This window comes from Jaculus jaculus, chromosome 3, assembly GCF_020740685.1.
Source record: "Jaculus jaculus isolate mJacJac1 chromosome 3, mJacJac1.mat.Y.cur, whole genome shotgun sequence".
In the NCBI taxonomy this organism is placed as follows: domain Eukaryota; kingdom Metazoa; phylum Chordata; class Mammalia; order Rodentia; family Dipodidae; genus Jaculus; species Jaculus jaculus.
The window spans coordinates 75370190-75514046 of record NC_059104.1 but is presented as its reverse complement, the minus strand read 5'-3'; the positions used below and the strand labels follow the sequence as shown (position 1 = coordinate 75514046).

Sequence of the window (143857 nt, the reverse complement as noted above, 5' to 3'; positions counted from 1 at the left end):
TTGTAGTGGCTGGTGGCCCTGATGTGCCCATTGTCTCTCTTTCTCTCAAATAAGAGTATTGAAAAAGAGGGCTGGAGGGGGATGGCTTAGTGGTTAAGGCATTTTCCTGCAAAACCAAAGGACCCAGGTTCAATTCCCAGGACCCACATTAGCTAGATGCTCAAAGGGGCACATGTCTCTGGAGTTCATTTGCAGTGGCTGGAGGCGCTGGCATGCACATTCTCTCTCTCCCTCATTCTCTATCAAATAAATAAAAATGTGGAAAAATGAAGATTTAAAAAGAGATAAGACTAATGCCCACATGTGTTTATGAATTATAAACTCTTTTAGAGGTTATAACTCAGCAATGTAACATATTCAATGTTTCCTAAGTATCACCACCATCTGACTTCAGCACATTTTCATCACTCCAAAGAGAACCTCTTAGCTCCTTAGCAGTCAGCTTAATTCCCCCTCTTAGCATTTCCTGTAATCACTCATCACTTCTTGTTCTGATAGGGTGGGCTATTCTGAAAATATAATGTACATGGGATCCCGAGATTTTGTATCTGCTTTCTTCCACTTAGCATAATATTTTCGAGTGTTATCACTATTATAGCATGTATAAGAACTTAATTCCTTTTAAAAGTGGTATAATATTCCATTGATGGGCATGAATTTTATTTATGCATTCGTCATTTGATGGATATTTGAGTCGTTTTCATTTTTGTCTATTGTAAGTAATGTGGCTATGATCATTCATGCACACATTTTTGTGCCATTAGGCACTTGTAAGGATTCCAAACTAAAATGCTTCCTTTTCCTGAAGCTTTTTGAAAATGTATATTTTCAGGTATTTTTTGTTTATTTTTATTTATTTGAAAGAGACAGACAGAGAGAAGGCAGGAGAGAGAGAGGGAGAGAAGGAGGGAGGGAGGGAGAGAGGGAGAGAGAGAGAGAGGGAGAGAATGGACATGCCAGGGCTTCCAGCCACTGCAAATGAACTCCAGATGTGTGCACCCCCTTGTGCATCTGGCTTATGTTGGTCCTGGGGAATTGGGCCTTGAACTGGGGTCCTTAGACTTCACAGGCAAGCACTTAACTGCTAAACCATCTCCCCAGCCCCTTCAGTTTTCTTACGTATGTATTTTGAAGAGGAATTACTAGCTTATTTATGACTATATGTTTAACTTTTCCCCCCAGAAGTCTAGGACCTTCCATATGCTAGGCAAGTGTTTTAACCCTGAACTACACCTTCAGCCCTTCTATGTTAAACATTTTTTCTTCTTGCTTTCCATCCTTTTTATATTTTTCTCTATCCTTTCTTTCTCCCTTCCTTGTATCCCCTTTCCTTTCTCCTTCCTTCCTTCCTTTCTTCCTTCCTTCCACAACTGGGATTGAACTCAGGGCCTTATGCATGTTAGATAAGCATTCTTCTACTGAACTATATCCCTAACTTATGTTTAACTTTTTTTTTTTTTTAGAGAGAGAGAGAGAGAGAGAGAGAGAGAGAGAGAGAGAGAGAGAGAGAAAATGGGCATGCCAGGGCCCCCAGCCACTGCAAATGAACTCCAGATGCATGCATACCCTTGTGCATCTGGCTTATGTGGGTCCTGAAGAATCGAACTGGGATCCTTTGGCATTTGCAGGCAAACTTGTGAACCACTAAGCCATCTCTCCAGCCCCTATGATTAACTTTTTGAGGAAAAACTAGTTTCTAAAATGGCTGCATCACTTTCCATTCCTACCAAGGGGCTTGGGTACCAATTTCTGCACATTCTTTTACTTTTGAATCCCAGCTCTTGACTTTGTGCTGCTGGGAATCAAAACCAGGCCTTCACACATGATAGGCCAACCTCTATCACTGAACTACCTCTGTCCTTTACCTCTGTTTTCATTATAGTCACCGTTGCAGTCAGGTTCACATTGTTGGTAGAAATCACCCAACTAAGAGCAGCTTGTGGGAAAATAAGGTTTATTTTTGTTTACAAGCTCAAGGGGAAGTTCCACAATGGCAGGGAAAATGATGGCATGAGCAGAGGATAGACATCATCCCCTGGCCCACATAAGTTGACAACAGGAACAAGAGAGTGTGCCAAACACTGGCATGGGGGAACTGGCTATAACATCCATGAGCCAGCCCCCAACAATACACTGCCGTCAGGAGGCATTAATTCTCAAATCGAAGACAGCATTCAGAATACCTAAGTTTATGGGGGACACCTGAATCAAACCACCACAGCCACCCTATTGGATGTAAAATGCTATTTCTTCTTCTTTTTTTTTTTTTTCACTTCTGTACCACTAAATTTCCCTTTTAAACATTGAATCTAAAAATAGAACTTGGTTGATGCAGTTGGGTTTTAAGGTAGCTATCCTTTCAGAAGGCAGCACATCAGAAATTTCATGTCCTTACCATCTTTCATTTCCAAAGAAAGATATAGGAATATTTTGACAAATAATTTTCTTAGTCTTCACAGTCTCAAAGCTACTAGAAATTGTTTTTTGATACCAGGTTAATGAGAACTGCTTGACTTTTGTCTAAAACTTTCATTTTCTTCATAGTTGCTTGTCTTTATTTTACATACAGAACAGTTTTTCACAGATGTAGCTGCACATAACTTTGAAGATGTTTTTCTCCTCATGAAAATTTAGTGACAATGATTGCCAAGGAATATTTTTCTTAAAAGATTTATAACCTGAATTACATTCAATATTAAAATTAAATTCAATTTGTAAAATCATAGTTTAGTTTTATTAATGGTGCATTAGCAAATTTCTCATTATTATAATGAAATACTTGAGACGACTCATGTTACAAAGAGAAAAGGATTGTTGTACTTATAGTTTTGGAGGTTCATATGGCCTAGAAGATGTTCCATAGACACTCTTTGGCATGGGTGTAAGTGAAATTTACATTGGCATTGGAAGTGGGTAAGTTATGACACCTCATACTTGAGAAGGAAACTGAGTAGCACAATCCAGGCTGCTACAAGAGCCCTTTCCTGAGAACTACCTTGTTAGAATATGATCCCAACAACTCACAGATGTCTCATTAGCTCTACCTCTTCTAGATCCCAGCTCCTCCTAATGGTGCTACCCTGGGAAGCAAGACTTTGACATGTGAACCTTTGGAATATGACTTATAGCAAATGACATGAATCGAACAATATGAAATGAAGATTGTGGCAGAATACAATCAATGTATCACAATTCCTATTTTTATTTTAAATACATATATATTATATAGTATATGTTTTTACATAATTTTATAATACACATTTTATCAAAATGATATATTTTATATACATTTATTAGCACAAAGAGAATAGCATACTTTTATAATGGTATAGCCAATATATACTCCTAATTTTCTTTTTTTGTGGCCATTTTATTTTATTTATTTTTTTAAAATTTTTATTAACATTTTCCATGATTATAAAAAATATCCCATGGTAATTCCCCCTCCCCCACTTTCCCCTTTGAAATTCCATTCTCCATCATATTACCTCCCCATCTCAATCACTGTACTTACGTATATACAATATCAATCTATTAAGTACCCTCCTCCCTTCCTTTCTCTTCCCTTTTTTATCTCCCTTTTAACTTACTGGCCTCTGCTACCAAGTATTTTCCTTCTCACGCAGAAGCCCAGTTTTCTGTAGCTAGGATCCACATATGAGGGAGAACATGTGGCTCTTGGCTTTATTGGCCAGGGTTATCTCACTTAGTACAATCCTTTCCAGGTCCATCCATTTTTCTGCAAATTTCATAACTTCATTTTTCTTTACCACTGAGTAGAACTCCATTGTATAAATGTACCACATCTTCATTATCCACTCATCAGTTGAGGGACATCTAGGCTGGTTCCATTTCCCAGCTATGAGAAATTGAGTAGCAACAAACATGGTTGAGCATGTACTTCTAAGGAAATGAGATGATTCCTTCAGATATATGCCTAGTAGTGCTATAGCTGGGTCATATGGTAGATCAATCTTTAGCTGTTTTAGGAACCTCCACACTGTTTTCCGCAATGGCTGGACCAGATTGCATTCCCACCAGCAGTGTAGAAGGGTTCCTCTTTTTCCACATCCCCGCCAACATTTATGATCATTTGTTTTCATGATGGTGGCCAATCTGACAGGAGTGAGATGGAATCTCAATATAGTTTTCATCTGCATTTCCCTGATGACTAGTGACATAGAACATTTTTTGGATGCTTATATGCCATTCATATTTCTTCCTTTGAGAATGCTCTATTCAGCTCCATAGCCCATTTGTTGATGGGCTTGTTTGATTCCTTATTATTTAACTTTTTGAGTTCTCTGTATATCCTAGATATTAATCCTCTATCAGATATATAGCTGGCGAAGATTTTTTTCCCATTCTGTAGGTTGCCTCTTTGCTTTTTTCATGGTGTCCTTTGCAGTGCAAAATCTTTGTAACTTCATGAGGTCCCAGTGATTAATCTGTGGTTTTATTGCCTGAGCAATTAGGGTTGTATTCAGAAAGTCTTTGCCAAGACCAATATGTTGAAGGGTTTCCCCTACTTTTTCCTCTAGCAGTTTCAGAGTTTCAGGTCTGATGTTAAGGTCTTTAATCCACTTGAACTTAATTCTTGGCATGGCGAGAGAGAAGAATCTATATTCATCTTTTTACAGATATATATCCAGTTTTCAAAACACCATTTGCTGAAGAGGCTGTCTTTTCTCCAATGAGTATTTTTGGCATTTTAATCGAATATCAGGTGGCTATAGCTCCCTGGGCTTACATCTGGGTCCTCTATTCTGTTCCACTGATCGACATGTCTGTTTTTGTGCCAGTACCATGCTGTTTTTGTTACTATAGCTCTGTAGTATAGGTTAAAATCAGGGATGGTGATACTGCCAGCCTTATTTTTGTTGCTCAGTATTATTTTAGATATTCGAAGTTTTTTGTGATTCCAAATGAATTTTTGGATTGTTTTTCTGGTTTTGTGAAGGATGCCATTGGAATTTTGATGGGGATTGCATTAAATGTGCAGATTACTTTTGGTAAGATTGCAATTTTCACAATATTGATTCTTCTGATACAAGAACAAGGGATGTCTTTTTGTTTCCTAGTGTCTTTTGCAATTTCTCTCTTGAGTGTTTTAAAGTTTTCATTGTAGAAATCTTTTACTTCCCTGGTTAGGTTTATTCCAAGGTACTTTAGTTTCTTTGATGCAATTGTGAATGGGAGTGATTCTCTGATTTCCTCCTCTGTGTATTTGTTGTTAGCATATAGAAAGGCTATTTATTTCTGTGCATTTATTTTGTATCCTGCTACATGGCTATAAGTGTGTTTATCAGCTCTAATGGTTTGCTGGTAGAGTCTTTAGGTTCCTTTATGTATAGAATCATGTCATCTGCAAATAATGATAACTTGATCTCTTCCTTTTCAATTTGTAACCATTTTATATGCGTCTCTTGCCTTATTGCTATGGCTAAGACTTCCAGTAATATATTAAATAAAAGTTGGGACAGTAGACATCCTTGTCTTGTTCCTGATGTTAGTGGAAAAACTTCCAGTTTTTTCCCATTTAGTAATATGTTGGCTGTAGGCTTGTCATAAATAGCCTTTATTATATTGAGATATGGTGGGTTCCTCCCCAGTGGGCAGGTAGTGCTGAGGAGGAAACAGGCCAGATGGTTCCTCCCAAGGGGTTGAGGAGAAGGGTGGATGTCAGATGACTCAGAACCTCTCCTAGTCACCAGAGAAAAACCACACTTACTCAGGAGTCTTGTGGAAGCAGGAACTCGCTTTATTGTTACAAGCAGTTGCCTATATAATATTGGGGATGAAAGTGGGGATTTTAGGATGGGGGAGGAGTTAAGGGCCAATAATAAACTGTGACTATTGTAATGAAAGTTCCAACTCCTGTGCGGAAGTAGCAGGCAAGAAGCCATTAGGCATCTTGCTGAGTCCAAGCTGGCCAGAGACAGTTCACCAAACTTTACCTAGGCTCAGGACATTTCACTAGGCTTCATGCCCAGGGCTCTCAAGACCAAACATCTCCCCCTTTTGTTTTTGTAAGAGCATTAGTCACCATGGCTCCTATCTTAGGTTGTCCCCTCTGGGGATCTTACATGTCACTGGGTACCATGTGTTTAGCTCGCTCAGAACCCACTCCATGGCCTGTATTAGGTTGTCTTAATCAGTCTGAGATCTTACCATCATTGTTCACATGGAGGGTAGAGGAGGTGGCAGTGGGTCATCTGGGGAACTTAATTCCTGAGTTGCCAGCCTGTGGTAATGTATCTCAACCTGATGGAATTTTATTGCCTCTAGCTACTGGTGAATGAATTGTGTAATTTTGTTAATTACACAAGGCCCTATAGTGAGGATAAGGAGGTGGGGAAGGAGGGGCCTTAGCAGAGGGGAGATGTAGGGTAAGAAGCCATGTAAGCCCATCCACAGTGGGCTGTCCTGGGGGGTCCTGTCGCCTCCGCTCCAAGTCTTCCTGGAGCCTCTTAATCTTGTCCTGGACTATTTCTGATTTATTGGTGTAAAAGCAGCATTTTTCTTGAGAAAACAAGCATATGCCTCCCTTTTTGGTCGTTAGTAGGTCTAGTTCCCTCCTGTTTTGTAGGACTACCTCAGCCAGGGAATCTAGCTTCTAGGAATGATATCTACATCTGGGATTAAGGTGGCTTTAATACAAATCCCGTCCAATTATTGGGCAGAAAGTCAAAGGCCATCCCGCCTCCACAAACATAAACCATTCCAGAAGGCAGGCAGCATTGAGCACTGAGATCAGTTGTGTTAAAAGTACAGAAGGAAGGATGAATGTATCCCACAACTATACTGGAATTATTAGGGGAAGGCATGGCTAATTGTATGTTTAGATTTTTCTCCGGCATGTGCTGATGCCCAACAGGTGCTGGAAAAGATATTGACTGAAAGAAAAATTTCAGTGAGCCCAGTTACCATGAGAGGGTGTACTTCTCCCCTGTCATCACATGGGTCAGTTCAAGGGAGCCACGTGGCAGTGTCCCTGGAGGTGGACTGCCCACCAACTCCCAGTAGGGGAGGGCTTGGCACAAGCTGTCAGGAGGGGTGCCATCTATTTAAGTTACCACATTTTGTCCTTGGCTCCCAATAAATTTATAATCATCACACATTATATGTAAATTGCACTCAGTTTAATTTTAAAGGTCCCCACAGTCTTGACCAATTTAAGATATTAATACTTGTAAAATCAAACAAGATAAACATTTCTAACATATAAAGTCACAGAGGAAACATTTTTAACTGGTATAAGGCATAGCAAGGAGAGACAAAAACAATGTAAGCTGAACCACCATAACCTAAAATTAGTCTCAGTGCTTGTAATTTTAATTTGTTTGAGGTTTTTTTTTTTTTTTGCCTAAAATCTGAAATTTCAGCTGGGCTTGGTGGTGCATGCCTTTAATCCCAGCACTCGGGAGGCAGAGGTAAGAGGATTGCCATGAGTTTTAGGCCACCCTGAGACTCCATAGGGAATTCCAGGTCAGCCTGGGCTAGAGTGAAACCCTACCTCAAAAAACCAAAACAATACCAACAAAATCTTAAATCTCTCAGTCCAATATCTCTAGCTAAGCATGTCAGTCCATTACAAATTTAACTTTGATTAAACACTCTGGGTCTGGGCAGCAGGATGCAGCCAGCCCTTATGCCATTAGCCCAGTTCCAGCAATGTTCCCTGCAGTCTTTCCTTTCCCTTAGAAAGCTCATAAGCCAAGCCTTGAAGTTTAACACTGTCTGTATTTAGCATTCTCAGACTCTTGTCAGAATAGTCTATAAAATTTGGTTTACCACTCCAGAAGGACAAATTCCTTTGTAAGCACAAAGTCCATGCCTATTTCTCCAAAACAAAGGTTCCAAAAGATCAACTTCCACATGGTCAGGTTTATCTCAGTTCACTTATCAGATAGCTTCAGGTTAGCTGAGATAAACTTCTAGACCAGGTACAGTTATGGAGGAATGTATAATTATTGGAGCTTTACAGATCCAGGGGAAGTTCCATAATAGCAGAAAAAGCTGGCCTGCCTTCACAGGCCCAAGAACAGAGAGAGAGAGAGAGAGAGAGAGAGAGAGAGAGAGAGAGAGAGAGAGGGAGAGAGAGAAGCACAAGCCTTCAGAAATACAAAAGCTGCAGATGTAGCTTGCTAGGCCCCATTCAGAAATACAAAAGCCACCAGCGAGCTGAAAGTGAAAGGATAGAAAAAGAGAACGAAGAGGTGTTGATGAACAAGTTCAGATTATAGAAGCAAAGTTTATGCATTAAATATGAAGACTGCCTCATAACCTATGAGGGTACGCTCACGCGCACATGTACACCGATTACCTCCTCAATGAATGCCTCTCACAGGGCACTAGTCAACCGGGTTCCTGGAGCCCCACATTAGGCATCAGATGCCAGGCTCCTCCCCGGCGGGTAGGTAGTGCTGAGTAGGGACCATGCCTGGTGGTTCCTCCCAAGGGGTTGAGGAGAAGGGGGAATGAGCGTTGGATGACTCAGAACGTCTCCTAGTCACTGGAGAAAAACCACACTGAGTCGGGAGTCTTGTGGAAGCAGGAACTCGCAGGAACTCACTTTATTGTTACAAGAAGATGCCTATATTATATTGGGGATGAAGGCAGGGATTTTAGGATGGGGGAGGAGGTAAGGGCCAATAGTAAACTGTGACTATTGAAATAATTCCAACTCCTGTGTGGAAGTGGCAGGCAATAAGCCATATGTGTCTTGCTGAGTCCTAGCTGGCCAGAGACAGGTTGCCAAACTTTAGCTAGGCTCAGGAAGTTTCACTAGGCCTTATGCCTAGGCCTCTCAAGGCCCTACAGAGATATGTTCCTTCTTTTTCAGTCTCTGTAGGACTTTTACCATGAAGGGATGTTGGATTTTTTTTCTCAATTTTTATTAACATTTTCCATGATTATAAAAAGTACCCCATAGTAATACCCTGCCTCCCTCACTCACTTTCCCCTTTGCAATTCCATTCTCCATCATATCCCCTCCCCATCTCAATCAGTCTTTTATTTTGATGTCATGGTCTTTTCCTCCTCTTGATGGTCTTGTGTAGTGTCAGTCACTATGAGGTCATGGATATCCAGGCCATTTTATGTCTGGAGGGAGCATGTTGTAAGGAGTCCCACCCTTTGGCTCTTACGTTCTTTCCGCCACCGCTTCCACATTAGACCCTGAGTTTTGAAAGGTGTGATCAAGATATTACTCAGTATTCCAGTCACTTCTTTTCAGCACTATGATACCTTCTGAGTCATCCCAACATATTTGAAAAAAGAGAAGATTCTCTACCCAAAGTGAGAGTAGTGTTAATATAAGGGTATAAATATTAAGAGAAGTGCTTACTAGGCAGTTTGATAAGCATAATATATACATTTTTCCAGACATCAGCAGATGTTACACCCCTAGGGCTCATAACTACCCCTGTTTTAAGTTTTCAGTATCAGGGATGTGTTTCCCCCCATGGAGGGCAGTTGGTTTCCATCATGACAGATGTGCCACTATTGTACCTGTTGGCTCATTTGGCCTGGCTGGCCAATGATAAGGCTTGCAGTGTCCACTGTTGAGTATCTTCACTTGTGGTATCTCTTTCTCCCATTGAACTACGTGTAGAATGGCTTCTTCCAGCTTTCTGTCAGCTGGTCTACATGGAGGAGGTTATCAGCTCAGTTACAGTAGGATTTCTCAGTGACCTTGCAGCCCAAGTATGTGGAGTCTTCAGCAATAGGGTCTCACCATCTATTCCTGGTGGGAAACCAAGGCAATGACCTATAATGTTTTGGGGACATCAGGGACTTCCCTGGCCAACAACTCACTGGAGGTATCCCATCCCTGGCACTGAAAATTTTCTAACAATGATCTGTGGCTCCTGAGTGTTCCATTGTCTGAAACCGGAGGATTCCATATGATTTATTTGCATCCTCTTAGATTTTGATTAGCCCTCCCTCCACCTTTCCTATACTCAATCTCTTCCCCTGACCTCACTTTGGGACTTTTCAACCCTGTTAATCTATTCTTTTACTTACATATATACAATACCAACCTATTAAGTACTCTCTTCCCTTCCTTTCTCGTCCCTTTATATCTCCTTTTTAACTTACTGGCCTCTGCTACTGAGATTTTTCTTTCTCACACAGAACTGTTCTCCTTTTCTGAGCTAACATCATTTCTCCCATGTTGATATAATTTGGGTCCTGACTGTCTCCCAAAGGCCCTCTGAGTAGTGTCACAGCGAGGTGATAAAATCTTTAAGGGATGAGACCCAATAGTCATGTAAAGCACATAGAGTAAACCATTCTAGAGGTTTATGGGATCTTTCTCACTCTGTTTTAATTCCTGGCCATGAGGCGAGAGATTTTACTGTACCACCCACACCCTGCCATGAACCTCAAAGGGTCACAGAATAAAACCTCCAAAACTGTGAGGCAAAACAAACCTTTTATCTTGTTGATGTAAAATTATAATTTTCTTTAAGGGAATTAAGAAAATAGTTTTCTGAGGCAAGTATGAGGAATTTTGGCTTGGGAAGACAGGTTCAAGTTACCTTGAATGACATTGTTCATTGTAGAAGAGGTTGCCTAAACTTTCCTAGTCACAGACAAAAGAAAGTCAAGAATTCAATGTTAATTGTTTTTTTTGTTGTTGTTGTTGTTGTTTTTGTTTTTACAAAATACATGTGTCATCAGTGTCATCAGGTAGTTCTATAGGAAATAGTTGTATAGGATTCAGATGTTATATTTTCAGTGGAAGTCAAAGGTGTGTGAAGTACTGCAATACATTTCAAGACTATCTAGGAGTTACAAAGATATCAGATGAGATACACAGGTGAGATGTAAACAGCTATTAAAAGGTAATAAAGATGGTACAAGATAACTTAGGCTCTTTATCTGTAACATTCCATCTCTCCACAATTGCAATGTTCTACTCAGCCAAGGTTAAGTAAGTAGTCTGCAGCCTCATGAATAAAAATGTAGCTTCTTCAGGGAACTTGAGCTCACAGTCTTTAAATCTTTTTTTTTTTATTGACAACTTCCATAATTATAAACAATAAAACAATGATAATTCTGTCCACCACACTTTGCCCTCCACAACTCCTCTCCCCATCATATCCCCACCCCTCTGAATTATTTTCTCTTTTTCTTTGATGTCATCATCTTGTCCTTCTGTTATGAGTCTTGGAAAGTATGATAGATATGTTTCAGTGTTGGAGCTCATAGTCTTGAAATTTAATTATCTAAGATATTTTGAGATAGTAACAGAAGGCTGAATACATAAGGATTACTGTAATCACCTCTTAAGTCATTGCCCCCCCCATATTCTTTTCTACTGAAGATATTTTTTTCTCTCAAAGTTTAACAGGGCAGCCAGAGTGATTCTTCTAAGTATAATCAATGTTATGTTCACAGCCTGCTTTGACTTCTATATCATTCAGAGTTAAGGCCGTATTCAGCCCTTCATAGCCTGGCTTTCACATCTCTATGAGCTCGTCTCCTGCTTTCTTGCCACCATACTTCTCCCATACTGTCCTCCTTGCCTTTCCTAGGATGCATAGGCTTGGTGATGTAGGATTTTGGGGTTCAGGAGGGGAACCCAGAACTTATGAACCCCAAGTTTTGGGTTCTTTCCTATAAAGATAGACTCAAGAAGGATAAATTATGAATTATTAAGTTTATTGAGAGGAAAATCACAAAATGTGAGGTTTATTTAAAAGAAATTGAAGCTTTTGGGGAAACACTGGAGTAGAGCCACAAGCATGTGAACTTAAGAAAAACTGAGACTTTTAAAGAGAAATTAGAGGGCTGGAGAGATGGCTTAGCAGTTAAGCGCTTGCCTGTGAAGCCTAAGGACCCCGGTTCGAGGCTCGGTTCCCCAGGTCCCACGTTAGCCAGATGCACAAGGGGGCGCAGGCGTCTGGAGTTCGTTTGCAGAGGCTGGAAGCCCTGGCACGCCCATTCTCTCTCTCTCCCTCTACCTGTCTTTCTCTCTGTGTCTGTCACTCTCAGATAAATAAATTTAAAAAAATGAACAAAGAGAAATTAGAGTAAAGCTATTGGCATGTGAAGCTTGTGCAGGGAGATTTAGGAGGAAAATGCATGGCCATGTGTTTTATAGAGAAGCTAAGAGAACACACAGTAAGGTTCAAGGAAAAAAAGAATCACTCTGGCTGCCCTGTTAAACTTTGAGAGAAAAAAAAAAATCTTCAGTAGAAAAGAGTTATACTGAGTTTAAAGAAATTACACAGGCAGCAGGACTAGAATTAGTGAGAGAGTAAGGAAAATACACACCTGGTAGATTCAGAAACCAGAGGAAAATCATACATGTAATCCAAGTGAGAAGTTACCCAAAACTATAAAGTAGAGGGAAGCAGAAAAGTTCCCCCAGACCGAGAAACAGTTTTATGCTCTTTCTCCCTGGTGAGGGAACAGCTAAACTCATGTGTCTTTGTGGCCCAAATGAAGAGAGGCGGAGCTGAGCAACAAGAGTCAGAAAAGCTGAGAGAAGATGAGGGTAGTGGGGGCAGAGCGGGTAGAGTTAGCGACAGAAAGAAGACAGAAGCCTTTGTAGGCAAGGGAGAGACCTTATTGGTTGTTAGATTTGGAGGGTGAATCCCTGGATCAGCCCAAGTGGGCTCCCTCTAGGTAGCATGCTAGACTGTGGGTAGCAGGGGGTGCTGTAGCTCAGTCTCAAACAGACACAGTTTCATTTCTGCAGTGAGTTCCATTCTTGTGCTAGGGCGGGATGTCATGTGGGTGATAAATTTTGGTTTGCTCTGGACATCAACCTCGAACTAAAACTGCCTATAAAAAGCTAGCTTTCTCCTAACTCCCTTCACTGGTCCTGAGTGGCATTCCATGTCCTGGCCATTCTTTCTATTGGGTAGCTTTTCCTCTACTAACTTCCACCTCTTTTAGATCTTTTCTCATTTAACACTTTTCTAGGGAGACCTCTCTGCAGGCCCTCCCACCACACTCCCAACCCCCTTTCCCTTATCTACTTTTTATTTTTGCTTTGGAGTTTATTGCTCCACAGCTGACTTCTTCATTATGTTAATTTTTATGAACTTTCCCACAGCTGGAGTAATAAGTTTTAAAGGGAAGGGGTCCTTGTCTTTTCTGTTCACTATTATATCTGAATTCCCTAAAATAGTGTTCATGGTCAACATTTTAATACTTGATCATTAAACATTTACTGTTTATTACATTTTAAAAAGTATTTTATTTATTTGTGAGTTAGGGTTCAGAAAGCAGGGAGGTTCCACAGTGGAGATCAGCAAACAAGGTATCTTCAGTGGAGCACCGAGATAATCCAGAGTGTCCAAACAAGCATGGATAGGATTTTTGGCCAGGACCCAAAGAAGAGGTAGGAAGGGAAAAAAGAAAAAGTTACACTTTTGAGTCAGAACTGGTTTATCAGAATGTCTCTGTAAGAAACTGTACTGAGGAGGGGCTTCTGTGGATGTAAGGATATTATTTAATTAAGAGAATAAATATTCCATCTCCTTAGCATGTCTTTAGGTGAGCAGTGGCCTATTAACTGGGTGACTGACAGGGTCAGTTGTATTAACTCATAAGGGAGAGGACCATAATTTTGTTTTGGGTAGCTTAGAATGTCCTGTCTCCATCCAGTGCTAGAGGTAACACTCAAATTTATTCTTCTGACCCAAAGCAAGCAGCTTTCCCTTTACAAAGCACTGGGGTACCCTTAACTAGGGAAAAGGGGGTGGGGTCCAAAGCTGAGCAAGAGGAACGGAGCGTCAATGGCCTCCAAGCCTGTTAATTCCTACATAATATTGCAACCCTGGATTTTTGGTTTCCTTTTTGTCTATGGTTGAAATGATCTTTACTTATTCCCATAAGTTTCTTCATTTATTAATTGTTTTGCTCAAGTGCTGGTCTCTTCCCCAGTGGGTATGTAGTGCTGAGGAGGGACCAGGCCCGCTTGTTCTTCCCAAGGGGTTGAGAAGGAAGAAGGAATGAGCGTGGAAGACTCAGAACGTCTCCTAGTCACTGGAGAAAAACCACACTGAGTCAGGAGTCTTGTGGCAGCAGGAACTCACTTTATTGTTACAAGAAGATGCCTATATTATATTGGGGATGAAGGCAGGGATTTTAGGATGGGGGAGGAGGTAAGGGCCAATAGTAAACTGTGACTATTGAAATAATTCCAACTCCTGTGTGGAAGTAGCAGGCAATAAGCCATATGTGTCTTGCTGAGTCCTAGCTGGCCAGAGACAGGTTGCCAAACTTTAGCTAGGCTCAGGAAGTTTCACTAGGCCTTATGCCTAGGACTCTCAAGGCCCTACATCTTCCCTTTTTGTTTTTGTAAGAGCATTAGTCATGTCACCATGGCCCCTGTCTTAGGTTGTCCCCCTCTGGGGATCTTACCCGTCATTTAGTACCATGTGTTTAGCTTACTGAGAACCCACCCCATGGCCTGTATTAGGTTGTCTCAGTCTGAGATCTTACCCATCATTGGTCACATGGAGGGCAGAGGAGGTGGCAGTGGATCATCTGAGGAACTTAATTCATGAGTTTACAGCCTGTGGTAATTTATCTCAGCCAGATGGAGTTTTATTGCCTCTACCTGCTGGTGAATAAATTGTGTAATTTTGTTAATTACAAAGGCCCAACAGTGAGGATAAGTAGGAGGGGAAGGAGGGGCCTAAGTAGAGGGAAAACATAGGGTAAGAAACCATGTAAGCCCATCCACAGTGGGCTGTCCTGGAGGTCCTGCTGCCTCCTCTCCAAGTCTTCCTGGAGCCTCTTAATCTTGTCCTGGACGATTTCTGATTTATTGGTGTAAAAGCAGCATTTTTCCTGTAAAAACAAGCATATGCCTCCCTTTTTGGTCGTTAGTAGGTCTAGTTCCCTCCTGTTTTGTAGGACTACCTCAGCCAAGGAATCCACCTTCTAGGAATGATATCTACATCTGGGATTAAGGTGTTTGGGGCACAAAGGCCCATCAAATTGTTGGGCAGAAAGTTATAGGCCATCCCACCTCCACAAACATAAACCATTCCAGAAGGTGGGCAGCGTTGATCACGGGGGTCCGTTGTGTTAAAAGTACAGAAGGAAGAATGAATGTATCCCACATCTATACTGGGGCCCATATGCAAGTTCCAGAGGAAACATTGGGAAAAGCTGGACGGGGATGGGGAAGGTGGCTGAGTAATTTTTTAAGGTCATATGGGCAACTGTACTGCAAGCAGCCGGGGAGGCCCAGATATTCTTGGTCTCTCTCTGGTACCCAAATGGGTCTTTTTCTTTTTACAAGGTTTTCCCAATGACAGAAATTCCATGAGCTTTACATAAAGTTTCTATCAAAAAAATTCTTTTTGTTACAGAGTTTTTGAACTTTAATCACTTCTCAGTACAAAAGATTATCCCAAGGTTGGAAAACAAATAAACCCTTTGATTCCAGCAATACAAACATAAATCTTAAGGAATGGCCAGCTCTTATCAGTAACACTGAATGTGTATAATGTTGCTTGTAGGTGCTAAAGTCTTGCTGTCAAATGTCCCAGAGCTATGGATACAAGGCTAGCCAAATGGCTACTGTTGCAGTCTGGTTCGCATTGCTGGTAGAAATCACCCAACCAAGAGTAGCTTCTGGGAAAAAGAGATTTATTTTGGCTTACAGGCTCGAGGGGAAGCTTCACGATGGCAGGGGAAAACGATGGCATGAGCAGAGGGTGGACATCACCCCCTGGCAAACATAAGATGGACCACAGCAACAGAAGGGTGTGCCAAACACTGGCAAGGGGAAACTGGCTATAAAGCCCTTAAGCCTGCCCCCAACAATACACTCCCTCCAGGAGGCATTAATTCCCAAATATCCATCAGCTGGGGAGCTAGCATTCACATCACTTAAGTTTATGGGGGACACCTGAATCAAACCACCACATTCCGCCCCTGGCCCCCATAAACTGATATCCATACATGATGTAAAATACAATGCATTCAGTCTGACTTTAAAAGTCCCCATAGTTTTTATCAATTCCAATGATGTTCATACATCCCCATAGTTCAAGATCTTTTAACTGAGCCATAATACCAAAATTTAACCTCAAAAAACCCATAATGGCACAGAATAAATATTCACACTGCAGTAGATGGCATTGGGCATAGCATAAAAACATTCAACCAATACAAGATTTAAAACAACCAGGGCAAACATCAAACTCTGTAGCTTCAAGTCCAGCAACTCTAACCAGTGACAAATCTTCAAGTCCAATAATTCTAACCAGCAACAAGTCTCTGGCATTCCAATTCCACCCCTCCAGCTAGGCTACTCACAGTCCTGGGAAACTTCATTGGGGCCGGCAGCTCCTTGGCAGCCATCTCATGGTCCCGGCATCTCCACTGGTTCTCTACTACAAGCCACGGTTCATCTTCATGGTCCCATAGGGTCTCTATGCAGGCAACTAGCAAACCTGCTTCATACTGCCCATGGCCATTTCCAAAACACAAGACCATGTTGCAAACTCAATGACCCTCTTTCCAGCATTTCTTATATTCCACGATACCAGGTAGGGTGCCAATTTGTTAATCCAGGGGGGAATAAAGCAGACTTTGAAGAACAGGACACTTCTTGAGTACTCAGGCCCCTTTAAAAGAGTCTACATTCTTCTTGTTGCCCCAGCACAGGTCAGCTAGCCCAGTCTCAAAGGTTGTAATCTTTCAGTTGCAGCTGAATGGGCAACAGTTCACCCAAAGATTTTTCTTTCTGTGCCATATCCCTCTGCTCACACCAGTTCATTTCTATGCAAAGCAACCCTGCACAACTTCTCAGGACACAGGCATTACAGCAAGCTTTTCATACAAACTGCTAGCCCAGTCCAGGCAAAGCTCTTTCTCACCCTCATAAGCCAAACCTCACAGTCCATAGTTCTTACTGCCTTCAGGTCTTTCAGCTCTGACCAGGATAGACCATCAAGCTGTACTTGCAGCACTGCAAGGCATCTCTTAGGCCAGGTTTCAACTCCTTCCACATTCCTCTTGAGAATCAGCTCCAAAAGGCCAAAGCCACACAGTCAGGTGTCTAGCAGCAATCCCACTCCTCGGTACCACTTTACTGTTGCAGTCCAGTTCGCATTGCTGGTAGAAATCACCCAACCAAGAGTAGCTTCTGGGAAAAAGAGATTTATTTTGGCTTACAGGCATGAGGGGAAGCTTCACGATGGCAGGGGAAAATGATGGCATGAGCAGAGGGTGGACATCACCCCCTGGCAAACATAAGATGGACCACAGCAACAGAAGGGTGTGCCAAACACTGGCAAGGGGAAACTGGCTATAAAGCCCTTAAGCCTGCCCCCAACAATACACTCCCTCCAGGAGGCATTAATTCCCAAATATCCATCAGCTGGGGAGCTAGCATTCACATCACCTAAGTTTATGGGGGACACCTGAATCAAACCACCACAGCTACAGACAATTCCTTCTCCTTTTTTTATTTTTTATGAACCTGGCCCTTTTGGGCATCAGTGCAGAAAGACTGTGCCTGTCTTAGGTTGTACTCTATGATATTTAGGTCTTACCCATCATGGGTACATGAATTCCGTCATTTATGTCCTGTCTTAGGCTGACCTAACTCGAGAGAATATTACTTGTCTTCGACTACCAGCCTCTGTAGTGGCTTTAAGATAATGTCTCAGGAAGCTGGGGTCAGGTCCGTAGCTGTATCCCATGTACTTTTGTATGGATATTTATGATGGATCTCAAAAGGCATTTAACGAGTATGGCCAGCAGACACAGAATGAGTAAAAGACAAACACCTGTAGCAGCAAAGCTTCCTATCCAAGAAGTGACAGAATTCCATCCAGGCAAGGCAGACTTAAAAGCAGATATTAAGTCATCAGCAGTTGTAGCTGCATCAAAAGTAAGATGATTAACATCTCGATCACACCTTCCAAGGCTCAGGGTCTAATGTGGAAGAGGTGGTGGAAATAATGTAAGAGTCAAAGGAAGGGTTGGACTCCTTGCAACGTGCTCCCTCCAGTCAAAAAATTGGCCTCAATATCCATGACCTCATAGTGCTTGACACTACTACACAAGACCATAATAAGAGGAGGGAAGGATCATGGCATCCAAATAGAGGAGAGACTTATTGAGATGGGGAGTGGATGTGATGGAGAATGGAATTTCAAAGGGGAAAGTGGGGGTGGGGAGAGTATTACCATGGGATATTTTTTATAATCATGGAAAATGTTAAATAAAATTGAGAAAAAAATGTAAGATGATTATTTTGCAAAGACAAAATCTCTGAATGTAACTTAATTAGATCCAAGGAAATATCATTATGTCAAATATTTCTTACATGCGTTTTCCCAATGCTGTTTACTGTCATTATATTTTTAAGCAGTAACACAAATCCATTGAAAATCTACATGACATTCCAAATGAGTTCTAACTTTCAACCCTAGTATATAGAGCATCTAACTGGTGAAACTGTATCTAGGGTAAAGTTTGGGCCCAAGATTTTAAAGGGAGGCAGAGATTGAACTTTCTCAAGAGCTACTTTAAAGCTGTGAGTATGAAGGAGAGTTAGACATTAAAAGTACAAGCCTAAAGCCAAAATCCACAGCACACTTCAGGAACTCCTGCTAGGCACACCTTGTATATCTTTAGATTAAAATCTGAAACTCACCATCACACCTTAAGATCTACACAATGGCATTTACTCCAGTCAGGTGCCTGTAGAATATAGACTACAAGCAAATAAACAATTGAATATATTGGGATCCATTTATTTAAATTACCACATTCTGCCCCTGGAGCCCAAAATATTTATAACCATCACACATTATAAATTATTAGAAAAGTTTAAAATATTTAGGGTAAATAATGCCTTTTTTAGTTGGTAGTCTTTACTTTTCCTTAGAAAGCTCATAAGCCAAGCCTTGAAGTTTAATGCTGTCTGTATTTAGCATTCTCAGACTCTTGTCAGAATAGTCTATAAAATTTGGTTTACCACTCCAGAAGACATCTTCAGTTGCAAGCACCAAGTCCATGCCTATTTCTCCAAAACAAAGGTTCCAAAAGATCAACTTCCACATGGTCAGGTTCATCTCAGTCCACTTATCAGATAGCTTCAGGTTCGCTGAGATAAACTTCTAGACCAGGTACAGTTATAGAGGAGGGGATATTGATTGAAGCTTACAGATCCAGGGGAAGTTCCATAATGGCAGAAAAAACTGGCCTGCCTTCACAGGCCCAAGAAGAGAAGGAGAGAGAGAGAGAAGCACAAGCCTTCAGAAATACAAAAGCTGCAGATTTAGCTTGCTAGGCCCAATTCAGAAATACAAAAGCCGCCGGTGAACTGAAAGCGAAAGGAAACAAAGAAGTGTTGACAAACAATTACAGGTGATAGAAGCAATGTTAGCGCATTAAATATGAAGACTGCCTCATAACTTATGAGGATAAACTTACCCACACATGTACACTGATTACCTTCTCAACAAACTTGCGGGGATCTAGTCGGCTGGGTTTCCAGAGTCCCATGTTGGGCGCCAGTTACTGGGCTCCTCCCCGGTGGGTAGGTAGTGCTGAGGAGGGACCATGCCCAGTAGTTCCTCCCAAGGGGTTGGAAAGGAAGAAAGAATGAGCATTGGATGACTCAGAACGTCTCCTAGTCACCGGAGAAAAACCACAGTGAATCGGGAGTCTTGTGGAAGCAGGAACTCACAGGAACTCACTTTATTGTTACAAGCAGTTGCCTATATAATGTTGGGGATGAAGGTGGGAATTTTAGGATGGGGGAAGAGGTAAGGGCCAATAGTAAACTGTGACTATTGAAATGATAATTCCCACTCTTGCATGGAAGTAGCAGGCAAGATGCCTTTAGGTGTCTTGCTGAGTCCTAGCTGGCCAGAGACAGGTCACTTAACTTTAGCTAGGCTCAGGAAGTTCTACTAGGCCTCCCGACCAAGCCTCTCAAGGCCCAACATCCAAGACTCTGGGTTACTTGATAGCATACCTGAACTCTGGTCTTTGCTCCCATAAGCCAAACATCAGTTGAGGGTAGGTGGGAAGATCTGGTCAGAACAAAGAGGGTGTTACAGTTTGTCCAGGGAATGAGGGACTATGCTATTATAGAAGCTACATTTTGTGTCTTATTCCTATGTATTAATTGATTTCTCTTCCTATGACAAAAATATTAGATAAGAGGCTGCTTATGGAAGGAAAGGGTTTATTTGGGCTTACAGTTTTGAGGGGGAAGTTTCATCATGGTGAGGTAAACATGACGAGCAGGCAGCTCATCTTCATATCAGCAGGGAGCAAATAGAGTGTATCCACCCAGTAAGGCTGGACTATAAAATTTCAAAGCTTGCCCCACAGCGACACACTTCCTCCAGCAAGGCTCCAACTCCTAAGGGACCCACAAATTTTCCAACAGTACTACCAACTAGGGATTAAGTATTAAACACATCAAACACAGGGACATGTTACATTTAAACCACAGCAGGAAGCCAGGCACCACCTCTTTATGTTCTTTTTTTTTTTTTTCTTATTTTCATGTCAGTGCTTAACTGAGGGGTTATTTATCCCACATATGCAATCATAAAGAAGTTAGAGGTTGAGGCTGGGGAGACAGTTGGTAAAGTGCTTGGCTTGTAAGTGTGAGGACCCAAGTTTAGACTCTCAGCACACACATAAATATGTTGAGGTAGGCATAGATCCACCTATAACCCCAGTTCTCCAGAGGGAGACACAAAGGGATATCTGGTCCAAGCTGGCCTGAAACATAAAAAGAAAGAGAGGGGAAAAAAAGAAAGCAAGTACAAAGAACTCCTGCCATTTGGAGGACAGCTCATGTGGGAACTAGTGGTGAGGAGCTTCTCACCAGAACCTGATGGTTCAGGAGTGGGTAGTCAGCCTAGAGAGAGTTTTGTCCCCTTTCATGCATTTATAAAGGTCTGGGCTAGGGGCTGGCTTAGGAAGAGGTCAGCCATGAGGTCAAGTTCTGGGAGGTATGGGGGGGTCTAAGCTTGACCAACCACAATATCAGGATTAGTTTTGAATTCTAGAAAGAGACCTCCCTCCCAGGGAGGGGTTCAGGTATGGGAACCAGGGAACTAGGCAAGAGACAAGAAGAAGTTAGATTGCTAACAAGTGGAGATTGCAAGGACAGAACTTCCTGCCTTTTTACTTTCAGGGGCCACCCTAACTGTCTAATAAAGCTACCTGACTATCTCTCAATAAGACTAGTTTTCATCCCAGTTAAACTTAAAAGCTTTTCATCATGATTTTAGCACCCATCAAGCAATTGTATGTGAAGGAATTGCAGTGAGGAAAAAGTGCTGATTTTGCAGAACTCGTTAGCTTGTTTTCGGGGACCCTACTGCATTCTGTGGATCTGTAGGAGCGCTGCTAGCACTATCAGAATGTTCTATGCAAAACTTTACTAGCTAGTATACCTGGTTGTCTCCTGGATTTCAAACATGAAGTGGGAGAGATATCCTACAAACTTTGGTGCTCTGAAAAGCCAATTGCTCCTCTAGAATTTCAGTAAAATACACATTTCTACCCTGACAAGAGGTAGAACATGCCAGTACATGCATTTCTCCCCCGCCCCCCTTCCCACCGAGGTAGGGTCTCACTATAGCCCAGGCTGACCTGGAATTCACTATGTAGTCTCAGGGTTGCCTCAAAGTCACAGAGATCCTCCTACCTCTGCCTCTGGAATGCTGGGATTAAAAGCATGCACCATCACACCGGCTCAGAGAATACATTTTAACCAGTGACCTGTGGGGCGTGATTCTGTGCCAGGACATTTATATTCAAACTTTCCTAAAATGTGAGGATTTTTCTAAAATAAAAATTGAATGTGCTGAGTCAGGGCCAGGAACAGGACCTGGAAACCTAAGACAGAATATTTCAGTCTCTACAGGTCACCTTCGTGTTATCCAAACATGAGGGGCACTCAGCCTTGAAATGTGCCTCAAGGATATTCTACATCGTCCTAATTTTTAGCATAAAATCCTTCTTCAATATTTGAATTGCTTTAAAAGCATCTGTTGTTTGCCTCTGTTGGTCAGGCGCCCCTTAACAAAGCTTCCGAACTTGGTGCTGTGAGGAGTGGCTTTCTCTCAGAGTTCGATTTTTCAGACGCGGTCCAAGCCTTCTGCATGGTCTGCATTTCACATACAAGAAACCCCCCAGACATTTGGAGCACCCCTGGGGGACAGAGACTGGGGAAACAGCGACGGAGACCCGCCAGACTGCGGGAAGGTGGGCCCTGCCAGGGACCGGCTTCCTCCCCGCGCTCCCCCGACTGCGGCCAGCCCTGTGGAAATCCCAGCCGGCTGGGGCGGTCCAGTCCCGCAGTCCCTCCCCTGCTGCCCCGCCGGGATTCGTGGGCCCCACGCTGTGGCCCCGCCTTAGTCCCCAGAGGCCCAGAGGCTGGGGGCGAGGCCGTTGGGCGGGGCGGCCTCTGCGCGGTTGCCCGGCGACCTGCTCCTGGGCCCTCCCCTCCGGGCCGAGGCTGGCACGCGCGCTGCTGAGGCAGGCTGCAGGGCGAACCTGGGCGTCCGAGCGCCGCGGTCGCGCGATGACCACGTGGACCCTCCGGCGGAGGCCGGGCCGCACCCTTGGATTTCTGCTGCTGGTGGTCTTGAGCTTCCTGGTGCTCCGCAGGTGAGAGAGAACCCCGCCCAGCACCTGCGGTACTTCATGCGTCTGAGTCCAGCGTTTGAGGTTCTGGTCCCCCCCCCCCCCCCGCAAGGAGCGAATTCCCGGTTCCCACGAGAAACCTTCTGGCCCAACCTTTGCTTTTCTTGGAGGTCTCCAGAAACGTCAAGTCCCTTAGAGCCTCCAGTCACTCTTACTCTGCCTGCAGATTTAGGCCTCTTGTGACACCTGCAGGCGCTGCTCTGAGAGTCCCCAGACATTGGTGCAAAGAGCTTATTCTCTTCTCTGCACCCATGAAGCTGGGCTCTGCTGCTCAAGAACACAGTCCTATGGGAAGGTTGGCAGAACTAGCCTTCAAATCTCTCTTCAGATGTCTCCCATCACTGTTCCATCTAACCCCGTGTGTTTCCTCCCAACCCTCCACATTTTCTCTCAAGCTTCAAAGGAGTCTCTTTGGTCAGCAGTGGCCAGTGCCCTTATGTCCATAGTCATGGTCTGTTTAATCCTCCAGGACGCTGCCCCTCCCTGGGAATCTTCTAAGCCCTGAGCCCTTTCTTTGTACTATGCTCCTTTTCTATTACCCTTCCTCGCTTCTCTGAACTTCACTGGAAAATAGGGATTTTTTTTTTTTTTTTTTTGAGGTAGAATCTCACTCTAGGTCAGGCTGACCTGGAACTATGTAGTATCAGGGTGGCTTTGAACTCACAGCAATCCTCCTACCTCTGCCTCCCAAGTGCTGGGATTAAAGGCATGCACCACCATGCCCTGCAGAAAATGGGGATTAATTTCTTTTTCGAGGTAGGGTCTTTCTCAAGCCCAGGCTGACCTGGAATTCACTAGGTAGTCTCAGGGTGGCCTCGAACTCACGGTGATCCTCCTACCTCTGCCTCCCAAGTGCTGGGATTAAAGGCGTGTGCCACTATGCCCGGCTTTAAAAAAATTTTTATTTGATGGAGATTAAAATCTGAAAGTTTTGATGTTTTTTTTTTCCCCTGCCAAGAGAACACATCAGAATTTCTACATTGTAGTGATATCATATGTTGTTAGAAGAAAATGGATATTTCTTATGCCAGGGCCCAGAAAACTAATAAGGCATTTTATTACCTTAGTTGTTTGGAATTTTTCCTATCTCAGCCATCCTTTTAACCATTCTTCTTTGAAGACTGGTCCTGGCCCCTGCTGAATGCTTAGCTTCTCCAGAGGTACAAACTGATGCAATCCCAGAAGAATAATTTAGGGCCAGAACAGCAAGAGCTCCTGTATACAGTAGGGTGTCATGGAGCCTGTGCTTCAGGGAGGTGTCTGCTTGTTTTTGATCAGTACACCTGTCCCTGCAGGTGACCCAGAGACAGGAGACCCACTGTGAGGGCATCCTCTGGAAGGGCTTGAGACCTGTCTGGTACCACATCCCTGTAGTCCCCAGGGAAAGTTGTGGGAAGGAGACTGAAATTCTGGCAGGTCAGAGAGCGGTGTCAGGCAACTTCTCTGAGGTGTGAAGAAGCCCATCCTCTCATGTGAATACCTGACTCCCCACCCAGGTGGGGTGACCACAGCAGGAGTGAGGCTGATGCTGTGGAGGGCCTAGGATGGCCATGAGAATCAATTGCTATTACTCAAGCCTGGGAAATAGGTTGAAGTGCTTCTATAACCACTTCTTTTTTCTACATGTTCATAAAGAAGAAATTAGAGGAGCTAAGGGCCATCTTTTAGGAGCCTTTAGAATACATGTCTCTTTGACAAATTTTAGATTGTATCATTCCTATAGCTACTTTCTGCCCAGCTTTTTTTGTCCAACTTGTTCTGGACACTAGTAATTCTAAGTTGCTGTAATAGCTGGAGACCAGAGGAGAACAGACCAGACTTTGTTTCTCCTTCTTCCTGGCTTACCCCAGCTTTGACTTGGTCATTAACTGAGTGGGAGGCAGTTGTTGGGGTGGGGGGGAGGGCTCTCCCAGCTGTTGTTGGGGAATGCTGGTGTGGCCTGGGGAATCTAGGTCACATGTAAACTCGCTACTCTGTTCACAGTTCTGTGGAACCCAGCTGTCAGGACCAGACCTTCCTGGTCCCCAGCAGGAAGGTATTCTGTGGACTTTTCCTTGGATTGATTTATGATCAATAATAGCTGTTTGATTATATCATTTCTAAGAAACAGGAAGACAAGATTGACTTGGGGGGAAGATTTCAACCTTCAGTTTTTTTGTTTTTTTTTTAGTTTTAACAATAATTTTTCTGGAAAAGATTTCCTACTGAAGTGTAATTGTACATAGTGTACATACTTGATAGCTTGGAAAATTTTCACTACAATTACAATTTCTTTGTACTCTTTTATCATTCCTCTCTTCCACTCTTCCTTGGTTTCCAATCCCAAGTAACCAGTGAGCAGTTGCTTTCTGCTTTCATGTATTGCTTTACACTTTCTTCAGTTTCAAAGAAATGGAATCTAAAGCGCACACTCTGTTTGGCTTAGTTTTTCCACTTAGCATATTATTTCGAGCGCTCTGGCTTATGTATCAGCGTGAGCCACGCATTTTTACTAGTTGCCTTTCTTTACTCCTTCCACTCCACGAACATGAGAATGCCGCCGGCTTAATATGATCAAGGCATGGTTCCCATTATGACCTTTTCCCTTAATATAAATGCATCAATGAGCAATAATTGAGTCATCTCTGTATTTCTCATGTTTGAAATTTTAGCTGGCAGAAGTTGAGGGTGGGCGGGAGGAAAGGGGGCAAGAGACGAAGAGAGAGAAACTTCTAGTGGGTAGCCAGTCTCTTGCTCCTGAAGGATACATTCATTTCCTCTCTCAGCTTGGTGTCATTCACTATTCCTGCATCACTACTGTCTGGATTCTGGGGCCCCAGTTTTTTCCATCAAATGCTTTTCCTTAGTTAAGCACATCACTTGTTTTATTCAAATCAGCCTGCCTTCCAAAGGTATGTGGACAAATCATGTTTCTCTTCCTGAATATCTGTGAGGTCATTGGTTTTATGAGCATTATGTACGCTTGGCTCGTACTCCACTTTAGGCCTGAGTCATGGACTATGGAATGTTCAAACTCTTTGGGCTCTTTCCCTTTCATATCTACTGGTGACGTTTTTGGCATCTTGGAGGTGTGTATGAGCAGTGATCACCTGTCTCATGTGAGTGGTGAAGCAAAGCTACCTGGAGCCATGTCTCATAGTGCAGAAGAGTTGGGATCTCTGAATTGGTGCTGTTTTTTTTTTTTTTTTTTTTTTTTGAGGTAGGGTCTCACTCTAGCCCAGGCTGACCTGGAATTACTATGTAGTTTTAGGCTGGAACTCACAGTGATCCTCCTATATCTTTGTCTTCCTAATGCTGGAATTAAAGGTGTGTGCCACCATGCTGGTCTGGTGCTGGGATTGTTGAATAACCTCAACTCTCCCCAGATGGCTAGTGTTAGGAACGAGACAGCCAAGGAAATCAGACTTGTAGGTACCTGCAACTGAACCACAATGTTGACAGTAATGGATACAAGTTTGCATTTAAAGCCTAAGAGAGGAAATATCTACGTGTGATGATGACTTTGGGACAATTTAACATACCTGCCATACAAACTCATGGTTTCTGGTCCGGCCATTGGATGAATGAGGCAGGAGTGCTTTTGTGGTTGCTCTGACTTTTCCTGTTTAAACATATCCACCTACTTCAAAGGACATTTTGCTTGCTGGAGCATGCCTTAGACTTTCCGTTCTCATGATTCACCTTACTGATCAGGGACAAAATATTTGGAAGCTTCACCCCTATTCTGTTCCCTCACTGGGCATAGCATGGTAAGAAGTTCTCACCCCAGGCTATAGTAGAGAGAACTCAGAGTCTACTTTTAATCAGTGTTTTATGTTTACATTGAACCTGATTATGCTTGTAGCTTGCACAGTCTGCAACAAGAACAGTGAGTGCTATGTCCACTTGCCATTATTAGGGTGAATTGTAGGGGCTTGTTTCATAGGCCCCGTTAGGAATCCAGACACATGCACTTTTGTCCAAGATCCTTATTTAGACTATGAGTGTGTCCCCCTTTTCTAGTTAGAGAAACAGAGCTGGACTGATCAAGCAGGCATCGGGCTTCAGAGCAGCACCCAAGGTTTTCTGGGCAATTTCCTTCCCTAAATTAAAACTAAGATACAAAAGCAACAAAACTTCTGGAAGAAATTGTTAATATAAGCTCCCATCTCTATAACTCCCAGCTCCAAAGAAGGCAGGTGTTCATGGTTTCATCCATGAAAAATATGAATCTAATGAGTGAATTGCTCAATAGGAAAACAACAGAAAAACACAGGCTTCTCCAGGGTTTGGTTAGATCAAAGGTAACAGTCCTAGCTTAGGAATAAAGCCCTTCTAACCATTAAACCAGTCAGCCAGAACCACACAGTTGGTGTTTACTTTATTTACTATTACAGAGTTAATCACTCAGGAAATGATGAGGTTAGTCTTAATATGATGATCACTAGTATTAATGATCATATAATTAGTGTTAATAACCATTGGCATGGAGCTTTGTCCTGAGTGCATGGATTTGCATCATCTTATCTTCTCAAGGTAAATTCCCTGGTGAAACCCAACATTTAGCATCCACATTTTCTCACTGAATTCATCCCTTTTACTAAGGAATTTACAGTTTGTCTACTGGGCTACTAGAAAATTTCCAGAAAGAAAACAGTTGACTTTTCCAAAATTTAGAATTTTTTAACAGCTAGAGTTTTTTGTTTGCTTGCTTGTTTGCAATGTTCATTTCCTGTCCTGTGATAAGCAATGAGAAGAGTTTTTTAAATCTAGAGAAATGATAATTCATAAAGAAAAGATTTTAGACTTAACGTAGTTGGCATTTGTTGGGATAGAGGAGAGAGGAAAAGAGAGAGAGAAGTATTTTTGCATTTCTGCTGCAGTTGAAGACACTTCTGTACACTACACTTGAGGAGTCAGCCCACACTGGTCCCCAGCAAGGGGATAGATAAGTGTGTTTGTTATTGGCAAGTATTGTGTTGGAATGAGGTCATTGAGAGCCTGCCTCCAGTCCTGCCCACATCTTTGCTCTTAGGTGCAGCTTTTGAATCCATGAACAGAAGTTAGGATCAGAGTGGTGTTTGCTTTGATGAATAATTAGAAATTGTTCTTTTCAAGTTTTGGCCAGAGAATTAGGATTGCCACCTGGTAGAGTGATCATTAAACTGTACTGTCATTGTCTTAAAAGATAATATGAGAGAGAGAGGGAGGGGGGAAGGAGGGAGGGAGGGAGAGAGACAGAGAGAGAGAGAGGGAGAGAGAGAGAGGATATGAAATTTTACCACTGGACTGTCAAAGTATCCCTGATTTTAGAAGAATAATTGGTGCATCTAGTTCCTCCTATATTAGTCTGGTTGAGCCCAGTTGTGCCCAGGGAGGAGGTATAAGGAGAGGAGTCAAGGGGCCTGGTGAGTGTTAGTCATGAAGAGTACATAGGAAAGCAGACTTAATTTTTTGAAGGAAGTGTGGTCCAACCAAGGGAGAAGAAAGTTTTCTTTTGAGATGTGAGAAATGCCAAAATATTCAGCATGTATAGCCAAAGGGAAGAGCCAGATAAAGATCAAAAATGGTTAAAGAAAGGCCCAGTTAGGAGTCCAATGGGGCCCTCTGGCCTCTTTTGTATAAGCTGGGGTTCATCAAATAGGGAAGGGGTACCAGGTTTTTTTGAAAGGGCCCAGATAATAAATATTTCCAGCTGGTGTGGAGCCATATAGCTACCACAGTAGCTACTTACCCGTGCCCTAAAGCAGCTGTGTGTGGATGGTGGGGTGACTCCGTGTCATGAAAACTGTTTATGAACACTGAAGTGGGAATGGGGTTCATGTTATTTTTTCATGTATCCCATTATTATTTTGATCTTTTCTCTACTACTTAAAAGTGTGAAAACTGTTTTTAGCTTGCAAGTCCCAAAAGCCTATGGCTAAAATTGGTTAGTCTCCGGTTAAGGAGCTGGGTTGGTCTGGGAGAATCTTAGTATACAGATCTTTCAGTGTAAATTTTTAGAAAATATAATAAGATAGTCTGGTATAAAATCTGTCATGTAAAATATCCACTAAAATGAGAAAATGGAGAATTTGGGATTATTTGTTGTTTAAACAAGTTTCTTTCAGTGGTGATAAGATTTCTTCATTGGTGCTTGCTTTAGCAGCACACATACTAAGATTCCTTGATTGTACATCACAGGGCATTTTATTTCTACCTGACCCTTATAATAGCCTTTCTGAGTAATACAGACAGGCATCAGCAACATTTTACAGAAGTCATCGTGGCCCACAGAGCTGGTGTCATTAACCCAGGGTGACAACACTATCTCAGGACTCACATCCAGATCTTCCACTTCCAGATTCTGTTTTTAGAGTACGTGGTCCTTTGAAAGACCAAGTCCTCAAATGTCATTTGCAAGTTACTAGTTGGAACATGGACCTTTGCTCTGTGAAGAAAAAAACAAAATGATTAGGAATCAGATTGTCCAGACTATAGTCTGAGGTCTCAGTGTGGGTTTTGAGTCTGTGAGAAGTAGGAAGGAATAGGTAAAAGTAATTTTCATTGCCAATGAGGGGCACCAGAACATTTTCAAGTGGACAGTTATGTCCATGTGCCATGAACACTATGGCAACTGGCAGCTTTGTCTGAGGTTACCAGGGCCATTGACCCTCATGAAACTGATGGGTATGCTTTCCGGCAAGGAGCCTTGCTTGGTTTTAGTGGCAGGAGCTATAATGGAAAAGACACCAACTAAAATTTGCTTTTGCCCTAGATTCACTTATGATCTTGTTTTCTTTCCAACTGTCCTAAACCTTGTCACTGTCTTTAGGAGCCTTAGTAAAGGCAGGGGGTGATTCTAGGCTCCCTGGGGCATGGGAAGCAAGTTGCAGGCTGCCCTTAGCTGGCCAACCACAGAAATGGCAGCAGATGCTCTTTCACAGGCTGTAGCTGCCTGACAGCCTTCCTGGGTAGGGCCCTGTTGTGCTGTATTAACTCTTGCCTTGATCTTCAGAAAATAACTAAAAGCTGGCTATCTGGTAAGTCATTGATAGGATTTAACCCAGATATGTCCTTCCAGATATCTGCATCCCAAGGTGGGCAGCTGTGACCATGAGGGGCTTCTGAGGTACTATTTCTAGTAGCTGTTGCTTTAATGTCTAGTTAGATGGCCTAGAACACCTGGCCATTGTAGGAGCCTGTGAGTTTCAGCTGCTCTGAGTCCTTAGTACTAGAGAACAGTTCTCTCCCATGTAGCATGACTCTGGCTTATCATTTCACCTTTTATTTAGCACACGTTCCTTCATGTTGAATGTTATGTCTGTCTTGTTCCTGACTGCAGTGTCAGCTTGCTCTTCCCCTGTAGTGGGGCCCAGCCCAGGAACTGGTGCTAAAGAAAGTCACCTTCTCAGGTTTGGCTAAGCTGGAGGGTGGGAGCTTTGCTTAGCCATAGTGGGAACAGACCTACCAGATAGAAAGGCCGATGGTCTGTGACGGAAGCAAGGCACCATAGTGCATCTCTGCACTGCTGCTCACTGCTCTAGGGGTATTCCAAGACTGCATTAGGGCCGTTACTTTTCCAGGTTGGATTGGAGCACTCTGATCCCCCTATGGCTTCGCCACCGGAAGCTGGGTCTTCAGGCAAAAGGCCAAAACTTTATGCTGGAGGATTCCATCTTCTGGATCTTTGGGGGCTCTATACATTATTTCCGTGTGCCTAAGGAATACTGGAGGGACCGCTTGTTGAAGATGAAAGCCTGTGGCTTGAATACCCTTACCACGTGAGTGCTGTGCCTTTATTGCTCTAAGTCTGGTTATCAAAGTGGGACTATTGGTGTCTGCAGGAGGAAATCTATAAGAGGAAGACCCATCCCAAGCTCTTTGCTTAGGTTTTAAGCTTCCTACTAATAAGCATGAAAAGATAAAGAATGAATATAAAATCTAGAACAGCCAAATGTTGTAAAAAAGAACTTAGGGAGAAAGTTGAGTGTTGATTCAAATAATGCAAATATTTATTCCTTTTGTGTCTTGAATAACAGTAATTTATTCTTAGTTCTGGAGACTACAACCTAAAGGCAGGATAGCCACAAGTTTAGTTTCTCCTGGTTTGTGGAGAGCTGTCTTCTCTTTGTGTCCTCATGTGGACTTTCTACTATGGAAGTGTATTCCTACCATCTCTTCCTATGTTTATAAAGATACCATAAGCAATTTTCTTTTTTGAAGCAGAATCTCAGTGAGTGGCCAAGGGTGACCTGGAATTCTCAGTTCCACCTTAGCTTTTCAAATACTAGAATTACAAATGTGTACCACCATGCCCAGCTTCACAAGCAATTTTTTTTCACAAGCAACCACCAGTCTGTACCAGGGATGAATGTAGTCCTCTCTTTAGGGCAGCTGCCCAAGAGGCTGTCAACTTTTCTTGACTGGAATGATTTTTGGGTCATGTGTCTGTCATCCCTGAACCTAGTTTGATGACTGGCACTTGATGAAAAGTAGAATGTAGAAATACTCTCAAAATAGGCCCACTAGTGAATAATCTTGATCTTTATGTGGATTTCTTAGATTCTTTTTTTTTTAAATTTTTTAAACATTTTATTGACATTTTTCATACATGTACATAATGTCTCTTGATCATAATTTCCCTATTAGGATTTCTTAGATTCTTGATGCTACGTGAAACAAAGCAAATTATCAGACAGGAACACTATAGCTTTAGGTAAAAATATGTGATTACAAATCAAAAGGATGCATTTTCTTGGGTGGTTAATGAACTGCCTTTGGAGATAATTCTCTTTTAAAAAATATTTTATTTATTTATTTATGTCAGAAAGCGAAATAGAGTGGGGGGGGGGTGGCCCAAGGGCCTCTAGACACTGCAAACAAACTCCAGACACAATCCACCTTGTGCATCAGGCATATGTGGGTACTGGGTAATTGAACCTGGGTCCTTAGGCTTTGTAGGCAAGTGCATTAACCACTAAACCATCTCTCCAGCCCCTAAAGATAATTCTTAAAAGAGCCAGGATAGTATCTCTGAAAGTAATGTGAACAACTCTTAGAGGATTCCTGAAGGTCATGTGAATAGTGTCATGTATGCTGAGCTGGAGTCACAGAACCTGGCCTTTTACAATGGTTCTTGTCTCACCCAAGTCTAGTTGATTTGCTATTCCTTTCCTAATGAGATGAAATATTCTTCCTGGAGTGAGACTTGAATCTTCTATGGTCCCCACATCTGGTCATTGACGATAACATCTTCAGTTACATAATGGGTTTTAGAAATTTAAAGATTTTTATTTATTTATTAGAGACAGAAAGAGGGGTGGGGAGAGAGAGACAGAGAGAGAGTGAGGAGAGAGAGAGACAATGGGTGAACCAGGGCCTCTAGCCTCTACAAACGAACTCCAGACGCATGCACCACCATGTGCATCTGGCTTACATGGGACCTGGAGAATCAAACCCGGGTCCTTAGGCTTCACAGGAATGTGCCTTAACTACTAAGCAATCTCTAGAAGTTTAAAAAAGAAAAGGTAACCTGGGAAGTAAAATGGAATGTATAAGTTCTTGCTTGTAATTATCTTTTCTATTACAGCTATGTCCCATGGAACCTCCATGAGCCAGAAAGAGGCAAATTCGACTTCTCTGGGAATCTGGACCTGGAGTATGTGGTATTGCTGTTTCTGTGACCTGGCTGAGGTGGAGGCAGAGAGGGGCTACTTGGAGTTGATCGGGAGGGAGCCCTTGGCATGTCTTAGTTATGTTTTGAGAAACAGAGTGGGATCTACAGCCTTGTTCTCAGGATACACTCAAGGCCTGAATGCTCCCTAGCCATGTCCTGCCTCCGCCTGTAGCCTGTGACCCTTCCTTTCTACTGGAGGGCCAAGATCCCAGGTACTGCTGGACTCTGCATTGGAGTCCATACATCTGGGCTTGAATAGGGGCTCCCTTTGGGTTACCAAGGCTGTTGTTGGGGAAGGAACCCCTGTAACTTGTCTGATACCCTTTATCTTCTGAACCTCAGTGGGACTGTGAATGGTCTTAATGGTAGAAACCAATGCAGACTCAGGTCCCAGCACCTCTGACCTCCACCTGGTATAAGGATTTCCTGCCCTATTGGGCTGGAGACAAATCCCACACATTCCAGGCTTTCTGGTTGGGAGAGGAAGGGGATAGAGTTGTAGGATAGACCTCCCTCATACTCTGTGATACCTGTGAGCTCCCTCCACACCCAGCCTCCCCTCTGGCCCATCCTTTCTCTCCTTAGGGCCTTTGTTCTGCTGGCTGCTGAGATTGGGCTGTGGGTGATTCTGCGGCCCGGACCCTACATATGCAGTGAGGTTGACCTCGGGGGCTTGCCCAGGTGAGAGGGGCTCTGAGGGGTTCCATAGTGGTCTGAGGTGTCTTTTTGTTGGTGCAAAGAACTCAGTGTTGGTTTAGGGTTTTTGGTTTGTTTTGTTAATATTTTTATTTATTCTTTGCAAGCAGAGGTGGGGAGATATTAATAGGATTGGTGAGCCAGGGCCTCTTGCTACTGTAAAAGAACTCTAGATGCATGTGCCACTTTGTGTGGGTTTTGTGGGTACTGGGAAACGGAACCCAGGCCAGTCTTTGCAAGCAAGCTCCTTTAATGCTGAGCCATCTCTTCAGCCTGTAGTTTTTGTTTTTTTTTTTTCCCCCCGAGGTAGGGCTTCACTCTAGCTCAGGCTGACCAGGAACTCACTATGTAATCTCAGGGTGGCCTCGGAACTCACTGCGATCCTCCTATCTCTGCCTCCCGAGTGCTGGGATTAAAGGCATGTACCACCACGCCCGGCTCCCTAGTTTTGTTTTTAAAGTATTTTTCCATTCTTTGCTGAGCTTCATTTTCAGACTAGGTGGTACCCACTGGGGTTGTTTGGAATGATATTGTAGTTACTGCCATTGCCAAATTTCCATGGATCTTCTTATGTGATAAGTAACAATAGTAGTAGGGGTGGCCATTCTGAGGCATTTCATTCTTATGGGCCCTGCTGTGAAGTAGGTAGAACCTCGGCAGGTCATTTATCTACTTTTGATCTTACTTTCTTTGACTGCAAAATGAGAACAACAACAACAAAAAAACCAAACCTGCCTTGTCTATTTCTTAGAGATACTACCAATCATTTATTATAATCCAGATATTGACATAAGTTAAAAGGAGCTGATGTTAAATTTTATTCTTCAAATATCCAGGCTGTGCTTCCTCAGTACAAGCTCTCGAGGTCAGGATGACAAAGTTTTGCCCTTGCAGGGAAATCTGGACTGGTACTGGTTAGACCCACATTCATGCCTCACCCTCATCATACTTGCCTTTTTTTTTCAGTGAAGAGTTCCTCCTTAGCTGGTGTAATCTTCCCAGCCTAACTCCTAAGTGGTTAGATCCAAGTTCCACCCATCCTGGCTTCTCCCAGAGGGAAGAAAACTGAGCCTGTAGGTTCTGAGGTCTCCTGGGGAACATCTCCACACAGCAGAAGCACCAAACACAGACCGTTTCCTGTGTTTCCAACATGGGCAAACCTTCCTTCAGGGACACAGCCTGTCTCCATCCCTCCGGTACCAAGAAGTACTTCTCTGAACTGGCATAGTGTCCTGGACAAGGCTGTGACACAGCCAGGTGCTGCTGCTCCCTCTGTGAGGATTAGAAGTTTGTGCCACTGTCAGCACTTTCCTGGGGCTCAGCTAGGGCAGGGCACAGGAGGACAGCACGGTTTAACAGTATTAACATAGAAGCAGCAGGGACTTAACCTCAGATTCTCCCCTGCTTAATGGACACCTACTTATTCATGAAGGGGTTCCTGGGGCACAGCTCAGGACAGTAGGGCCCCAGTGCCTTTGTAATGGGCATAGGATATAAAGGTCAAGCTAGAGGAGACTCTCTCTAGACTTCCATTGTCAGCCAACATCCCCTGATATGTTTCTGGCTTTTTCAGGACTTCTGATTCATGGTGAGAGAAGCCCAAGAGCCTCTTGTTTTTAGAAATGTGTTTCTCTGAGAGATTTTGATTCCAACCTTAGAACTAGCCCATAGTATAGAGTTCCTTTGGAATTTGTAACCACAACAGACAGCACAGAGAAAGACTTTGGTCTTCCTGTTGCAGCTCTGGTGGCAGATCACAGGGCCCAGGCTCAGGAAAATAAGTTTTTGTCAGTTTCTCACAATCTATCTGTCAAGTTTATTTTTCTGGATGACTTGGGAAGTTTGCAATGGGCCTATGAAGCCTCAGTGATTCCTAGCCTTTTTGGCTTCACCTTTTTTTTTAATTGAGATAAGACATCACTACATAGGTCAGATGACCTAGTATTCACGACTTTTAGCCCTGGCTGGTCTTGAGCTTGTGATCTTCCTGCTTCAGCCTCCAGAATGCTTTATAGTGCTGGGATTATGGTTGTAAGCCACCATGCCTAGCTTGGTACTTTTCTAAGGAGAATATACTATAAATGCTTGAATCTGGGGCCTTGAGTCACATGCAGTCTTGGCCTAACAGTAATAGAACCTGTAGCTGAGAGGTTAGAAATGATCTTCATAGGGCAGGGGAAGTGCTGGCTGGCACTGTAGTATGCTTGCCTCTGGGTTGTGTACACAGCCTCCAGATCTCCTGGCAGTGTTAGGTTGGGGATGGACCTTACCCTGTTCTGGTCTCTACTCATTACTGACTAAAATATACCCCTAATATCACAAGCCATATTTACATTTTAAAGAATTATTCACTGTTTTTCACTGAATATGTATCCTTTACCTTGTTTCTCTAGTCAGCTTGAGAATCTACAGACCCAGACACTAATGTCCCTTCCCCTCACTTGTCTCCAAGCTGGCTCCTCCAAGATTCTGGCATGAAGCTGAGAACAACTTACAAGGGCTTCACGGAAGCAGTGGACCTTTACTTTGACCACTTGATGTCCAGGGTAGTACCACTACAGGTAAAAGTAAAGGGATAGTTTTTGGTCCTCACCTACCTGCTTTCAAGGTAGTAGGAATCCTAGGTAAACTCTAGACATTCGTCTCAACTCAAGGACATACTCCATGCTGGCTGAGATCTGGATTTAAAATTGGAGAGGGCTTGCAAAACTTGTCTTGTATATGATCTCAGTCAGTGGTAAAAGGATAGACAGCTTTGAGGACTCACGTTGCCCACACAGTGCCAGAACTGTAACTGAACTTGAGCAGTCAGAGTATCTGGGTAACTGAAGGTTTGCATCCCAGTAGTCCCAGTGGCCCAGTGGCCCAGAACTACATGGAGCATAGAGACCCAAGATAAGACAGAATTTTATGTAGTTGTAAAATTCTAATTTAAGGTCCTTCCTTCTACCAAAAGGTGCTGCTCAGTTCATAGTTACTGTTCAAAACAAATGTGTTAAAATGAAACTTTTGGGAAAGTATCTTAATAATTTATAATCATTGGATAAAATAAGAAACAGGAATGGTAATAATTAACCTAGTTGCTTATGTAAAACCACAAATAGTGACATTGAGAAATTAATATAGCAATAAAAAATTAGTACAGTGATAAAATTGTTCTTGAGTTAATGATTTAGAAGGTTCATAGTAAACATGAAGTGCCAGATGAAGGATGTCCAGCTTACTCTGAACTTCAGATAATCAAAGAAAACCATTAGTATAAATAATCCCAATATTATAAATCTTATTTACATTTAAAAATAATACACTGTTTATAGAAAAGTCTTCATTGTAAACTCAAGTCATCCCATTGTACCATATTTTTACTTACTAAATCTGGCAGCTCTAATTATGAAAGAAGCAAGAAGCTTGGAAATGATTATTATAGGTTTTTATAGGAAAGATGAAGTTACTGGGATTGTTCAGTAGGTTCAGTAGTAGGGGCAAGGGTGAGGTAGTAGGCAAGTCACTCTGAGAACAAAGCATTCTGAAGTATGAGGATAGTTTAGCCAAGCTTTTATCTTGGCATAGCACAATTGTTTCATTTATGTTTCTGCAGAGTATGTATAACAAAATTGATTATTGTAAGTATACAGTTCATTGGTTTTAAATATACAGTGTTCATCTCCCTTATCAGAGTGGGATATATTCCAAGACCCCTAATGGATACCACAAACTTTAGACAGGAACAAACCCTATATATACTACATTTCTTTCCCATACACACTAAAGTTTATATAAACCAGGCATAGTAAGTCATTAATAACAATAACCTATCACAAAATATTATAGTTAAAACAATATACTATAATAAAAATTCCAGAATCACTTTTAATTTGGGACCATTTTTCAGTAAGGTAAGGGCCATGTGAACACAAGTGCTACAGCTGTTTATCTGAGGCTGTGAGGCTGCTGAGTGCCTACGTTGTGGGCAGATGATTCATGACTCTAGTTAGATAGGGTATGATGGTATAAGATTTCATTATATTTTTCGCCAAACTAAATGTATGCATAATTTAAAACTTATGAATTTTTTATTCATGGAATTTTCCATTAATTTTATCCTGCAGTTGGTCATAAGTAATTGAAACCCATGAGCAGTCACAGCCCCAGTCTCAGTTCAAGCTGCCATAATGTAGTAACATGGCCTAAAAATTTACCAAAATGTTTCTTTCTCACAGTTCTAGAAACCAACATGGTCCCATTCTGGGGGGATATCCTCTTTCAATTTATAGAACACACGGTAGAAAAGTCTCTGTCTGTTTGTTACTGTCACTGTCTCTCTCTCCTGAAGGTAGAATACCCAGAGCCTTGCATATGCTAGACAAGCACTTGACCATTGAGCTACATCCCCAGGACTCTCAATAAGGGCACTAATATACTCAAGAGAACTCTGTCTTTATGAAGCAATCACTTCATAGGTTCTATCTCTTCATATCACAGAGGTTGAGATTTAGATTTAGGGGATCATAAACATTTAGCCCATTGCAATTATTGTCCCCCTTCATTACTTTTTCATCTTACCTAAATTAAACTCTGTACCCATTATTTCTTCATTCCGATGTAGCTCCTGCCAACTACTATTCGATTATCTGTTTCTGTTAAAACGTTTAATTTATTATCTCCTCTGAGTAAAATCATTCAGTCTTATGCCTGACTGTAAATGGTGTTCCATTGTGGTTTTGGTTGGCATTACTCTAATGATTCCTAGTGGTATTAAATAGTTTTCCATGTGTTTATTGGCCATTTATTATCTCTGAAGAAATGTTTATCAAGTCCCTTACACATTTTTCTTTTATTTATTTATTTATTTATTTTTGAGACAGGTTTCACTATTTAGCCCAGGATGACCTTGAGTTCCCTGTGTAGCTCAGGTAGCTTGAACTTGAAATCTTTCTACCTCATCCCCCTGAGTGGTGGGATTATCCATGTAGCCCCAAGCTCTGCTTCCTGCTCTCCCCTTTTTTTGATTTTTGTTTTTCAAGTAGGACCTCACTTTAGCTCAGATTGACCTGGAATTCACTATGTAATCTCAGGGTGGCCTTGAACTCATAGTGATCCTCCTACTTCTGCCTTCAAGTGCTGGGATTAAAGGCGTGCATGACTAGTCCCAGCCTCTGCCCATTTTTAATGCAGTGGGTTTTTGGTTTTGGTTGCTGTTGAGTTATAGAAGTACATTATTTATTTCTGTATATCAGTTGCTTCTCAGTTAAATGATTTGCCAACATTCTCTTCCATACCATCAATTACCTTTTTACTCTGTTCACAGTAACCATTTATTCACAAAAGTTTCTAACTTGGGACCTGGGATACAGCTCAGTGGTAGAGCAATAGAGTACTTGTCTAACATTACCTGAAGACAAGTTATATACCCAACACTGAAAAAATAAAAGTTTTAAATTTTGATTAAGTCCAATATTCCATTTTTTTCCTGTTGCCTTGGCTATTGATGCCATATCCAAGAACTCACTGATAAATAGTATCATCAGCTTTTTCTTCCATGCTTTCTGATGGTTTTATATATATATATATATATATATATGTTAGTACTTATGTTTAAACCTTTGATCTGTTTTACATGAATTTGTGACATGGTATAAAGTAAAAGTTTTGATTTCATTTTTTTTTTAGCATGTAGATTTCCATTTTGCTGAAAGTACTGTCCTTTCCCAATTAAAAAGATACTGTTGGGGCCGGAGAGATGGCTTAGCGGTTAAGTGCTTGCCTGTGAAGCCTAAGGACCCTGGTTTGAGGCTCAGTTCCCCAGGTCCCACGTTAGCCAGATGCACAAGGGGGCGCACGCATCTGGAGTTCGTTTGCAGAGGCTGGAAGCCCTGGTGCACCCATACTCTCTCTCCCTCTATCTGTCTTTCTCTCTGTGTCTGTCGCTCTCAAATAAATAAATAAATAAAAAATTTTAAAAAAAGATACTGTTGTAAAAAAAATTCCAAATTTTTAACAGACCAAGTCTCTGTCAGTACTGCATTATTTTGCTAATTGTAGATTTGTGATAAAATTTGAAATCAGAAGGTATGAGATCTCTAAAGTTGTTATCTTTCAACATTGTTTTAGCTGAGTTTACAGGCATATGTCACCATGCCCTGGTTTTCTCGTAACAGTTTTTTTTTTTTTTTTCCCCGAGGTAGGGTCTCACTCTGGCTCAGGCTGACCTGGAATTCACTATGTAGTCTCAGGGTGGCCTCGAACTCTTGGAGATCCTCCTACCTCTGCCTCCCGAGTGCTGGGATTAAAGGCGTGCGCCACCATGCCCAGCCTTGTAACAGTTTTTAACATACTGTTATATGGTTTGTCATTAGCAAGATCACTCACAGCTTTTTTGTCCCTCATTTACAGATTTAATTTTTTTGGTTGAACATTGCACATTTGAAAAAACAGTCATTTGTCCTTGTCTTGTCAGACTGGCAGGGAAGACCTTGACTACTTAATGGGCTTTTGAACTAGAAATTAGCCCAGGGTGAGGATATAAGGTCCCTGATATTTTCTGGGCATGTATCTTCCCACACCAGTGTGTGTGCTTCCCTTCCCCACCCAAACTGATTGCTTTGAAATATCTTCATTTCCAAAGAGCCTTCTTCAACTTCTTCTTAGGTGTTTTTTTTTTTTTTTCCTCCTACTCTTTGGCCTGAACCGTTTGCTGCAGGCACTTAGTCTGCAGTCTTATTCAGCCTTGGGTGCCTAGTCCTGCATAGCCTTCTGCTGCCTCCACCTGAGGCCCAAAGTACTATTTCCTGTCTGAGTTCCTAGTCTGATGAGACAGAAACTATTCTCCTGGGTGGCTCATACAGTCCAGAGCTTTGTAAACAAGTTTCATTTTACACAGGAGGAGGGACTTGGGATTTTAGGATGTTTTTTTCCCAACCATAGCATGTTATACTTCTGAGGGTGGGAGCAATGGTAAGTAAAACCATCACAAAATTTCCCATTATCACATATAGCTTGTTTGAGCCACTTGTTTGATTAGCTCTTGGGCTGGTTTCTAAAGTTTCTATGTAGTGTTCCTGTTTATTGGATGTTTCCATGGAAGAGCAAGGACCCAGTGCTCCCTGCTTCACTGCCTTGATGATGTTGCTATCAATTTACATACTAACCCTTTTGAGACTCTTGTCTTCAAATGGAATACACTGCTTGGTGATAGGTGTGACTTTAAATAGCATGGTTCCTTTTGCCTATTCAGCTTCTGATTACTTATCTATTCTTCCCAGTATAAGCACGGGGGCCCCGTCATTGCTGTGCAAGTGGAGAATGAATATGGTTCCTATAACAAAGATCCTGCTTACATGCCTTACATCAAGAAGGTACGAGACCACTGATTTGTTTCTTAATATTCCTTCCTCTGAAATATATTATGGGCTATGACACACTAATCCAATATTTTTTCTCAAATTAATGCCATGTCTCCATTTTCTAATTAGTAAAATTTCCCCCAGTGACAGAGTTGTCATTTACTTACCATTTGTTGGTTGAGTTCAATATGGTATTTGTAGTGGGGTTGCAGGAGCTAGTAAAATGGAGTTAACTTAATTGAATGGGAATGATGAAGGCTTCCTAGCTATGCTTATACATGGGCTTTATCTGGGAAGTTAAAAAAAAAAATAGATCCTAAGACCTGTCATGCTATTGCTAAAAAGTTCTGTGATAGTGTGTAGATTTTTTCATCCATTATGGCATTGAGAAGGGTGACAATGAACTGGTTCTTTTGCTTGATAGCTGAGGCCTTGAACAAATGCCTTTGTTTTTCCTAAGCCACCTCTTTATATAGTGAGGCTAAAAAGAGTATCTTCCTCTTTGACTTGTATTTAATAAAATCACATTACCCAGTACTATTCACTGTTTTAGCTATATAGTAAGTTGTTATAAATTACTTTGATGGAATATTGGCATTCCTATAGAGCATTCTGGAAGGTTGGCTATGGTGTGATTTGAGGAAATGTGAACTGGCCTCTGTGGATCAGTCTGACTGAAGGCTGGTGACTTGCCTGGATGGCCTGGGCAGCGTCTCTTCTGCTGTCACACCCAGTTTTCTTTCCCAATGGAATTTATAGATTCCATTAATGCAGAAACACTGAAATGCAAATGTTCCAGCATCCAGTCTGACTTCTGCCTGGCTTCTCCTGACCTCTTAGTAGGGTACAGCCTGTCCAAAAAGGCTGTGTTCCTTAAGCTGGAAAAGGGAGAGTTTAGTTCTTATGGCCAAGATGACCACAGCCCAGACAGAACACATATCAAACTCTGCCTCTGAATCACCTAGAAAAATCCTGTCCTTGGCATAGAGTCCACAGACTCTCTGGGGCTTTGGGGCATCTTCAGTATTTTTTTGTCAGTTATGCAGCTTCAGGGGAGATCTCTAAGGAGCAGGTCCCTGGGGAATCTGGCCTGCATAGTCATCTTCCCTGGTCTAATGTTTAGCCTGTCCTCCTGAGGTTCTTGGGAGGACCCCCTACTGAACTGATGTGCAGTTGATGACAAGATATGGACTCCCCAGCATAAAATGACCTTGGACATGGGCCCCACACTTTTCTGAGCTTTCATCTCATCATGTGTCAAGCAGACAGGAATGTCTTTCTCTAAGGCTGTGGTGAGAGGGTATGAACTAAGACACAGAACCACTACCATGCTTGGCAAGTAGCTGATACTTAGGAAATAATAACTACTCCTTACAGGGTGGAGTCAATAAATTGCTATCTGTGAGGATGTATGTGTATATGGTGGAAATGTAAGTAGGTGATTATTCTGTCCCACTGAGGGGTGCCGGGAGGGAGCGCATCCAGGGCTCTTCATAAAGATCTCACCTGACCTCATGGACTAAACTCCAGCTCTGTCATTCCTGAGGGTAGAGCTCCTTGTGCTGTGTCCTCATTAGCACATGGGATTTGGCATTTGTGTCATAATGTCACTCCTGTATTTTCAGAAGGATTCAGTTGAAATAAACAGTCTTGTCAAACTATCTTCTGAGGATATTCTAGTAAAATCATATTTTCAGGGGTTTCTAATCCCAAAGCCATAGAGTAGAGCCTGTGCAGGTGAACATCTTCTGGAATTAGCCTTATGTTCCCATCATTTCTGTAATGCATCTATGCTATTCAGATGTTAATTGTGAAGAGTGAATGAGGCAGTCTGCAAAGTGCTTAGCACCACAGTGAATACTGTGTCACAAGTTCTACTGAGTGGTGACAGTCCTACTGTGGGTTTCATCCATCCCTCCTCAGAGTATTTCCAGTACTACTAGGCATGGATATGTTACTGAGGTATGACTGGGCCATCATCACCACTACTGTGACTAAGCGCACACTGGTTCGGAGTTGGGAAGACACAGGTTGCTCTTGCATGGTACAGGTGAAGGGGAATGTGTTGGTGTTGCCCTGGTCTTTTGCCCACTCATTGGAGACCAGAAGGTAAAAGCATGGCAGTTGACCTCCTGAACTGGCCTTCTGGGTACTCCTACTTAGATCAGTAAACTAGTCAGATGTTCAGAAGTAGCCAAAGCATGGCAGAGCATTGTCCTGTGCCATATTTAGGCATCAAGCTTGTTAAAGCTTTGCAGATTATAGTGGGCACAGACAACTTGCAGTGAAGCACTTTATTTAGATTTCTGTCTCTTGCGATTCCAGATACCTTAATCCCAGCAGTTGGACTTTGCAGAAGTTCTGAACAATGAGGACAGACTTTGACTTGTCTTTTATCCCCATTCCCAAACAGGCTTTGGAAGACCGCGGTATAATAGAGCTGCTCCTGACATCAGACAACAAAGATGGCTTGCAAAAGGGAGTGGTTCATGGAGGTACCTTTGAGGAGGCTGTGTGGGTGGTTCTTCTGGGCACATCCCTCCTGTCATGGCCTGAGACATACACAGGAGTTTCCCTGTTGCTGTTCCTCTCTAATGTGTAGCACTGGGCTCAGTGCTCTGGGCTGCAGGGGCTATAAGGTCCATTTTAGAGCAAATGCCACCTAAAGATCTAGGTATCCAACTGGCTCTGGCTAGCTGTGTCTGGTTCCTCATTCCTCATTGAGTACTTAGGGCATTCACAGGTGCTGCACATTTCTACCCCCTACTTGCAGGTTTCCTTTTATCAGAAAATTGCAGCTCAGTTTCTCCATAAGTGTTCAGTCCCTCAACCCTGTAGTCATTCTCCTGCCAGACACACAAGCCTTGGGCTCATCCTGTTATCTTTTTCTTTCTTTTATCAATACATCCAGAACTCAAATATATTTCACCCTTTCAACTATTATCACAATTTCTAACTTGCATTGCTGTAGTAGCATTTTCACTGACCTGTTTTTTTTTATTTATTTTTTTTTACTGATCCCTCTGACAACCTGTTTTCAACATAGCAGCCTGTGTGGTGTGTCTTTGAAAATGCAACCCAGGGCTGGAGAGATGGCTCAGCAGTTAAGTGCACTGCCTGCACAAGCATGAGGGCCCACGACCACCAGAGTTTGAACCTCCAGATCAGCTATTTACAATAACTTGGCATTGTCATGTATGCCTTTAATCCCAGCCCCATAGGGTAGCAGAGAACAGAGAATCCTGGGAGCACTGCAAGCTCTGGAATCAGCAAGGAGACTAGCTTTAAACTAATCTGGGCAGAAGAGTGATGGGGCAGAACACCTGATATGCTCATGCCACCATAGGTAGGCACCCCTTACCAGAAGCAAGCATATAAGTTGCCAACATGCATTGGCACCACCACCATCACATTACATGCACACCACCACCAGTACCAGCTATGGGCTCCAACACTGTGTTTATCTCTGCCATAGTTCTCTGCTGTATTTTGTTTCTTTTACATTTACTGCTATAGATTGACCTGCTTGTGCATGGGATGTTTAGTTCTATATTCTCTCCACCTTATCTGATGTGGTTGGGCCTGAGGATGGTAGTTGGGTGAATAAAGAGGAAAAGGCTCTTACCTGCCTTAGTTACCTTTGAGATAAGGATCCATGGCAATTTCTGTTGGTTCCACTAGGAGGCATCATCTCCTCATGGTTGCTACCAATCCCTATCAGGCTATGGAAGGGACTGTGCTTGTGTGAGAATACTCCTTTGCTGTTGGTATCCCATTTTACTACCTGACAGTCAATGTTTTAAAGGCTTTAGAAGATGCTTTCATTATTTCCTTTTCTTCCATGTCTTGGGCCTCTGGGGCCAGCTGCTACATGGAGTAATGCTTTTTAACTAAAAAATTAAGGTAATGCATTTACATCATCTAAAACTAAAATAATAGAAAATGCTTACCAAGAAATACACTATTGCCTGCCTCCTCATCCCATTCCCAGAAATGACCATTTTGAAGTGTAACTTTTTCTTCCATTACCCACTTTCATGTTTTTCTATAGCCTGAAAATGTATAGAGCTTTACATTTACTGGTTGAGGATTCTAAATCTGACCTCCTCCTATTCCAGTGCAGGGTTAGATTTTTGTCCTTGGTGGAATTACTTTTCCATCTGCTTTTTATTTAGATTGTTTCCCTCTCTCCATCACTCCATTTTCCCTCTCTCCTTTCCACTCTCCCCCCCCCCCCCCCACCAGGATCTTGATTTGTAGACCAGGCTGACCTGAAACTCATACTTTTACCTCAGCATCTTGAGTGCTGTGAGTACAGGCATGTACCACCATGCTTGGCCTTTTTCTCTTTTGTTAGCAAGTACTTTAACAAAGATCTTCCAAGCCCCCATCACCATCTCAATGTCTGTGGCTACCATAGTCCCTCCCTTGTGTAATGGGGCTTTGGGAGTTCAGGAAGACTCCTTAAGCTCCAAATCATGAGTTCTTATCTGTTATTAACAAAGAGTTGAAATTAAAAAAAAAACAAAACTGAGGATCATTTATAACCTATTAAATTTATTCAGGGAATTCAGGGGAATGAGGGAGAGTCCATGACCAAGAAAAGGGGAAATGAATTCACCCATGTGGTCTGAGAGCCCATTCAGGAGTTAAACATGAACCTGGCCGGGGGGGGGGGGGGCATGAAAAGGAATTTTCTAAAAAGTTATGTGCTTTAAACAAATTAAAAGGCTATAAAAATAGCAGACAATAATTTTTTTCCACTCTGGACATGGTCTTACCAGTGTTGGGAACCCCCAAGACTCAGAGATAAGAGAGATAAACAACCAAGAAGCCAGAAAAGGATAGAGAGAGCCCTCCCCCTGTAAGTCTCTATTGATTTGAGGTCAGGAGGCTGTCTCCGAAAGAGATTGGCACACCTGAGTACAGTGGGAGAGCCATTTGGCCTGGGCTCAGGGAAGAGGTCTACACACACCTGGGTGAGGAGAGAGAATGTGGGGGTTGTTGATTGGATGAGATCGGAGCATGCTGGATTCCAGTTCTTCTGCTGTAGAAGGGCAGCCGTGTGACATAAGAGTTCTCTCTTGTGAGCCCTTCCCAAAACCGCCTAACAAAGCTACCTGACTTTTTCTCTCACTTGTGTTTCTCCATGCTTCTATCCAGAGGCTGACCTCTGTCTTTGTCTCCTGTGTTGGATTCTGCCTCCTAGAGACTTGAAGACATTGTTCAAGCATTTTCTAGCATCCATGGGTACTGCTGAAGTCTGGTGACATTCTGGCTCCTGTTCTTTTTTTAAATTTTGTAAATATTATTATTTATTTATTTGCAAGGAGAGAATGAGATGAGAATGGGCATGCGCCAGGGATTCCTGCCTCTGCAAACAACCTCCAGATGCATGTGCCACTTTTTGTATCCAGCTTTATGTTGGTACTAGGGAATTGAACACCTGGTCTTTCATGCTTTGCAAGCAAGCACCTTTAACTGGTGAGCCATCTCTCTGGCCTTTCTGCTCCTTTTATATGTCCTGTGTCCTCTTCCCCTGCCCCATATCTAAAAAGATAAACAACCTCTCCCTTATCTTGGTTTACTTCACAACAATGCCCTTTTGGTGTAAGGTTTTTTTTTTTTTTTTTTTTTTAACTTTTATGGCACTTTTGTAACTCATTTTAGTTGCCACCAGAGGTTATGCCAGTGGTGAGACATTTGTTCATCCAGTGCATTTCTTTTATTAATTAATTAATTATTTTTTTTAAAGGTGTGAACCACCACACCCAGCTTTTGTTAAAATTTATTTTATTTTTATTTATTTATTTGAGAGCAAAACACAGAGAAAGAGGCTGATAGAAAGAGAGAGAGAGAGTGGGAGAGAATGGGCATTCCAGGGCCTCCAGCCAAAGCAAACAACTCCAGATGCATGTGCCCCCTTGTGCATCTGGCTAACTTGAGTCCTGGGGAATTGAGGCTTGAACCGGGGTCCGTAGGCTTCACAGGAAAGTGCTTAACTGCTAAGCCATCTCTCCAGTCCCAATGCATTTCTTTGATAATACTTTATCATTTTTTCTGATTCTTTAGTCACTTGCATTATTTGGATATGCTCTTCCATGTTGATTCTTGAATTCTCATCTTTTTTGTTTTGTATTTCTTTTATTCTTTTTCTTTTTTGGGGGGGGGGCAAGCCCAACAGACTGGCTCTTTTTTTTTTTTTTTTTTTTTTTGGTTTTGACGTAGGGTCTCATTCTAGCCCAGGCTGACCTGGAACTCACTATGGAGTCTCAGGGTGGCCTCGAACTCATGGTGCTCCTCCTACCTCTGCCTCCCAAGTGCTGGGATTAAAGGCATGCACCACCACACCCAGCCAGACTGGCTTTTTTTTCATACAAGAGAGTACATACGAGAGGGGGGGGGGAGGGAGGAAGGGAGGGGGAGAGAATTGGCACACCAGGGCCTCCAGCCACCATAATTAAACTCTAGATGCATGTGCCACCTTGTGTGCTTGCATTACCTTGTGTGTCTGGCTTATGTGGGACATGGAGAGTAGAGCATGGGTCCTTAGCCTTTGCAGTCAAGCATCTTAACTCGTAAGCCACCTCTCCAGCCCCTCTTTTGTGTCTGTTTGCTTTTTAGTCTTATTTTCTGGGTGACAGCCTCAACTTTCACTTTCTAGTCCTGCTAGTTCCTGGGTCACATTTTTCTTAAATATATTTCTTCTAACATATGTGTATCTTTATTTTTGGTCACTGAGTATACTTTCTTAGCTTTATTCTTAAGCATATTGTTTTTGCTTACTCTGCCTTTCTGATGATGGTTCTGTCAAGTCTTCAATGTGAGGCAATACTGTGTGGCAATACTGGGAGGCTTAAGAAGCAGCACTTAAACAGTCACTTGAAACTCTGAGGATGGGAAGAGGCAGGGGCAGGAGCTCTTTCTTGTGGGGTTATGGGGCTGTGGGGGCTATTGATGGTAGAAATACACATGTTATTGTCTGGGATATGTATTTTTAGTGATGTAGAAGTATCTTGCTGAAGACACTTTGGGAACAGATAAGAGGAATAGGTGTGGCACCACTTGCTCAGGAATCTCCTGCAGTGTTCGTCCTTCATAGCCCTTCACACCTCTCACTTTTATCCTCCTGACAAATTGTTGTCTAAGGGGTTATAGACCCCTGCTGACAATTGGGCACTGATGTGAAGGAGGCTTGAAGACAGAGACGAGGGACTGGGGATGGGGGGGCTCTTGTGCATGGGTCTAATAGTGGAGTAAGGACTTGGGGATGGACAAGGATCTAGCTAGTAGAACTAATTCCATCTTCAAGCCCAGATACTGCTCCATTATGGTCTTCATTGTCCCAAGATTTCCTTACCACTTTGCCTTTGTTTCTGCATTCTTTCTTTTTCCTGCATTCTTACACTTGTGGGCATCTATCTATCCCTTTTATGGTTTTAAAACTAGTTTTATTTATTCATTTGAAAACAGGGAGAAAGAGAGGGAGGGAGAGAGAGAAAAAAAGGAGGGAAGAAGGGAGGGGGAGAGAGAAGAGAGTTTGCTGCTGCAAATGAACTCTAGATACCTGTGCCACAATGTGTGTACCTATAGCTTTACAGGGCTATTGTGAAATTCATTACTAGGCCAGCAGGCTTTGTAAGAAAGTGTCTTTAACTGCTGAGCTATCTCCCCAGCACTGTCTATCCATTTTTTTTTGAATTTGGATAGCTGTCAGAATGTATTGAATACAAGTGTTTGTTTTCTGCTAGCCATATGCATCCTGTGGACTTCAGAGGTTTCTGCCTGGCTAGTTTCAGAAAGGTCTTGGTGAACGTCTTCTCAAGTAGGTTACTGAAGTAAAGTGGTATCACAGGACAATGGGTTAGTATTAGAGGTATCTGAGTTTGGAACCCAACTCAGTTGCTCATTGATTATAGACTCTGAACCATGTTTCTGCACCTCCAGAGTCCTAGCTGATGCTTGTTTTTCTTCATTGGTCACTATGGCCTGATGTCCTGGAGGGTGGCTGGGCTGGTCAGGCTGACTCAGTCACTGTCATTCGTAGGTACATGCTTGTGAGATTGGTCAAGTGGACAGCATGCAAGCAAGGGTCCATGGTTTCAAGTTCTGTAGCTGGTCACCAGCCAGCCATAGCATATCTTTCCTGAGTGTGTACTTTCTTGGAAAGCTATAGAAAACACTGGTTAAAAGGTTTAAGTGAGTATATTGTGGGATAGTGTACACAACAAGTCCTATTAAGAAATAAAAGGAGGGGCTAGAGAAATGACTTAGTGGGCAAGCACTTGCCTGTGAAGCCTAAGGGCCCCAGTTCAAGGCTCAATTCCCCAGGACCCATGTAAGCCAGATGCACAAGGGGGCACATGCTTCTAGAGTTTGTTTGCTTTGACTGGAGGCCCTGGCATGCCCATTCTCTCTTTCTTTCTCTCTCTCTGCCTCTTTCTCCATCTGTCTGTTGTTCTCAGGTAAATAAGTAAAAATAAACAAAAAATTAATTAAAAAAATAAATAAAAGGAGTCTTCACTGAGATCATTCCCCTTGGGATACAAAATAAAAATCAGTCTTTGGTTCCTACTATAGTAGTTGGAAAAGGCTACACTCTGACTATAAAATTTACAGTTAATAAAGAGCAGATGCTCTCCCAGCTCTATGTTTAATGGTGCAATTTCAAAGACAAACAACATTAAGACTGGGATCCCTCAACAGACCAGAAATCTTAACCTCTGTGTTGATAGAGGATCTGGTTGTTATAATAACTACTCTGGCATACATACTTGGGGCTGTTTTTGACTGAATGGGTACAGTGTTTAGTTAACTTTTAGAATCTACCGGTATTTTATTCCACTCAGCCTACTTGAATACTCCCATAGCAGGGAAACTCAACCCCTAGGAGCACTTTTGTAGATACTCTCAGAGTCTTAAGAGCCACATCTAACACCTTAAGCTCCTACCCTGAAAATATATAACATCAAATCAATTGATACAGCTAAGAATACCCAGCTAGCTAGAAAATCCAAGCATTAACTTAATCCAAGATGCAAAAATATATACATTATAACACAAGAAACACTAAAGCAAGACGATATAAATCCACCTAAAAGTATTAATGCATCAGAAATGACTTCCAGTGAGAACGAGTTAGAGGAAATGCCTGAAAAAGATTTCAAAAGAATGATTGTAAATATGTTCAAAGAAGTCAGAGAACAAATCAAAGGAGTCAAAGAGGTACTTAAAGAGGAAATCAAAGGAATCAAAGAAGATGCAGGACACCAATTTCATGACCTAAAGAAGGCAATACAAGACATAAATAAGGAAATGGAAATAATAAAGAAAAACCAGTCAGAATTACTAGCAATGAAGAACACAGTTAATGAAATTAAAAACTCTGTAGAAAATCTCGCCAGTAGAATGGATGAGGGAGATGACAGAATATCTAAGCTAGAAGACCAAGTGGCAGATCTAATACAGGCCAACAAAGAGAAAGACAAACTTATAGAAAAGTATGAGTGGGAATTTCAAGATATTCGGGACACTATGAAAAGATCAAATATTAGAATTCAGGGCATAGTAGAAGGAGAAGAATTTCACTCAAAAGGCATAGTAGGTGTCTTCAACAAAATCATAGAAGAAAATTTCCCCCAAATTGGGAAAGAGGTGCCAATACAGATACAGGAAGCCTTTAGAACCCCAGCCAGACAAAACCTGGAAAGAACCTCTCCTCACCATATTATAATCAAACTTCCAAACACACACACCAAAGAAAAAATATTAAAAGCAGTTAGAGAGAAAAATCAAGTTACCTACAAAAGTAAGCCCATCAGGATTACAGCAGATTATTCAACAGAAACTTTTAAAGCCAGAAGGGCTTGGGGTGATATATTCCAAGTTCTGAAAGATAACAACTGTCAACCAAGGTTACTTTATCCTGCAAAGTTATCCATTCAAATAGACGGAGAAATAAGGACATTCCATGACAAAAGCAGGTTAAAGGAGTATTTGAAGACAAAACCAGCTCTACAGAAAATACTTGATAGAATTCCATGCTGAACAAAAGGAAAAACACACATATAAGGAACCTAGAAAAAAAACAAGCGATATTCAAATACTAGTTAACAGAAGAGAGCACAGGTAGAACAAGAACCACAAAAAAAAAAAAAAAGGCAAACATAAATACACAACTTTCAATAATATCTCTTAATATCAATGGCCTCAATGCCCCAACGAAAAGACATAGATTCGCAGACTGGGTTAAAAAGCAGGATCCTACAATTTGTTGTCTCCAAAAACTCACCTTTCTACAAAGGATAGACATTACCTTAGGGTGAAAGGTTGGAAGATGGTGTTTCAAGCAAATCGGCCTAGAAAACAAGCAGGGGTTGCTATCCTAATATGGGACAGGGTAGACTTTACTCCAATGTTAGTCAAGAAAGATAAGGAAGGTCACTGTATATTGATTAAGGGCACACTCCAACAGAAGGGCATTACATTCCTAAACATATGTGCACCTAACATGGGGGCTCCCAAATTCGTCAAACAAACACTATTAGAACTAAGGTCACAGATAACACCAAACACAGTGGTGGTGGGTGACTTTAACACCCTACTCTCATCAATTGACAGGTCATCCCGGGAAAGAATAAACAGAGAGGCATCTGGACTAAATGTGGTCATAGAAGGAATGGACTTAACAGATATATACAGGACATTTCATCCAAAGGCTGCAGAATATACATTCTTTTCAGCAGCACATGGAATATTCTCTAAAATAGACCATATATTAGGACACAAACCAAATCTTAACAAATTCAGGAAAATTGAAATAATTCCTTGCATTCTATCTGACCACAATGGAATTAAACTACAAATCAGTGGCAAGAAAGGCTATAGAGCATACACAAAATCATGGAAACTAAACAATACACTACTAAATGATGAATGGGTCAATGAAGAAATCAAAAAGGAAATTAAAAACTTGATAGAGTCAAATGATAATGAGAACACAACATACCAAAATCTCTGGGACACAATGAAGGCAGTTCTAAGAGGTAAATTTATAGCCTTAAGGGCCTATATTAAGAAATTAGAAAGGTCGCAAGTAAACGACCTAATGCTTCGCCTTAAAGCCTTGGAAAAAGAAGAACAAGGCAAACCAAAAATCAGTAGACGGGAAGAAATAATAAAGATTAGGGCAGAAATTAATGAAATAGAAACAAAAAGAACAATCCAAAGAATTAATGAAACAAAGAGTTGGTTCTTTGAAAGGATAAACAAGATTGATAAACCCTTAGCAAATCTGACCAAAAGAAAGAGAGAAGAGACACAAATTAATAAAATCAGGGATGAACAAGGTAACATCACAACAGATTCCAGATAAATTCCAAAAATCATAGGGACATACTATAAAAGCATATACTCCACAAAGTATGAAAATCTGAAAGAAATGGATGATTTCCTTGATCTATATGACCTACCTAAATTAAATCAAAATGAGATTAATCACTTAAATAGACCTATAACAAACATGGAGATCCGAACAGTTATCAATAATCTCCCAACTAAAAAAAGCCCAGCCCCAGATGGATTCGCTGCTGAATTTTACCAGACCTTTAAGGAAGAGCTAACACCATTGCTTCTTAAGCTTTTCCAGGAAATAGAAAAAGAAGGAATTCTACCAAACTCCTTCTGTGAGGCCAGCATCACCCTGATATCAAAACCAGGCAAAGATAGAACAAAAAAAGAAAATTACAGACCAATCTCCCTCATCAACATACATGCAAAAATTCTCAACAAAATATGGGCAAACAGAATACAAGAGTATATCAAAAAGATCATTCACCCTGACTAAGTAGGCTTTATCCCAGAGATGCAGGGATGGTTCAACATACGCAAATCTATAAATGTAATACATTACATAAACGGGTTGAAGGACAAAAATCACATGATCATCTCATGAGATGCAGAGAAAGCATTTGACAAAATCCAACATCCCTTCATGATAAAAGTCCTACAGAGACTGGGAATAGAAGGAACATATCTCAATATAATAAAGGCTATTTATGACAAGCCTACAGCCAACATATTACTAAATGGGGAAAAACTGGAAGCTTTTCCACTAAAATCAGGAACAAGACAAGGGTGTCCACTGTCCCCACTTTTATTTAATATAGTTTTGGAAGTCTTAGCCATAGCAGTAAGGCAAGAGACACACATAAAAGGGATAAAAATTGGAAATGAAGAGATGAAGTTATCATTCTTTGCAGATAACATGATTCTATATATAAAGGACCCTAAAAACTCTACTAGCAAACTGTTAGAGCTGATCAAAACCTACAGCAATGTAGCAGGATACAAAATAAATACACAGAAATCAGTAGCCTTCATATATGCTAACAACAAAAACACAGGATGAAATCAGAGAATCACTGCTGTTCACAATTGCATCAAAAAAAATAAAGTACCTTGGAATAAACCTAACCAAGGAAGTAAAGAATCTCTACAATGAGAACTTTAAAACACTCAAGCGAGAAATTGCAGAAGACACTAGAAAGTAGAGAAACATCCCTTGTTCCTGGATTGGAAGATTCAATTTTGTGAAAATGACAATCTTACCTAAAGCAATCTACACATTTAATGCAGTCCCTATCAAAATTCCAAATGCTTTCTTTATGGAAATAGAAAAAACAATCCAAAAATTCATTTGGAATCACAAAAACCCTCGAATATCTAAAATAATACTGAGCAACAAAAATGAGGCTGGTGGTATCACCATCCCTGATTTTAACCTGTACTACAGAGCCATAGTAACAAAAACAGCATGGTACTGGCACAAAAACAGACATGTAGATCAGTGGAACAGAATAGAGGACCCAGATGTAAGCCCAAGTAGCTATAGCCACCTGATATTCGATAAAAATGCCAAAAATATTCATTGGAGAAGAGATAGCCTCTTCAGCAAATGGTGTTGGGAAAACTGGACATATATCTGCAGAAGGATGAAAATAGATTCTTTTCTCTCACCATGCACAAGAATTAAGTCCAAATGGATTAAAGACCTTAACATCAGACCTGAAACTCTGAAACTGCTAGAGGAAAAAGTAGGGGAAACCCTTCAACTTATTGGTCTTGTCAAAGACTTTCTGAATACAACCCCAATTGCTCAGGCAATAAAACCACAGATTAATCACTGGTGCCTCATGAAATTACAAAGATTTTGCACTGCAAAGGACACAGTGAAAAAAGCAAAGAGGCAACCTACAGAATGGGAAAAAAATCTTCGCCAGCTATATATCTGATAGAGGATTAATATCTAGGATATACAAAGAACTCAAAAAGTTAAATAATAGGGAATCAAACAAGCCAATCAAAAAATAGGCTATGGAGCTAAATAGACAGTTCTCAAAGGAAGAAATACAAATGGCATATAAGCATCTAAAAAAATGTTCTATATCACTAGTCATCAGGGAAATGCAGATTAAAACTACATTGAGATTCCATCTCACTCCTGTCAGATTGGCCACCATCATGAAAACAAATGATCATAAATGTTGGCGGGGATGTGAAAAAAAAGGAACCCTTCTACACTGCTGGTGGGAATGCAATCTGGTCCAGCCATTGTGGAAAACAGTGTGGAGGTTCCTAAAACAGCTAAAGATTGATCTACCATATGACCCAGCTATAGCACTCCTAGCCATATATCCGAAGGACTCATCTCATTTCCTTAGAAGTACATGCTTAACCATGTTTATTGCTGCTCAATTTATAATAGCTGGGAAATGGAACCAGCCTAGATATCCCTCAACAGATGAGTGGATAATGAAGATGTGGCACATTTATACAATGGAGTTCTACTCAGCGGTAAAGAAAAATGAAGTTATGAAATTTGCAGAAAAATGGATGGACCTGGAAAGGATTATACTAAGTGAGGTAACCCAGGCCCAGAAAGCCAAGCGCCACATGTTCTCTCTCATATATGGATCCTAGCTACACATGATTGGGCTTCTGCGTGAGAATGAAAATACTTAGTAGCAGAGGCCAGTAAGGTAAGAAGGAGACATAAAGGGTAGAGAAAGGAAGGGAGGAGGATACTTAATAGGTTGATATTGTATATATGTAATTACAATGTTTGCAATGGGGAGGTAATATGATGGAGAATGGAATTTCAAATGGGAAAGTGTGGGGGTGGGGAGGGAGGGGATTACCATGGGATATATTTTATAATCATGGAAAATGTTAATAAAAATTTAAAAGAAAACCAAAAAAAAATATTAAATCTCTTAGTATCACAGGTGCTATCTTCTAATTCAATGTGGGAAACAATGCCCATACTAGTTAATTGTGTGTGTATGTGTGCGTGCGCGCACACATGTGCGCTGATTGATTGAGAAGGGTTTGGGTGTAATTTAAAAGGTATTCACGACTTTAAGATAATTCTTTGTTTCTCCCTTCTCTTTTGCCTCCTCAGTGCTGGCCACCATCAACTTACAGTCACAACAAGAGCTTCAATTACTAAGCACCTTTCTCTTTAGTGTACAGGTAAGTCTGCCTCAGGAGATGCTGTCGCCTTCCAGAAACACAGCAGAGATCCTGCATGCCTGCTACTGTGCTCAGGGTTCCCTGGTGAGGGAGAAGACCTTTTGACTCTGCCAGCCTTCAGAAAAGCTCATACCATATCACGTCATGCCTGTGAGGGACACAGTTTTAGAAGCTGCTCTGGTTGATGCACCTAAGTATGATTTCCTGTCTCTTGAGAAAGGGACCCCTTGGAAGCTCCTACTTTTGTGGACTCTATGAGCACCAAACATGCTCTGAGAGATTGAGAAAAGATATTATAGAAAGTATCTGACCTTAACCTCTAAGGCCTTTCTGGTTCTAGAAAGATTTTTTTTTTTTAATTAGTTATGTACATACTCAGTATGTGAACAGCCATATTGTTTCCATTGTTAGCCTCCTCCCTGTCTACCCACTTCCAAAGGGACCCTCCTCTTTAGGGAATATGGGTCATGAATTGTGGGGTTAGCCATCAGTTATGGGGATGAGGCAATGTCTCTGTGCATAATGTCCCAACATGTGGCTCTAACAGTCTTTCCACCTCCTCTTCTGTGCATTTCCCTGAGCTGTGTTGGGTTCGTTTTAGGTCTACTTCATTGATGAGGTCTTGGGAAACTCTGTGTCTCTGGATATCTGTTTGGGTAGGAGTTGAGTGTTCTCTGTGTCTATCTCCTTCCTCCTTGTGCTGGTACCAGGTTCACCAAGAAAATAGCACTCTTGCTCATTTCCCTAATTACTCTCTGGTTTCAGGTGGGGTCCTGGTGAGGTGAGATGGGCTATATCTCTCCTTAGGTTCTGTGTCCATCTGAAAAAGAGAAGCAAATTAATGGAGAGTGAAGTCAGCACCAGATCAATGGGATAACCATTATTATTTAGAGGCAATTTAATAGGTATAGGCCCTCTTGTAGCCCAGAATTGGTGGGAGCTTGATTTTGGATATGGTTCTGACTTGTTTCCCACTTCCAGCTATGGGTTCCATTCTACTGAGCAGATCCATTAGCCATTTCATGAGCAGTTGGTTACCCACCATGGCTGTGTGCCACTATTACATTTGTGTGAACATCAAATCAGGTTGTTTGATGCTGAGTAGCTTAGGCCCTGTGTTGCAAAAGCATTTTCCTCCAGTTGCTCATGTAGCACCTTCTGGAACTAGATGAGCTAACTGTCTGGGAACTGACTCTCTTTCAGATTCCAGCCAGATTGCTCCATGTTTTGTACCAATAGCATATGGTGTCTTTGGCAGTAGGGTCTTACCATTAACCTTTGGTGGGTCATCAAGTACTCTGACAGAAATCTATCTTCTTTTGGGAAACCTTGTAGGTCTCTCTGGTTAACAGCTCATTGTGGATGTTAACCTATTCCTGGTACTAGGATTTACAAGCCAGCCCCAAGGAAAAAGAAGGAAGAAAAAGATAGGTAATATAAAAGTGAAAGAAAGAAGAGAGAGAAAGAGAGATAGAGATAGAGAGACAGAGAGAGAGAGAGAGAGAGAGAGACAGGAGAAGATTAAAGTTAGTCTTCATCATACCCTCTCCAGGGCCATTTGATTCAGGTGTTCCCTCTAAAGACCTAATGAAGATTCAACCTTTTAGTCTGTCTTTCAGGATATAGGATTTTATGGTATCAGTTCCATTTGGGTACAGTTTTGTGTCCCCCCATCCGCTTCCCTTACCCTCCTCCTTTCCCACCCCATCCTCCCTATTGTCTGGTCCTTGAGATGCTATTTAGGTATTTCAGCATCTCAGGCAGATTCAGGTTAGGAGCTACAGATGAGTGAGACCATGTGACGATCTTCTTTCTGTGATTGGGTGAGTTCACTGAGAATGATCTGTTCCAAGTTCAACCATTTTTCTTCAAATTTCATTGTGTCATTTTTCCTTACTGTTGTGTAAAATTACATCATGTAGGTACACCACATCTTAGTTATCTATTCATTTAACGATGGATTTTTGTTGTTGTTGTTTTTTGAGGTAAGTTATTGCTGTGGCTCAGGCTAACATGGAATTCACTATGTCGTCTCAGGGTGGCCTCAAACTCACTGAGATACTCCTACCTCTGCCTCCCTAGAAATGTTTTTGATTTATCCACAAGATAAGAGCCTTCATTCTTTCCAGGTCAGGAAGAAAGCAAAGTTTTGAATGTATTTCAGCTTCATTACATTGATGGGCACATCTAGTCCAGAAGCGATTGATCTCTCCAGTGTGTGTGTATCTTCTGTATAAGTACTGCATCATAACTGATTACACCAACAGAGCTCCTGGGTGTCTCTTCTATGAAGATAGATGTGATTGAGGCCAAGTAGTAGCTTATCTGTATAATGCTGGTACTTAAAGGTGTGAATGCTCCCTGGTTGACCCCACTTATTGTGTGTTTACCTTGCTCCTCAGATTTAGAGGAGCTGATGGAATGCCCATATGAACTGTGAACAGGTGCCTGTGAAGATGCTGGGCTGATGATGTGGGCATACTTGCAATGCACTGAGTAGATTGTGTATTCTAGCTGATGGCCTTTCAGAGTAGGGGTCATGTCCTCAGGTATACTCACACGAAGTCACCATGATAGGTTGGACCTTGTAGGGTAAGGGCCATGTGTGTATATGGAGACGCTACTCCTACAGTGTAAATGGTGGCTAGAATGGGTGGGAGGGTTCTTAGGAGGAGATAGTTTGGATCCAGTCCCAGGTACACTTCCTCTGGGTGGGATAATGTATATATGCAGGGGGTCCAGATGGACCCCTTTCTTGTCTCCCCCACCCCACTCCAGTGTGTTCTGGGTGCCTGATTTTCCTGGAGGAGTGTTCAGCTGTTAAATTTCATGGCAGACTACAGGGCCTCTCTATCCTTGTAGAGTCTGTACCTCACTTGGGAAGAAACATACATGACATACCAGTACAACATCTAGTAGAATTGTACTTGAAAATTCCAAGAAAAATACAGACGCTGGGAACTTCCTTGCACCTACTCAGCCACTTTAGTGTACCACCTTGGAGAAATACAGGTGCTAGGGGCTGCCTAGGGCCCACTTAGTCACTCTAGGGTACAGCTGTAGACATATTGCATAGTTTCTCTATGTGTCTCTTTTTCCTAATGTTAATTAGAGATAATGAGAGCCCTAACTTAAATGAGGTAATATTTGAAAAGCACACCACTGGTGATAGAAAGAGTTTCTGCTGTTGGTCCATGGACAACTTGCCATGCCAGCACTATCGCCATCACATTGGCTATCTCATCATCAGAATGGTACTGCTGAAGCACTTTCTTGTGCAGTCCATAACATCTTCCCTTCCTTAATGGAGAGGCCTGTGTATCTCCTTGTCTAAATCAAGGGCTTCCTGGAAAAGACACTAGAGGTCCTAGTGCTGGTTAGTTTTGGAGTGGCCAACTTACTTCAATGCCAGGTGATGAAGGTAAACAGCATGTCCAGTATGCCAGAGCTTTGTATGCACCATCTCAACTAACTAGCTCTTCTAGTGTTCACAGGTGCTAGCTACTGTTAACCACAGTTAATGGATAAGGAGATAGACCTAGGATGGTATAGCAACAAGAAAATGGTGGGTTCAGGATTGTACCTGAGCCTTATCCAGTTTTCTGGCTCATGATCACATTATGTAGTAAGGAGATCTGGGCCATGCTAGACATCTACACTTCCTGCATCTGGATCTTTCAAGCCAAGAAACCCACTGCTGGTACTAGAGATTACTGACATGTAGGACATTGTCTTTTCCTTCCCTTTTTAGGTAACTTAAATGTGTGTCCTTTCTTGGGAGGTAGTTGGCTTGTAAAGAAAACCAAGCCACCAATCTTGCTAAAAATCATGCCACCAGGCATGGTGGCTCGCAGCATTAATCCTAGCACTTGGGACACAGAGTCGGAGGTTTGTTGTGAGTTCAAGGCCAATCTGGGACTGCAGAGTGAGTTGTATGTCAACCTGGGCTGGAGTAAGACCCTACCTTGAAAAAACAAAGAAAATCATATGACTCTGTTGGTTTTGAAGCAAGAGTGATTGATACCAGCTATGCCATGGTCCATATATATACCCATCTCTCTGGATCATAGTCTGTTGCTTTGTATGAAGTGTCCTCCAAAGGTCAGCCATCCTGTGAGAGAGGATACTGATTAGCTGTCAGCTGAATAAATGAAAAATGCTCTCTGGCACAGAGCCTCAAATACATACCAGGTTTTACACCTGCACCAGGTGGCCCTAGCTTCTGCAAATGTGGCAGAGCAGAGTGTGGTCCTGGAATGATCTCTGCATGCTTGGAGCAATCAGGTGTCAAATTAGAATTCTGAAATATTATTTAAGACTTGTTAAATGCTCTAGCCAAGTTATGAATCCAAACTATAGCTGCAGAGCTTGCATGGAGAATACTGTGTTGTAAGGCCCCCATTTTCTTTGTCTAGTTTTATAAACTGCTGTTCAAATTAGAACCTAAAGAAATCTCATGCTGTAGTCTTCTGACTCTTCTAGATGTAGAATCTCTGGGGAATGTACATCCATGGTGCAGCAGTCAGTGTGTATTCATCCTGCATAAGACATTGTTCTTCCCTGGAAGAGGATAGACAAAGCTTGGCTTACACCAACCAGAAAGCAACCCAACCAACAATGTAGCAGAATTTATCCAATTCTGATGAAGACTTATTTTGGGTAGATACTAGTGTTTTATTGCTAGCACCCATTTGTACACCATTAAAACCAAATTCAGCATAAACTCTGGTGGCATCTTCCATGCTCCACTTGCCAGTGGGGAGGTCATACATGAAGTAAGATGTCCTCATCTGTGCTCTGTACCCATGGACCTCTTAGGCAGGATGTTGACCCTCTCAGTGTTGGGTAGCTTCAGGGAAGGCTGAGGTACTAGGGTGTCCTCCTTTTCACTTTTTGTCAGTCTGCCTGCCTAACTCTCATTTTTATGGTATTCAGGGGATTCAACCCAAGATGGTGATGGAATATTGGACAGGGTGGTTTGACTCATGGGGTGGCCCACACAATATCTTGGATTCCTCTGGTGAGTGTTTTACATTGCCTGAATCGAGCATATTTGTTGACACTTAAGTAAGAGTGAGTTTGAAAATCCCTGCAAGTTGGTGCATGGAACTATAGGGTGCCGGGCTCCTGGGGTCATTTGTGTTAATACTCAGCTCTCAGTATTTCAGGGTCTTGACATTTGGAACAACACAGTAAGACTTTCAACACTGTTTTCTCATATTTTTGAAATTAGAAAAGAATATATGCCTATTATGAACATTCAGAAAGTAGAGAAAGTTTCAAGAAGAAAGAAAAGTCCCATAACCTGGGAAAAGCATTTTGATGAATGTACATTGAGGTATCTCTTGGTATATCTCCATCTATACTTTATGTATATACAAATAAAACTGCAGACAAATTTGGCCAAATCTTGCTGTTTTTCGCTTGCTGGTATTCATTCATGGCACATACAGATAGCCACAAAGACAGTAACATAGATTTACTGCCCTAAATAATTCTTTTTTAAAAGCTTTTTTTTTTCTTTTCTTTTCTTTTCTTTTTTTTTTTTTTTTTTTTTTTTTTTTGAGGTAGGTTCTCACTCTAGCCCCAGCTGACCTGGAATTCACTATGGAGTCTCAGGGTGGCCTTGAACTCATGGCAATCCTCCTACCTCTACCTCCCAAGGGCTGGGATTAAAGGTGTGCGCCACCATGCCCGGCGTTTGTTTTCATTTTTATTTATTTATTTGAGAGTGACAGAGATAGAGAGAGAGGGAGAAAGAGGCAGATAAAGAGAGAGAATAGGTACGCCAGTGCTTCCAGCCACTGCAAATGAACTCCAGATGCGTGGGCCCCCTTGTGCATCTGGCTAACGTGGGTCCTGGGGAATCGAGCCTAGAACCAGGGTCCTCAGGCTTCACAGGCAAGCACTTAACTGCTAAGCCATCTCTCCAGCCCTGCTCTAAATCATTCTAAGAACCACATTGTACTGATGACCAAACCACCATTTAGTCACCTAGTCTCCTACTGATGAGCCCTTAGGTCGTCTCCGGTGGCTTTGGTTAAGTGAACATTGTTTCAGTGAGCATCCTTGAACATGCAATTTTGCATACCTGGCATATTATTTTCCTATGATTAGAAATTAATTTGTAGATCAATTCAATTTTTATATGTGTATTTACCTCTACTACTTTTACTATTATCAAATGAGAATACTGGAAGTAGATAAAACCTTATAGATTTTTAGAATCTTAAAGATTCGTTAGCACTGAGTGTTAAAATAATTATAAAAATCTATCAGTACAACATGTCACTGTTGAATTTTGATTTCTTTGGTATATATCTTTAAAGTAAAATATATATTCTTTTTTCATCTTTTTAAAAAATTTTATTTATTTATTTGAGAGCGACAGACACAGAGAGAAAGACAGATAGAGGGAGAGAGAGAGAATGGGTGCGCCAGGGCTTCCAGCCTCTACAAACGAACTCCAGACGCATGTGCCCCCTTGTGCATCTGGCTAACATGGGACCTGGGGAACCGAGCCTCGAACCGGGGTCCTTAGGCTTCACAGGCAAGCGCTTAACCGCTAAGCCACCTCTCCAGCCCAGTAAAATATATATTCATATTAGCCATTTTTTCCCTCTGATACTGTCTTTTCACATAATTGGTCCGTTTCCTAGTCACAGAAGGCCTAGGAAAGGCAGGCAGAATTGACCTATAATGGAGTCCCATCATTTTTCTTTCTTTTGCATTTCCCTGAGAGTAGCCCTGGGAAACAGGATGTCTGGCAGAGGATGGGTCGGCCCACTGGCTCTGGACACAGGTTGTCTAGTGAGAGCTGAAGAGCCAAGGATAATGTGAGCCTTGGAGGGGTGGATGGGAATGTGAGGAACCAAAAGACTGAAGACTTGCCTCAGATTTGAGCTCACACTGCACTTCTCTTCCCTCCTCCCTTTGAAGAGGTTTTGGAAACAGTGTCTGCCATCATCGATTCTGGCTCTTCTATCAACCTGTATATGTTCCATGGAGGCACCAATTTTGGCTTCATTAACGGAGCCATGCATTTTCATGAATATAAGTCTGATGTCACCAGCTATGGCAAGTATTTCCCATTACTGGCTCTCCCTGGTCCTCTTAGCATTAGCAGGGCTGAGCCTTTTGATGGACAGTCCTTTAGAGACAACTTTTGGCTCCTTTAATGCCTTTTTCTGTGAAATGTCTAGGGAAGATAGAGATTTTATCTGCCTTGTCCCCTCTAAACTTCAGGAACAGCAGATGCCTACAAGCAGCTTATTCTGCTGAGAGCTCTTTGGAGGAAGGAACTAGCAAGGGAGGGAGGCACACATAGGGTGATGGTGTGTGAGGCTATTGAGAAGAGGTGATCCTGGACCCACATTAGATTGAGAGTTTCCAGAGTGGAAAAAGTTCCCCATTTTATCTACTTCCAGTTAGTAATTTAGTATCATGCTATGGTCATGGGGCATTTTTGTACTATTTTGACTGAATGGCTCATATTAAAAGTGTCTTCCAGAAAACATTTGCTGGTGTGAAGATCCTACTGTCTTATACCAGCTCCCTCTCTTCTTTATTTTTGCCCTGTGTACTGCTCTGAGGCCTTGTGTGACCATGACAGACCCACCAACTTACTCTCTTCTTTATTTTTGCCCTATGTACTGCTCTGAGGTCTTGTGTGACCATGACAGATCCATTGGTGTCTTGCAGACTATGATGCTGTGTTAACAGAGGCTGGGGATTATACTGCCAAGTATTCCAAGCTTCGAGACTTCTTTGGCTCAGTCTCAGGTATGCAAGCATCATAGTCAAGCATTTACTTGGGCCCATGCTTTTGTTATAAGCCCTTGGAGTAGCTGCTGTCTCATTAGTCAACTTCAGCCCCCTACTTGGAATAATGTGCAAGATTGCCTAAGACTACTGGGAATGTATCTCAGTGTTAGAGCCTTTGCCTAGTATTCAGAAGGCTCTGGGTTTCATAGCTAGCACTACCATTAAAAAAAAATAAAGTTTAAAAAGAATGTTCTAGACAAGCAAAGTTTTCATCATAGTGTGAGCCTTTGTATTTGCTCACAACAGGGAAGTAGTCTGTGGAGGTACATTGCAGGGAGGTATGCCATGAATACTAATTGAATGAAGTTGGGTCATGAAGGTCCATTTCAGGGAGGTGGAACATGTTTTGACCTGTTGAGTGAGTCCAGAGTAGTTCTGACTACTTTCCTATTAGTGTTCCATGTTCATATGACATGTGTTCTCAGTAGGAATCTGGACAAACTCTGAGTGAGTGATGGGTGCTAAGACTATTTATGTCATGTGGAAGACATAGAAAGTCCTGCCTTTTCTCAGACCATAAGTCTTACAGTGGTCTAAGCATCAGGCAGAAGCCTGTAGTTCATATTGGCACCAAGATAAAGGGGCACATTGGGTAAGAGGCTGTGATGATTGGGTCCTTTAGGGAGGGCCATGGTGGTTTCTGTTGCAGGTATCCCTCTTCCTCCCCCACCAGATCTTCTTCCCAAGATGTCCTATGAGCCAGTGACACCATCTTACTACCTGTCACTGTGGGATGCCCTTAAGTACATGGAGGAGGTGAGTACTGCAGGCAGGATCAGGGATAGTTACTAGTTGGGCTGGACCCAGACACTGTCCAGCTGGGGTGATTGGAAAAAAAAAGCCACTTTCGATGCCTTTGAGGTCCCATCTCCAACCCCTGAGTGTCGACAATAAGCTGATGCTGGAAGAACAGAACTTGGGTGTTATGGGGAGACTCCCTCCATGAGTCTTAGCAGGACTTACTCTGGGACAAGAAGAGGGTGAAGGGCAAAGGAAGGCTGGTCCTTCCTTTGTGGAGAGGACAGAGGGCATTTCTGCATTCATTTAGGGATGCTGTAATGCAGAAAACATGGGGGCTTAAGGAGCTCATTAGATTGTAGGAATACAAGCTCCAAGCTCTGTAACGTCTCTTCCTGTTGTCATCATTCCTGTGACTCTGGGAAGCCATAAATTTAATTTGATGAGAATCTGCAATAGATAAAAGGGGCTAGAAGTTCCCTTTCCTCTTGTCCTTGATGTGTTCTCTCTCAGGCCAGGCCTGTTTGTCACTTCTCATCAGAGGACCCAGGGTTAGGAGCAGCCTAGCTTCTGTGTATCCCTATGTCTTCTTTTATAGCCAATCAAGTCTGAAAAGCCAATCAACATGGAGAACTTGCCAGTGAACAATGGGAATGGACAGGCTTTTGGGTATATTCTGTATGAGACAACCATCTCCTCATCTGGCATTCTCAGTGGCCTTGTGTGTGACCGGGGGCAGGTAGGGGTATCTTTCCTTAATTCATGGGACTCTGTAGTGACCAGGCCCTATGCTACACACTTTACTGTCTGCCCTCAGAATTGGCTGCTGCCAGTATATAAGATTGGCTATCCCTGTCAGTTCTGTAACCTTTTCCAGCTGTGATAGTGGGTGTTCAGTTTTTCTCCAAACCTGCCAAGCCTTCACATATGTCCCCACCTGACTATACTAGTTTTGTCATCTGACAGAAGCTCCTCTTACTTCCCTTCTGTTGACTATGATGCTTTTTATCTGCTCATTTTTTGCAGGTATTTGTGAACTCAGTATCCATAGGATTCTTAGACTATCAAACTATGAAGATCATTATCCCCCGGATCCAGGTTTGTCTTCTCAGGGAACTGAGTGATCACTGGCTTAAGTTCCTTCCAAGGAAATCTGGTGGGATTCAAAGAGGAACATCATGAAGCTAGGAAGCTTCATAACTACCAACTATAGAGTCAGGACAAGTATGGCTTTATTGACAAATAGGTCTCTTACTCTTGTCCTCAGAACACAGGAAAGAACTCAGGGACAGAAAGAGGTGCAGCAGTGACCTCATGGCTGGGTCATCAGACTGTAATATTGGCCAATATGTTTCTGGCAGGGTTATACTGTGCTGAGAATCTTGGTGGAGAATCGGGGGCGAGTCAACTATGGGAATAATATTGACAACCAACGCAAAGGTAGGTCCTAGTGAAAGCCAGAAAAACTGCACCACTCTTCACAGACTTATCTACCCCTTTGCCATAGAGGACTTCAACAGGCCATGAGGAGCCCTTGGGGGAAATGAGCCATAAGGGTCCACTGTAGGGAGGTGGGCCATGGAGATCTATTGCAAGAAGGTGGGTCATGAAGGCTAACTGGGAGGCCCACTGCAAGGTGGGCCATGGTGGTACATTGTAGGGTGGTGGGCATGGACCCCCATTGCAGGGAGGTTGTTCACTGAAGCTCTCTGTAGGGAGGTGGACAATAAGGGCCTATTGCAGGCATGTAATCCATGGAAACCTTTTGCAGGGAGAAGAGCCATGGAGGCTCACAACAGGGAAGTAGTCCATGGAGGTACATTGCAGGGAGGTATGCCATGAATGCTAATTGAATGAAGTTGAGTCATGAAGGTCCATTTCAGGGAGGTGGAACATGTTTTGACCTGTTGAGTGAGTCCAGAGTAGTTCTGACTACTTTCCTATTAGTGTTCCATCTTCATATGATATGTGTTCTCAGTAGGAATCTGGACAAACTCTGAGTGAGTGTTTTAATCTCTCCCTAGGGTGAAATGTACTTTTGCAGATAGTAGGCCTTTCTGTTTGCGGGGTGGTGGATAAGGAGCAAGGAATGGAATTGCCTTGCTTGTATAGGATCCCTCCCTTCCTGGGTCTCCACAGTGAACTCATGTCCCCCTCACCCCCAACAAACTCTTTCTGGGAAACTGATAGTGCTTCTCTGCTAAGGAGGGAGCCAGACATGCAATAAACAAAATGCATTTTGTTGGCATGGCTCTCTAGGAATATCCCATCAGCACTCTTTATTTTCCTTGCTCTTTGATCTTTTATTTTAATGTAGCTGTTCCTTTCTTTAATCTAAGTGTAGGTAGCTTCAAGTACAGAAATAGAGAACTGGGGCTGGACGGATAACTTAGTGATTTAGGTGTTTGCCTGCAAAGCCAAAGGACCCACGTTCTATTCCCCATGACCCACATTAGCCAGTGAACAGGGTGGCACATACATCTGGAGTTCATTTGCAGTGGCTGAAGGCCCTAGCATGCCCATTTTCTCTCTCCCTCTTTCTCTCTGTCAAATAAAGAAAAAATTAAAAATTAAAAAATAAAAAGAACTTGGTTAGTATACTACTGTAATAAGGAAGTTGACCTTTTATTTCATTCCTACCAATTTGCATTTGTGGTAGAGGAGACTTGTACCTCTGTTCCCTGGTCAGAATTTTAGCCAAGAGCTCTGAGACATGCCCATGAGATGCTGTGGCTCACACTGGGGCTTCCTTGCCATAAGGGCCTCAGAGTAATTTCTAGCACCACTCTGGCCTGCTTTCCCATTCCCTGCAGAGTTACCTAGTATTTTTCTTGGTCCTCAAAGCCTTCTTCAGGTTTCCATCTCCTTTTGTTCTCCTGAAGGTTAGAAAAAAACCACCAACCTGACTAGTTTTGCTTTTCCAGGCTATTTATCATCTGTTCTCTGAACATCTATGGAATCCTGCCTTCTGAGCCAGTTCACTGTTTATATGTCACAGATTGCCCAAAAGAAATGTCTGTGCTCACACATATGCCCATGCCAAGTAAGAGCATCTGAGATTCCCCACAAAACCTATTACCATCTCCAGACTCAGTGGCTCCACCATCCAGAGTACCATGGGGCACCAACATAGCTGTCCCTGTCCTCAAAATGCTGATCAGTTGGTCTTGAAGTGTGCAGTTCCTTAGTATTAGACCAAGTGATGTTGCCCTCTGCTTCCAATTTTAGATACTGTTAAAGCTGGGTAGGTTGTATGGAAGGTCTCAGATTGGGTTATCAGGTTTGTCAGAGTGGTACACTACTGAGACTATCTAGGCCTGACATTATGTCACCTCATGGCCATGTGTATTTTTCTCCAGAGAGGTGCCAGAGACTGGGCTCACACCATATCTCAGTTTTGTTACAGTTTGTGGATGCATCATCTTCGGCAAATATTAGGACCTAGCAAACAACAGTCTTTCCCATTCTCATGCATTTGGTGTCTCCAGGGAGGCTTATTAAAGTTCAGGGTACCATACATGGCATACACTGCAGAAGTCCTCACTTGAACTTCCTTGGAATGTCCACACATGATGTAGCCACAGTTGAGTCACCTGTTGCCTGATTTGGGACTTGTTCATCTTTCTTTGTCTACTTTCCCAGGTTTAATTGGAAATCTCTATCTGGATAATTCTCCTCTGAAAAACTTTAGGATCTACAGTCTGGATATGAAAAAGAGCTTCTTTCAGAGGTGGGTCATTTCCTATGCCACTGTGTGGACTCATAGATGGAGTGCCCTGGCCTCTCTGCCAGGGTCCTACAGTTGTGCAAACACAGAAGCCAAAGCAGCTTGCCCAAGATGAGGGTAGCGGCCATGTTTCCAGACTGGAAATAAATACCTTGTCACCTTGCTGCAATCTTGCGCCCTTGTTATGAGGTGGGGAGGGGTTTCTTGGAGGCCTTGGTTTGGGAGGGGCCATGCCTTAGAAATTACATGTGGGTCTGGAGGCAGATATGAGATGGTCTTTCCCTCTTTTCTGCTGATGTCCCATGTTAGGTTTGATATGGACAAGTGGAGTACTGTTCCTGAAGCTCCAGCCTTCCCTGCGTTCTTCCTGGGTGGCCTGTCAGTTGGTCTTTCCCCCGCTGACACATTTTTGAAGCTTGAGGTTTGTAGGACCCCTTTCTTTTCTGGTTCTCATTTCTCTCAGGGATCCAATATAGGAACCCTTTGGACTTGTCATGGATGGAACTTTCTGAAGCCTCTGGGCCCAGAGGTCCCCCTGCCTTTTCATGTTGCCCTATATGACAGGGGCTTTGGGGCCACCTGGGGGAGGTATGGGCTCCAGGCAGAACCATATGGTTGTACCTCCTGGGTGCTGCTTTCTATGTCATCTGAGGTTTGCTGCCCTGATTCAGGAGGTCAGAGCAATGGGGATGGAGGTAGGACTGTCCCCTGCTGGTCTAATGGGAGTCAAATATTGGCTCACTTTGGTTTCTAAGAACCTGAATGGAGAACATATGATCTCACTGTTTTTTTTTTGTTGTTGTTTGTTTTTGGTGTCACTTAATCTTTGAGGCTCTCATGGCAAAATAACACCCCCCTTATTCTACTTGAAGGGCTGGGAGAAGGGGGTTGTATTCATCAATGGCCAAAACCTTGGACGCTACTGGAACATTGGACCTCAGGAGACCCTCTATCTCCCAGGTGCCTGGCTGGACAAAGGAATAAACCAGGTGGGAAGACTTCCAGCCTCCTTTTATTTTCTTTGTAACTCCCTTCCCATCCTTGTCCTCCCTACTATCAAATTGCCTTCCTGGGCACCTTTGTTCAGTGAGAGAGCAGCCAGATATTTCAGCCAGCCATCCCTCTTTTCCTTGGTGCTGATAACCTCTTGAGTCATTCCAATTTTGTTCCCACACTCTCTCTTCCCATCCTGGTGTTTCATCTATCTCTAGGACAGACTTCATAGCTCAGCCCTTGTCTCCTACAGGTCATCATTTTTGAGGAAACAATGGCAGGTCCTCTGGTACAGTCCACTGACATCCCACACCTGGGCAGGAACCAGTACATTAACTGAACAGCGGCCCCAGTAGCACTTGCTGGTGGGTGGTTCCCTTCCTCGAACCTTCCCTACAGAAGTATCTCCTTAAGCAGCAGCCTTGGGGAACCAAAGCCTATGGTCAACCATGTGACTCAGTTTAAAATCTAAACCTGGAGGACTTAAGAGAAGGTGGGATAGCTCTAGGCTAGGGTCTCCTCATAAATAGATGGTGCTTCATCTAGCTTTGTGGATGGTGCCCTTTTTTGCTTCCTTTATCTTTCTAGGGAGTCCCAAAGGATGTCTTGATGCTGGGGGTTGGGGTATATAGTCAGATCATGTTCCGAGAAGATGTTCAAGTTGGGTGGGTTCTGCTCCAGAAGTCAAATCCCCACTGGTAGGCCTGTTGAGCACAATATTTTCTTTGAATGTGGTGGGGCATGAACACATCCTCCACAGTCTCTGTGCTCCTGAACTGTTTGTAGAGGGTAGAGAAGGGGAGTCTCACTTGACTCTTTATTTTCTCTTTACCACCTTTCCCAAGCTACCTCTGGGATTCCAGAAGAAAGTGTGAGAGATGGTTTTCCTTCCCAATCCCTCATGGTTTCTGATGGGATGAAAAGAAGCAGGCATACTTAGCCACTTACCTTCCCGGGATAGAGAACATTTGTTGTTGTACTCAGCAAGGACTGTCACCAGGGGAAGAGATGGGGATCCCAGCAGAAACCACACTAGATATTCATGCTCTCAGGAAGGGAAGGGCCCAGCTTAAGTGGCACTGGGCAGGAATCTCCCCACCTCTAGTGGAGTTTGGAAGTAGCCACAAGGCTCACAGGCCTAGCCCCACCCAGACTCTCTGAATACCACCCTATCCCAGTGACCAAGCAGCAGGGAAGATAGCCTTCCACCATGTTATCTCAACATTCAAATTGGAGGCTTTTATTCTAGAGGTCAAGTGCAATAGTTGGTTCAGGTTTGCCATCCTGAATTACAATAAAGCAATAGACTTGAATCAAACCTTTGTTGTGCCTCTAGCGTTTTGTGTGCCATTCTAAGCCATAGGGAGAGGGTGACTCCTGAAGATCCAGACACTGATGAAACTACTCAGCTGGTGGATAGTTTATACCTTAGAACCAGTCCTGACCTAAATTGTCCTGGAAATGTCACTGCACTGGAGTGTTCCTGGAGAAGAAATATAAAATACAAGTCCAATCTCATGCTAGTGTACGGGAGTAAGAATTTTTCAGAAAGACAAAAGTACAAATTAGTTATAGGAGATAATTTTTCTTCATAAACTATATCTGGCATGTACTGCCCCAAACTAATTATCTTCACTAATAGTCAAATTGCACATATCTCTGACTACAGTGCCCAGCCAGGAGCCCAGTGAAGACTGGTTGGGCTGAGGCTCACAGGTTGGCATCTTGTGTGCAGCTGAGGACTGGGTCTGTAAAGAGGTGGGGGACAATGATAATACTCAGGCACTGAGCTCACTGGCAGATGGTTAAGGGAACTATGCCAATGTTCCAGTAGGGCAGAGAAATGGATTTTTTGACAGTGTCTTGTTATGTAGCCCAAGATATCTTTAAATTTTCAGTCTTCCGGCCTCAGTCTCCCAAGAGATGATATTATAGGCTTGAAACATCAAGCTTGTGCCAAAGGGAGCTTATTTAAGTAAAGGTTGTAGACAATGCCTCCACAGCAGAACAGGAAGAGTCCTCATTTCCCTCCAAATCTACAAGCTGTTTGAATTACCTTGCAAAGGAAGTGCTGAGTTAAGATGTAAATGAGCCTAGGACTACTCCAGTAGGGCCTGAGCCACAGAACAATGTCACTTTGTCTTGCATTACATGAGTGAGTTTCCAGTATGTAAGCTGGAAACTCTGGCAGGCAATTGGAACTTTACACAAAAAGGGGAATATTACATCCAAACCTTTTATAAAAGTGAATCCCAAATTAGAGAGGTTTTCTAAATTTTTTTTTAAAAATATTTAAAAAATTTATTTCTTTGAGAGCAACAGACAGAGAGAAAGAGGCAGACAGAGAGACAGAGAGAATGGGTACACCAGCCACTGCAAATGAACTCCAGACACATGTGCCCCGTTGTGCATCTGGCTAACTTGGGTCCTGGGGAATTGAGCCTTGAACTGTAGTCCTTAGGCTTCACAGGCAAGCGCTTAACCGCTAAGCCATCTCTCCAGCCCTAATTTCTTTTTTTTTCAAAGTACAGCAAGAGCTCTAGCCCAGTAGGCTGACCTGGAATTCACTGTGCGGTTAGTCTCAGGCTGGCCTGGAATTCACAGCGATCATCCTACCTCTGCCTCCTCCAGAGTGCTGGGATTAAAGGCATGTATCACCACACCCAGCATAGAGAGAATGGGCTCACCAGGGTATCTAGCAAAGGAACACCAGACTTAATGTGCCACTTTGTATAACTCCGGTCCTTAGGCTTTCTGGGCCAGTGTCTTAGCCGCTGAGCCATCTCTCCAGCCCCCAACTTTGAGTTTTATGCAAACTTGATCAGGTATATGCTGGGCCCATTAAAAAATGAAGCTTTCTTGGGGCTGCAGAGATGGCTTAGTGGTTAAGAGCTTGCCTGTGAAGCCTAAGGACCCCGGTTCAAGGCTTGATTCCCCATGACCCACGTTAGCCAGATGCATAAGGGGGCGCACACATCTGGAGTTCGTTTGCAGTGGCTAGAGGCCCTGGAGTGCCCATTCTTTCTCTCTCTCTCTCTGTCTCTTTCTCTTGCTGTCTGTTGCTCTCAAATAAATAAATAAAAATACCAAAAAAATCATTAAAAAATATGAAGCTTTCTTGCAGGATCTTACTATGTTTATCCTCTATCAAAGCAAATGTTGGCAGAGTTTAACTCTCCTGAGCTGACTATTTTGTCCAGAACTTGCACACCATATAGCTTTGTCTCTTTGGAATACTTCTGCTCATATACCTAACCTTCTGAATGCTGGAAGTGTCTGCTCACTCATTCTTTCCTGTTTGTACCCACCGTGTCTCACCTGTGAGACTTTAGGCTTTGTGAACAGGCTTGATCCCACACCCTCCACTGTCCATCTCCATCCTTACTGGCAGTTGATCCTCACCATCTGCTTCATGTGTCTGATAAGCATCAGAAGCAATTGCAATTTCCTTCATGTGACCCCTACTGCACTCCATCCATCCCATATCAATACACAGAAATTCTTTGTTTCAAACTATTTTGGCTCCTTCCTTTGCACACCACACCCAACCCCTGAGAAGATTCCCCCCCCCCCCCCGCCCACTGTACTTCTTGAGACCTTCAGAATTCACCCCACCCGTCAGCTCATACCTGTTTTATTTTGCAGCTGCCTTCCCAGGTCCTTAGCCCATTCCATTTGTCTTTAGCAGGGAGGCAGAGTGGTTCTTCTCACATGTCAGTTTGATCATGCTGTCCTCTGCTCTGAAAATCCCCCCCCCCCAAAGCCTCCTCATTTCACTGAATTGAAGCCAAAAACCTTGTCTTGGTTTCTGGTGCCACACCACTAGGCTTTCCCTTACACACCCACTGAATCTCCCACTTCCTTCCCTGACTTGGTCAGTTGCAGCCACATTGCAGGGTTTTGTTTTTGTTTTTGTTTTGGCTGGGCTGTGCACATGAGAAACACTCTCCTGCTGATGACAGTTCTCTCTTCTTGGGATGATCTGACTCAGAGAGCTGTATGTTGTCATGTGATGTTAATGCTCAGATTCTCCTTCACAAGGACACTTTTCTGATGTTGTGTGGAACCCCAGCCCCTCTTAACTACTACCTACACCCAGCTGTGCTTGTTCCTTTACAGCAGATCACATCTGAAATGCTGCTGTCATTTGCTGTCTGTCTCCTCTAAGCTCCTTGAAGACAAGAGCTTGGTTCTTCTTTCCCTGCTGGGTGTTGGCTGCTAGTATGACTATTCAAGGCATTTGGTAAATATTTGTTTGATGGTTAAATTAATAAATTAGAATAAAGTAAGGCAGGGCTGAAGAGGATTAGGGTTGTTAAAAACCACATTTGATTTTTAATTTTGAAAACAAATTAAATACAGTTAAATTAAAACAGACCGGATGGTGTAGCAGCTGGGCCTCCACCCTCACTCCAGCCTCTGCGCTTGGAACTCCTGAACCCTGGCTTCTTCACTCTTTTGTGGTGGGGCTTGCCAGGGAGGCAGCAGGGAATAAACTGGGTTTGAAGAACAAGTTGTCATCATAGATTCAGTTCTAATTTATAACAAACTCATTATGAACAAAGATGAAGGCTGCAGTTTTCACAAGGGTTATAATTATAAATAAATACACATGCAGCTACGAGAGGATAGTAGTGAAAACAACTGAATTAGGATCTGCTAAAAATAAAATCCCCAGTTTTTTTTATTTTCAATTTCTCCAAAATGAGCCTTAGAGTTGAGGCTAAAAATTTCGCCTCAGGGTAGCCAATTTGACCTTGGCATCCAGGGTTAGTTTCTATGAGAAAGCAAGAGTGCCTAGATATATATTCACTTATTTGATGGATGCCCACCTCTTCTTTCTCCCATGCCACCCCACTTGATGTCAATGGATGAATTTACAAAGTAACATCCAAAGTGTTAAGAGACTGGGGACAACATCCTGCAAGGTGGCTCTTGGATCTCATGTCAACAGATGATTTCATAAATGCTATGGGAAGTTAAATACATTTCAAAATAGGCAGCTGATGCTATATTCTGAGTGTTAGGTATATGGACTGAGTCCTATCCAGGAATGGGTTCTGGATGGATCTCAGACCTGTCCTGTGAGTTTTAATGGAGTGGGAAGCTGTTAGCAATTAAGAAATAAACTGGTCTTCAGTGGGCATGGGCCCTTTCTTTTTCCTCCATTTGGGAGGAAAATTGTGCTTCCAACTTGTACAAGTAGGGGTAGAACCACCACCAGAGGCCCCCACCTGACCAGAGCTGGGCCTCTCAGATGCCTGGCAACCCAGTCACATGCTTTTCCTGGGTGGAGAGCAGCAGAATGGGCATACTCTTCTCTCTGGGCAGTGGGTATGTGGCAGGCTGGCTCTGCATGTTCCAAAGCAGAGGGAGAAACATTCTTTCCCAAATTGTGGTTAAGATAGAATAGTTTGTAAAGGTGTGTGTCCCCTTTCCTCAGTGTTCAAACAAATCCCTGTCTGTACCTGAATCCCATGCTAATCCAACCCCCACTGAAACCAGTGCTTGGGCTGGAACTACCAGCCTCATGCTTTCTTGGGAAGTGCTTTGTCTGCTACTACTGCTTATACCAACCCTGAAGTCTGTGGTTCTCAGGGGTTCCAGGAAGAGGGATTTTACCTTCCTAGGCTAGTGAAGGGGCACTATAGCGCAGGGACTTTTGGGAGGCAGTGTGTGGATAGTGGGGTCTTGTTTTCTTTTTTTTGTCCCGATCAATCAGTAACCTATGCTGGCTCGAGGCCCATCTCCTTGCCAATGCCAGGAGAGGAGGCTTGAGGGATGTGGGCAAGAGGAAGAGCTCTGAGGTACAGGGGGCCTGTGGGCAGGCCCAGGCTCCCCCCATGCAGGGCTGGGAGCCAGGTGGGATCCAAGACAGCCTTATGCCCTGTAAACATGAACCAGAGGAGAGCCAGAGGTATGTCTGATTTGGGTGCAGCTCTGAGGAAGAGCAGCTGCTGAAGAGGGGCGTTGGGGCACTGAGATTGCCCTGGACTGCTCTCTGGTCTTCATTAGTCCCTGGCCAGGCATGCTGTGTAGTCATACTGAGCCCAGGAGCCATGCTGCACTTGACAGTGGGATCTTCTAAGTTCCCTCCAGCCCCCGTATCATCTTAGGGCTGGATGGGTGCCTGCAGCACTTGCTCGCACAGCCCCATCACTGCAGAAAGCTTCCAAAGAAGTGTGCTGGGCATGGGTTTTGCTGGCAGCTGGAACCCCCAGCTCTTAGGTCTCTCAGGCCCCCTGGCCATGTTGGATGGATATAGCAACAGGTCTGAGATTTCTGTGCTTAAATTCTGTCTTTTATCCTGGCATCAAGCTGGGCTCTCTCAGAAGCCCCCAGAATAGAAAAGAGGTGATGGCGTTCCTTAGGAGTCTGCCTCTTGGAGGAGCTATCAGCCATATGAGAGGATGGAAGGCCAAGGGTCTGGGAAGGAGGTTCCTGTGTGAAGGAGGAACAGAGGCATCAGCTGAGAGTGACATGGAGAGGTAACAGCCAGAGAGGCAAAATGCTCAATCCAGAGACCCAGAAGCTACACAGAGCCTGGCTGTGGATCTTCCTTGGAGACATTTTTTTGAGGATCAGGTGTGGGAGGTTATTCAGTGATGTGAAGAGGCCATGAGACTGGCCGTGTACTCATTCTAAGTGGTACTGGCCAAGGCAACTTTAAGTTCAGGAGATGAAACAGGCAAAGTAACACATATCCCTCGTGGACATGGTAACTGTAAATGTTCTGGGGCCAGAGTAAAGCTATCTATCCAATCTGAGCTCCTACTTCTGTCTGGCAGGAGTAAAAAGTCTTGAATAAGGAAGGGGTGCCTTCAAGATGAAAGATATGCTCACAGAAAGTTCCTCAAAAATTCTTAACTTGTTCAGTCACCTGGCACAAGTCTTTTGGGCCAATGAGTCACTTTGAGCAAGTCTGTTAGCTTTTCTGTCTTTTTTTGTTTGTTTGTTTTTGTTTTTATCAAGGTAGTATCTTGCTCTGGTCCAGGCTGACCTGGAATTCACTATGTAGTCTCAGGGTGGCCTCAAACTCATGGTGATCCTCCTACCTCTGCCTTCCAAGTGCTGGGATTAAAGGTGTGTGCCACCGTGCCCGGTTACCTTTAGCTTTTCTGAACATCACTGTGTTAACCTCTGACCCTTTGGCCTATCCCAACAGAAGAAAATAATTAAAAAAAATAGAAACACATATGTAGGATTTGCTATATGCCATAGACTGTTCTCAATGCCTTTGGTAGACCATTCCACAGCTAAAGAAACAGTACCTGACCCCACAGGGAATACCAATAACCCCACTGAGGTGTGCCCTCAGTGGATTAGGGGCGAGGGAAAGAGGATATAAGAGAATAACTTGATAACTATGACCAACACTTGACTTCATAACTTAATAACTATGACCAGCCCCTGCATTAAAATTCATAATCAATTAAAAAATAGTAGGGAGACTAGTAGGAGAGAAGAAGAGAACAGAGAAAGGAGTAGGGGGTAGGGAAAAGACAGAGGGAGGCAAGGTGACTATGTTCAAAATACATTTTTACATAAAATTATCAATAAGTCAACAAGATACGTACACACACACACACGACTATGGAAAGAAGGGACTCTGGAGGGGCATACATGAGGGGGAATAGGAAGCGAGCTGTGATCATGATATATATTCTATATATATATGGATGCTGTTAATAAATTTTTTTTTAAAAAAAGAAACAGTACAGAGAAGTGACACCAGGCCAAATAGAATAGTGGTAGGCCTGGCAGCTGAGTGAGCTTTGGTGCCCATGTTTTGTGGGCTCTTTACCTCATGTCATTGAAAGCCACAAGGCTGCTGACTTAAAACAGTGAGTGGTCCTCATCACAACCCTATGTCTGAAGGAGAATCCAAAGAACAGGATGAACAAGTTTGTACTGATGTCCTTGTAGTCCAGGAACCATGGCCAGCATGACAGTAGCAATGATAAGCTGTCAGGAGGAAGGCAATACTTGCAGAAGGTCCCAGCCATGTGCTTGAAAGCTGGTACCTGTTAGTTGTAAGGGGCACAGTAGGAAGGGTACTTTGGCCATCCTTCTCCTATTCTCATTGGTCCTATCCTCCCCAAGTTACAGAGCAAGAAGTAAAGCTCCCAGGGATAGGATGGAGGCCACGTCACAACCTGGAACTGCTTGCCCAGTTAAGTGGCAGTTCTGGCATTCCCTCCTACCTGCATCCTGAGGCTCAGATCTCCATTGAGGGGTCAGTGAAGCCCTTCTTCCCCTCATTCACCAGCACTGGCTTCTCTGTCCGTGTGTGCCAGACCAGGATCTGTGTGTCCAGAGGCAAAGAACAAAATGGGGCAGGTCCCCAGCTCACTCTGCCAACCTCCCAGCTGTCTCCCACACCCTGAAAGTCTTTCTTCTGCCACCACCCTTTCCAACCTTGTTCCATCAAGATTCTCTCAATTTGTCTTTATTTCTATCTATTCCCTCACTCTTGTACATGTGATGTATTCAAAGTAGCCATGAGAAATGAGAAATCTAAAGATACAGAAAATAGACACGTCTCAGAATTTCTCAAGTGTGCCTGTGTGATTGTACATGTGCATGCATACATTTGAAGACAGCTATATGTATGTCTACGTGCATAAGACATATACTGTGTGTGAACATGCCATGGTGTGTGCATATGTGTGCTTAATGAGGATCTTAGAACATAGCTGTTCTGATGGAGAAGCAGTGATTTTATGTTATTACCCCTTCCCCATTTTCCTGCCTCCTGTAATTGTGGCTACCTTGCTCATGATAAGCTACCTTCATGGATGGGTACTGTAAGACATGAAAGGTTATTTTGAAGCCCTCCTTTCCCCTTGGCCTACAAAGGGTGTGGAGTTGCTTACAGCTCTCAGTTCTGCAAAGGTTCTTACCTTGGTGCAATTGGCTGCCTTTGGCTCCAGGTCATTGAGGGTGACAAGTTCTCGAAGGAGACTGCTTTCCTGGTAGCCTCCCTTTACACCACGTAGCTTGAAGTAGGCCTGGCTCCGCTGCAAGATGAGCCTCAAGTTGACTGCAAATCCAGCCATGTCTATTGCAAAAGGTCGGTGGGGGTCGAACACTGTCTTCCAGCCAACAACCTTCCCTGCCCCATTCACCCGTGGGGCCTCATATCGAAGGCCACCAACGAAGGCCACAGGCCATACCGATACCCTCCTGGTGCTGCGCATCTACAAGTTGAGAACCAGAGTTAGGACACCTGTGTCTACAATGTGAGCGTGGCCCATTCCCACAGGTGAAATCAATTAACTAGTGTGTGGGGGGGGAGGGGCAGTGGTCAGGGGAGAATGCTGTTCAGTCCCATCTCTAGATTCCATGCCATTGATTAGTATCACGCTAGAGGACTACCTAACAACCCCCCCCCCCCCCGCCCGCCAGGCTGCAGGCCAGACATCTTTCTCAGACCAGTTGGCCATCTACTCAACATGGTCCTAATGCTCTTTTCTCCCTTGCACCAAACCTCAGTCACCACGTTTTTATTTGAAATAGACCTGAATTCTCAAGACTTGCACATGGCCAGTGAATCATTGAGAAGCTCAAACTTGTATCCATGGGGTTTCTGGAGGCCATACTAAATGTCCTTACTCAGAACCCTCTTCAGAGTGCAAACACCTCCAAGGCCAGCACTGTGGTTCGTGAGCTCCAAGCTCCACTAGCCTTTCCTTTAACTGGTGGGGTGCTTTACGCTATACTTTTTTCCCCCCTCATTTCTTTCCCTCATTCTTCGTGTGTCCAGTGAGCTCAACCTTGGGATACGTGTATACAGGCCACTGTATAGTGCTGTGTCGCCTCCTGGGAAGCTCTGATCCTGACTCCCTTGCCTCCACCCAGACCCACATGGTGCTCTCCCTCTTCTGGTCCCTCCCCCACCTCCTCAAAGAGCTCCAGACTGTATGTGTTGTCGTCATCTGCGAAGTAAACCACTCCTGGCTGGGTGGAATTACGTGGGAAGGTCTCCCGCAGCCAGCGCAGAGCCAGGTTGCGCTGCATGGTGCCGCGCGGGATGCGGGGGTCCCGGGCATCGCCCCGCAGCTTGTAGTTTCGAGGCGTCTCCACGTGGAGGTGCGTGTAGTTGAGGCCGGTGTCGCGGAGCAGGCGCGCTGTCAGCGGGGTCCTGCGAGGCGCGTCCTCCACCACCAGCCAGTGCAGGTTGGGCACGTGCAGCAGCGTGTTGGCCATGCGCGTCAGCTCCGCCTTCTGCACCGGTCGGCTGTAGGTGGGCGTCACCACGTGGATGGTGGGCAGTGTATCAGACCACGGCGGCGGCCTTGTGTAGACATACTCGGTGCGGACCACCTCCACGATGTCGCGGTCAGACATGCAGTACTCCCTAGGGTCCGTGCCTGCTGGCGCCTCGTGCCGGGGGTCGCTGCCCTCATCTGCAGAGGTGGGAGAAGGTAGTGCAGGACGAGCGCGCTGGCCTGGCTCTGATACAGGCTCAAGGCCACCCTCCCTTCCACGTCAGTCTTAACCTCTTGCCTCTGCAAGCCTGATATCAGTGACCCACCTCTTTTGTTCCTTCTTTAGCCCTGAGGTTGCAATCTGCAGTCCTGGCCCTCTTATGGGGCATTTCCTATTTCGGATTCCTGGGGTTCTAGAAAGAACCGGTTCCTTATCGCATCTGACCACTCCATAGTTATCTGAATGTGGCTAGCCACACTCCAGCCTCGCATCTGCAGTCCTCCATGCATTAGGTTTTAAGTGAGTCCTGAACATCACCTTTCTGGCCTCCAACTACAGCTCAGTGTCAGGGTCATATTATGTGATGTAGATGGATGCCACAGAGCTGGAGCTCAGCAATGACATGGCTCCAGCATACTTAGTCTCTAAACAGAATTTTAGGTTAGCCCATCCTAGGTTTCTTACAAATCCTCCTGCAAATTGGGCCTCTCCTTCTTGGCATGATGTAATCAGTTCTTTGAATCTTGGTGTACAATTCAATATTTAACTACTGTGGGCTTTGCCCACAGTTGTGAAATCAATATAGTTGTGAACTCTCAATGCCATGTCTAAGTTTAGTTATGACTCCATTTGGGTGTATAGCTGATTAAGTTCTTCCACTGGTCTGATGTCAATATCCTAGTCCACACGTTCTAGACATGCTCATTGGCCCTCTAGGTTGTGCACTTTCCTACTGCCCTAGCATTTGGTGAATGTTTCCCAAATCCATTTCAAAGATTTCACAAGGGCCATGACACTTGCTGAGGCCTGTGTCTGGCCACATGCCCACAGGCATGGGAAGCCATTACTTCCTGAATTCCCAGAAAGCAACCTGCTCCAACGAGGGGCAGTTCTTACGCATTACAGAACCCAGATGTCCTAGTAAGAGGATAAATCAGAGTTGCTGGCATACTTTTTTTCATTCACTCCCTGCTCTTCAAGTTATGTCTTCATGTTTGAAGGGCTCATGAGTTAACTACGGTGTGGTTCATACTGCTCACTTGCTGTCTCAGTGGGAGTGGCAGTAGCCAGAGGGCAGACCTAAAAATTCAAAACCTTAGGCTTAGACTCTTCCCTTTTCTGTGACCAACTACATACTCCTGATCAAGTTACTTAGCTTCTGGTACCCCGATTTAATGACTGTAAAGTGTAGCTAATAGTACTGCTTTATGGAGTTACTGTGTAGATTCAGTATACACAAGGGTTCGGAGCACTGCTAGGCATATTTACTTTGGCTTCCTTCTGTGTAGGACATTAGCTTCCCTGCTTCCTTGTGGCTCCATGAACTTACAGTAAGGATGAAATGTTCAAGCCAATGGAAGTATGGAGTGTGGATGTAGAGGGGATGCTAGACTATGGCCCTTCTGTTCCTTCCCTCCATTCCACCATTACTATTAGCAGCAAATGAGTTTGCAGCATGCTCTTATGGAGTCTACTGTGGATGAACTTGCCTCCTAGGGAACGCACCCAGGCTAATAGCTCACTAGACACTGTGGTAGCCTGAAACCCATGACCCAGATCAAGATATGATGCTTGGGGACTAGCAGAGAGGCAGGACATCAAAAGGGTCATATTGAAAGGATGAAAATGTCAAGTAAAGGTATAGGAGCCAGGATTTTGACCAGAGTGAGATTTCATGTGTCCTATAGTTAAAGGTACTTTAGAAACTGAGGTTAGGGACAGAGACTTAGAGCCATTTTGTATAGCCTCTGCTATCCAGGTCATCTGGACCAGGTCAGGTGGAGAAAGTTCTCCACACATTAGGGATTAGCTACAACCTGCTTTCCATCCTTCCCTCTGACTTCAGGGCTTCTTTAACTGAGTCTTAACGGGCTTCTGGTGTGATAGCTCTGACCTTTGCTTTGCCAAAATGGCAACAGACATTATGTCATTTTATATATGGTAGTTTAAACCCCTTTGGGATGAAGTATTCACAGGATAACTGTGATGCTAAAATAACAAGCACCAAAGAGAGGCATGGGGATCAGGAGCCATAGGATGAGATCATGCATAAGTGCAGAGTGTCCAGTAAGGGCAGTGGGGCTGTAGCAAGAAGCCTTGGAAACTGAAGGGGGATGGTAGGACTCAGACTCTCATGGTATGGGGTAGCATAGCATGGGACATGATTTGTGGATGTGGCTGCACTCATACCACTGGAGGCCATGGGCTTCCATGGATTCCCCAGGCCCTACTGCAGAGCCATTACTTATCACTGGGGAGTACTTGGGTGCCTTCCTGCTTTCCCATATTCCCAGAAAAGATGGTGTACATTGCAATGGAAAACTGCTTCCTACCTGAGTGTTGGGTCTAGGTGTTAAATGGGGCAGAAGATAAGATGAATAAGACTGAAGGCTAAGGAATGAGGTGTAACCAGACGTGGGAGGCATGGAAGGTTTGAAAGAGAGGTGGTTGTGAAAGAAAATGGAAACACAGGACTCAGGGATAAAAGAAAGTGATTCTAGTCTATTTTTCTACTCTGTTCTTAGAAGGACTCCTCCCTTCTCCAGGCCTCTGCCATTTGTGTTTCCTAATCAGAAAAAGGGGACAAAGGATCCACTGCCCTGGAAAGGCATTACTGGCTGGGATTACAGCACTTGCCTGTCATGCAGTAGGCCCTGAGTTCGTCCTCAGCAATCCAAAAATAAAACTAAGCCAGGCATGGTGGCGCACGCCTTTAATCCCAGCACTTAGGAGGCAGAGGTAGGTGGATCACTGGGAGTTCCAGGCCACCCTGAGACTACATAGTGAGTTCCAGGTCAGCCTGGGCTACAGTGAGACCCTACCTCAAAAAACCAAAAAACAAAACAAAAAAAACACTAAAACAAACAAACAAAATCTTAGTACTTGAGGTACTGCCTTCCCAAGAGTGTCTCATTTCTAGAGATAAACACAACAGACTGACCCCCACTTTCCACAAGCCAGTCTTCCTGTGGCCTAAATCATCTCAGGATCAAGTAAGAGAAAATTAAAACCATCATCAAATCCTAGAACCCACAAAAGTTATTCAAACTATCCATTTCCGAGTCAGGCATGTTGTGCATGCCTATAACCCCAAAACCTGGGAAGCTGAGGCAGGAGTAGGACCATGGTGTGGAAGCCAGTACCAAGTAAGTAGCAGGTCATCCAGAGTTATGTAGCAAGACCTTGTCTCAAGAAACCAACTCACACCTTCACTTCCAAGCCTGTTGAGCTGCTTACATGGCCTCCTTCCTTCCTGTGAAACCACACTAAAGGCTTCTATTCACGCTTGCCTCTCATTCCTTCTGCTTCCTGACCACATAAAACACTGTGGTGGTCTTGGATAGCATGGCATGCCCTCTCCCTTAGGAAGTGAGTGTAACAAACTTTTCTTTCAAGCCACTTGTCTTGGTGTCCATCATGTTATCATACTAGAGTAACATAAATCCCAGGTACTTCTTAAAATAGTGTAGGGGGAGGGGACCTTCCAGAGGTTTCCCAGAGGGGCCAGAACTCCCCTAAGAGAAGATTTGGGCCCAAGTGACACAAGAATGACCACACTGGCAGGGGTGGATATCTGGTTGCCAAGATCAGGCAAGGTTATGGAAGGATAGGGCTCACCCTTGTGCACAGCAAGGAGTGGTGCGAGGCTGCTCTGGTGCCAAACAGTGATGAGCAACGTCCAGGGCAGCACGATGAGGACAATCGCAAGGATGTCCCGTCTCTTCGGCATCTCCAAAGCTTGCTGCACCCACGGCTCCTCATTACCTGAGCGGTGGCAAGGTCAGGAGAGGGCGGCCATGGAGCGCCGGCAGCACAGGGGAGAAAAGAATAGGCATGGGCCTGCCGGCCAGGCTCAGGGAGACAGAAGCTGAATGCTGGCCTGCAGGTCTCATCAGCACTCACACCCACCCATTGTGGAAGCTTGTAGAGTCCAGCCAGATGGGAGTCTGCGAAGGGACAGTTGTCGTTGGCAGTGTCAGGAACCCTCAGAAGTGGACACCTGCAAGAGAGAGCAGTAATGGATGGCCAGAGACCTAGGCATGTACCACAGAGGCTGGCCCACTCTGGATTTACAACATTGTATTTCTATTAGGATATCCATCTCCTTAGGGGGCAAATTTACCCGCAGGGTGAATTAGCCTTTGTAATTTCCTTGGCACAAGGACAGGGCCCACTTATAAGGGCAGTAGGGTGCAGGGGCTAAAGACACAGGCTTCAGAGACACTTGCTTTGGTTTAACCCCCAATTTATTTTGCAGGAACTTGGCCTTTAACATATTCCATTAGCTGTGTACCATAGTTCTTCATCTATCTATTGGACCCCTACTCAGAATTCAATGAGCAAACACTCATGAAACCCTTAGCATGGCTCCTGATGAAAGTCTATCAGAAATGCTAGCTACTATGATGTCCAAGTTTTTGGCAGTTTATTCATAGCTTGGGTACAGGATCAGAATTAGGAAGCTTCCTACAAGGATAGGCAGAGTTGTTTAAGGTTGGACACTGTGAGGAAATATCCTAAGTGCCCTCCTCTGTCCATGCCTATAATCCACTTCCTTGAAGGATGAACTTCAGGTGCTGGGTGGAGTATCCATGAGGAGAGGGGGTGGTCTCTATGGGGGCTGCCATGTTGTGGGAAGACACTTATTCAAAAATGGCAACAGCAAGGGCACTAGGAAAGGCACTCCATTGTGAGGAGAATGAGCTCAACTGGATTTTGTTCTTGGTTCTGCTGAGGATCTCCTGGTGGCCACCTCACCTGCTCTCTCCTATGTAAGGAGAGTTAAGTGTAGCCATATAATGGCCTCCTTGGGAGAAAACACATACTCTTCTTCTCTTCCTTCCCTCACTACTGATCTGAGCTCTACGCAGATATTGCTGGGCTGGTGCCTGGGTGGAGGGGGATACTCAGTAACCTGGCCAGCCCTTGATATGTTTGCTATCTCAGAATCCATCACTACAAGGTAGTGAAACTCTTCTGAGGTCACACCTCCTGCTCCAGCCCTATTCTACTTGTGCTTTCCGTCTTTGCCATGGCATCTTAGTGTGCTTTCTTCTTCATCAATCTTCTCCTGATGTCTTCTGGAAAAACAAGTTTGGCTTTTCACTTAAGAGCACTGTGCTATCCTGGGTTAGCTAGAACTCCTTTCCCAGCTCTTCCCATGAAAGGCCTATTGCCTTCAGGAACAGGTTGGGAACATATGGTGTCAGCCACCCCTAATTCCTCAGGGAAATGGGATACTGGTGTTACATGCCACAGGAAAAGACCAGTGGTAGGAGACCCAGTAGGGCTATATGCTGAGATGTGTGCAGTATCATCTTCTGCTACTCCTCTTGGATATGGGCTTGTCCCCTCTGAAACTCACATTTAAGCTTGGCACAGAACATGGGGCCTATAGGAGCTGATTACTTCTTCTTTGAAAGTTTTTATAAGGCAAGTTTACCCTTCATACTTTGTCTCTTCCACAGTTGTCCCCTTGCCCTTCTGCTTCCTCCATGAGCAGCAGACCATGCATTTGGATTTCCAGCCTCTAAAACCTCAGGCAGCTTTTCTTCATAAATAATTTGGTCTCAGGTGTTCTGCTAAGGAACAGAAAACAGACCAACAGAGGGAGGCCAGGCCTGGCTAGGACTTCCAAAATGTCTTCTTTGCAAATGGCTTGGGTGAAGGTTCTGAATCCAGATTAGGAAAGTAAAGGAAAGAAGGCAGGTGCCACACCCCCTCAAGTCTGAGTGTGGTGCTTTTCTGCTTTTAGTCTTCCTTCTGGGCATCTGCTTTGTGTTATGTCTTGCTCAGTATCATTCAGGTCTGCTGAGACTCTTGGTCATGGTAATCAGCTTTCCTATAATATTCATGGTGTCCAGACAAACAATATTAATGCTTTCCATACATCTGCTCTGTGCTGTACTAACAGCCAACCAGTGGGGCAGGTACTGTTGCATCTTTACTTACAGTTAGATTCACTGAGGTTAGATGGGCAAGGAATTTGCCCTGGGTTGGAAACAGGAAATGGTGAAGCCAGAATTAGATGGAGGCCATGTGGTTCTATGTTGTCAATTGGACAAATGGCTCTATGCTATCAAATGGACAAGTACCACTAGAGTAGGGAGAAGGGACAAAGAAGGACAAAGGATACCAGTATGGTACAGGGAGCCATGGGGAGTGTATGATCCCATCCCATATTTTAGTTAGTTAGTTAGTTAGAGGGTGTTAGGGGAAAGGGGTAAAAAGGGGATAAGATAGGAGATATCTCTGTAGTGGTCAAGTGTCTGTTGCATTTATGGCTCCTCACTCTTGTTCACATATGCCCCTGAACGATCCCAGCAACAACTGGCAAGTATAGGTGTGAGGAGTCTCCCCCCACCTTGTGTGTTCTAGCATTCTGTAAGCAAGACTATACTGCAGGTACAATGGGTGAGGCCCAATACAGAATGGCCATTGGATGAAAAGCAGGAGCTAAGGCAATGGCATGCAGGGCATGTCTCCAAGGTATCTGGTCCCATTGCTTATCTTCCTTGACTCCTATCTTTATCTTTAAAGCATGGAAATTAGCTGGAAGAATTCTAATGAATTTTCAGTTTCTGTTATTTTAACAACTTGAGGCTATGTTCACTGGGACCTATGAAGGTGAAGGAAAGTCCTACATGAAGCATGTGGGGTCCAGTTGTATATCCACACCAGATTCAGGACAAGAGAGCCACCATAATAGCTCCCCATGAAATTAATGAAAGCCCATAGAGACTGGCATGGCTGAAGATACTTACCAAAGATTTATCTGTGAGCTTTGGATGAGAAGTAAAGAATGCTAGGACTCAGATGGAAAACTTTAACATTTAAGGTTGGTGTAACAAATCAGGCTGGACAGCCCAGAAAAACTAGTCTGAGAGAACTATAATGGTATGTGAGATGGGCTTAAAGCTGGCCAATTCTACAAGGGCAGAAACTTTTTTTTTTTTCTGAACCCACAAGTGTTGGGGTGAATGCTTCAGCAATGTCTCTTGTCCCTGAAGATGGGCTTAGGGAATTCCATTTGACAAATATTATTTGTGCATATTGAGCAAGGCAACGTTCTGAGTTAGATCTATTATCAATGCAGTGAGGAAGCAGGGCCTTTCCCCTGGCATCTATCTCCCAGTCAGGAGGGGAGGAAAGACTTTACGCAGGTCACTCCAAGGCAGGTGATTGGTGAGGTGTACATATTTAACAGTTGTGTATACATGTGTATGACAGACTGGTCACAAGCTCAGGATCTCAGTGCACCACCTATGTGTGGAGGATGAGCAAAACCTTTTTACTCAGAAGGGCTGTGGTGCAGTTAACTGCTCAATCAGAAACCCCATGAAAGCAAAGGTCTTCCAGAATAGTACAAGCATCCCATACACACTTCAGCATGCAGAAGTAAGTTCCTCCACTCCTGCTCAGGACTCATGGACTTCCACTGCAGCTTTGTGTGGGAATACTCATCCATTTTCTTATGCATCTGGGCTTTTTGCTCCTCTGCACAGGTCTCTCAGCTGAGGTGACCCAGGACAAACTTCCAGATCTCCTGCCCCAGACCAGGGCTCAGACCACCTCCCCAGAAAAAATCCAGTTCAACTAGGAAACTTGCTGTAATGGCAGCCCTTGGAACCCATGTGGTGGGCCTACAACTCCTCTGGTGACTTGATTAGCCACCCCCACAACTGGCCACAGCCCCAGCACCATGCAAGAGATGATCAGGAAGCCAGGTTCAGGCTAATTCCGGGGTGTTGGGGAGGAGGTTCCTTGGTGTGTGGCTGCAGGATTCCCTGAAAGAAGTTTGTCACTTGGGAGAAGCTGCTCAAGGTGGTGGAGAAAGCAAGCCAAGTGTCTCAAGTGGTGCAAGGAGCTGGAGAGGGTGAAAGACAGGACAGAGATGGAAGTCCTGCCAGGAGCAGGTCAGGAGCTGGTAGCAGCTGAGGACACTGGCAGCGTGTCCTGCAGTGGAAGGGAAGGGCAGGCAGGGAGTTTCCAGCCTGCCTCAGACTGACAGATGGACTTGAGTTCCTCCAGGCTCACAGAGAAGGCAGAGGGTCATGGAGGGAGCCAGGCTCTGCACCTCTCCTGGATTCTGAATAGTGGGGCAGTGTGGCTGCACTGTGCTAATGACTGCCCAGTAAGGTTGATAGTCTGGGTCAGAGGTGGTTTCCACCTCTGAGGTGGCAGATTTGACTCCACTGGAGTCCTTCTTGGAGAAGAGGATCTGGGTGGGGTCTCCAGTCTCCTCTGTGGGAGCCCAGAGCAGGAGGATATTTGTCCTTCACCATTACAGAATGGCACCTAAGTCTGGGTTCTGACTCATGTTTTCTGACTCTAATGGACACTAACTATATGTAGCCAGATCCTCCCATAGCCATTGTCAAAACCCCACTGGCTTTTGAAGAGTCAGTTGTTTCTTCATTGATGTTTCCCCATGATTGAGAACATGTGATCATCTTTCCAAAATCCAAATGGCCATTGCTGGTCGGCTTTTAGAGAATACACTTTATGGTTTCAAATTGAGGCTACTCCATGGCTGGATGGCATCTGAGAGGACTTTGGCATTGACCTCCAAGTGTCAATCTCATCATAGTAAACACCTTTGATGACTATAATGGCTAGAGGGCTAAAGGGACACTTGTGAACAATCTAAACACGGCACTTGGTACTGGTTCCTGCCTATCTTCACCCAATTTGGAGAATGTTTTTTTTTTTTCTGACTGATCTTATGGGGTCTTTTGAGAACGTTCAATTTAGTTTGCATAGAAACCAAACATGGGCACACTTTTTTGAATAATACTCTATGTGATTATAAGCATTACCATTATAAACAGGTGGAGGACATGTTTCTGACACTGTATACGTGGTGAAACATGGGTTTGGCCTCAGTGAGCAGGAAACCATGCCTGGTACCTTACAGGTACTGGCTGCAGTCAGTGTGCTTTTTGGAATGGAGTACATTAGGCATTTCACTGAATCTGATTGAGGAATGGCTGAAGAAAACTTCTGCTGGGTTGGTTTGGTTGTGGCTCTTAGTGGTAAAGTAACTGCCTAATTTGCAGGAGGCCTTAGGCTTAGTCCCCACTGCCATAAATTAAAAAGTAGTAAATAAATAATAGACAAAACACCATTTGTTTATGTACAGAAGAATATGAACATAACCAGAAACGTGAGACTGAGCCCTGGAGACTCATGGAAGGAGTAAGTCTGTGTACAGGGTCACAACCAGACTCTTAGGAGAAGCGGGGGAATCAGGATGACTAGGAAGGCCCTTGGTCCTCTGAACATGAGAGAGGAAGGTGGCACAAAAAAGGAAGGATGAGGGAGAACTGTGAAAAAGGTAATGCGAGGGGGTATGTTGGCCATCTACCCTTACTCTGGACAGGACCCTTTCCAGGAAGAGGGAGACACAGACTTTGTCCCAGAGATCTACAGGAGCCCCTAATAGGATCAAGGGATTAGTATTGATTCTGCAGGCACTGCTCAGGAAAAGCCTGGTGCCAGAGCTAATCAGCTTGCAGCCCAGTTAATCCATACCTCATTAACCCAGCCCCAGGGCTCCAGCCCACAGCACTGCTGCACTGGTCCCACACAGCTCTTCCTGGGGTAGAGGTGGGCAGGACAGAGACATGAGCTCTGCCCCATGTGCCATCCCCCAAATTATATAGGGGGCCTTTAGGATATCCTGCTCTTCACTCATAGGGGAGGACCAGAGGGAAGGGAAAGGAGTTCTTCAAAGGTTCCATGCTAAATCCTACACTGGCTCAGTGGTGTGTCCATTTTTACAAAGTCTAGCCCTTTGGTCATAATAGCTCTGTGAAAGGCAGGGAGACTTTCCTCTCATTTTTCATAAGAGGACATGGGGCTTAGAGAGGCTATATAATGGGCTCAACCCCCAGTGTGAGATATAGGCCGGGTCATGGATTCTGTTGCTGCCTCTCATGCTCAGGCTGCCTTCTTTCTATAGATTGTTTCTGGCTTGCTTGGTCTACTCTTGGGCCTAACTTCTAAAGACTTCTTTCTCCTCTGCAAGAAGCTATGAAGCTCCCAAGACTCCTCCCTCTGCCTGAGGAGGAGAGGAAGGCCTGGACCAGCAGCCTGCCTTGGAGCCTGACTCCTGCCAGCTGGCACTGTGGTCGCTTTGATAGGAAGGGCTGCATGGAGTCCAGATCTCCCATCATCTTGTTTCCTTCCAGCTGGGAAATCTAGTTGAGGACTCCAGGCATAAGTAAGTATTACATCAGCCCAGATTTGGTGTAAATAATACTCTTATACTTTGCTTTGCTTTGAGTCCAACAATGTACAAAAAATATGATTCAATGAATATTTTTGGGTAATTCCTTTGTTTCTCTTTTCTAGAAATAGCCTTTGCACTGGATTTGGATTATGATTTTGTGAAAAATGAAACTGAGTTTTGTTTTAGCATAGTTCTTTGCAAGTACAAGTTCTTTGTAGTTCATGACAAAAATTTAGATAGAACAAATACTGGCAACAGATAGGCTTCCTGAAAACACCTGGGGTCATGCAGTGAGTAGTCTGCTGGCCAGCTGTACATTGGTTATTCACTCACCCCAGAGCCTCTGGGTTGAAGGACTTAGATCAAACATCCATGCCTTGTCTTGTGTCCATCACACGTCCCTGCTCTTTGTTGGGGAGGTATAAAAAAACAAGCAGATGGTCTACTGCTTGGTTCTCCAGTATGAGCAGAAACAGACAGGGTGTGACACCTGGGGAGTTGGTGCAGACCTGAAGATAGAAGATAGACCTGAAGCAGACCCATGGAGGAGCTCCAGGGAAGAGCTACCATGCAATTGGGGCACAAAAGATGGTGCCAAGGGAAAGATACTGCTGTGTAGCTGAGTTGGGGAAGCAGACCCTGAAAAGAACCCCATGGACCAACCTCAGGTCAGAGAGAGGCTTGGTTTTAGAAAGAGGCACTTCCTCCAGCTCCTTGGCCCTTTTCTCCTTCTTCCCATCCTCTTCCCTGGGCCACTAATGAATGCCATACCAGTGTTTGGAAGAGAATGCCACCATTCCTGAGACAATTCTATTCATTTGTATTATTACCCAACATATTACCACGTATAGGGGTCTTAAAACAGCACACATTTGCCTAGTTCTGTGTCAGGAGTCCAGGATTGGCTTCACTTGGTCTCAGCAGATGTAAGTGATTGGCTGGTTGAATTCTTATCTTGGGGGATTAATCAAGGAAGAATCTGCTACCAAGCTCACTCAGGTTGTTGAAAGAACCTGCTGAGGTCACAGCTTCTTATTTTCTAGAGCCCTATGCACCTCATAACACCCTCCTACTCAAAACTTACTGTACCAAGCAAGCAAGAGGAGACTATAGAGCAGATTGGAGATTCTGTAGGCATAATGCAAACACAATGACACTGTGGGAATGGCAGCCTTGTTTTATCAAATTCTACTGATTACAGGCTAGTGACAGGGGCCACCTATATCCCAGAGGAAGGGATTATACAGACACATGAACATCTGAGTTAGACACCATGAAGAATGCCTTAATCTGCCTACAACCAGCAGGTGGGCCTCCCCTGTCTCTCGGTCTCCTTAGTTCTTGCTCAATGCCCACAGCTCCTGAGGGTGATAACATGGCCTGCTATCACCTCTCCCATCTTTCTCTTACTATCTTGTGTTCAGGAAGCATGATCCATGGAGGGAAAGTGCAATAGTTGAAAGTCCTAGGCATCCTACAAGCCTCCTACAAGCAAGGGGACTTTTAAAATTTCCATTTTTCCCCACAGTGACATGGAAATACAGTGGTGCTTCCTCAGATAGGTTATTAGTTTAAAAAAATCAGCATGAACTATTTGGCATGTCCCCAGATCCTCCTTATTTCTGCATCTGCTGAGTCAGCATATATGTGTCGGCCCCAGGTTTGGGGCTGCCTCTTTCCAATACTGATCTAGTGCAGGTCTTTGCCCTCTGGCCTCCACAGTGGTCTGACTCCTGCCCTTCCCCTCAGCTCTGAATAGCCACTCCCCCAACCCCCATGGGCCTACCCTAATGACTTGTTCCTGCTCAGATCTCTTTTGCACCTTCCCTGATAGCAGCCTATTCCTCCAGGCACTCAAGATTCTCTGCTCTCTGCCTCATCCCATTGCACCAGCGGCACATCTGTTCCCAGCCACCTCCTTCCTTCCCTGGTCCCTGCTCTTCTTTTGGTAGTACTTCTGAGATCTCTGGCAGCAATGGACCTGCCCTGATCCTACCCACAGCCAGGGTCATACCCAGTTCTAGGGAAAGTGGCTCGTAAACTGAGTTAAGATGCTCCAGGAACAAACCAAGCCCTTGTAAGTCTCCCTTAAACTGAAAATATTTTTCTCTGCTGTGTTCTCCACCCTGTGTGCTCCTCTTTGCAAGGTCTCTTCTATTGCTTTGCATGCTAGGGCTGGGTACCCGCACCTGAGTGGGCTGTCATAGACCCTGGGCATTAGAAGTCTCAGTATCAGTTTGGCCACTGAATCCCTTTCCCCTCTTACCTACTGACCTCATGATGGGATGTCATCTGGCAAAGGTGTCTCAGGTCCTGCCCTTCTAGATGTGGTATTTATAATTCAGTTTCTTTCTTCTAACACAAAGAGGCTGCTGGGAAACCACAAAATGTCTCTTGAGTGCTTTTGGAGGACAAGGGCTCTCTTCTTGACATACATGTGCATGCACATGTGTGCTCAGTCCCAGCAATCTGAGTGAGAGCACACAGTCATGGTTCAGTTTTGGTTATTGCTTCAGAATCTTCTTGAAGATTTTTTATGATCATGTTCCCATTGGAATGACAAGATATCTCAGGTGCCCTTGGTTTCTGTGATAGTTTATGTGATCAATTTGACAGGACCTGTGAGGAATTATGTAGACCAGGTTAGCCTCTGTGTATGTTGTAAGGAATTATCTTGACTAGGCTAATTAAGGTGTGAAGACCCACCTTCACTGTGGGTGGATGACACCAATTCCATGGACTGGAGTCCTGCACTACATGAAGAGGAGAGAGCTGGCTGAGCACCACTCAGCATTCACTTTTCTGTTCTCTCCCTGCTAGTGTGATGATGTGATTCTAGTTTCCTGCTCTTGCCATCTTTGACTCACCACAATGGACCTCTCTCTGCTCTTTGGAAATGTAAGCCCACATAAAACCTTCCTCTTTTCAACTGATTTTTATCAGGTATTTTGTCCCATTCATGTGAGTTTAGTAATACACATCCAATGCTCACATTTAGGACTATGGGTGGGATGAGAGCTTGCTCTTTCTGTAGTGCCTGGGTAGGAGGCATGTCCCCAAATAAACACTACTGCTAATGGCTCACACTTCATAGTGTTTGGATTCTAAAACATTGCCACATTAGTTAACTCAGGTAATCATTGACCTTATAATCCCAAAGCTCTGTCTTTGTTATACATGAAGAAACTGAGGCACAAGGGGTTTCACAAATGTCCAGTGATCAGCAGTGTGATACTGTTATATCGCTCTTCACCAAGGTCTGCTGCTGCTTTCCTTCTGGGGCAGTCATTTGCCTAAGGCTGACTGGTTTACCCCTCTAGCTCAGTGGCAAGGGCAAAGAGAGTTCCTCCTGGTTGGGTGCTTAAGATGCATGCTCAGATGGCAGCTAAGACTCCCCTGCTCTTGGTTCATCTTGTGTGGCCTTATGATTATTTTATCCAAAGTAGGGCAGGTTTGAAGGTGTGATCAGGTGGTAAAACTTTTTCAGAGGAGCCATTGAATCAACCACAGGTCGATTCTTTGACCATACTGGAGAACAGTGGGCATCAGGCTCCTGAACCAGGGCCCATTACCAACCCTTGTGCACATCCTGGGTATGTGAGTGAGTACTGAGTGAAGATAGGTATTTCTTCCACTGCCCCTCTCAAGGTAGGTCTCTAACCCTGCCCATGTTCAACATTTATGAGTTGGCAAACCCAAATGACTGTTTCTCCTTTCACATTATGAGCTCTGCGAATAAGCAAGTCTGACTTGCTCCTATTAGAAGCACCCTCACATCTTTCACCTGCCCCACCTCTCCTTGCTCACTGAAGAAGGCACAGAACTGGCAGTGAGTTTCATCCTAGTGCTTAATAGAGGCCACACCAGGATCTTAGCTCTGCCCTCAAACTCCACATAGAGCTATAGCAAAATGCTTTTTATCTGAGTTCTTTCTTATTTTAGAGACTTTTCCTACTCAGTTAACTGCAAGCTTTAGTGTCTGTGAGAGGCCTGTGGGCTGTTTGGGACCTCTGTGGGTGTCGCTCACCTCCAACTAGTGAACACCTATTGGGTACCACAGGGTACCTGCTTTGAGAGACTAATCCTGTTTTGCTACCAGCAGGCAGCAGGGGCTAGCAGGGGTGCAGCTGTGAATGAAAGAGCAGCAGAAAGATCCTTGTGGGCAGCTGGCTATGAGGGCCTGTCACTTCCTCTTCCAGGCTGCTGTGTACCAACAGAGTCAGAGAGGTCCAGAACCTAGAAATACTGCAGTACCCCTAACATCCTGGGATTTGGAGGCTGGGAAGAGCACCTCCTTTTCCTTATCACACTGTCAAGACAAGATGACCCTGGCTGTGCCTGGTTGCTAAGCACTGGTTGCAATAAAAGTTTTACATGGTTGGTTGTGTGAGGGTACCCACTCACAGGGTTGAACCTGGCACAAGTGCCTACTTATTGGATCCTTATAAGTCCTGGGGACTGGGACCAAATCAGTCAGAAGGTGGGTCTTGCCCTGGAACTAAGTGTCTGAACCTTGAGTAAGCTAAAACAGTGTGCAGAGCCTCTTTGGCTGGGGCAGAGCTGGGTGTCCCGAGGGAGGGTGGTCAGCTAATACCAGTTTTATTCCCATAGCCCTTCCTACTCTGATGTCATTCAAGGGCACTTTTTGCCTCATTTTCCCTTGGTGCTATTCCTGGGTGAGGGTGTTGGCAAGGTGAGATGGCCCTGAACTTTGTGCCTCACAATACTGTTTTCCACACTCTACAGCCTTTCTTGGTCTCACTTTGTCATGCCCAAGCATCCAAGATGCCCATGTTACAAGAGGCCTTGCCCTGTAAACTGCTGTCCACTTGCTGGGTTTCATTTGCCCCAAGGCCCTGGGCCAGACACAGAATAGAAGCTTTGGCAAGATGGAGAGGAGAACACTTCAGTTCCATCAAGGATCAGCAGCGACTGCCCTTTGGGTTGCTTATTAGCAAGTTCTTTTTCTCTAGTAATAGGTGATGCAGAGACTTGGGCTCTTGGGAGTATAGGCCTATTGGCATGCAATAACATAATTAATGAAGATGGCCTCGGATGAGAGGTGGCTCATGTGTGGGGAAGCACTCTGGCCCTGGTTCTACTTGCTTCTGTTCCCAGAAGGCTCTCCTTACAGGCCCTTTGCAGTGTATACAGCCCTGTTCTACACATTCTCCCTCACAGTCTTGGTCCAGCTATCTTAGGAGGTATGCTGCTTTTTCAGGTTGCACAACTGAGGCTTAGAACTGAAGACCAGATGACAGTGGAGCCCTGGTTCTCTGAGACTCATCAAAGACTGTGTCTTCCTTCTCCTGTCCCTATACAGGCTAATCCTGCAACCCTAACCTCTGAGACATCCAACTACTCTCTCGTTTCAGGGCACTGAAACACACCAGTATGGCTCTAGGGCCATAGATTCCTGGACAAGATCATTTCTTGCCCTTTCACCCCTGGATACAAATTTCTGGGAACTTCATTTTTGCCACTTCCTAACTCTGAGGTTCTGCTACTGCCCAGAGTTGAGGCTCTCCAACTCCTCTGGTATACCTGCCCTGTACCATCAGCTAATCTTACTGACTGGAAACAGTTAATGTGATGGACTTGCAGGGTTTGGGTGAGCATTGCCTACAAATACCTATGAGGCAGGGTGAGCAGCTTGCATGTGCACCTCCCTGCACACACAGCAGGTGTGGCTGTGATAGATGGAGGGAGCCTTAAATCTCAGTCCCACAGGTGGAGATTATGCTGACACTATCTCTGTGTTTATGGACCGTATATCACATGACAAGCTGCAGGGTGGCAATGTGTTACTGATTACCTCCCTGAGATGGAGCCTGAACATCACAAAAGCACACGCCCAAAGCAGACTTGTCTTCAGGTCCCCCAGGCTCCTGGCCCAGGCAATGATTCTTCAAGTAGCAGGCAGATTTTACTCTCAGGACCCCAAGAAGGCAGCAGGGTGGGGAGAGTTTGGCACAGGACATTGATATCTCCATGGCCAGGATGTCTGTGTGGGAGGCTCTTCCCTATGTGCATCCCTTACCTGCTGAGCTGCCCAGGCACTGGGGCTAGGCAGGCCACATTTAGCCTGGGGGAAAGGATGCCCAGGAAGCAAAGAATGTTGGGTTAAGGGAGAAAACAGAGATCTGACTAGGTACCATATAAAATGGACCTCTTTCCTGCTCTGTGTTCCCATGGCACCTGGTATGGAGCTTTTCTTTATGTTCAAATGTATCTACTGAGTCATCCCCAGATCAGCAAGGGAAAGTGGGGAGAATTCACCATTGTTCCAGCACTTTATACTCCATGGCCAGGCAGAAAAGAACTTGTTCACCTACTGACCAGATGCATAAAATATGGCTGTGCATATAGTGGAGTGTTATTTAGCCTTACAAAGGAAGGACAATCTGACAAGTGGTACAACACAGATGAACCTTAAACACATTCCGAGAAGTAAAATGAACCAGTCACAAAAGAACAAACAGTGTAAGATTCTACTCATATGAGGAGTAAGATGCAAGCAAGGGGCTAGGGTGGTAGTGTTTAATTAAGTATAAAGTTTCCAATTTGTAAGATAAAACAATTCTGCAGAGCTGTTGCACAACAATGTGTGATTACTGAAGACTACACTTAAAATTGTTAAGATAGGAAATATGTTATTTGTTTTTTATCATAATTAGTAAAATGGAGCTTGCTATGTACACTGTCCATTTAGACATGGCCCACAAGGATGACCCCAAAGGGTAATAGCTTGAGAGAATTAGGTGTAGCCAGCTTCTTCTGAAGCAGGACTGGCCTGAGCATCCTACATGGTCACAGGTTTGCTGCAGCAGCACCTTTCTGGCTGTTACTTAGGAGGATCACCATGAGGAAGCCAGCACAGGGTATGTGTGAGGTGTGTATCCCTTGGAGGAATGCACACTCACATGCAGCAGCCTGGGTAAGGTAAAAAGATGCAGTAGTAGAAAGCTTGCTTTGAGAGAGTGAGAGGGAGAATTATGAAGAGGAGAAGTTATATCAACAAGTGACGAGTTAGGAATGCAATATGTCAGCTTAAGTTCAGAAATTCTGATGGAGAAAGAAAATCATATGCCCAGAGGATGCTCATGAATACAAGGCTGTTCTAGGGTGGCCGAGGAGTGTGGGTGCTGGGTGGCCAGTCCCTGGCCACTACAAGCATGGTGCCCTCACTGTGTCAGTGTCACTCCTACTCTGAAATCTGTAGATGAGATGAGGAAGACAAAGGGCAGAGAGAACTGACGGGGCAGGGCGACAGTGAGAGGCACTGAGAGGTGCTGAGGGAAAGAGCCAAATATCTGCCAAGATGGCCACAGGGTGGTCTCTCCAAAACACAAGACCCTCTTTGCTGCTGTGTGTGCTGTTCCACTTATCACACATTTCAGGGGAAGATGCTTCTAGAACTAACATCTCTGGAAGCAGCTCTGTTCTGAAAGGGTGTCAGGACATGGTGATGGGAGGTGGCTGAGGAGGATCCTACGAACTTTGGAGTATAGAAAAATGATCCCCAATCAGATACTTGTAGATCTGGGCCAAGAGAAGCAGGACTGCCTCAGAACCAGACCTTATGCTTCGGAATGCTCTGACAGCTCATGTACCTCTGTTCATTAAGAGGACAGACCACTTAATCAGAGGGAGAACAAGGTGTGAGAGGATTTGGGCACAATCTGGGAGGAGGCACTGAGCCACTGTGTAGCATTAGATAAGAGTGGACCATTGTGGACACCTGTTCCCATATCTGCAGAAAGGAAGAAACAGCCTTGAGTCACAAAAGCCATTGCCTGGAGAAGCCTGGAGGGCCAGGCAGGCCAGGGCACTGCTACATGAGTCTGTTGGTAAGTTCTTGTTCCTCAGCTCAGTCTGCTCTCTCTTTACACCTCTAAGGGGTCAGTCCCTGGAATTCTGTAGAGAGGATAATTGGTGTCATTTTCCCATGCCCTTTGTATTTTAGATGAGGAAACAGACATCTCACAAAGTTCTGTCACACAGTGAGTTGCCGTCAGCTGAGATCATTACCTGGATGGAGCTGTATTGCACAGTCAGCTGGGTAGGTGAAAATTGAGTCTTGTCCAGCAAGGGCCTCCCTAGCTGCTGCCCTTTATGGAACTCAGGACCACATCTCCTAGCTTTGCTCCTTTGAAGACCAGGAAAAGCCCTTTAAATCTCTGCATCTCCAGTCAGAAAGATGCTGTATCAGCTGACCTCAGGGTTATTTCAAACCTACAGGCTTAGGAAATTTGTGTGAGAACTGTTCCAATGAAACAGAATTTTCATCTCTCCCACTTCCAGGTAGCAAGTGCATCCCCTTCTTATCTAGCAGTATTTGTTTAAAGTAAGGACACATTTATCTTCTGAGCCACACTCCACCACAGGTGAGGAAATAAAGGTTCTGGAGGGGTTAGCACTGGAGTCAAGGTCATGTGCCAATGGCAGACAGCCTGACCCAGAGCTGCTCAGTAAATGCATCAGTGGATTGTTAAGTAAATGAAGAATATAAATTGCTTTCTATTTTCAAATAAAAAACCACAGAAGCACCAGTTACTGTGCATTCTGCATGATTATTATGATGAACTATGATGACTCACTCCCTTAGCATCTTATTATTGCCCCCATTTTAGGGATGAGAAATTGAAAGCCATGGGCTAGAAAAGAGAACAGCTAGGGTCTGAGTCCAAGAAAAGCTAGTGTGGCTTTAAGGACCATCCCCTACTAATATAGATGTGCAGAGGAAGGGCTGCAGTAGCTGTTGGTTTTAACTTTCTAGGCTGCTTTTGTTTCTATCTTGTCCAATATGGACGCCGCTGACCATAGGTGGCTCGAGAACACTTGACCTGTGGCTAAAATGGGGAGGGACTCCTTTGGGTGCAAGAGGAAGAAGCACACCCCACATTCAGTGTTGGCTCTAACAGGTTCTGAACTATATTCAGTCAAAGGAATACCAGAAGTCTCAATCCTGAAGAGTGGGTCCTGGCCACAGAGGCCAGATCATTCACCTGCCCGAGAAACAAGAAAGAGCCACATGGAGAAAAGACAATGGACCTCTGTCCATCAGCCCACAGCTAGCCAGTGATCTGAGGGAGCCTGGTCTCAAAGTATACAAACACTCATGATCCCCATACATTCTTGTTTTCATTTTATCATTCCTTCACCTTTGTTCCTTCTCCTGCATATGAGCACACGACTGGTCTACACAGTTCCAACACATAGGAAGAGAGGAGTCCTGCTTTGGCTATGAGCTCCCAGCAGGGTACATTATAAGGGCAGTGGCAGAGCCCTAATCCCTGCCAGGCACTTAGTGATGAGCCTGCCTCCCTGTGCTGCTGTCAGCTGTGTGTGTGCAGGGAGCACAGACTCATTTTAATATTGGCCAGAGCTAAACCTCATTAGAAAAGTAAATTGCTATAGCTGCAAGGGGAAAAAAAGTGAGCAATCCACATAAAACTTCCAAAGCTAAATAGAAAACACAGATTTTGGATTGTTTGACACAATATGTCCTCATCAACAGGTGCAGAGCCTGGGACACAGTAGGTACTCAGAGTCAATCCAAGTGAACTGAATTTTGGGTGACTCCTAGCCACTATCTTCTTTTGGCATAGATAATTTGTAGGTACACTGAGTATTTGTGAGTTTCATGATTTTATTTATTTATTTATTGTTCGAGGTAGGGTTTCACTTTGGTCCAGGCTGATCTGAAATTAACTACATATGTAGTCTCAGGGTGGCCTCGAACTCATTGCGATCCTCCTACCTCTGCCTCCTGAGTGCTGGGATTAAAGGTGTGCACCACCATGCCTGGTCGAGTTTCATGAATTTTTTAGACAGCCATTAGCTGACATAAGTGTGATAATTACAATTAAAAATAAGTAGACATGAAAATATCATTCTTTCTATTCTTTAGCAGAAGGATGCTCTATGTTATTTGGTCGTGGACTAGAAAGGACTGGGTCCAGCTCAGTTTGCAGGTCACATGGTGTAAGTGTGAATGCAATCAGTCAGGGCTTGCCAGGCCAGAGCCCTGCAGCTATCAGTTCTAGAGCAGTTCAGGTTCCAGGAGAGTAGTGGGTAGGCAGAAGAATGTATAAAATAAGTTAAATTAACATTCATAGCATTTTTACTGTAAAGCAGTCTGTTGAGATGAGGGTTCCCCAATTTACACTTTCAGGAAACCAGGACCCAGAGGGTTCTTTCTCCCCAAAGTCTACTCAACAGTTGATAAAGGGACTAGCATATGGGACCTCAGGTAGCCTGGCTGGAGGACTGTTCCTTCTGTACTATGTCCATGTCATTTTACGAGCCTTCAGGGAATATCTCCAAGGATTTTCTTGCCTACAGGCCTGGTGTGGAAGGCACAGTGTAGAGAAGGTTTCTTCTCTTTCTTCAGAGGTGTCAGGCTTTCCCAGGCTCTGCCTCCTCCAGCACACTGCATTTCAGAACCAGGTGGGGTAAATTAGGGCTACAAAGTGACTAGTCCAGAGAACAAGGGGTTACCACAGCAGGAGAGTTTCTTTCAAAAATCCCTGAACATTTTACTCTACATAGCACAGTCTATCCATCAGGGCATTCCTCAGTAAACTGTCCAGCAGCTCCACAGAAGGGCTTCTAGCAAGAAAGGTGAATGACAATTTCAGAAGGCTGGTGACTTACACAGGATGGCTTTGCCTGCCCTAACTTTCTTGCTGTGCCTTTTTCTGAGGTCTCACTGTCATTGCTGGTCACGGGCTCTGGTTTCTCCATTTGCTGAAGCCTTGCCTCTCCTCCAGTTCTCACTGAAAGGAGCACCCTGGCAATTTATTTCTGCTTTCCTGTCACGTAGACCCACCAGACTCCCTAACCCAGAGCCCATTTCCCTGGTTAGTACATCCTCCTCAATGTTGGTCTTACTCTTGTACAGCTCCCTACTAGCCTCAGTTTGTCTGGGCTTCAGACCATGAAAACACAGGAGGATTGGTTCTCTCCCCTAAAAACTACTATAGGGGATTCCAAATCTATCCAGAAGCCTGAATGGAAGAAATGGCCTTCCTCCTTTGTGCTGGAGCCCCCTCAGGCTTTAGGTGGAACATCCAAGGTTCTGCTCATTCAGGAGCACATATCTGCCTATCCAACCAAGCTCATGGGAGTTAATGCTTGTGCATGGGATAAGCACCAAGCACCTAGGGAGCCTTAGGGTTCTTGTCCCCATAGTATGTAGGGCACAAATGCATTCACCCTCCTAGTTCTACCATCCTAGCAAGCATTTTTTGCTCCCACTGATAGTTGAGAAGAATGGCATGCAACTCTAGAACCTTCTTGGGTGCTAGGTACTGACTGCACAGAATGGGAGATCTTTTTGAGGGCCTCATAGGGAAGGGTCTTCATTCCATGTGAAAAAGAGAAGATGTGATGTTTTGTCCAAGCAAGGTCAATAATGGCTACCAACTGATCAGATTCTGGAAGGAAGTGTCTCAGCCCTGTAGTGACTCTTGACAGAAGTAGGGAAATGTAAGCTCTTAGAAAACCCAGGAGCGGGCTGGAGAGATGGCTTAGCGGTTAAGCGCTTGCCTGTGAAGCCTAAGGACCCCGGTTCGAGGCTCGGTTCTCCAGGTCCCACGTTAGCCAGATGCACAAGGGGGCGCACGCGTCTGGAGTTCGTTTGCAGAGGCTGGAAGCCCTGGCGCGCCCATTCTCTCTCTCCCCCTCTATCTGTCTTTCTCTCTGTGTCTGTCGCTCTCAAATAAATAAATTAATTAATTAAAAAAAAGAAAGAAAACCCAGGAGCAACAGACCCACAAGAGCTGTGTGTCTGCTATTTCCACACATAACCAAAACCACACATCACATTGTCTATGCTAGGCATGAGGATGTCAACCTCAGTCCTTTGAAACAGTGTATGACAGATAGTACAACCTCAAAGTACCCCTGGGTATCCTACCCAAACTGGTCCCCATACATGCCTAGGGGAAGCCACTGTCAGAAAAAGCTTTTGGGAAGCCCCTGAGCTTCAGCTTGTACAAACCATCAAGCAGTGCATGGCTGCAAATAGGTCTGGCTGGGAGAGAAAAGGGTCAAGACCAAGTTTATATGTGCCTAAGGGGAACAGTGGATCCTGATCTGAGCAGCATGGTAGGAGGCTTTCTCTGAAACTGTTGGATCTGCAGGCTTTTTTTTTTTCTTGCCTCAACTCAGTTTCCTTTTCTGAACTTGCATGCTCAAGTATACAGAGGTGGGTGGTAAACTGGTCTTGCCTTCTTTCTTTTTGCTGCACTCAAGGTCTCAATACTCAATACTCTCAATATCAGCTCAACACCCCCAGAAAAGCTGTGGACCTTGGCTTCCCTGAAAAGGATTAATTTGTCAACACCCTAGTGGAATTGCCTAGTGGTTAGGGTAACTGGTGGTGAGCAGAGATGTATCGGGCAGTACATGGGGGCGAGGAAGGGGTCCTGGCCCCAGATTTATCCAGTGGACCAACAGAAACCACCTGCTGGGGTGGCAGGGGACAAAGGGCGAGAGTGGGGCCAGTTGTGACAAGCTGCTAGGAACCAGCTCTCTCCGTCATCCAGGTCGAATGGGGCAGGCAGCGTCCAGATTTTATTTCACAAACCCTCAGCGACAGGCCCTACCAGCCCCACTGCCCCCACTGCCCCGACTGAGCACACCACACATACACCACACACGCGCGCGCGCACAGGCGGCGCGCGCTCTCGGGCCGACATGGCGTGGGTACTGATGGGGACGCATAAAGGGGCTCTGTGCTCGCGGCGGGACACTGACCTGCGGCTGCGAGACAGAAGCGTCCCAGGCGCGGTCCATCGCGGGCGGCGGCCCTACGCCCCGGCTCCGGCGTCCCCAGGCTGATGCCCAGGGCGGCGTGCGTTTCCTTCCCGGGGGGTTTTCGGGCTCTGCGCCCTCGGGGGCCACTTCATAGCCACGGGCCCACTCGCCCGCAGCCCCGGCCCGGCCCCGCTGGCCCGGCTCGGTTCCTAAGGGGCTCAGCGAGGATGGGTCCGGGAGCCCGGGAGCGAGCGGGAGGTGGGGCGCGGCACCCCGAGATGCCAGGAGCGGGGGCGCGGGGCGGCGGAGCGCGCGGCCGGAACCCAGAGAACCCGCCGGCGCGCGGTGCCCTCGGCGCTGGCGGCGGCCGCGGATGCGCGGTGCGACCACGGCTGTGACAGCGCCTCCCGCCCCGCCCCCGCCCCGCCCCCGCCCTGCGAGCGCGGGCGCGGGCGCGAGCTGCCCGCGGGCTCCGCGCCGTCACGGTCGGTGCCAACCTCGCGGCCTGAGGCGGCGACTCCGAGACCCCTCTCCGAGACTGGTATCACCTCCGGCCCCGCTGCCACCCTCTACGCGGAGCTGGCCAGGCTTAGGGTGCGGGGGCGTCTGCGGGCGAGGCCCAGCTCACCCCGAACTCGGCTTGTGGGAGTTAAAGCAGGGGCCTGCTCACACGCCCAGCCCACCCCGTGTCCATCCCTCCGCCCTGGCTGCAGGCGTCCAGCTTGGTATCCTCTCTCAAAGGGGGATTGTTTCCGGGCTGGGCTGTTGGGGAGCGGTTTCTGGGACCAAGAGACAAAGCTGGAGAGAAAGAAGGGTAAGGCCCTCTCCTTGGCTTTGGACGCCTGGGAGTGAAAGGGCCTGGGGTATCTACCTAGGGTTACTTGCATGGAGTGGAGCCGGGGTCCTCAGGAGCTGCTGGGATGGCCTCACCAGTAGGCACTAGGCTCCACCTAAAGAAATGTGGAGCTGCTGAGGGACTCTACTCCCTTCCCCCATCCCTGCACTGGCCATTCTGAGGAGGCAGGAGGCACTGCGGGATGCAGAGGCATCCTGAGCTGGTCAATGTGGTATGCCTGTAGGGCAGACAGACCTTCGCTCCAGAGCCCCTGGAACTGGGTGATGGTATTGTGATATGCATAGTGCTACAGCGTACACGTATGCACATGCGTGTATTTGTGTGCAGAGCCTGCATAGCTGGGTAAGGCGGTGTGATGTGGGAGTAGTGTCAGCCTGCATGTGTGCACAACTGTACATGGGTTTATGGGTTTGTGTGCAGAGGCAATGCAGCCAACTAGAGGACGGTTTCTAAGTGCTATTTTGTCTTGCCACAGCCTTAGACTCCTGCTGGTCCTCACCAACACCTGAGGTCAGGACCCTGGCGGTTGTGTCCTGGATCTCTAGAGTGCTTTTCCATTTCCAGAAGCCCTCTCCTGTTATACAGAAGACTTGCCTTCTTTCCTTCTTTTTCATTCTATCAGTAATAAAATCTATCTAAATTTCACCCTCTGGTCCGTGGATTTTTATTTATTTGAGGGGTAGAGGGAGAGGAAGAAAATGGGCATGCCAAGGCCTCTTGAACTTTAGACACATGCACCACTTTGTGCATCTGGCTTTATGTGGGTACTGGGGAATCGGACATGGGTCCTTTGGCTTTGCCAGCAAGTGCTTTAACCACTAAGCCATCTCTTCAGCCCTCGTCTGTGGATTTTAATTCTTTGGATTCATAAGACAAGCACCTTGTGGCCACTGATTTGGTGGATGTTTTGTGTGACCATGACAATCTAGCAACCTAACTCCTTGCTTACAGCCTAACCAAGAACTGAGAAAGCCTATGTCACTCTCAAAGATACCCCAATTCCTGTATCATATTGGTGCATTGGCAAGGGACCCCAATTCCTGTATCATAACCTAACCAAAGATTGTCCTCTGGGGTCATCTCTTTGGTAATAAGACAGGTCTTTCAGCAAGCAGTCAAGATTCCCTCCGATTCAGTGAGATTGGCCATCAGATGCCCTCTGTAGGTGCTCTGCAAGGTGCATCACTGGCTCATAGGAACTGGACAAGATGGACCAGGAAGGATGACAAGCTTTATCTCACCACTCTTGTAACAATAGTAGTGGTCATTATAAAGCTCCTTTGTGGAGACCTGTCTTGTCAGACCAGGCTCTGTTTTATGGCATTTAAAAAATTATTTTTTTTAATTTTTTAAAAATTTGTGGTTTATGTATGGTTTTAAATTTTTCTTTCTTCTCTTTTTCATTTTTAAAAATTAATTTTTAAATTAATTTATTTTTATTTATTTATTTATTTATTTTGGTTTTTCGAGGTAGGGTTTCACTCTGGTCCAGGCTGACCTGGAATTAACTCTGTCCTCTCAGGGTGGCCTTGAACTCATGGCAATCTTCCTACCTCTGCCTCCTGAGTGCTGGGATTAAAGGCGTGCGCCACCACACCCGGCTTTAAATTTATTTTTTATTGACAACTTCCATGATTGTAAACAATATCCCATGGTAATTCCTCCCCTCCCCCCACTTTCCACTTTGAAACTCCACTCTCCATTATATCCCTTCTTCCTCTCAATCAGTCTTTCTTTTTTTTTTTAAATTATTTATTTTATTTATTTGAGAGCGACAGACACAGAGAGAAAGACAGATAGAGGGGGAGAGAGAGAATGGGCGCGCCAGGGCTTCCAGCCTCTGCAAACGAACTCCAGACGCGTGCGCCCCCTTGTGCATCTGGCTAACGTGGGACCTGGAGAACCGAGCCTCGAACCGGGATCCTTAGGCTTCACAGGCAAGCGCTTAACCGCTAAGCCATCTCTCCAGCCCAGTCTTTCTTTTATTTTGTTGTCATGATTTCTTCCTCCTATTATGATGGTCTTGTGTAGGTAGTGTCAGGCTCTGTGCATTTTTAAGATGCTATATTTTGAAGCCAACTGAAAATAATGTGAAATTAGCATGAGAAGTCTCAATGAAGAGACAGCAGCCTGCCATACATTTTTGTCAATATCTCAAGTGTGAGGACACACAGATACTCAGTCATCTTTGTACACTCAGGTGTGTGCATAGAGGTAGATACACAAGTGAGCACAGCAAAATAAGTGTGTACAAATGGTCCATCATATAGTTTATGCGCACATATGTATGTATGTAAGTATGCACATACTTGCCTGCACCCACTAGTTTGAGCTCTCCCTTTCCTATGCCCTTTTCTGCTGAAAGGCAGCAGTGCTTCTATTCCACATATGGATTTAGTGCATCCCCACATTTGGTCCTTGTTTCAAGCATGTGGAGCAAGTTGTAGGTCTCACTGAATGACCCACCTTTTCCTGTTGCTCCTTCTCTGCCAACAATGAACTCCTCTTCTCAGAGGCCCTCAGAATCCTAGCACCTTTTAGTTTAGTATGAAAAGCCTGGAAGGGTCTGCCTTCTGAGACAAGCTGTTCAGTATTTACTGTGTAGTTAAGAAGGATAGAAGGTCTGCCTCCTCTCAGGTCCTGGCCCAGTTCCCATAATCTGAATCCCAGTAGGATCCCATAAAAGCTTCATCTACAATGCAAAACCTGCAAACCTTCTCGGACCAAATCACCTGTGCCCCAATTTAATATGAATAACAATCAGCTTAGTTTTGTGGGTCCATTATTCCCCCAGAGGATTTTCTGCTTAGCCCTCTTTCATCAGGAGCTTTTCTCCTTCGGGTTTGTCACTGATGGGTCCTTTTCAGGCTTGTCTTTCCCAGGGAGCTAACACAACTGAGCCTTGCTTCAGAGCCCTCTTAGCTGTCTGATTGCTGGGGCCTCCATCCCCTGTCTGGCACTGGGAATCTTCAGTTGATTTTTCTGCTATGTATGGACAGGCCTAGCAAAGAGTTCCACATCTCTGTGTGTGAGATGTCTCATCATGCCTTAAGCAGGCTGATAAGACACAAATGCATACATGGGCAAACAGGCACATTAGTATCCTAGAGTGTGTGTGTTTGGGGTGCTGGTGGTAATCCTCTGTCTGTGCAGGTGAGTTAGGTCCCAAGGATGGATGGATTATGCCTTGTAGAACCGAACAGGAAATTTGGTAGGAAATCTGCAGTGGTTCCATGTAGGTTGTATGGATGCTCTGGGGTGGCTGAGTTCATGGCTCAGAAAAGAAAGGGAAGCACACATTCCAACTCTTCCCTTTTATAAGAAAGTTTCTAGTCCCAGTTTTGGATGTCAGACAACATTTTGCTTCCCCACAGCAAAGTGGAAATGGTTATCTTATCACAAGGACTTTCAAGCCCTTTTCTTCTGCCCCAATCCTGACTCTTGTATCCCTAGCCAGGATGCAGCGGCATGGCTTTCAAAAGCTTCTGTGATTTGTTAGCTGTGTTTTTCATTTCATGGCTAAAGGAGGTGGGAGAAGCAATTGGAACAGAGCCCTGTGCTCTGAGAAATAACTTTCTGAGACAAAGCTAGGACTCTTCTCTGTCCTCATGGGGAAATGAGAAGCATTCAGCTTGTCCTTGAATCCCCCCACTTAGAAAGCAGAATCTGCTCGAGTCTCCCTGGAGCTTCTTCCATCCTGGACCTGAGGCACTACTCTCTCCTGGATTTCAGGAACCTCAGGCTATGGGCTGTTCTTCCTGATTCTCACTTTACTTACATTAGCTTTGGTGGGGCTTTCCATTCATGTGCACATGCTATTGTTTGTTCCCCCAGAACAGTGATTGACAGCCACTTGATAAGGCTTCTGCATAGACCAGGCAAGAGTCTAATTCTTTATGTGCAAACTGATTTCATGACATAAGGTGTTATTTGTGATGTGCTATTTATGATAAGTTTCTATTAATAGTTACCATTTTAGGTTAGCAACATAGGGTATAATATTTAAGTAATTTAATCAAGGTCACTTGCTCAGCAAGTGACAAAGTTGGCCTTTGATGAGGCAGTTGAGCTCCAGAATGTGGCTTTTTATTGTCAGAGTACCTCACAAGCTTGTGGGCTGTTGGGTACCAAAGACAAGTAGCTGAGACACATGGACATGGAATGAGCTGTAGGAAGGAAATAGCAGCTGTAGGAAGGAGATAATAGGATCAAAGGTTGGAGGAAAGAACCAGGAACCAGCCTCTCTAGGAAGATTGCATTTGATCTGGGACCTGCAAAAGGGCCAACAGTGTGTAGTTCTAGGAAAAGAGGGAGAGGGAGAATGCCAAAGGAATATTAGCAGGCTGGGCCAGGTGTTGGAAGAAGCCTTCCACAATTGAGGAATCAGTCAAGGCAAATAAGGATGGAGAGCAGTGAGCAAGGACAGAGAGCCTGTGAAATGAGAAGGACATTCTTCCTTTGGAGTTTGAGAATTCATGTGCAATCTGACCTCCCACACTAGTGTCTACCAGAGAAAAGCTGTTCAATAAATATGATGGATTTTGTTGTTTAATTTTCTGCCTAAATTCCCCTCCATAGCTGGTTGATGAGAAAATACCCTGGACTTTTGGCTGTTGCTTCTGCAGAAACAGCTCCACACACCTTCCTTTCAGGATTTGGAAGATGTGAGGAAGGAACTGGGAGGCACCTCTTGTGAGTACTCTAATTCCAGCCATCCATTTCTCCATCCATTCTGATTTCAGGGAGACTTTTCTAGCAGAGGGCAGAGAGCCAGGCAGGGCTGCTTCTGAGAATGAAGTCTGGGAGAGGAAGAAGGAAAAACAGCAGAGAGCTACCTCCAACAGCTTTTTGCTGTCATGTAAAGATTTGGGATATAATGAAATTTTGTGTGCTAGGAGAGGAAGAAGAGAAGCCTATAATGTTGCAAGTAAGTTCAGATATCCAGAAATTATTTTTGATCAGACAGATTCTGAAAAAAAATATACTAAAAGGTTTGAGAAGCAACTCAGAAGCTTCCTCGGGCATCATACATTCCTTTTTTTTCCCCCCTGGATTCAAGAGAGTGCAGAAGTAGGGAGAGAAGGATGCCCAAAGTTAGTGGGATGATGTCCGTTATGCAGCCTGCATGTGGCCTAAAGCATGTGCAATGCCTTACCTGCTTCCGCACAGCCATTGATAGCGGGGACCCAGTGGGGGCTGAAGGGCATTCTCCTGTCAGCTTTGTGAGGCAAACTCAAGTCTGTCATGATTTCTGAGAAGGAGGAAGTACAGGCTCATGCATTCAGGGAAATAGTGTTGGATGCTGGGCACAAACCTTGCTCTTTCTCAGACATCAGAGAAACATGGTGGGGCAAGACCACTTGGAAGTCTGGACACTACTCCCAAGAAATCATATAGCAGTGGCCCTTCATGGAGATCCCAAACATCTCAGTCCTGAGTGCACTGCCCAGACAATTGACCCCAGGCTTCTGGGCTGCACCCATACTGGGAACTGGAAAAACTGCATTTTATCCACTTGCTTCTTCCTGGCTGAAAGCACTCTGGAACCTCTGTGGGAAACTGGTGATTTGTCCTCACATAGCAGAGTGAGAGATAAAGTGTTTAATTAGGCCCCTTGGGTTTGAGAACACAGCTGATAGCTCTAATTCTCAAGTTCTGTTTTCTGAAAATAGATGGTCATTTTGGGATTTCTGGTCTCTAATCCCCCATTCAGAAAAGCAAACACCCTAAATCCTCAATAATGTAGGTTTCACAGTCTTACACGCATGTCTGTGTTTCAGCACCGAGGCCAGCACCACTCACCAGTGGCATATGCTGTCACAGCTGGACTGAACAGTATCAGGGCTCTGGAAGCCCAATTTTGGCTTGGCAGAGTTACATCACCTTATAGAAGCCAGGATGGCATCACACAGAGCCTGTTTCCTGGCCTGGTAGTTGTGGTTCTTTGAAAACATTGGATCTTCTTTACAAGTAGAAATGGTATCCTGGTAGCCAGGAAAAAACTAAGGGGGGCTACATTCTAAATGAGGGGAACCAAGCTATATCAAGGCTAATAAAACAATTTTACTTTGCACAGCAACTTTTCTAAATTGGTTGTGAGTGTGTGAAGTGCTGTGAAATGTTATGAAGCTACTTTTGGACTAAGCAAAACACAGTACCATGACCAGTAAGTGATATCTGCCTTGTATAAGTGACATGATAGTAAGATAATTGTGTGCATAATATATACTGTGTGTACACATATGTTTATACACATACGATGAGAAAGAGAGGGAAAGCACACATGTATACCATCTCTGGTAATTAGGGTTTAGTATGTAAATATCTAAGACCCATTTTACTTTCAGGAGTATATGTCTATAAAATTCAAAAGTTCTGTCATTTCACTTCTCCCTATTTTTTCATTCATTTAACTAACACTGCATGTTTTCTATGTGCTTGCTTTTGGGTGGTATCATTTGGTTACACTCAATGAGTTTACAGTCTAATGGGACAACTGAAGAGATGCAAAACTGGAATAATGATAGAGTTCTAAAGGGTTGGCGGCATGTTCTTGGTTATGATGATGTTTTGATGAAATCTGATATCCATAATAAAGCCTTGATTAGTAGGGCATCAGTGTTCTGATAAAATAATGTGCAGCTGTGGTCTGGGTGATCACAAAGCCTGCTTCTAGGTCTACTCTTCCCTCACTTAGCTCCATGACTGCCATTGATGAAGACCCATCAGATCCCAGCTGGAAACCATGGTTAAAGAAGCACGCTATTACAATGCTGGGCAATGGGACTGGAATGCCCACATTATGGACTGAGGTTCAGGTGCAAGGATGGGGATGTTTTGTTATATGAATACTTAAGAAGACCCTTAGAGATGCTTCTAGAACCACAGCATGGGAAGCTCTTTCTAATGTTTTTCCTCTTTATTTGCTAGTTAGTCACCATCACCTTAATTTCAAGAGACTTCTTTGTGCAAAATAAAGGAAAATGGTCTGTTTATCTTTACAACTGCACACTGAAGGCCTGGTAGGAAAGGCAGGTTACAGGGACCTCCTGTAGCTGATTTGAAACCCTACCATTCATCCCTGTGGTGAATTGAGAATCTCCCTCCCTGATTCTCTTAAAGATCCAATAATTAAACAGAGAAATGTATTTTATAAAATATACATGTTGCTTGCTTCCTAAAACAGCATCTTAATTTCTCTAAGCTCATAGCCTGCATGAGCAATCAGAGAAATAATCTTTTTTTTATTAATTAGTTTTGTATTCAGCAAATACAGTCAGTTTGGTACCATTATTAGGCTCATCTGTGACCTACCCTCTCCCTATACCCCCTCCTTGTTGAGGTATATGGGTCATGCATTGTGGAGTTAGCCCACAGTTATGGGTAAAATAAATGTCTCTGCATATTATGACCCAACATGTGGCTCTGACATTCTTTCCGACCCTTCTTCTGCAAAATTTCTCTAAGCCATCTTGGATTCATTTTTGGTCTGCTTCAGTGATGAGGTGTTGGGGGCCTCTGGGGCTCTGGTTCTCTGATTTGGTAGGAGATGATTTTTTTCTGTGTTGATCTCCTTCCCCCTTGTGATGGTATCTGGTTCATCAGGAAAACAGCACCCTTGCTTGTTTCACCAATTTTTCTTAGTTTCAGCTGAAGTATGATGGGGTGGCTCTCTCCTTAGGTTCTACATCTATCTGAAAAAGAGAAGCAGATTCTCCAATGTAGAGTAAGTTAGCACCAGGACAAATGAGGTAATCCTTACTTTTTTTAATAGAGAATTTAATAGGTGTAGGCCCTCTTGTAGCCCATGATTGATGGTAGCTTGATAATGGAGAGTGGGCTTATGTTTGGATATGGTTCTGACTTGTTTCCAAACTCCAGCTATGGGTCCTGTACCACTGAGGAGATCAGTTAGCCAAATAAAGAGCAGCTGGTTCCCCACCAGGGCTGTGTGCCACTGTTTCACTTGTGTGGGCATCACAACAGGTTATTTGCTGCCAAATAGGTTAGACCATGGGTTGCTTGGACAGATATTGGTAATTTTCCCCCAGTTGCCCAATTAGCACCTTCCAGCATTAGACACACTGTCTGAGGACTGACTCTCTTCCAACTTCCAGCCATGCCATTCCATTTTACATGTCAACCACATAAGGTGTCTTCAGCAGTAGGGTCTTACCACTAGCCTTTGGTGGGTCATCAAGTACTCTGACAGAACTCTGTCTGTCTTTTAGGAAACCTTGTAGGTCTCTCTGATCAAAAGCTCATTGCAGATGATGGCCACATGCTGGTACTGGGAGTTATAGGTCAGTGCCCACTGAGAGAAGGAGGAAAAAGATAACTAATATACAAGACGTAGAGAGAGACAGAGGGAGAGGTAGGGAGGGAAGATGTAGAAGATTAAGGTTAGTCTTCATCATACCCTCTCCAGTGTCTTGTGGTTCAGGTGTTTCCTGTAAGGGCTGGTGAAGGTTCAGCCATTTGGTCTGCCTTTTAGGAAGTAGAATTGCCGTTTGGGTCTAGATTTGTGTTTCCCACCCCTTTGATGCCCTCCCTTCCCTCCTCATCCATCCTTGTGTCTAGTCCACGAGATGCTTGCTGGGTGTGTAAGGTGTCTTGGGTAGATTCAGGTTAGGTGCTGTAGATGAGTGAGGCTATGTAGCGATTTTTTTTTTCCATGAATGGGTAAGTTCACTGAGAATGATATGTCCCAGGTTCAACCATTTTTCCTCAAATTTCATTGTGTCATTTTTTCTTACTGCTGTATAGAATTCCATTGTGAAAGAATTTTTCAGTGCACATTAAGATAAGCTGCTAGCTAGCAGTGTCTTCTTGGATGAATGCCCATTGTCACTGCCATCATCATCATCACCATCACCAACCACCATTACCATCCCCATTATTTCTCCATATAGTCAGTGTATAAATTCATAGGGTGAGCTATATGGCAGTGCAGGCTGTGTCTTGGTCTTTCAACCAAGTGCAATGTCTGGCACATGCCTGATATCTAATGAATGTCATATTCTGCAAAATTTTATTAAACAGATGAATTTATTGGGTTAACATACAGTTTGTTGATTTGTTACTAATGATGATCTTATGAGACAGGCTTCCAAGTATCATTACATCCTGATTTAACCTAAGGAAACTAAGGCTCCAGTGGGCATTGTCTTGACACAGGCCCCATTTTGTGGCTTGACCTCATGAGATGAATTGTCATGCTGTGGTTAAGTTTCCTTCCATGGTCAGAGTATGTTCACAATCCTTCCTTCCTCAACCTCCCTCCAGGCTCTGACCTGGGGCTTAAGCAGCCCCACACTCACTTAGCTCCTGTGCCCTAGCAGATGATCTCATTCCCATAGATAATGGCTCTTGTCAGCATGGACTTCAAGGGACAAATTCTTCATTATTGGATGGTGCTGACATGGAAAAACTATTAGACTAAGTTGATTGTATTTTTCCAAATCATTGCCCAGCTTCTAATTCTATCTGAGAGATGGACTAATTTGAATGAGAATTAGATTCTAAATTGAGAACCCAGGCCCTTGACCAGGAAGGGAGAAAGGGCCCTTAAACAGTCCAGCAGGGAAAGAGGTTTTCAAGGGTGTACAAAAGCCATCGTCTTCCCAGAATCACAATCAGAAAGAATCCTGTCATTCTTCTTGTGTTTCTCTGTGCCTATACTCCTGCTCATTCTTACTTGATAATGGTATCTCAAGAACCATCCCAGAACACCAGTGATATGAATTATGGCTCTATTGCCACTCTCAATGAAATGTTATAGCCAGAGGAGGAATTAAGCCTCCTGCTTCAGAGTTAGAGGGCAACCACCAGCATTGCTTCCTGGCCCCTAGGGATGGTCCATTCTCCTTCTCTGAGAAAATTTGGTCTGTTTGATTTCATTACAATAACAGTCTCTGCTGCCTTCCCAGCATCCTATTCAGTCTACTCTCACCAATAGAAAGTTCTTCCTATTCAAACTGATCTGCCTCCCTTGGGCTCTTGTTTTTGTATTTTGTCCTGTCAGACAAAACCCCTCAAACTTAAAGCATTCAGGAATGATCTGATGCAGACTATCATCTAATGAAGGTACAGATTCATACTCAAGAGCCAAGGTGTGACATTTCAGGAAATGCATAGTGAAGCAATGCTCTTGGCCCATTGAAGTTCACTTGGAGCAGCAAAAGCTGTCAGGCACAAACTGGCCATGTTTGAAGGCCGAGGTAATATGATAGTCATATTTCAATTTCTCTTAATCAGAGTCAAAGTTCTATACTTTTTAAAGTGCAGAGTAAGGCAGTTTTAAAAGTTCACAGTATGTCAAGACTAGATGTGACATTCTCCAAAATGGTTCTCATCTAATTTTATTTATTTTACAAAGTTAGGTTAGAAGACCACATGGGCTTGGAAAGCTAACCAGAGCAGCTAACAGCTTTCAGTATGGAGAGCCATAATCTTCTCAGAAGTCGTGCTACTTTGCACACTAGAAGGAGAAGGAAGCTGACATGAAAGTATGGGGAACTATGGTCTGCTTTGAAACGGTGCTGCTTTACACACTGGAGGGAGGAACAGATAAGAAAATGGTGATAAAATATTGCTGGTTGCTGTGGGAGGTAGGAGCATGATGTGGTGCTCTCAGTGATGTTCCCTGAGTTTAAGAAAAGCAGGGGTTTGTAGCTCCTGCCTGGAGGAACACGACAGATGTGAGGATGACTGTAGGGGGAGGTGCAGAGTGGAAAAATAGACAGAACCAATGCCAGGCCATCAGTGGTTCCTACTGAAGAGGAAGACATAATTAAGGTAGAGAGAAGACAGAAAAAATTGGATATCTTCACACATGTCAAAGAAAATAGGCACCCATAGTTCTGTTCCCATAGTACTCAGCTGTCATCCCCAAATGGTAGTTAGCCCTCTGTGTAGCATTTGCTCTTTGTTTATGTTTTTCTATCTCTATAAAATAAGTATCTTGGGTGGTAGTCAGTCTGCTTACTATTATTTCCTAAATACCTTGACCTTATATAAAGTAGGTGCTTAGTACACATTTGTTGTATGCATGACTGCCTTGAATAATTAGAAGTAGGAAGTGTATTCACTCATTTCATGTTTGCAACACTTTCATGACATAGATCAGAACAGAGTTTACTATGTGTCCATTTTATAGTCAAGGGAATTGAACTTTTAAAAATTTTTTATTAAGTAGAAACTTTGTATGGACAGATCATATGTTGGTACCATCATTTCCCTCCTCCCTGAAAATAGTTATCTGTGAGGCTTATTGGCCCCAGATTTTTTTATGCCTCTATGAATTCAAACCCTTGTCAGAGTCCCATTATAAGCAGTATGCTGTTTCTCACCCTTGGACTTTCTGCCTGTCTATATAACTTCCTTTGGTCATTGGAATGGGAGGGATGTGACATTGAGCTGGATCTGACTATGGGCCTCAAGGGGCTACAAGGATATCTTATTGTCTTGTTCCACCTTGGCCCTGGCTATGAGAAGGTTTGGCATGCACCCTTATCCTGGGCCCTGGAGAGAGACCTCCCCAGACCAAGCATTCCTAGGATGATAGCTGGGAGGGAAGTTGAGTTGCCTCTGTTGACTGCTTTTGTTTCACACCACTGAGATGGTGTGAGTTATTATTGTTATGCAGAATCATTATGACAATAGGTAACTGATGTTGATAGAGATGCTATGTTACTTATACTTCAAGTTTCATGTACAAAAGAAAACATAAACTATAGTGCCTTAGGAAATCCTGATCTACTGAGTGCTGATGAAGTTGGTGCTTTGTGGTTCTGTGAGACCTTGTTTGCCTGTTGCCCACAAAATGGGCAAAACTCTACAACTTGTGGGACATTCACCTTTGACTGGTGGGTGTGAGGTACATTTTCAAATACAGGACTTTTGGCTCTTGGTCTGCAAGTATAGCCCTCTGTAGCCCAGCTTTAGCAGGTGGACCATGTATGTGGTGAGGGCATGTATGGATGTAGCCTGTTAGTTGAGGCTTAGTCAAGTCTGCATGCTGTGAATGGTGTAACTCTAATCTAGCAAATTGTTCTAGGAACTTGGTTAATGTAGTGCTTTATGCTGCTCACAGCTGCAGTTTCTTGAAGGGAGCTGCTTCTCCGTACATGACTGCACACACACACACACACACACACTCACACACACACTCACAAGATGGTAATTTTCTTTCTACAAGGATCAAATTGACTTCCTTGTTCTGACTCAAAACAGCTGTTTATTTGTTGTTTTCATGTTTTCAACTGTTGTGATGAGGTTTTCTTCCTTCTCCTTTAACTGAATTACGTGCCATTTAGCTCTTCAGCACAAGCCGCAGCACAAGCTGAATCTTTGTCACATGGGGCTTTGGATTCTTCTTTGTCCCATAGCCCAGTTAGACCAACATGACTACTGAATATCTGGGTTCAGAGTTCCTCCAAAGAAAAAGGACAGAAGCACATGGTATTTCTTCAACTATACCTGTAATTTCCCCTCACCTATCTGTCTGAAAGAATAGCTCTGAATGTGCCCAGCTGTGGCTGGATAAACTATAGGTGTATATTCTCTTTCCCTAGCATTCCCACAGTGAGTCTATAAGCCCACAATCAGAATGTTTAAGAATTAAGAATCCAGATCTAGTTTACCTTGCTTTATGTAGATGTTGAGTTGAATTTGTGGGAGAGACACTAGAATGAGAATTTCAACACATTATGCAGGTGTGAAGATGGTAGAACATCTCAAAACCTTCCTTTTATCTTTTAGGCCAGAAGTTCTATCAACACAGACCCAAAGGATTATCCAAGAGCTACTTTCTTCTTCCTCCTGCTGAACTCTGACCTTTAGTCCTGTTACTATCTCCCATCAGGACAGGACCAAGGATACCTGCGCCATTCTTCATGGGTGCAGAGGGATAGGTACTGCTTTCATAAAAGATTGGCTGTTTTGCGACTAGGAAGAACTACTTCCCCTTGTTAAGTTTTAGTCTTTTGAACATTGAAATGAGGTGGTTGGATGAGATTCACTAGATCAAAGTTTCCAGCTAACTCAAATGTCTGTGATTTGCATGTATGTCAGTTTCTTGGCTTCATCACTTCTTAATGAGTTGTGACATCTGTTTGGCATCACTGTGAGAGAGATTTTGATTCTCAGGTAAATCAGGTGTGGCAATAAGTTTGATAAAATTCAGAGAGCTGATCAGATGCTAAGGCAAAAGCAGAGGTCTGAGCTTTACTTAGCAGAAGGTTTGTTTGGGAGGGTAAAGATCCAGTGCCTCACAGTCCAGCAGTCAGAGCAGTTTGTGCAGCATGGCAGCCAGCCAGGTGGGTTACATACTTCTGTTGGAGTCCCAAAATATGACAGGAAGAGAGGGACAGGTAGGCTCAGGGAAGCTCAAGAGAAGGCCTGACTGGCTGGCTTGCTGGCAGGTGACTATTTACATCTTAAAGTACCTTTCAAGGAGGCCCAAAAGCTGTGAAATAGGGCCTGCTGTGTGGTCTGAGGTGTCCTAGTCTGTGCAGGGGTGTAAGCTTGTGGAGGGTGGGGACCACCTTTAGAGAAGAACAAGTGCTGAGTCGATGAGTCGTAAACAAAGGCAGGGACGCAGGTAAGGCAAATGCCATTGCCAGGTATGCAGTGGGTAGGCTCTGTAGGTGCTCTCACTTTCCCCCAAGCTGCACATGAGACAGGAGCATCATTAGGTATGAAACTTTGCATATTGCAGATCAACTGTTCTGAGGGCCAGGACAAGTAGCCAGGACTCTTTACTGGCTACTTGACTAACTGAGGGTCCCACTGGATGGGAGGTGGGTCCTCGTTAAGATGCTGGAGGAAGGTTCACAGAGGATGTGGTCGTCCCTGCCTTCTGGCACCCCAGCCTAGCAGCAGGACGCTAGTGTGTCCTGCTAGCAGCCAGTGGCTACATGTTCCTCCTGAACTTCTAGCAAGTAAACTAGTTCTCAATAGCCAGATTAATTGATGCTTTCAATAATAATTCCAGAAGAGGGCTGGAGAGATGGCTTAGCGGTTAAGTGCTTGCCTGTGAAGCCTAAGGACCGCGGTTCGAGGCTCGGTTCCCCAGGTCCCACGTTAGCCAGATGCACAAGGGGGCGCACGCGTCTGGAGTTCGTTTGCAGAGGCTGGAAGCCCTGGCGCGCCCATTCTCTCTCTCTCTCCCTCTATCTGTCTTTCTCTCTGTGTCTGTCGCTCTCAAATAAATAAATAAAAAATATTAAGAAAAAAAATAATTCCAGAAGAATCTACACTTTTTTCTTTTCAATCAAGCCTTTATGGAGGAAGAAACTACAAAGAGAGTTCTGTCTACTAAGTCAGCATGCCAATGTTCTCTCCTTTATTAGGAGAGGAAGGAAGTCTTCAGAGTATCTCATCTACATGCCTGTAGATCCCATGGCTCAGGGTGGTGCTCACACACTTAGTGCAACAACTCAGAGAGGTCTTTCAGTTAGTCATATTAATATGTATAACCAATCAGGCTCTATAGCCTTTTGTGCCCTCACAGCTGGGTATGGGGCTACAGAGCTAAGGTCCACCCAATTATCTTGGGGTCACCATGTAGTATATTAACTTGCAAGTCACTTTCCCAGCATTGCTTAGGATTGGCATTCTACATAATACCTCAAATCATCCTGAAATTAATTGACTACCTTTCTCCAAAATTCCACAGGCACCTTTTCAGATTGTATAGTCATATATTGGAATTTACAAGGTGTAGCTAAATTTGCATACATTCTGACAAAGTAGATTATTTCAGTTGCACACCACTTTTCAAAATTTTGATTTAGAAAATATGATTGCTGTAGGTAGAAGACATCCAGATTGAGATGCCTTGGCCTTGGCCACTGCCCACGAGGTTTGGTACCTCAGAGTAAAGTGGGAAACCCTCAAGCTTTTCTGTCTTCCACTGATCTCCTCACCCTGCAGTCAGGCTTTAGCTGCTTCAGGTCCCCAGCAGGTTTGCAGGCTGGAGGTAGGAACTGAACCAGGTTGTGGGCCCTCCTCAGAAACTTGCAAGCATGTGGGCAAGAGTAAGGATGGTCCTTACCATGAGGTGTATTTTGGGGATGGAATTCAAGGCACATGGAGTCAAGTGCCATGGTAGGACAAAGAGCTGTAACAGAAGAGCTGGGAGAAGCATTCTGCACATGGGAATGGCAGGTGCCAGGACCCAGAGCCCCCAGATCATGTTGCCTACACTGAATCTTTTCTGAAGAGTCAGGGAGTGTATTTGTAGCCTCTGATCTTATTTTCCTGGAAAATGTCATTACAGTGAAAGAAAATTGCCCTCGAACAGTCCCCTAGTTCCAGCCCAGAGGCAACTGCCCAGTTGTGTGAGGCAAAGCCAAGCCAGGAAATTGGTGCTATTCTGGCTGCCCAGTGATGGAGAACACCCCGGGGGAAGGTTAGCAGAGGAACATCATCATTAGCATTGGCAGACAGAAGGCCCTTTTCCAGGCCCAGGGAGCCTGCGGGAGTCTCTCTAATGATGGGAATCGGGCACTAATTACTTCCAACTGGCCTCACATAGCACCACCCAGCAACAGCAGGCTCTGTGGGCTGCCAGGCAGGTTCTCTCTCCTCTGTCTTATAAAATTTGGCATTTTACTTTCTCATGACACGCTTTACTTCATGAAGAAAGCTCACTTCCACTAGCTCTTGTTTATTGTGGGAATTCTTATTTCCATTTGACTGGTAAAAAGAAGAAGGTTTGAAAGAGAATTAAATTGGCCTTGGTAATAGGTGAGGAGTGGGAATTAATTTTTTTTAGCCATATTTCTTTCTGACTTACTTCTCCTTTGCAGGGGTTGGGGAAAGGAAAGAAAATTACATATTTTTATTCTTCTGTGTGGGAGACCCTCTGCCTGGGCTAGCTTATTCAGTCAAGAATGCCCACTTTTATGTGAATAAACTACAGCCCAGAGAAGTTAAATAATGAAACCAGTGTTGCTCAGAGGGAAGAGCTGGGATTTGGCACTGACGTTTTCTCACTGTGTCTTTCCTCTTCCTTGGCTGTCCCCAGGTGCTTACTTCTTGTTTCTTATCAGTCATTGTGTGGGTTCAAGTACCATGTAGCTTTCCCACATCTGTACATTAGGGCTTTGCAAGGGAGTCACTAACTTCATTTAGCCAGTGTGGTATGTTTTGGGCCCTCTGGAAAGCCTTGTCTGCTTGGGTTGGTAGCTGTCTCTGAATTAGACCTCACCTTTGTGGTGGTGAGGTCTGGAGAATTGGCCCTCCAGCAGTTATCACAGATCTGACTGCATACTTCCTAGGGTAGAGATAGCCTGCCCCTATCTAGAAGCAGTGACATTTTCTGTAGGGTTCTGGCCTAGCCACTATTATTTCACCTTAATCGCAAAGTCCGGTACTCAATGGAAGGGCTTCCCAACCCTATGTCTTGCTTCAGCACTGGAGAAAACACCTCATGATTTCAATTCAAGGCTTTGTAGGGTCTTATTTTTCAACATCTGGGACTTTGGCTTGTCTTTGAAGTCACAGTCATGAAAACTGAAACTGCATTTTGTATAATTAGAGTCATAATCACTGAATGATATCTTCCAAAATTTGCTAATCAGTTACCAGGTGTGTGAACTGGCTGGTAAGACTCAGTTAGCAAGGAATGTCAGAACTACATGGTCCATCCTATGCATTTTCCAGATATAGAAACTGGGGCCCAGTGAAGGGAAGAATCAGTTCTGCATGTGTGGCTAGGTAGGCCAAGAGGAGCATTTTGCTCCACAAGGTCTCTCTTCCTTTGTCTGTCTGTCTCTCTCTTTTTGTAATAATGTCCTGATATTGCTAATTCTTACATTCTATAACTCATCTTCATGTTGGCCCATTTTTCCAAGTTAATTCAAATCAAAATGTTCATTTGGGCTGTAAATTAGCTGAATAATTGCTTCTCAGATCTCACAGTAGCAACTCCCTCAGAAATGCCACAGCTTGAGAGCTCTTTAGCCAGTGTGAGCATCACTGTTTGCATTGGGAGAGCCATGAAGGAATCAGAACACTTGATGGGCTCCAGCATACCACCCTCTACCATGTGCCACCCAAATGACACCCAACACCTTTAGGAAGAGCCTAAGGAAAGGCCATTAAAAAAACTGAGTTCATAGGGATGTCGGTTTTCCTATATTAACATCTAAGTTTGTTTTCCTTAAACTCTGACTTGTATTTTTTCAAGGAGAAGGGAAGACTAGAAAAATAATTTTTAAAGTTATCTAAGACAAGCATATAGGTGAAAATAGCCAAGAGCTATAGCAGAAATATTGACTTAGGGTCTTGTTTTATGATGTATTAGGACATATCATTAATCACTATCAAACAGAAAGAATGGAGATTCCTATTGCATGGGGTAGCCCCTATAAGTATCTTTTCATATGAAAGGAAGGGTGGACCACTGCATAAATACCATAAAGACCAATGACTTCTTTGGAGAAGAAGTAATTTTATTTATTTTTCAAATCTTTATTTTTTTATTAGATATGGGCATATTTTGTATGTAAACATCACATGTTGGTACCATCCTTTCCCTCCTCCCTGCCCCTTTTCTGAAGACACCTTTCTCATTGTGGATGCAGATCAACACCATGGAGATTGTGGGTCATGCATTATGGGGGCAGCAGTCAGTTATGGGAGAGAAGCAATGTCTCTGTGCAAAATGTCCCAACTTGTAGCTCTAACAACATTCCCTCTCCTCTTCTGCAAAACTCCCTGAGCCATTTTGGGAGCATTTTAATTCTACTTCAGTGATGGGCACTTAGGAGTATCTAGATGTCTGGTTTGGTAGGTGTTGAGTGTCCTCAGTATCTTTCTCCATCACCCTTGTGCTGATATCAGCTTAGCTAAGAAAGCAGCATTTTTGCTCATTTACCCAGTTCCTCTGTGGTTTCAGCTGTGGCTAGGCTGGAGGGCACTGGGTCATTTATCTACTCAAGTCCAGTTCCCATCTGAAAAAGAGAAGCAGATTCTCCAAAGGAGAGTGAAGTCAGCACCAGTTAAATGGGATAGAAATTATTAATTTACAGAGAATTACAATGGTTTAGACACTTATAGTCTAAGGGGAGCTTTAATAGTCTAGTGGGAACTTGACAATGGAAAGCAGAATCATTATCTGGATATGATTCTAACTTTTTTCCCAGTTCCAGATATGGTTTCCTTTTCACAGAGCAGATCTGTTAGCCAATCCAAGAGCAGTTGGTTACCCACCATGGCTGTGTGCCACTATTGCACTTATGTGAGCATCACATCAGGTTGTTTGCTTCTGAGTTGCTTAGGCTTTGAGTTGCTTGGATAGATATTGGCCACTTCCCCTTGGTAGCTCACGTGGCAACTTCCAGCACTAGATGGCTAATTATCTGAGGACTGGCTCTCCTCCAAATTCCAATGAGGTCACTCCATGGTTTGTGCCAACAGAGCTTGGTGTCTTCAGCAGTAGGGTCTTACATTAACTTCTGATGGGCAATCAAGTGCTCTGACAGAAGTGTGTATTGTTTGTTTTTGGAGATCTAGAAGATCTCTCTGATCAACAGCTCAATGTGGATATAGACCACATGCTGGTACAGGGAATTATAGGCCTGTGCCAAAGGAAAAGAAGAAGTAAAAAGTAAGAGAAGAAAGAGAAGATGGAGAAATTTGAGGTTAGGGTTTGTCTCACTCTCTCCAGGTCCCTTCAATTCAGGTGCTTCCTCTATTGTCTAAGCCTCAAGATGCTATTCAGTTATATCAGTAACTTGGGCTGATCCAGGTTAGGAACTGTAGATGAGTAAGATCATGTGACAATTGTCTTTCTGTGATTGTGAGTTTACTTACTGTTCCAAGCTTGACCATTTTCCTACAAATTTCAATGTGTAGATTTCCATCTGTAGATATACAACAACTTGGTTATTCATTCATCCAATGATGGGTACCTGGGTTGATTCCAGTTTTTAGCTATTATGAATTGAGCAGCTATAAACATGGTTGAGCAAATATTTCTGAACTGAGATGTGGAGCTTTTAGGGTAAATGCCTAGTAAGGGAATACCAGGGCCTGCTGGTAACTCTGTATTTATCCTTTTCAGTAGTCTGCAAATTGATTTCCGCAATAATTGTACCAGTTTACACTCCCACCAACAGTGAATGAGGGTTACTAGATCTCCACAGCCTTGCCAACATTTGTTTTCATTTGATTTTTTAAAATATTTGCTATCCATACTGCAGTAAGGAGGAATCTCATAGTTGCTTTAATTTGCACTTCCTTAATGAGTAGGGTTGTTGAACATTTTCTTAAGTGTGTGTTAGCCATTTGTAATTCTTCCACTGAGAGCTCCCTATTTAGTTCTCTGTCCCACTTATGGAGTGGGTTGTTTGATTTTTTATTGCTTAGTTTTTTGAGTTCTTTGTAGATTCTACATATTATGCTTCTGTTAGTGGTATAGCTGGCAAAGATTTTCTCTCATTCAGTGGGTAAGCTATTGGCTCTATTTACGTATAGTATGTTTGTCTATGCAAAAGCTTTTTAGCTTCATGAGGTCCCATTGGTTGAATGTTTGTTTAATTTCCTGGGCTACTGGGGTTGTGTTCAGGAAGTCTTTTCCCAGTCCTATGTCATGGAGCATGCTTCCTATTTTTTCTTCTAGTAGTTAAAGAATTTCAGGTCTTATATATTGAGGTCTTTAATCCATTTGGACTTGATTTTTGTGTATGACAAACTGAGTGGGTATAATTTCATTTTTCTACATATGGTCATCTAATTTGTCCAACACAACTTATTGAAGATGCTGTCTTTTCTTCAGTCTACATTTTGTCAAAGATCAAGCAGCTGTAATTGTTGCCCTGAAGTCTGGGTCTTCAATTCTGTTCCATTGGTCTATGTTTCTGTTTTTATTCTAGTGCCATGCTGTTTTTGTCACTATGGCTTTTTAGATCAGGTATGATTATACTACCAGAGGTATTTCTTTTGATGAGGATATATTTGGATATCCAAGGCCTTCTGCCATTCCATATGAATTTTTTTCAGTCACAGTGAAGAATGATTTGGGTATTTTTATTGGTATTGCATTAAATCTGTATATTACTTTTTGTAGAATTGACGTTTTCACAATATTAATTCTACCTATCCAGGAACATGGGAAGTCCTTCCATCTTCTTGAGTCCTCCTCTATTTCTTTCTTGAGTGTTTTCATTACATAGTTCCTTGTTAGTGTTATTCTAAGGCATTTAATTTTTTTTGTTGCTATTGGAAATGGGAAAGTCTCACTGATTTCTTTCTCTGTATATTTGTCCTTTGCATATAGGAAAGCTACTGATTTTTTGCATCCTGCCACTTTGCTGAAGGAATTTATCACCTTTAGAAGTTTTGAAATGGACTTTTGGTCACTTATATATAGGATCATGGCATCTGGAAATAGGGGAACTTGACTTCTTCCCTTCCAATTTGAGTCCCTTTTATTTCTTTTTCCTGTCTTATTGCTTGGGCTAGTACTTCCAGTGCTATGTTGAAGAGCAGTGGTGAGAGTAGGCACCCCTGTCTTGGTCCCGATCTCAGTGGGAACTCTTTGAGTTTTTCCCCATTAAGATTTATTTGGGTTTTAGGAACTTGTTGGGTCATGATATGCAGAGACATTTTTCATACCAATAACTTTGGGCTAACTCCACAATGCATGACCCATATACCTCAACAAGGAGGGGCTAATGGGGAGGGAGTAGGTCATGGATGAGCCTAATAATGGTACCAAACTGACTGTATTTGCTGAATACAAAACTAATAAAAAAAACATTTATTTGGGCTTTAGGAACTTTATATATAGCCTTTATTGTGTTGAAATATAAAACCTCCATGCCTATTCTTTCCAGTGTTTTGTTCATGAAGAGGTGTTGTATTTTGTCAAAGGCATTCTCTACATCAATTGAGATAATCATGTGTTTCTTATGGTTCAGTTTATTTATGTGGTGTATTACATTGACCCATTTCTATGTGTTAGACCATCCCTGCATCCCTGCATCCCTGGGATGAAGCCTACTTGATCAAGATGGACAATGGTTTTGATGTGTTGTTGAATTTGGTTTGCAAGGATTTTGTTCAGGATCTTTGCATATAAGTTCATTAGGGATATAGGCCAATAATTTTCTTTCCTTATTACATCTCTGTCTGCTTTTGGTATTGGGGTGATGCTAGCTTCATAAAAGGAGTCAGGAGGATTCCCTTGTCTCAAAGTATGTGGAATAGTTTGAGAAAAATTGGTTTCAGTTCTTCTATGAAGGTTTGATAGAATTCAGCTGAGAAGCTCCTCAGTCCTGGACTTTTCTTTCGAAGGGTGAGGTTTTTGATTACCTTTTCAATCTCCATGGATGTGTTAAGTTTGTTTAGGAGATTAACCTGCTTTGAATTTAGTTTGGGTACGTAGTATGTGTCTAGGAATTCACCAATTTCTTCCAGATTACTTATTTTTGTGGTATAGAGATTTTAGAAGTATGCCCTGATGATTCTTCCAATTTCATTGATTCCTATAGTGATTTACCCTTTTTCATTTCTGATTTCGTTAATTTGAGACTTCTTTTTTTTTGTGCTTGATCACTTTGGCCAGGCACTTGTCAATCTTGTTTATTTTTTTGAAGAACCACTCTTCATTTCATTGATTTTTAAAAATTGTTTTCCTAGTTTCCAATTCACTAGTCTCTGCTCTAATCTTGATTATTTCTTTCCATCTAGAGCTCTTTGGGTTGGTTAATTGTTTTTCCAGTGCCTTTAGGTAGACAATCAGGTAATCTCTCTGTCTTTGTAATGAAGGCATTTAAGGCTATGAATTATCCCTTTATGACTGCATTCATTGAGTCCTATAAGTTTTGGTAGGTTGTGTTTTCATTAACATTAACCTAGGACTTTTACAATTTCTTTTTTGATTTCCATTCAATGTTTAAAAGTGTGTTGTTTGGTCTCAGGTTTCAGTGGTGTTCTTGATGTGTCTCTTGCTGTTGTTAATTTCTAGCTTTAAACCATTGTAATCTGACATGGTGCAGGAAGTTACTTTAATTTTCCTGTGTTTATGAAGGCATGCTTTATGGACTAATTTTAGAGCAGGTTCCATGAGCTGCTGAGAAGATGTGTATTCTGTCAAGTTGCAGTGGAAAGTTCTGTACATATCCTTTAGGTCTAGTTGATCTATGATGTTGTTGAGCTCTATTATTTATTTCCCTGTTGATTTTCTGCTTGGATCTGTCTATTGATTATAGTGGAGTATTGAATTCTCCAACTGTGATGGTGTAGCTGTTTATTTCTGCTTTATTATCAAGTAGATTTTGTTTTATAAACCATGGTTCTCCTGTGTTTAGGGCATATATATTTATGATTGTGATGTGCTCATGTTGTATCATTCCCTTGATGAGTAAGAAGTCACCTTTTTTGTCCTTTTTTATTACTTTTGGCTTGAAGTTTCTTTTGTCAGATATTAATATAGCAACACCAACTTGTTTTTTTATTTACATTTGTTTGTAATATCATTTTCCAACCTTTTACTCTGAGGAGATGTCTATCTTTAGTTGTGAGGTGGGTTTCTTGAAGACAGCAGATAGAAGGGTCCAGTTTTTTGATCCATCCTGATAGCCTGTGCCTTTTGATGGGTGAGTTACTAACATTAATATTTAGAGTTATTACTGTGAGGTTTGAATTAATCCCTGCCATGATGAGAATGATTATCATGGTGTCATTTATAACAGCAATTCATTGAAAACTATCTGTATGTTCATTAATCATTTTATTCTTTTATTCAATAACTGTCAAAGTCTGTCAAATGTTCTGAGCACTGTAGTAGATGTTGGGGACACATTGGCAAATAGAAAGCACATGCCTGCAGCAGCAATTAAAATACCTGAAGAACTATTGGAAGGTGAAAAGCCCACTGTCATTTGGGACAGCCTTTCCCCCTCTGACTTGCTGTGAAGACAACAACTGTAGCTGTGAACCCAGTTTCAGCCTGTGGTTTATAGTGACATAGTTCATTCTAAGGGCTAGTGTTTTCTCCTTCCCTTCTCTAGTTGAGAGGAACTTCCTATGCCTCAAGCTGCTCCAGTAAGTGCCTTGGGAAAGAGAAAAATAACAAAACAAAACTATCAAAACTCCTGCCTCAGCAGAACCACATGTCCAATGAGCTATATTCATCTTGACAGTTTCTGTCTCTTGTTCTTTACTCTTGAGTAAAGCTGTTCTTTTGATCCAAATAACTCTGAGGGAGAGCATGGCACAGAGATAATTATTTTTCAAAGTTGCTGAGGCATCATAGCCATAGAGTACATCTACTTCTCTGTGGAATTGGCTTCTGCTGAGCCTTCATCCTTGGGGCACAGGGTAGGGGTGAGGTAGGTAAAGGGTTTCAGAGTGGTTCCACGCCCTGCCTGTCTTATCTCAAGGGAAAGGCATTAAAAAATGGGTTTGAGCCAGAGTGTTTCCGCAGAAAGCTCTGTGGGGTCATTGGCTTGTAAAGAACCAGGGATTAGGTCAGTGAAGAACATGGATTGAGGGTGGAGGAGTGAGAAAGCCATACACAGAACCTTTCTTATATAAAGTTTTATAACATGATGCTCGTGGTTCAGCAAAGTCTTTGAACCCAAAACTGTAGGTTGATTTCTAATTTAATCAAACAATTGAATAAAAAGAGACTGAGAAGGATAATTATTAAATTAGTATATTTATTTGAGATAGATAATTATTAAATTATATTTATTTGAGAAGGATAATTATTAAATTATTAGATTTATTTAGGGAAGTACAGAGTTAAGGAAAAGCACCCACATGGCTAGATATCCCATGTGGAGGGCCTGGGAAAACCATGGAAAGAAAAGAGAGAAAAGAAAGTTTAAAGAGCTCCTGCCCTGTAGGAGCTGGAGGGGGTGATGAGGCCATGCAAAGAGTAAGAGCCCTCAGCTCAGCCAGCTGGACCTGGGCTGAGCCAAGGGGAAAACCCCACAGCTAGAAGTTTCCAAGTGGTCAGGCAGCTGAGAAAGTATGCCCTCCCCTCTAAAGGTTTTAATGATCTTATGGGGGTAGGCTATCTTCTGGCTCAGGAGAACCAGAAAGACAGCTGGTTGGTTAGGGCTAGGGGCCGTCTCAGGAAGAGGCTAGCTCTGACACAAAGTTCTGGGGCCTGAACTTGACCAACCACAATGTTTAAATCAAAGACTTCCCTTCCAGGAGGGGCCCAGCTTGCTTTGAAAAAACAGGTCTAGGTAAGAGATAAGAATTCATGTATGCATGGTTTGGAGCCACACATTGTGTGATGGTTTGATTCAGGTGTCCCCCATAAACTTGGGTGTTCTGAGTGCTAGGTTCCTAGCTGATGTAGATTTGGGAATTGATGCCTCCTGGAGACAGTGTATTGCTGGGAGTGAGCTTATGGGTATTATAGCCAGTGTCTCCTTGCCAGTGTTTGGCACACTCTTCTGTTCCTGTTGTCTACCTGATGTTGGTCAGGAGATGATATCCACCCTTTGCTCATGCCATTGTTTCTCCTGACATCATGGAGCTTCCCTCAAGTCAGTAAACCAAAATAAACCTTTTTTACCCTCAAGCTGCTCTTGCTTGGGTGATTTCTGCCAGCAATGTGAATCTGACTGCAACACATTGTGTTTCTAAACACTATAGTTCCAGTTGGTTGGCAAGACATGGAGTGGTCCCAGGGAAACCAAAGGTACAGAGTTTCATTTCCATCCTATGTGTTCTATACCACCTGTGGTTTTGAAAGGGGAAAGAAACTCTGCCTGATGGTCAGGACTGTTCTAGATCCTGGGTAGGGGATGGATGGGTGTTAAGGTCTTGGCATGGGCAAACCCTTACTACACTTACACCATAGCTCAGGTGCCAGGGACTCCTAAGGGTGCACATGTGTTATGGGGCCCAACCTCAGGTTATAATTCTACCCACAAGTAAGTAGCCAACCACCTTCTCCCATTTCCCAGAGATAAAAAGACCTGAATAGTCTCCACTTGACATTCTTTGCTTTTCCCTGAGGCTTAACTGTTCTTCATTGTGGTCCCAAAGCTGTGGCAGTGAGTCAATAGGTTATTACTTCTGTGATCTGCTCACTAAGATGGAGGGTGGGGGGTAGAAGTTTCTGGAAAATATCTCAACACTTCAATCAAAGGATTATATAGCTCATTATCAAGACCAAGAACCAACACAGGATGCAGACATGCAGCTTTCTGGAAAGGTCACTGTGGCCATGGGCCAACTTGATGGACACAGTGAGAAAAACTTTAGGCCTTCAGTGGCTGTCCATGGGCTCCTCTTCAAAGTGGGTTTGGACAGGGTGGTCTCCCACATCCACTGGTGCTGTCCTGCATGCAGTTTCCCTCAGGATCTGTGCCTGCTTCCATCTTGGAGAAGGGATGATAATAGACCCAGTAGATTTGTGTGTCTTAAAGAAGAACTTAAGGAAGGACAAAATAGGATGAAATAGACTTCATAGGCCATCCGTACCCTGAAGCACCAAAAGTATAGGGGCTTGTGGGTGCATAGTAAAAAACCCAGAGATAGACAGAAACCAGTCATAGGCCCCTGCCCCTACCCTACATGGACAAGCTGTGGGAGGATCATAGAGGAGGACTGCATCCAGCCATTTCCATCTGACAACTGAAGAGGAGCTGTTTTGTTGAGTAGTGACATACCCAACTGACCTGTCCTTGGAAAATACTTACTAGGGTGCAGCTTGCAGCAAGGGGAACTATCTACTGTCTGCCTCCTCCCCTGACAAGGCTTCCTTTGGTGTTTTTTGCCTCCATCCATGTCTGCTAGAGGCAGTATCCCAAAGCTCTCTTCTCATTGCCTGTGTCTTTACTATGCATATCTAAACTGCTCATCCTCCTTCCTGAACTGTCAGGAAACCTCACCACTGAGGGAGTGTACCAGCCTGATCTCAAGCTAAAAGACAGTTGTGGCACCTCCCTCCCTCCTGAGATGAAAAGAGAGAGGTTGACCTTTGTTTTTGTTCACCATGTGCACAGTAAAACCTTCCCCTTCTAGTTGTCATTCGCCTTCCTCTCCCACATTCCCTCCAGCCTCTATGTGTCCTTGTTCCTATCTCCTGTTTGGTTCCTCACATGTGACTTGAAGCCCTGCATGTACCACTCAGCCTGAGCAGTAGCCCTTGCCTGGACCCCTTGAAGACTGTGGCCAGATTGATCATCCCAAGGTTTTGCTTTGATCATATCACTTTTATAGATACATAAAAAAAGAAGCATTTAGGCAGTCAGCCATGCTAAATCTTAACTATTTTTACAGAATATTTTAGTGCAGCCCATATAAGTTGTCACCAGCCCTGATGGTCTACATTTATAGGGCCAATGGAAGTCCTTTCTATCAGAACTGCCCATTTGGCATACCACCTCCATGGCCTAGTCATGCAATATACCTCTTCTTGGACCCATAGGAGTGCCTTGTAAAGAACAGTATAACCTCTCTGTCCCCAGACCCCTGTAGACTTATTTTTGGCATGGATATGCATTAATCTGAATACCCTCCTTGTTAATTAGCAGCAACATCATGGGCTGTGTCTATTCATATGCTATAAGATATACTTTATTACCAGGTCTGTAAGCTCTGGAATCCATGGACTCGATTCAAACTCTCTTTGGAACTTCTAGTATGCATTGTGGTTGTAAATTATTGGGGAAATATGTCAAATTGGTGGAAATTTGTGCCCTCCCGCCAGCCTTTGATCCTTCCTGGTGGCTAGTAGGGACTGGGATGATGTTGGTCCACATGGGGCACTGACCACTAACTTGATGTGGGCTCTGCCTTTGTTCTTTCCCTAATGAAAGCATTTAATTTGTGCCAGAATATGAATGGGCAGAATCTGGCATGGCTCTTCTGCCTCTTACCCCTGTGAATTTCAGAAGAAGAGGGCTCCTTTCCTAATTGACATTGTGGATAAAATAGATGCAGCTGTTAATTTAGGCAGAGACAGCAACCCTCCTCAGCTGCCCTGGGGCAAGGTGTTGCCTGCAACAATACAGGCATCTTCAGGTATGCACCTGGCCTTAAGGCACCCAAAGGGTAGCTGAGAGGAGACTGATTCTGCTGTACACTACAGTCTCAGCCTGTGCAGGGATTTGGCATTGCTATTCCATTAAATAATTAACTGGGTACTTAGTGGAGTAAAACAGGCATTGGACTGGTAAAAGGTATGGACTTACTGCTTTTACTTAAGCTGTATATTGTGTCTCTAGGAGAAGATGAGACAGAGAGAGTGAAAGAGAGAGAGAGAGGGAGAGAGAGAGAGAGAGAGGTGTTTGAAGCCAAGCTGTGAAACAGTCTCATAAAAGGTGATCGATGCTCCTCTTATTACTGAGTTGGACTTGCTCAGTCATGCAATGGATGGTGGGGGAAGTGGCTGACATCAGCCCTTGGCTCAAGTCATCTTTCACAGGCTGTCTCTGGTAAGCTGGGACCAGGGATATGGAGATCCAGATTCTTGCTGATGGGTGGCATGTGATTGGCTGCCTTTGATGGGCTGACCCAGTTCTTCAACAGAAGAGACAGCAACATCAAGCTGCTTTGCTGATATGGTGATTGAAAAAAGTTCTGAGCCATCATATATTTGCTTCCGATCCTTGCAGAACCTATTGATATTTACTGTTTACTCTACAGGCCAGGAGCATTCATGGTGGTCTGTGGCATTGCCATGCATGTGAAGTGAAGAGGGAAGTCATGGATCACAATATGGGGATCAGCTTGTCTTACCAGTAGCAGTTAACATTTGCTACTGCATTTCCCTTCTCCCCATAACTGCCAAGGATAAACACAGAAGGTGAACCTTTAATTGAATATTGGTATGTATGGGTGGAGAGCCCTGCCCTGGACTTCTTGAGTTTGCTCTGGCATTTTGGCATTCCCATCCTTATGAGAGTTAGACCTCTTCCATCCACCCACATGAGCAGACTTGCCTCTTCAGTACTCTGAACTCTATCTCCAGTGGCTTTTTCAATGAGGACCACAAACTCCACTCAACACCACTCAACACTGAACTTCATCTTTTACAAAGGTTTTCCTAGAAGACTGATAAATGAGCTCCAGTAGCTTCTCTGGCCCTTGTCTGTTGGGTGTGTATCTGCAACCCTCCACACCACTGTCTGTTGGGTATGTATCTACAACCCTCCACACCAGTCTGTTGGGTGTGTACATACAACCCTCCACACCATTGTCTGTTGAGTGTGTATCTACCACCCTCTGTACCCAGTGCATTTTCCTTGATGCAATTTTATTAAGAAACAATCACTTTTGAGTCACTTTGGTCCATAGTGGGCTAACTACAACATAGTTACCTTCAAATAAGTGATATCTAGGCCTTTTAAACAGATGTTTCAACTTCAGTATGTCCCTAGAAGGCCATCCATCCATTCACTAATCCATTGATCAAAATATTGATCTATTCAGGGCTGGAGAGATGGCTTAGCGGTTAAGCGCTTGCCTGTGAAGCCTAAGGACCCTGGTTTGAGGCTCAGTTCCCCAGGTCCCACGTTAGCCAGATGCACAAGAGGGCACACGTGTCTGGAGTTTGTTTGCAGTGGCTGTAGGCCCTGGTGCACCCATTCTCTCTGTCTCCCTCTATCTGTCTTTCTCTCTGTGTCTGTCGCTCTCAAATAAATAAATAAAAAAATTAAAAAAAATTGATCTATTCATCCCTTTGTTCCCATCCATCAATATTTATTGACTACCCCATATATGGCCCCTTCCCTAATCTCACTAGAGGGCACAGCTGAGGATAATGCAGGCAGAGCTGGTCTTTTAGGGGACTGAATTCTAGTGACTATGATCCAGGGATGTGAACCAGCATTACATTAATTGTTTTGGATGTCAGCTCGCTTAGAAATAGAAAGTGTCAGCAGGGTGAGGTGGTGCATGCCTTAATCCCAGCACTCGGGAGGTAGAGGTAGGAGGATCGCTGTGAGTTTGAGGCCACCCTGAGACTACATAGTGAATTTCAGGTCAGCCTGAGTTAGAATGAAACCCTACCTTGAAAAACAAACAAACAAAAAAACAAAAAAAGTATCAAGGCTATCAAATCCCCTCACTTTTCAAATGGGGAGTTATGGGTCAAAAATGTAATGTGGATGTCCAGATATTTCCCAGCTTGCCTGAACAGGAGGAGCCTGAGTTTCTCTCTGGCTTGTTTCTTATGGCTGTGGTGCAATGTCTGTGGGTAGATAACTCATAAGCCCAAGGTGCACACATTGAACTTACTCTTGGATCGGATAAATGGAGACATCACAGGTGACTGAAAGCAGGCATGAGAGGGAGAACTTCTATAATGAAAACTTTCTATGAAACATGGCAACAACCAAGTGGGGATGCTTCTGCAAAAGCCTGGTAAGACTGTCCAGAGGGGAAGAGAGTCAAGCAAGTGCAGTCAGCCATGTAGCTAATCAGTGGAATGGAGTTGAACCTGCAACCTAGGTCTGGGCAGGGGATGTCAACTTCAATCTGGCCAGCTAGGCTTCAGCCACTGACAGCTGCCCTTTGGGTTCACTCCTGGCAGCCTCCTTTGGGGCACCTTGTGTTGTCTCTACCTGGAGGTCTACTGCTCACATTCAGAACTTTGTGGTGAGGTATGCTGTCCTGGTCCCCTCACTCTGTAACAGCATCTTCTATTCACTTTTCTCTGATGCCTTTCCAGTTTCTGATGTCTGTGACATGTTTTACCTTATCTAAGGTTGATAAGAGATATCAAAGAACACAGATTTTAAAAATATATAATATTAAATAGACAAAAGGTATCACTCAATAAACTAATATAGAAATCCTAGAAATCTATAATGTCTTAAGTGAAAAAGCAGAGCTGGCTTTCTTGAGCATAATTTTTATACATCAGTGTCAATTTTCAACAGAGCTGCAACAAAATTTATACCTCCAACATAGCCATTGCTTCTTCACATTCCAGATAGGCACCCTTGACTAAAAACTTGTTCATATGACTCGGTGGTAAAAATTTTAAAACCATTTTTACAGTCATTCAGAAATTTATAATGAATGAAATTACAGTTAAAGCCTAGGGAAATTCTTCCTTTTCTTTCACTGGTAAAAGTAATGCTGGAATTCCTTGTAATAATACAAACGGATTTATTACTGAATTTTTTCATATCAGGAATTTCTAAATAGTGAGAATATGTTTACTACCAGAGAGATTGTCACACTCCCACAGCCAGCTCAGGTGCTGAAGGACATGTCCCCCAGACACAAATGGACAGGTGCATTGGCACAGATCGCCAGCTTTGTCTTTGTCCTAGAGCTAGCTGTTGCAAGCCCTTATCTAGCCAACAGGAAGGTCTTGAACACCCTGAGAATAGGGGCCAGACCCTTCCCTGCTGGCCAGGAGCAGTGGCTGGGGCAGAGTATGGGTGTTGGAACTCCTTCCTGGCCACACTCAGGCACCACTGCAATGGGCTTCAACCCTGTTGGGCTTGATCCATCCTTGAGAAGTCACAGGGGGCTGCTCAGAATGGCAAGACTAATCTGGCTGGCCTCTGTCCTCAGGAATAGTGGCTAAATATCCTGGCTCACTGGCCTGTCCTATCTCCCTGCTGAGAAGCTGTTCAGCATATTGTATGTGGAAATGGTTCCCCACTTACTGAAGAAGTTCCGCTTCTTTAGCAGATCCCCAATTTCTTTTATATTTCAATGTAGTTTAACTCCTCTCTTTTCTCCCCCAACTACTTTTATTAGTAAGTGTGTGCACACTGCTCATAGGTGATGGGCAATCTGAAGTGGTTGGTACAGGTAATGTGGAAGAAGCAGAACAGGGAAGGTCTTTTGCTGGACCATAGGGCTGGCTGTGCAAGCTAGTAAAGGCCTCCGCTGACTCTGTGGATAGCTCCTCTCCAGCATCTCCCACAACTCCCATGTCTCTCTACTCCATTGCTACCCCAGTACACAGCCCAAGTCCCTCTCTGCTGTTTCCATTTCATGCCCCCTCCCCCATAGCCTCCTGTCCTCTTTCTCACAGCCTGGCTTCTCACACTTTTCTCTGCTCACTCAGCCCTCAGCTTTACACCATCTGGATACTGCATTGCCATATGTCAGAAACTGCTTTCTCAAAGGTTACTAGAGACAGAAGTGCCAGCTTGATGGCATTTCCTTGGTCTTCTCTCCCCAGCCTCTTTTTGTGGCTACACATTATCACTTTTCATCTGTAGCTCTGCTCCCTGTATCAGAGCAACAATGTTCCCCAGGTTCCCTCCTTATTCTCTGGAGCTTCTTCTGCCAAGGCTGAAAGGCAAGGCCTGGAGAACAAAGAACATTGCTGCAGGAAAAGAATGTGGGGCCAAATCTCCCCTATTTCAGGACTTGGCTTTTCTGTGTGCTTACCTCTAATGCTTTGGGTTCCTGCTTGGTTTTTACTTCTTGCCACTGCTAGTATGGAGCATCTCCAGCTGGTAGAAATGTGCTCCATGTCTGTTTAAGAAGCAGCAGGGAACAGGTTAGTGACAAGAGCCTGTTTTCTAGATCAGTAAGTTGGATCCAATGCAAATCTCCAGAAGCAGCTCACAGCCTGGGTTGCCTATCAGCCTTCCAGGCAGAGAATTTGCACTAAATTGTCTGGAACCTGGCGGATGTCCTCTCTGGAATGTGTACTCATTGCTGCCTCCCTCTCCTCCCGCTGGCTGCAGGATTCAGGGTAGACCTGATGTCAGATCACCTTGAGCACCCAAATCCCTAAATCAGAGAATTCTAGTCTTTGTCATATGAGCTAATCACAGAGGAGGATCTGAGAAAATGGGCTTAAGTTCTATTAATTTAATGGACAGTGATACTAGGTTGGACCTGGGGCAAGTGAGAGAGTACAAAGTTTCTAAGCTAGTACCTAGGTTCCCTAAGCCTTTCTTGGGTGTCCCTAAGTGTTCACTGAAGGAGGGGGAAAGGAAACCAAGAATTGACCCTAGTACCTTTATGTGTTCCATTCCCTGACCTCTGGAGAGGAGAGATGACTCTAGATTAATTCCACAAATTTTCTTGGACAATAAGATTTGATGAACTTCATGTGGTTAAGTGCATGCTTGGGAACAAAAGATGCCACTTCTTTGACCCTCTGCCATGCTCTGGATCCCCTTCACCTGACTACTTAACTGTATCCTATATAACAAAATGTCAAATGTAATTAAAGTGTACCCTGAGTCCTGGGAGTAGAGCTAGCAAATCAGTAAACTCAAGGAGGAGTGTGGAAGCCCTTATGTGCAGTAGCCAGAAGTGCAGGTGACGATGTGTAACTTGTCACTGGCATGTCCAGTGGGGGATGGAGTCTTGGGAACTGAGACCTTACCTGTGGAATGAGATACTATGTCTAGATGGTATCTGAAATGAATTATTGGATCTTGGGTGACATCAGCTATAGCACTTGTTGGTATTAGGGGAACCCTCCTCACATCAGGTCACAGAAGTGGGAGATAAGAGAAAAAATGATTTTTTTTCTTTTTACAAAGTGACATACCCGAGATCTCACTTCAAGTATTCCAGCCAGACCTTTGGCTGTCAACTATGGAACTCTCTAGATCAGCTAGGGATAAGCAGTTGGAAGAGAATATGAGACGGTAGGGTGGCATGAGACCCTATGTCCACATTCAGTGTGTGGAGTCCAGAACACAAAAGCTGCGACCTTAAGGCTGTGAGTTTGTGCACAGAGAAGACAAGGAGGAATAGCTGTAGGGAACAGGGCGCATCGCCTGGGCTCCCAGAAAGATTCTGGGTGGGAGGGGGGAGGACCAGAGACTTCTTTAAAAGCACAGGCCCTTAGGAAAGCTCTCAATAAGTAGAAAAGAAACACCATACCTTGTCTTAGTGCTAAAGCACTGGAGTTAGCAGTGTATCTTCACAGCTGCTGGAACCCTGTGATAAATTATGTATTTGCCCTTACACAATGAAGAATTGAGCATCCTCAGAAATCTTTTGGTCTCTCCCAAATAAACAACCCCTGTAGTTACTATTATACAGATACTTGGACCTTACAGAGACCTTACTGAAATGAGCCAATTAACAGATGGGGAAATATTGCTCAGAATTGCAGTTGTTGTTGAGGTACTGAGGAGTGAACCTAGGTATTGTCTCATGCTGAGCAAGCACTCCACGATGGACTTACATCCCCAGAACACTACTCAGAATTCTCTGTGGATGTACGTGTGTGTGCATGTGGTTGTGTGCAATTTGTGTTTTGCAATGCATGTATAGACTAAAGACAACTTGGGTGTTTCCCTTCAGGCTCTGTGTACTTCTTTTTCGTTTTCCAAGAGACAGTACCTCTCACTGGCCTAAAACTCCCCAAGTAGGCTAGATTGTCTAGCTAGTGAGTTCCAGGCAGCCTGAGGCCTACTTCTGTCTCTCCAGCAATAGGATTATAAGTGCTACCATGCACTTCCGTGCTTTTTTATATTCAGAATATGCTTTGTATGGACACGTCATATGTTGGCCCCATCATTTCCTTCCTCTTTGCCCTCAATCTGCTGAGGGCCCATCTCAGTAGGGTTGCTGGTTTTCCCCATAGGACTGTGGGTTACGCATTGTGGAAACAGAAGCCAGTCATTGGCGGGTGTATGTGGGGTATGTCCTCCCAACCTGTGACTCTTGTAGTCTTTCCACCCACTATTCTGCAATATTCTCTGAGCTGTGGTGGGTATGTTTTAAGTCTACTGGAGTGTTGAACTCTCAGGAATTCTGGATTTCTCTGCTTTTGTATGTGTTGTGTATCCTGAGCATCTGTCTCTTGGCGCTGTTTTTCAGGCTCTTCGTGGAAGTAATAGTCTTGCTCATGTCACCAATTCCTCTGTGGATTCATCTGGGCCTTGGCTGAAGTACAAAGGGTAGCTTATCTCCTTGGGTCTTGCTACCTTCTGAAAAAAGAACAGATTCTACAATGGAGAATGAAGTCAGCATAGTAAAATGGGATAAACATTGTTAATTTAGAGAGTTTTTGATGGATGTAGCCCCTATTTTGGCTATAGTGGGAGCTTGCCATTGGAGACCATAATCTTGGTCTCCATGGGATTCTGACCTGGTTCCCTGTTCCAGCTATTGGTTCCTTTCCACTGAGTGGATCCCTTAGCTAATCAGAAAGGCATGGTTACTCACCAAGGCTGTGTGCCACCATTGCACAGGTGGGTAACCCTGTCAGGCTAGCTGTTTTTAAGTAGCTGTGACCTCTGATTGCTCACATTTTTGGCCACTTTCCTCCTAGTAACCCATTCCAGCACTGAATAGGCTAACCATCTCAGGACTGGCTCTCTTCTGGAGTCTAGCCAGGTCTTTCAGTGCTCTGTGCCAGCAGCATGTTGTGTCTTCAGAAATAGGGGCTTACTTTTTACCTCAGATGGCTAATCAAGTGCTTTGATAGCCTGTCTTATTTTGGGCACCTTGTAGGTCTCTCCAATCAACAGCTCAATGTGGGTAGCAACCAATTCCTGTACTGGGTGTTACAGGCTTATAGGCCAGAACCAAGCATTTTAAGGTTAGGCTTCATCCCAACCTCTCCAAGACCCTTCTGACCAGATGACCCCTCATACTCCTGTTGAGGATTATGTCTTTTAGTCTACTATCTAGGAGAAAGGTTTCTATGGTACCAGTTTATTTTTGGTTTACTCTTGTGTTTATTTTCCCCAACCCCCCCTCCCCTCCCTCTGACTCTTCCATCCTTATCATCTAGCTCTTGAGTTGCCTGTTAGGTATGCCAGCAACTCAAGGTGTTCCAGATTAGGAGCCATAGATAAGTGAGAACATGTGGCATTTGTCTTTCTGTTTGTGTGAGTTCACTGAGTATGATCTATTCCAATTCCATCTACTTTCCTACAAATTTCATTATATATATATATATATGTATATATATATATACACACATATATATATTTTAACTGCTGAGTATCATTCCATTGTGTAAATGTACCACATCTACCACATCTTCACTATCCATTTGTCTAGTGATGGGCACCTGGGTTAATTCCAGTTCTTAACTATTATGTATTGAGCAACGATAAACATGGTTGAGCAAATATTTCTGCATTGAAGTGTGGAGCCTTGAAGGTAAATGCCCAGTAGAGGAATAACTGAGTCTGTTGGTAGCTCTATTTTCATCTTTTTCAGGGGTTTCCATATTGATTTCCATAGAGGTTGTACAAGTTTGCATTTTCATCAACAGTGAATGAGGGTTCCTCTTTCCCCACATCCTCATTGACATTGTCATTTGATTTTTTTAGTGATTGCCACCTTGGCTGGAATAAGATAGAATCTCAAAGCTATTTGAATTTTTATTTCCCTGATGGTTAAGGATGTTGAATATTTCCTCACTGTGTATTAGCCATTTGTATTTCTTCCTTTGAGAACTCCCTATTCAGTTCTCTGCTGCCCCATTTTTTGAATGGGTTGTTGGAAGGTTTTTTTTTTCTTTTAATTTTTTTTTTGTTCATTTTTATTTATTTATTTGAGAGCAACAGACAGAGAGAGAAAGAGGCAGTTAGAGAGAGAGAGAGAATGGGCGCGCCAGTGCTTCCAGACACTGCAGATGAATTCCAGATGCATGCGCCCCCTTGTGCATCTGGCTAACGTGGGTCCTGGGGAATCGAGCCTCAAACCGGGGTCCTTAGGCTTCACAGGCAAGTGCTTAACCGCTAAGCCATCTCTCCAGCCCTTTTTTTTTCTTTTTTGAGTTCTTGGTAGATTCTAGATATTAGGCCTCTGTTAGTGGTCTAGTTGGGGAAAGTTTTCTCCCATTCTGTGTGTAGTCTTGACTCTGTCATAGTATGTTTGTGCAAAAGCTTTTTAGCTTCATGAGATCCCACTGATTGAGTAATTGCTTAATTTTCTGGGCTACTGGGGTATTGTACAGGAAGTCTTTCCCCACTCCTATATCATGGAGAGCTCCTCCTATTTTTTTCTCCCAGTAGTTTAAGAGTTTCAGATCTTATATTAAGGTCCTTAATCAATATGGAGTTGTTTTTGTGCATGGTGAAATAAGCGGGTTGTTTCATTTTCTACATGTGGCTATCCAGTTCGTCCAGTACCATCTGAAGATGCTGTCTTTTCTCCAGTGTACACTGCTGGCTCCTTTGTCAAAGATCAAGTAGCTCTAGTTATCTGAACTGAGGGCCAGGTCCTCAATTCTGTTACATTGGTTTATATGTCTGTTTTATGCCAGTATCATGCTGTTTTTGTTACTATGGATTTGTAGTATAGGTTTAGATTGGGTATGTGATACCTCTAGGGGTGTTCTTTTTGCTGAGAATATGTTTGCATATTCAAGGTCTGCTGCCATTACATATGAATTTTGAGATAATTCTTTCTATCTAAGTGAAGAACAATGTTAGAATTTTTATTTGTACCATATTAAATCTATATATTGCTTTTTGTAGAATTGCCATTCTGACAATATTAATTCTACCTATCCAGGAGCATGGAAGATATTTTCATGTCCTATGTTGGGCTCCTTCCTGCTCAGGTAGTGCCGAGGGAAGAACCAGGCCTGCTGGTTCCTCCCTAGGGGTTGAGGGGATGATGAGCATGGAGGACCCAGAAACCTCTCCTGGCCACCAGAGAAAAACCACACTGAGTCAGGAGTCTTTTCAAAGCAGGAGCTCAACTTTATTGTTACAGGAGGGTGTTTATATAATGTTGAGAATGAAGGTGGAGACTTTAGGGTGGGGTGAGATGTAAGGGCCAATAGCACACTGTGACCTTTGAGATGATTGGTTGTAAGCGCGCGGGAGACTCCAACTTCCTGTGTGGAAGTGGCAGGCCAGAGGCCATTTGACCCCTGCTGAGTTCTAAGTGCCCACAGGCAGGAATTCTAATTTCCTGTGTGGAAATGGCAGGCCAGGGGCCAAGCCCGCTGCTGAGTCATAGCTGGGCGGAGGCAGTTAGGCTCAGGAAGTTCCACTAGGCCTCACCTCCGGGCCTCTCAAGGCCCAACAGTCCTGCTATATTTTTTTCTTGAATGTATTTATGTTTCCATTATATTGGTCTTTCACATCGTTGGTCAGTGTTATTTTGAAAGGCCCAAGAAATACTATTGAAAGGCCCAAGAATTCAGAAGCTCAGAAATACTATCACGCTCCAAGGGGAGCTTAAGCGGGCTCCCTGCATACCTCAAACTCCAGGCTTTACTCTCTGTTGGAAGCAAGTAAAGAATCCCTCTTCTCATTATACCAGAGCCCACTCCTAATATAAAACTAGGTAAAAGGGCATGAGATAGCCCTCAAGGATGGGAAATGAGTAATGAAGTGAACCACTTATTTGGTTTCTGTAAATAGCCTGCACTATAAGCCTTACACTATAAGCCTTAATAGCCCACACTGTTAGCCTTAGTAGCTCGCACCATAAGCTGTAGCAGCCTGCCTCAGACCACCAAGGTCATAGGAGGCTGATACCATACTCTGCTACCCCCACCTAAGGAATTACACAAGTGCTGACCTCCAAGGTCATAGGAGACTGGAACCACACTCTGCTACTCCCACCCAAGGACCTGCGCAAATGCTGACCACCAAGGTCATAAACTAATTGGCTTAGAAACTATGGGGTGGCACCAACTGACTGGCTAACACCCTGCGGGGCTCCTAATATTAGAAAATGATTGGTCTAAGGCACAGGCTTTGTTAGAAACCCTATAAAAACTGTCCTGTTCCTGCATTCAGGGCTCTGCAGTCCTCTACCCCTGTGCGGTGTACGACTGTGGGCCCCAGCGCGCTTGGAATAAAATCCTCTTGCAGTTTGCATCAAGACCGCTTCTCGTGAGTGAGTGATTTGGGGTGTCGCCTTATCCGGGCAGAGCGTGGGGACCCCCTGCGGGGGTTTTTTCCTACATTGGGGGCTCGCCCGGGATGTGAAGGCCCCCACACACACCCGAGAACCGACTTGGAGGTAAGGGGGCCCCTTCTGGAGTGAGTGTGTGCCGGCCGGTGTTTGTGTTCTGAGTATCTGGTTTCTGGGATGCGCGCTTTTGGCTTGGTTTGATTTGCAGCCGTCCTCTAGGGCCGTGAAGGACCAGAGGACCGTGATCAGCAGACGTGCTAGGAGGATCACAGGCTGCCACCCTGGGGGACGCCCTGGGAGGTGAGGAGAGCCAGGGACGCCTGGTGGTCTCCTAAACTGTCGGTGAGAAGACAGAGTTCTGTTGTTAGAGCAGAAGCTTCTCCTTTGCGGCCGTCCAATTCTTTTGCCTGCTTGTGGAAGATGTGGACGGGTCGCTGGTATCTGGATTTGTTGGTCTCAGTTGTGTGTGTTGTTGTTGTTGTTCTTTGTGTCTTTGTCTATAGTTCTAAGATGGGACAGACGATGACGACGCCCCTTAGCTTGACTCTTGACCATTGGACTGAAGTTAAATCTAGGGCCCATAATTTGTCAGTTGAGGTTAGAAGGAGACCCTGACAAATGCTTTGTGCCTCTGAGTGGCCAACTTATGAGGTCGGATGGCCATCAGAAGGAACCTTTAATTCTGAGACTATTCTGGCTGTTAAAGATATTATTTTTCAGAATGGACCAGGCTCCTGTCCCAACCAAGAGGCTTATATCCTCACCTGGAAGGATTTGATGGACAACCCCCTGCCGTGGGTCAGGCCGTGGCTGAATAAACCCAGGAACTCAAGCTCCAGAGTCCTGAGTCTTGAGAATGCAAAATGAAAAAAAACCCTCTCCTCCCCCTCACATCTACCCTGAGATCGAGGAACCTCCTCTGGCTTGGCCGGAGACTCAGCCTGCCCCTCCCCCCCTTATCTAGTCCCGGGAGCTGAGAGAGGGCCTCTCGCCCCTCCCGAAGCTCCACGCTCTGGCGTGACTGCTCCGCCCCTCGCCCCTCCCGAAGTTCCGCCCTCCACCCTTCCCACACCTCCGCCTCTTGCCCCTCCCATACCTCTGCCTCTCGCCCCTCCCGAAGCTCCATGCTCCGGCGTGACTGCTCCGCCCCTTGCCCCTCCTGAAACTCCGCCCTCCACCCTTCCCAAGCCTCCGCCCCCCTTCCTCCCAGAGCCTCCGCCCCCAAGCTTGTCCGGGCTTAGCCAGAGACTCAGCCTGCCCCTCCCGAGCTCCTAGAAATGGGAGGGCCAACTGCAAGGACGCAGAGCCGGAGAGATGCTACCCCGGAGGGAGCAAATGGAATTATAACACTGCCGCTACACGAGGCAGATCCTCCCATGCTGGGGGGCCAACTACAACCCCTCCAATATTGGCCTTTTTCCTCTGCAGATCTTTATAACTGGAAAGCTAACCATCCCCCTTTTTTCAGAGGAACCCCAACGCCTCACGAGGCTGATGGAATCTCTTATGTTTTCTCATCAGCCCACCTGGGATGATTGCCAACAGCTGTTGCAGACTCTCTTCACAACCGAGGAACGAGAGAGAATTTTAATAGAGGCCAGAAAAAATGTCCCTGGGGCCGATGGGCGACCCACGCAGCTGCAACATGAGATAGACATGGGGTTCCCTCTGACTCGCCCTGTTTGGGACCACAATACGGCTGAAGGTAGGGAGAACTTAAAAATCTATCGCCAGGCTCTGGTGGCGGGTCTCCGAGGTGACTCCAGAAGGCCCACCAATTTGGCCAAGGTAAGAGAGGTGATGCAGGGGCCAACGGAGTCTCCCTCAATGTTTCTTGAGAGGCTCATAGAAGCATTTAGGAGGTTCACACCCTTTGACCCCACCTCTGAGATTCAAAAAGGCTCAGTAACATTAGCTTTCATAGGACAGTCAGCTCCTGATATCAGAAGGAAACTTCAGAGATTGGAGGGATTACAGGAAGTTGAGCTACGTGATTTAGTAAAAGAGGCAGAAAAGGTATATTACAAAAGGGAGACAGAAGAGAAAAAGGAGCAAAGGAGAGAAAGAGAGAGAGAAGAACGTAAAGAGAGACATGAGAAAGAGAAAAAAGAAAGGGAGGATAGGCGCAATAGACGACAAGAGAAAAATCTGACCAGGATCCTGGCCACAGTGGTAGAGAAAAAGAAAAAAAAAGAGAAATTTTCAAAAGTAGGACAGGCCCTAGGCAGATAGGGAACCTGGGCAACAGGACCCAACTTGATAGAGATCAATGTACCTGTTGCAAGGAGAAAGGGCACTAGGCAAGAGACTGCCCTAAGAAGAACAGCACCAGACCTAGGGTCCTAACCCTTGGAGAAGATGAAGACTAGGGAGGACGGGGCTTGGAGCCCCTCCCCGAGCCCAGGGTAACTCTGAAGGTGGAGAGGCAAGGTTTGCAACCCTAGCAGCCCCCCCCCCATCCACTAACTAAAGAGAAAGGAAAATTCATTTGGACCTCTGAACACCAGGGGGCATTTGATGCCATCAAAAAGGCACTATTAAGTGCGCCTGCCCTAGCCCTCCCTGATGTGACCAAACCATTTACCCTTTACGTAGATGAACGTAAGGGGATAGCCCAGGGAGTCCTAACCCAATCCTTAGGGCCATGGAGAAGACCCGTTGCCTACCTATCAAAGAAACTTGACCCTGTGGCTAATGGATGGCCTATATGTCTAAAAGCCATAGCGGCGGTGTCCACGTTGATTAAAGATGCTGATAAACTAACTCTAAGGCAGAGGATAACTGTCATTGCCCCCCATGCCCTGGAGAGCATTGTCCGGCAGCCCCCAGACCGATGGATGACTAACGCCCGTATGACTCACTACCAGAGCCTGCTCCTCACCGACAGGATAACGTTTGCCCCTCCTGCCATCCTCAACCCCGCTACCCTTCTGCCTGAAGAAACTGATGAGACAGTGACTCATGACTGTCATCAACTGCTGATTGAGGAAACTGGGATCCAAAAGAATCTTACAGATGTTCCACTGACCGGAGGAACATTAACCTGGTTCACAGATGGAAACAATTACATTATAGAAGGTAAGAGGATGGCTGGGGCGGCGATAGTAGACGGAACACAAATAGTCTGGGCCAACAGTCTGCCAGAAGGAACTTCAGCACAGAAGGCTGAGCTCATAGCCCTCACACAGGCCCTACGACTAGCTGAAGGAAAGTCTGTGAATATCTACACGGACAGCAGGTACGCTTTTGCTGCTGCACACGTACACGGGGCCATCTACAAACAGAGAGGGCTACTTACCTCAGCAGGGAAAGAAATTAAAAACAAAGAAGAAATTCTAAGTTTGCTAGAAGCCCTACATCTACCCAAAAGACTGGCCATTATGCATTGCCCTGGCCACCAAAAAGCCAAAGATTTTATCTCAAAAGGAAACCAGATGGCTGACCAAGTGGCCAAGCAGGCTGCCCAGGGGGTCAACCTTCTGCCCATAATTGAGAAGCCAAAGAACCAAAAAAAGTAAACACCGATATACCCCAGGTGACTGGTGAGAAGTTAGAAAGTTAGGCCAGTTCTCTGAAACTCCAGAGGGGGCCTGTTTTACCTCAGAGGGAAAAGAGATTCTACCTCAAGCAAAGGGACTACAGT

The 143857-nt window shown here is 44.1% G+C and overlaps 2 protein-coding genes and 1 long non-coding RNA gene across 13 annotated transcripts; 2 read left to right on the top strand and 1 right to left on the bottom strand.

Moving 5' to 3' along the window:
- The first annotated feature begins 22509 nt into the window (after window positions 1–22509).
- Glb1l2 (galactosidase beta 1 like 2) lies at window positions 22510–69482 on the top strand. Of its 3 annotated transcripts, none has more exons than XM_045146526.1 (19): window positions 22510–22638; window positions 30219–30416; window positions 32225–32293; window positions 32897–32992; window positions 35460–35568; window positions 40270–40362; window positions 42764–42845; window positions 54812–54882; window positions 59818–59902; window positions 61822–61959; window positions 62584–62664; window positions 63380–63462; window positions 64043–64183; window positions 64471–64542; window positions 64806–64884; window positions 67087–67174; window positions 67481–67592; window positions 68044–68160; window positions 68418–69482. In XM_045146526.1, the coding sequence occupies exons 1-19, from the start codon at window positions 22553–22555 to the stop codon at window positions 68502–68504; spliced, it is 1887 nt and encodes a 628-aa protein (XP_045002461.1). In that variant the 5' UTR covers window positions 22510–22552; the 3' UTR covers window positions 68505–69482. The 3 variants fall into 3 exon arrangements, with proteins under 3 accessions (XP_045002461.1, XP_004665561.2, XP_045002462.1); XM_004665504.2 differs by having other exon boundaries at window positions 63356–63462; XM_045146527.1 differs by lacking the exon at window positions 61822–61959 and having other exon boundaries at window positions 63356–63462.
- A 2988-nt stretch (window positions 69483–72470) lies between these two features.
- On the bottom strand, window positions 72471–101860 carry B3gat1 (beta-1,3-glucuronyltransferase 1). Of its 9 annotated transcripts, none has more exons than XM_045145496.1 (8): window positions 101595–101859; window positions 91104–91201; window positions 82505–82595; window positions 82214–82360; window positions 78065–78573; window positions 77068–77364; window positions 76369–76469; window positions 72471–74605 (listed from the first exon to the last, which is right to left on the bottom strand). In XM_045145496.1, the coding sequence occupies exons 3-7, from the start codon at window positions 82506–82508 to the stop codon at window positions 76383–76385; spliced, it is 1044 nt and encodes a 347-aa protein (XP_045001431.1). In that variant the 5' UTR covers window positions 82509–82595; window positions 91104–91201; window positions 101595–101859; the 3' UTR covers window positions 72471–74605; window positions 76369–76382. The 9 variants fall into 9 exon arrangements, with proteins under 9 accessions (XP_045001431.1, XP_045001434.1, XP_045001432.1 ...); XM_045145499.1 differs by having other exon boundaries at window positions 91096–91198; XM_045145497.1 differs by having other exon boundaries at window positions 91104–91198.
- Window positions 101861–102076: 216 nt separating this feature from the next.
- Window positions 102077–103095, top strand: LOC123459350. The gene is made up of 2 exons (XR_006636238.1): window positions 102077–102408; window positions 102926–103095. It is a non-coding gene; the product is annotated as an uncharacterized LOC123459350 (long non-coding RNA).
- The last annotated feature ends 40762 nt before the right edge of the window (window positions 103096–143857 follow it).

Excerpts from the sequence above, each read along its gene's own strand:
- Glb1l2 (XM_004665504.2), top strand. The coding sequence starts at position 22,553 with ATGACCACGTGGACCCTCCGGCGGAGGCCGGGCCGCACCCTTGGATTT. Across the intron at positions 40,363-42,763 it reads ACATGCCTTACATCAAGAAG|GCTTTGGAAGACCGCGGTAT; the intron begins GTACGAGACCAC and ends ATTCCCAAACAG. Across the intron at positions 67,593-68,043 it reads ACACATTTTTGAAGCTTGAG|GGCTGGGAGAAGGGGGTTGT; the intron begins GTTTGTAGGACC and ends TTCTACTTGAAG.
- B3gat1 (XM_045145496.1), bottom strand. Across the intron at positions 78,574-82,213 it reads ACTCCTTGCTGTGCACAAGG|ATGAGGGCAGCGACCCCCGG; the intron begins GTGAGCCCTATC and ends CCACCTCTGCAG. Across the intron at positions 76,470-77,067 it reads AGGCAGCCAATTGCACCAAG|ATCCTGGTCTGGCACACACG; the intron begins GTAAGAACCTTT and ends CTGGACACACAG.